Here is a 144,179-nt window from a genome sequence, read left to right on the forward strand (position 1 = left end):
AGGAGACATAAGAGACGTGGGTTCAATCCCTGAGTTGGGAAGATCCCCTGGAGGAGGTCATGGTAACCCACTCCAGTATTCTTGCCTGGAGAATATCATGGACAGGGGAGCCTGGTGGGCTATGGTCCATAGGGTTGCAGAGAGTCACACATGAATGAAACGACTTAGCACACATCCATACACGCACACAAGTTTAAGTTTAGTCATGCACTGTGGCTCCTGAGCCAGTGCCCCTAATCATTAGAGTGTAGTTCCTCCCTAGATGAGGGCCTATCTGAGTTCCAAGAGCAAAAGCACCAGGTTGTTCCTGAAAGGTTGGTGACAGCTACTCAGAGCCATCACCTGCCTCCAGAACCCCGACAGCAGGGGCACAGCACCACCCAACACCACGTCCTTGCTCTCACTTCTCAGTCTTCACAAATGCCCTTCCCTGTGTCTAAAATTGTGATGTCGTCCCTCTTCTAAGCCAAGCTATCTTTCCCCAGTCCTTTAAAATTCTCAGTCGAAGCAATAGAGAAACAGGAAATAGGAATTACAATGTTTTTCATCAGCATTTCAGGATATTGAGAAAAACAAAGACATACAACGACAATAACGACAAAAACCCCTGTCCATTTTATTGGCATAGACAGAGACTCCAGAACCTTTGGGCCTACTTTGAAGACTTACGAAAGACAAGCAGAAGTTTGGGGGTTTACAGCATCAAAACTGAGGCATCTGTGACTTTAGATGGTTTGAAAGGGTATCTTATTTGATAGCAGCCAATAAAGCAGGAGACGGTGCCAGATCAGATAAGAAGAAAGAACATCTCCAGCCAGAATTAAAAAGGCTATTTTGGGATATGTCAAAAGGAGTAAAGCTAGATTGGAAATGACTGCAAAGGTGATTAAATAGGTGAGAACAAAGAGAACACTTCCTGAGTTCTGGCTGAGAAGGGAAAAATTCTTAATCATCTTTTAATTGTACTTCATAATTAGCCAAGTCACAAATGCCATGGCTGGGATTAAAAGATTGCTCATAAGACAGAAACTATTACGGATTTTTGCTAGGGAAAGTGATCGGGGTTGGGGGATGGAAGGAGTGCTAAAACCTTTCAATTTGTGTAATGATTTGAGAAACCAGGTCTTGCAAGCATATTTGTTCATAAAGCACATTTTGAAAGATACTGTTGTTCTATTTTTCCTTTTTCCCTTTTCCAAAGAAAATGAAAAACAGTGATGGAAATTCTTCCAGGGAAACAAAATCTTAAGAAACAGTGAACCAAATAGCCACTGGAAATTGCTTATGAAGCTCCTGAAGAAAATGGATATATGATATCATATTTACATTACAATATCTTCAATGACAAGGGGGAAAGAGGAAAAAAATGCTGAAGTTACATTTGAGTGAGTTATTCCATGCTAAATATTCTTAACTAGTATCACAGAAGGCATGGAAAACAGGTTAATTACTTACAGAAATAAAATAAAATTACCTATAACAAGTATGTATATAATATGTCAATGTATAATTTCTGCTGGAAAAGCAAGACTCACCAAATTAGAAGGAGTGAAGGCAAAGTCTGTGAGAAAAATAATAATACCTTCAGATAACTTGTTGTTTGCCTTTTATTAATTCTTTGCGCATTTATCTAACACCTATAGCATGTGAGACTCTTTGCTCATTGCCAGACTTGCACAAACCAGTTAGAGCATATAATCTGCTATCATGAAGCTTGCAGTCTAGGAAGAAAAGCAAAGTTTTATTTTCTTCTCATCTATGGTCCCTGTTCTCTCTCCATCTCTCTATGTAATTTCATTTTCTTTGTAGCTTTTAATAAGCTCTACAAGCAGACTAATCTCTAAATGATATTTCCAGCCTGAACTCTATTATGAACGTACCCAACTAAACCTAGGTAGTCTCATGGATTGTCTACACAGAATTCTAAGAGGGCTGACCGGAAGCTGTTGTGTCTGTGCTTTGCAAACCCTTGGACTATAGCCCACCAGGGTCCTCTGATCATGGAATTCTCCAGGCAAGAATATGGATTGTGTAGCCATTCCTTACACAGAGTTCTAAGAGGGCTGTCTAGATAAATGTATACAAATCAGAGCTGGCCATTCACCAATCTCCACCAGATGTTCTTGGAAAAGATCCTGTCTTGGAGAACAGGTCACCAGGGTCCCCTGATCATGGAATTCTCTAGCAAGAATACTGGAATGGGTAACCACTCAATACACAGAGTTCTAAGAGGGCTGTCTAGATAAATGTGTACAAATCATAACTGGCCCTTCACCAATCTCTACCAGCTGTCTTGGAAAAGACCCTGATGCTGGGAAAGACTGAAGGCAAGAGAAGGGGACAACAGAGGATGAGATGGTTGGATGGCATCACCAACTCAATGGACATGAGTTTGAGCAATATCCGCAAGTTGGTGATGAACAGGGAAGCCTAGAGTGCTGCAGTCCATGGGGTTGCAGAGTTGGACATGACTGAGTGGCTGAACTGAACTAAACCAGCTATTCAAGGCTATCATTGGTAAAGGCTGGTTGTAGCAAAGGAATAGAGCACAGGACCAGACCCACAATGGTCTAATGGTTTAATGTTTTCTTGCCACTGTCTTGAAATTCTTAATAATTTTATCTTTGAATTTGTGTCTTGTATGAAAACTCAATGAAACAATAGAACATGTGTATCAGAAGAGTTCATACATGGATGAAAGGAAAACCTTTAATATCTTAGTACATTTCCTGGTACTTTTTCTCCTGTTTTTTGAACAAGGGGCTCCGCATTTTCATCTTGCAATGGGCCTCTAAATTGAGTAGCTGATCCTGTGTATGAACATCATGTAAATCAGATTCAGGTAGTGTGTTCATGTTCACACTCTATCACTAAAATGCCAACCTGCCCCATTTCATTCCCCTCACTTCCTACTGTGTGTTTTAAATTGACCTGAGCCCTGACATTGGGTCTTTCTCTTCCATGACCTCTTAGATAGCTTGCCTGACAGTGGACTTAGATGTTACCACAAAATCAAGGCATTTTCCTGCATGATAGCACCTGGCTCCTGGACAGGCCTTCTCTAGCCTGTGTGCATTCTTCAGAGGAACAAGCAATGATACCTAAATGGTTTCTCCTTCTTTCAAAAGCATGTGTTCTTTTTTAAATCAAGTGGCAATTAAAAATCCATGAAAAGTCTAAAAAATAAGTGTGCAGTCAATCTCTTCTCAGAGCTTTGTGGTCTGAAAACCAGGATTTGACTACTTCACAGAATTTGACTACTTCACTTGGCTTCTCCATTGACAAAACCAGCAACAATTTTGCATCTTAAATTTCACAACTTTCCAACATTTTCAAATCCTCACTCCCAAAGGCAGAAATGTTTTTAAAATCCCAAAAGTCCTCTTTGAAGAAAATCTCTTCCCCCTCACAGTGCTGAGTGGAACAACGGCATATGAAATATTATCCAAAGTACGATTAACTGAAGCACTTTTTCTTAGTTTTCTACACTGCAAAATATCTACTATGTATTCAATTTTATAAATCAGATATACTGCAATATCCTACCTTTATGCAGTAGGGAATTATAGCATTCTTCAGTTTTTAAAAAATGTCAAGGAAAGCTACACGTTTTGGGCACAGCATCTCAGAAAAATGTATCTTTAAGACCACAGGGATCTTAATAAGGTTTGCTTTGATATAAAATGGCAACAGGGAAGAGGGAAGGATTACCCTTTCTTCACTTAAAAAAAAAAATAGGCATCATAGGTTGCCACTTCACAGTAATGTCTTAATATTCTCTCATTTAATTATGTAAATCGTCAAAGAAGGCGACTGTTTATGGTAATTTACATATGCAGAGATCTGCTTCCCAGGTAAGCTAATTTAAATTAAATTATAACTAAGGGAGATTTACCACTTGTTGATTGAGACAGACAATCATTTATAACTCCACAAAACGGCTAGTAAAGACTGCAGGATTTCAAAAGTGAGGTGAAACAGTAGTGATCCTGCTGTGAAAGGAATCAGCTGAAATGCTATGGAAGGATTTAGTGTTCCTATTGATGTCTGGAAGAAGTGGAGGCAGTCTCTTTTGTCAGGGAAGTGATTAGTGAATACCGTTGACCCTTACTACCTCCACATTCAAGCCTTTCTTTACACATGAAGTTAAAGGCTGTTCTCCCCAAGGAATTCACCACTCTCTTTTGATACAAATCCAGCACTCTTCAGAATCCTCCTGCATTCCGCTGAATGTAACTGAGAAAAGACCATTGTAAACTGCTGAAGTGTTCAGTGTCCCTAGATCCTCTCTTTTCTTTCTTTCTTTTTTTAACCATTAAAGATACTCCATTTTAGTTTGAGAAACTAAGCATGTACAAATTCATTCTTTGTCTTAGGGGCGCTTTGGTTACAGAGTGAATGCCCTCCTTCACTAATGACACTTCCAGGTGGGTCTGCAAGACCAAGAAAGGTGCACCAGTCCACCTGGCTGAAGACAAAGGTGTCTGTGATAGTGGCCAGCCACAGTTTGAATTTGGCAATGAGGCGGCTGCAAGGATAGTAAACTGATTAGGAGAGCGGGCTTTAGAAGCAGATAGAGGTGGATTCAGATACTCACTTTGACATTCACTTTCTAAAAAAACTTTAGGAAATGTGCTCAACCTCTTGAATCCTGGTGTCCTTATGAAAAGCTAGCATTCATTATACCTTCGTCACAAGGTTCATATGATGACTTAATAAGCCAATGTATATAAAGCACATAGCTTTACATAAATGTTCCTCCTCAAAAACAACTTCTAAGAATAACAACAATGATGATTATATACACACACACACACACACACACACACACATATATACATGGAAAATGGACAATTTCCAACATATTTATGGGTAAAGAGTTCACAAAATCTTTTCCATTTGGCATGAGAATTTGACCTTCAATTAATTTTCAAGCTTGGTTAAGTGTAATATGCCAACTATGTTGCTAACCAATGTTTATGGTAAGATGTGACCCATAATTAATAAATTACTTTTGAATGGCAAGGAAAATACATATAAATACCTAGTAGGAACTATAAGTACCTGATAGGAAGCCATTCTTGGGGCTTTCCCAAGTGTGCTGAATTGCACTGACATGTCCTTTGTGGAGACCCTGGAAATTATGACTATTGTGGTTATTATAAAAGCTATAGGCTCTTGGGGGCACAAGGCTTTGAATTATCTATCCAGTATAGACCTTGTCTCCTCATAGCTGGCCTATGCTGCACAGAACTCTGTGAAGACTCCTGTAGACAATAAACTCTGGGGCTCTCTCTGCTGGTGTGCTAGGTTCCCATCCAGCTCCTTCTAAATGAATATGATGTTGGATATCTTTGACAATCTTGTGGGTCTGAATGTTTAGAAAACACTCTGTAGATATTACTGAACATCTCAACTTAGTTTTTTGACCACCAAGGCATAAGCTTGAAGGTTAAGAGTATGATAACATTAGAGTAACATAGGTTCTGGATCACCTATGATTGCTTGTGGGATACCAGAATTCTCCCTCTCTTCAAGTGTATTTTCCCATTTGCTTGAAGGAGACATTTCTGCTGCTGCTGATTCTTCAGACTGGTAAAGTCATTTGTAGAGGCCAGTAAAAGATTGGTTGATTAGAATCAATTTATAAATGTAGTCCTCTCAATGGAACAGGAAATGGCAACCCACTCTATTATTCTTGCCTGGAAAATTCCCTAGACAGAGGAGCCTGGTGGGCTACTGTCTACGCAGTCACAAAGAGTCAGACATGATTGAGTGACTGAGCACACACACAGTCTTCTCAATCTACCATATGCAAATAACCAAAAAACTAAAACACAGAACTTCTGGAGAGAAGTTTCTCCCCAGAGACACATTCAGTGGTTGGATGAATGGCAAAGGCAACCAAGAGACATTTCTAATTTTTACTAGAAACCTTTGCTTACCTTGGTAGCAACATTTTCTCAACTGGGATTTTTAGACAAAATTAAGCCCTAATGCCCTGAAGCATCTATATTAGTTTCCTCTTGTCACTATAACAAATAACCATGAAATTAATAGCTTGAAACAATATAAATGTGTTATCTTACAGTTCTGGAAGTCAGAAATCTGAGATAGGACTCACTGGACTAAAATCAAGGTGTCTGTTGGCAGAACTGTATTCCTTCTGGTTTCTCTAGGGAGAATTCATTTCCTTGTCTGTTCCAAAATTCTAGAGGCTGCCTGCATTCCCTGGTTCATGATCCCTTCTTCCATCTTCTAATCCAGCAGCACAACAGCTTCATATCTGTTTCTGACTCTGACTCTCCTATCTCCTGCTTTCATTTATGGGGACACTTACGATTATATGAGGCTCACCCAGGGAATCGAGGATAATCTCTCCATTTCAGGATCCCTAACATAATCACTTCTGAAAAGTTTCTTTTGCCATGTACAGTAACAGACTCATAGGTTCCAAAGATTAGGAACTGGACAACTTTGTATTACTCTGCAACCTTTGTTTGTAATAAATTAATTTCTCTCTTATGCAAGTATAATGATACTAGTTATGTGTTATTCTCAGAAGAATTGATAAAACTGTCACTCAAATCATGTTTGTGATTTAGAAATTTAGGAAATTTGGTTCTAGAAGAGTACTTGGTAGGAACAGTACCTGAAATAAACAGGCAACAAGGCATTTTTTAGTAAGAGTAGTTTTACAGATTCTTTAGAAACTTGGATAGAGAAGCAGGCCAAGGAGGTGGGCATTAAAAATTAAGTGTGAGACCAGAAAGCATATGGCAGTGATTTTAAGATGCATTGTTGGGGTAAATACATCTACAAAGAGAGGAATATTGGGGCAAAAAGAGTGGGAGAAAATGTGAAAATAAATGGTTGATGTCCCATAAATTTCATTGTTTGTAAAAATGGGCAAGTCATCAAAGTTGTAAAAAACTTTCTTTTCTAAAAATCTAGCCTTTATTCTAATGACCGGGCGTTGCATATTTCAGTGGATACTCCCACGAGAAATATTCAGCAAAAAAAAAAATGCATGTGTATATAAACCACAAAATAGCTAGTTTCACTCCTCCTGAAAAAAAATAAAAATCAATAGTTGTTTCTGTCCCCAAATTTCATCTTGGGTCTCTTTGTGAAATGTGCAGTTCAATTTAATGTTGATGGGTCATTCCACTGAGTGAGAGTTTATATACAATTCAATATTAATTTCCAGTCAACTATAAACCAAAACACTCCAGTTTGACAGTCACCTCTCCACATTCAGCTTGACATTACCTTTTAATCAGTAATAGGAGCCAGTATCTGCTGGATTGATCCTTACTATCATCACAAAAGGTCCAGTAGGAAAACTGGAAGACTCATTACTGTAAGTACTTGTTTAGAGTGGAGCAGAACTTCTGGTATAAACTTTAGGCTACCTAATCTAGCTTCTAGACTGTTTTCCATGCTAAGAGTTTTGTAGTGGTAAAAGGAGGCCTGGCTGCAGTCGTGGTTCTGCCAGTATCCAGTATGTATGTGACCGGAGAGCAGCTCAGACAGCAGGAGAGAAGCCAGTTTGGCCGAGTGGGGTCACTGATACTTATCTGGGGGAAATATTTATGAGCAGTAATAGGAGCCACTGTCCAGTAAAATAGCTCACAATTTAAGAGGAAATACTTTCAGAAGAGAAAGCAAAGCAAAAGGGGTGAACTTGTCAGACTGGTAAACTGAGAAAGCAAGGGCCAAATTCAGGAAGAAAAGCTCATGACAGGTGAGTCTTATTGAGAAGGAGGGGATTAAGAAAAAGAATTGGGCCATAGCAGAATTTGAGTGGAATATGCACACTTGTGAAGCCCTAGACTGTTTCTGACTCATCTCCACACCCCCACCTCTTGATTCTTATTACAAGGGGAAAACTAACACGTCAGACAATACAAAAATGGAAGAAAAATGTCAACTTAGTAGGGAAGATAGATCTCAGTAGAAAGAAAACAAAGATAACAAACTGATATAAATGCTTTTATCAAAGAGAAGGACACCTAGAGAATCATTGGAGGTTACCTCCTCCTACTGTCTCCAGAAAGGACCTTTCTGAGGAAATGATGTCTAAGCTAAAATTAGAAAGAACAGCCCTGTGAAGACTTACAGAGCTTGCACTACTGTGTGCTGTGTTAAGTTGCTTCAGTCTTGTCTGACTCTTTGCAACCCTGTGGACCATAGCCCACCAGGCTCCTCTGTCCATGGGATTTTCCAGGCAAGAATACTGGAGTGGATTTCCATGCCCTCCTCCAGGAGGTCTTCCCAACACAGGGATCAAACCCACATGTCTTAAGTCTCCTGCATTGGCAATCGGGTTCTTTCCCACTGGTGCCGCCTGGGAAGCCCTACAAAGCTTGAGGGAACTGCATTTGCAAATGTCCTGAGGCCAGAAAAATCTTATCCTGTTTGAAGAACTGGGAAAAAAACCAGTGAGGCTTGTAGTTCAAGGTGAATAATTTAGATAAAGTTAGAAAGACATATGTGGTAAATTGTGCTGTGTGCTTAGACGCTAAGTCATGTCTGACTCTGTAGTCTGCCAGGCACCTCTGTCCATGGGGATTCTCCAGGAAAGACTACTGGAGTGGGCTGCCATGCCCTCCTTCAGGGAATCTTCCCAACCCAAGGATTGAATCCAGGTCTCCCGCATTGCAGGCAGAGTCTTTTTTGTCTGAGCCACCAGGGAAGCCCAAGAACACTGGAGTGGGTAGCCTATCCCTTCTCCAGGGGACCTTTCCAATCCAGGAATCGAACTGAGGTCTCCAACATGGCAGGTAAATTCTTTATCAACTGAGCTACCAGAGAAGCCTTAAGATTACCCTTAGGCAAATATTCACTTCCTCCCTCCTGCCCCCTTCCAAGGATGAATATACTTGTCTACTTCACTGTTGTTGGACTCAGCCATGTGACTTGCTTTGGTTGCGCAGTGGATGGGCGAACTTTGCTAACCCTTAACTCTGGCCTCAGCTGCTGTCACTTCTTTGGTCAAGGGGGACACTGCAGATATGATGCAAGAAGAGCCTTATAATAGGCCTAGTCAGTTGAGCTCACTCTGTTGCACTTCTGTTGCTTTGATGAAAGAACATGTTCTAGATAGTCCATTAATAGGAGGAGAGACATGTGTGGCAGACATGGATCCAACATGCAGCTTGGAGTTGAACCAGCCCTACCTAGACCAGCCAACCTCCAGCTGATCTGCAGATGCTTGAGTAAATCATTAAAGATTAAATGATAGTTGATTTTAAGGTTAAATGATAGTTGATTTTAAGCCACCATGGTTTGGGGTGGTTTGTTATTCAGCATTATCATGGGGATAATTGATGGAGTATAAAAGGATCATCTTACGGAGCATGTGGGAAAATAACTGAAGAGTTTTAAACTGAGAGTGATATGATATGAATTATATTTATTGTTTCTCACTCTAGCTGCTATGAGAGGCCAGTAAGAAGGAAGCAGTGAGAACAGTCCATTTGGAAAGAATGGTAGCAATGTAGTAAAAAGGAAACAAATATATTTTAAATAAACCTTGGGAGCAGAACCAACATTACTGGCAAAGTAGTTATATTCAGAGAGAAAGGAAAGTGAGACCTAAAGAGTGACTTCCAGGTTTCCAGCCTGAACAACCAAAGTAAAGAGTAAAATACTTTTGGTTTTCCATACTGCTATTTTTTTTCACAATAATAATGTAAATGGCTATACGATCAGCTAGCATGTCATAGATTACTTAATTTACTTTATTTTGAATGTGCTTTGTTTCCAGTTTTCTTCTTTTACCAAAAACTCAACAGTTAATATCTAAGTACATTTATTTTTCATATATTTTAGATGTGGGAGGGAGGGTAGATTCCTAGAAATGGGATAACTGGATCAAAGCATTCCAGTGGTGTCTTGTCTTTTTTCTCCAGAGAGTTCATTCCTTCCCATAGACAGGAAGTTAATGGGGAATGTGGAAGAAACCATCTACAAAGAGCAATGAATTCTGCTTTGTTGAAATGCCACAGACTCCTTGAGACTTCTAAGAATAGCAATAGTAAACCTTTATAAAATGTTCTGTATGTGCCAGACTGTTATAGGGACTTTGTCTATACATTAATAGATCTAATCCTCATAAGAAGTCTATGAAGTAGGTACTTATTCCCATTTTTCAGATAGGGAATCCGAGGCAGAGATGCTAAATATCTTGCCTCTAAAAGCATAAGCAGCGATTCGGTAGAAATCACTGTCTCTGTGGTAAGGATGATGCTGAAACGTGTCAGTTCACCACATGTACCTTATTTGGACTTGTAGATGAAACTGCTTCTCACTTTTGTATGAAATAATCCCTGTGCTTATTCTAAGAAAATGAAAAAAATTTAATTAATAAGCTTTGTACCAAATAATCATGTGTTTCTCATGTTAGGTTTTTTACTAGACAGACTTTGTAACAATAGCTTTCACATGGAAATCTGGAGCCAAATGCCTAGCCTAGTTGCAGCAAGTGTCTAGATCTTCATGCACGTTTATACCCATTTCTGTATTCCTATTTTGCCTCCACTTATCTTCCTTTCTCATTTACTTCTAATTTTAATTTATCATGATGGATTTTATGTATTTTGTAAGCTTCCTTAAATCCTTTTGAAACAAAGAGAAATGTAAATAATAAGAAACAAACTCAGGCAAGCCTTAAAAAAAGAAAAGAATGTCAATACAAAAATGGCTCAAACTATGTCTACAAATTCCATAGAGTCAGTTTCACTGATATATATTTATTGTGTTTGTTTGCTTGCTTTTAATGTTCTCTGGCACTTACAATATTTTAAAGTGGTATAATCAGTGAGAGTGATCAGGAAATGCTATCTAAAAGAGTATCCTATGCTGGGAGGGATTGGGGGCAAGAGGAGAAGGGGATGACAGAGGATGAGATGGCTGGATGGCATCACTGACTCGATGGAGGTGAGTCTGAGGGAACTCTGGGAGTTGGTGATGGACAGGGAGGCCTGGCATGCTGCGATTCATGGGGTTGCAGAGTCGGACATGACTGAACGACTGATCTGATCTCATCTGATCTGATCCTATTTCCCAACCTTATTCTGCTTTGTTTCCTGAGAACACTGATGAAACCAAGTAACAACTCTTAAAATAATAATGCAAAAATTTAAATATTAATAATGATATTTATTGTTTGCTACTGTTTTAAGCAGTAGAACTTAAGTAGGCACTATTCTAAGCACTTAATAACACGTTATGTTATTTCCTCCTTCCAACAATCTCATGAAGATATCACTGTCATTACACACAATTCAGATGATGAGACGGGTTTCAGGTGAAGTAACTTTCCCAATGCCACAGAACTAGCAAACAGCAGATCTTCAGACTGAACTGAGGTTTGTCTGGCAACCAAAACTGTATTATTAACTACACGATATTTACATATATTTCTGGGATAATGAGTTCCCAATTTTCTAGTCTTTGCGTCATTGCTTATGAGGTGGCCATAAGAACATACCTTGTGTGTGTGCTCAGTCGCTTAGTCGTGTCCGACTCTTTGCGACCCCGTGGACTGTAACCCGCCAGGCTTCTCTGTCCATGAGATTTCCCAGTCAAGAATACTGGAATGGGTTGCTATTTCCTCCTGCAGAGGATTTTCCAACCCAAGGACTGAACCCACATCTCTTGCATTGATAGGCGGATTCTTTACCACTTAAGCCACCTGGGAATTTTTTTAAAACACAGCTTACAGCCCTCCAACTACCAGAAGCATGAGTGACCAGGGTCCCCAACAGCTGCCAGCTGATACCAGCACCACACCTGCCACAGGTCATGCTTTGCACAGGCTACTGTACAGCTGCCAAGACTGGTCCCAGCCTGGAAGACACAGACCCCTTTAAGAATCAACTTTGGCTGCAGAACTCCTGGTCCGAAGGTCTTGCTGCAACTTCATTAGACTACAAGACCATCTAGGATCTTCCTTCCCTCTCTCCTTCCCTGGGGTCAGTCTTGGATCAAGGTCTGACATTTCACCCAGATTTCCCTATATCTCTTTATTTTCACTCAAAAGCATCCCCCTAATAAAAACCTCATATGTTTAATTTACCATGGGTGAATGTTTCTCAAAGGACTCCAGCTAACACAGTCTACAATGTTTCCTGCTGCTTAGTGTTCTCTTGACTCTACCCTTCAGACCTTTCCCACAGAGCATTAATTGATTCCCCCAAGCCCCTATTTCCAGCTAGAAGCTTTTCCTGTTACCTCTTATCTGTACCTCTTTTAGGATTCATAAGTTATTTTATGATAAATTATGGTTATCTATGTAGATATTTTATCTCCTCCACCAGATGTTGAACCCCTTGAAAGTAATAGCATCAAAACTTATTGACACATTATATCACTCTGGGCCAGGCATTATACTATGGGCTTTACATACATAACATATCTAGTTAATCCTCATCAACACACTTCCGGGTATACATTATCAATTGCATTTTATAGAGAAGAAAATTGAAGCCCAGAGAAATTAAATGACTTGTTCAGTTCTGTGCTAGTTGGTAGTAGACTTTAAATTTGGGCTTTTAGGCTAAATCTTGTGCTCAAATTATTAATCCAAGCCCTGTCAAAAGCCCTTGCTGAAAGAAAAAAAGTGCTAGATAACTAATCCTATTTCTTATCTTAACTCCTAGGAAGCAGAGGGCTAAATTGTACGTCCTACTGGAACAGATATCCTTTGCTTTGGAGTTCAGGTATGGTTATTGCTCCCTAGCTTCAACCTTTATTTTTAGTTCTTTTTTTAACTGCTATGTTTCTAATGTATGTGATTTGTTTCTTTCCCTTTGGAGGAGTGGCAGATATAAAAAGCAAGCAAGAACCTCTGGATCTGTATGTTTCAGGTTCAGATACACAGGAATAGAGGGATATATTTCTCTGACAAAACCAAAACAGGCTTTGAAAAATGATCTCAGAGAAAGTAGAGGCTGGTAGTGCTTTTCTCTGTTAAAAGAAAAATAATTTTTATAAATTCGCATAGCAATTTCCTCATGAAAATGAGAACGGAATTCAGTACTCCCAGTTCCCAGAGCAAAGACCATGTTCATTGCTTTCATAGCAGAAAGGAACAGCGTAATGTCTACTGTGACTATGCCAAAATGTATATTCATGTGTCTCGAGACAAGATATTGTAAATGGAAACTATGTCTATGAAGCCCCTTACTTGACTTAATGGCACTTATTCGCTCTTGAATTCCTTATTGCAGTGTTCTGTTTGTAGTGCAAATTGCATTATTAAGTATTGATGAAAATTCCTAAAAATATCCTTCTATCTATCCAAAAGTTGGATGCACTATTTGCATGAGTTATGAAAACTGTTGTATATAATGAGTCGGAGCACTGCCTTGTGAATTCTGCAGTAAAAAAAATTATAGTCCAGCTCCACGAATGTAATTATTCAGGCACCCAGTCTGATTTATCATCTTGATGAGAAACTAAGCCATGAAATATCCTCTGCTAAAAATCAGCCTTTGCTCATTTCACAAATACAACTGAGAGAAGCAGGAGGGGTGAGAAAAACAACAAATGATCTGCCAGGACTAGAAGACACATATTTCTTTTTCTTTAGTTAAAGAAAAAGAAAAATACACAGAAAAACAAACAAAAAATACAACACTGTAGTAATCAAATGTTAATTTTGAAACAGACAAATGGGAAAGAAACGCCACATTCCTGTACATGGTTTTGGCAGTGTGAGCCTAACTCAGGGCTAGGGATGTTTGTTTTCATGCCACTTATCCAAGATCAAAACTTCAGAGTGGGAGGCCCAGAGGCAGGAGGAGCTTATGACAGGAGGCTCCTGGAGCTCTCCACACAGATATTCTCCTGCTGCCATTGGTAGCTGATTAGTCCTTCTCAGGCAGCAGTGTCTACTGGCTTCTGCTCACTCCTCAGTGCACAAATTAGTGAAAATGAGTCACAGCATGTGCAAGCAAGTGGGGCTGATGAAATCTGCAGAGGTCAGCTTGCTGAGAAATCATTGCAAAGGAAAATAGGAACTTCCAACAGATTGAAGAATGGGAAGCTGATAAAGATATTTCAGAGAGGAAAAGGTGAAGTGGGAAAAGAACCATGCTTTCCAGCTCTGAACAGCAAGAGAACACTTAATGAGTAGGCCACAGAAATGCAGCAAGTATTTGAAATTTGCCCTTTACTTCAGATCTCCTTGAAAGCACCTTTCACACATTGCTAAACATGCATCCAATGCTTTGGCTTTTCTATTCTTTGGACACAACTGTTGTCACTTGGGGGAGGTGGGGCGGGCAAGTGGAAGCTGGCAGTTGCCTAGTCTGACTTGTGGGAACACAAATCCTGCTACTTTGGTCTTAAATCATTTTGTGAAGGTCCCTGGAGACTCTTAACATTTAAAAAGCATTTAAAGGCCCAGCCAGAAATGAAATTGGGTGTAAGCAATAACTGAGCAATAATGAGCTTCATTATAAATGAGACTGTGAAAATAGACTTTGTGTGCATGAGTGTGCACATGTGTGTGTTTCAAGGAGTAAGAGTTTGAACTTGGGTCATGAGATACACAGAGATGCTTTCAAGAACAAAGGTGATATGTTATGAGAAACTGAGTGTGTGCTAAAATTTCATGGCCTGCCAGAAACCAGTATAGCCTGGTAGTCAAAGGTTCTGTCTCTGGAATTAGAAAGAGCAGAGTTCAAGGACCAGTTTTACTCCTACATCTGTAAACCCACTCAATTGACTAATCTCTCTGTGCCTCAAATATCATTATTTTATATGTTTATAACATAAATAGATAATATTTAGCTCACAGGATTCTTGTGAGGTAATGCATTTACATGAGCTCATTGTCTGACCCAAGGAAAGCACTCAACAAAATATTTCTATTGTCTTGTAAGTTCTGAGCCTCTGCCAGTGCCAGAAGTGAAAATAATGGAAGCCTGATCTCAAGAGGAAGAGTATGCTCCCTTGAGGACTATCAGAGCTGGCAACTTTAAATCAGCAAGTAGCCAGGGGGTAGGGGGAGTAAGAGATCCATTCCAGTGCTGTTGTCCATTCGGCTCTACATGGGAGACACTGTTATCTGACAGCCTCCCACATTTTCCAAGTATGCTATCTGAGCTAATGAATCACCAAGTGAATCAGAAACTCTACTAGAAGACTTTGTTCCCGACTCTTCCCGGATGAGATAAGGCATAAATGAAGAGACTAGGATCTTGCCTACATAACCCTAGGGAATAATGGTCCACCATATCCCTGCACCTTTATTGGCAAGGTAATGTCTCTGCTTTTTAATATTCTGTCTAGGTTGGTCATAACTTTTCTTCCAAGGAGCAAGAGTCTTTTAATTTCATGGCTGTAGTCATCATCAGCAGTGATTTTGCAGCCCAGAAAAATAAAGTCTGTCAATGTTTCTATTGTTTCCCCATCTGTTTGCCATGAAGCGATGGGACCAGATGCCATGATCCTAATTTTCTGAATGTTGAGTTTTAAGCCAACTTTTTCACTCTCCTCTTTCACTTTCATCAAGAGGCTCTTTAGTCCTTCTTTGCTTTCTGTCATTAGGGTGGTGTCATCTGCATATCTGAGGTTATTGATATTTCTCCCTGCAATCTTGATTCCAGCTTGTGCTTCATCCAGCCCAGCGTTTCTCATGATGTACTCTGCATAGAAGTTAAATAAGCAGGGTGACACTATACAGCCTTGATGTAATCCTTTCCCGATTTGGAATCAGTCTGTCATTCCATGTCCAGTTCTAACTGTTGCTTCCTGACCTGCACACAGATTTCTCAGGAGGCAGGTAAAGTGGTCTGGTATTCCCATCTCTTTCAGAATTTTCCACAGTTTGTTGTGATATACACAGTCAAAGGCTTTGGCATAGTCAATAAAGCAGAAGTAGATGTGTTTTCTGGAACTCTCTTGCTTTTTCAATGATCCAACGGATGTTGGCAATTTGATCTCTGGTTTCTCTGCCTTTTCTAAATCCAGCTTGAGCATCTGGAATTTCTCAGTTCACATACCGTTGAAGCCTGGCTTGGAGAATTTTGAGCATTACTTTGCTAGTGTGTGAGATGAGTGCAATTGTGAGGTAGTTTGAACATTCTTTGGCATTACCCTTCTTTGGGACTGGAATGAAAACTGACCTTTTCCAGTCCTGTGGCCACTGCTGAGTTTTCCAAATTTGCTGGCATATTGAGTACAGCACTTTCACAGTGCCATCTTTTAGCACTTGACATAGCTCAACTGGAATTTCATCATCTCCACTAGCTTTGTTTGTAGTGATGCTTCCTAAGGCCCACTGACTTCACATTCCAGGATGTCTGACTCTGAGTGAGTGATCACACCATCGTGGTTATCTGGGTCATGAAGATCTTTTTTGTATAGTTCTTCTGTGTATTCTTGCCCCATTTTCTTAATAATCTGCTGTTCTGTTAGGTCCATACCATTTCTGTCCTTTATTGTGCCCATCTTTGCATGAAATATTCCATTGGTATCTATAGTTTTCTTGAAGAGATCTCTAGTCTTTCCCATTCTATTGTTTTCCTCTATTTCTTTGCATTGATCACTGATGAAGGTTTTCTTATCTCTCCTTGCTATTCTTTGGGACTCTGCATTCAAATGGGTATATCTTTCCTTTTCTCCTTTGCCTTTAGCTTCTCTTCTTTTCTCAGCTATTTGTAAGGCTTCCTCAGATAATCATTTTGCCTTTTTGCATTTCTTTTCCTTGGGGATGGTCTTAATCACTGTCTCCTGTACAATGCCATGAACCTCCGTTCATAGTTCTTCAGTCACTCTGTCTATCAGATCTACTCCCTTGAACCTATTTCTCACTTCCACTGTATAATCATAAGGGATTTGATTTAGGTCGTACCTGAATGCTCTAGTGGTTTTCCCTACTTTCTTCAATTTAAGTCTGAATTTGGCAATAAGGAGTTCATGATCTGAGCTACAGTCAGCTCCCGGTCTTGTATTTGCTGACTGTATAGAGCTTCTCCATCTTTGGCCACAAAAAATATAATCAATCTGATTTCGGTATTGACCATTTGGTGATATCCATGTGTAGAGTCTTCTCTTGTGTTGTTGGAAGAGGGTGTTCTCTTGGCAAAACTGTTAGTCTTTGCCCTGCTTCATTTTGTACTCCAAGGCCAAATTTGGCTGTTATTCCAGGTATCTCTTGACTTCCTACTTTTGCATTCCAGTCCCCTATAATGAAGAGGACATCTTTTTGGGGTATTACTTCTAGATCTAGAAGTGACCTCTTTGATAGGTCACTTTGAAATCTTCAAGAAAGCCCCCACATCACCCCTAGTAGAGAAGGATCACCTTCCCAATGCCTTTTACTGGAGCATCCCCAAGGTCATAGGTATGGCTATTGTGCCCCTGAGTCTAAGACATGGATTAGATCGGTTTCAGAACTATGTTGGTGTCACTCTACAGATTGGTTTGGGTAAGAAAGATGCCCTGACCAAAAGACGCCTTTTGGTCAATCTATACGGGTGATCCACGAAATGGGCTCTTGCTCAAAAATAGAATTTTCACCTATTGGCTATTTCAGCAATGAGCTAAAGTCATAAATAGGATACCATTTGTTTGACTGCACCAGTTTTTGGTAGAACCTGTGGATTTGTTCTGAAATGGCATATTTTGGAGAGCATAAATCCTCCACAATCCACTGTCATTTTTATTATGTAGACATAGTCTAAGTTCTTTACTGTAGTAATGTTGAACCAGATGTTCAAAGTATAAAATCTACTAAAATAATGTTTGGTACTAAGCTTAGAATGCTGGTAGCTTCAGCCTCACTTTATTCAGTTTTGCATTTCTGTTATGTTTCTGAGCCACAAAGATGTTTACCTTGTTCTTTTTTTTTTTTTTTTCTTTTTTTTTTTTTACCTTGTTCTTTGATTGCACCTATTTTAATTTTCTCCTTCTAGCATTTTATTTATCATCACTAGGGATTAAAGTCATGGGTGATATATGATGACCTCCAGCTATTTTAACTTCAAGTTCTATAATCACTTTTAATTGACTTCTAAATCTAGGCTCATCTTTGAGTTAACCTTCAAAATTGTATTCCAATAGCTATCTTAATACAGTATCTCTTTACTGACTGATCTTTACTTAACTGACTTAACATATCATTCATCTCTAAAATACACAAAATGAGAACCTCTACTTGATGAATTCCCTCATTCAGCAGGTTATTATTAGTAAGCCCATAAATATGCTTATATGTCTACTCCTTCAAAATAAGTTGACTATTTATTTATTTATTTTTGCTTTGTATTCTGTTTTATTCTAAAATACAGCCTGGAGTACTATAAAAAGATTCTTGTTTTCTTATAATATCTATAATATGTCTTTCTGTTAATTATTGCTTGTTTTATTTAATTTTTTAATATTTTATGGAAGGATAATTGATCTACTTTCTGATAGTCACATATATGTTCCTAAACCTACTAATTCTTCTTTACAGCATTTATATAACTGAATTCAAATACAGTAACCGATTAAATGAAATATGAAAATTAAAGGAATTGTTGTTATTATGGAAATTAAAAAATTGGAAAGTTTTTTTTGAAGGTGTGTCCTCAAAAAAAATCAGCCTTCAAATTTTGTATAGATGGGACAATTATACACAATTTTTGGTGGGGGTGAGACACAGCAGGAGACCATATATTCATATTGGTTAGTAAATGTCTCAGAGTCTAATCTTGCTTCCAATAGAACTTGGAAACTGAGAAAAAAACATGTGGGTGTGGCTAATGCAAGAGAAGCATTAGAAAAGAAGGAGAACATATACATATAACATTCTAATACAAAATATAGATATATCCTATTCAAAAAAATATATATGTGTGTGTGTGTGTTTGTAACTGAATCATTTTGCTATATAGCAGAAACTAACAGCATTGTAAATCAATAATATTTCAATAAAATAAAATTTAAAAATAAAATTAGAGTTAAAAAGAAAAAGGAATCAATAGAATCCATTTCAAAAGAAAATATCCTGGCATTATGTTTACAAAATTGTGGTTGAGTATACATTTATAGGCTTTACTTTAAAGTAAAATGTTTAATGTTGTATGTGTTCCATATTTTGATACCCTTTAAAATGTTCTTTTTTGATTAGCCAGCCAATACATGTCAGATGAAAGGGCTTCCACTACATTTCTAAATGTAGTATTTACTTAGGGTAAGATAATTTCTTATTCTCTGCTCAAAGCTTTATATTTCATGTCTCTAGTTGTGAAGGCTACTTATCTTACTTAAAGTTTCTCTCCACTAATCTTTTATCAAAATCCTATTCAAAATTCACTTCTTACATGAAGGCTTCTCAGATTAATTCCACTTATATTTAATTACCTTTGCTTTATATCTCTTTATCACATATCTCAATCTACTCATCTCAATTGCTTCTTTGTATACTGTCAGGTATTAAGCATTTTTCTTATCTGTTAGGCTACTTTCCCTAAATAGATTATAAGTTTTTCCAAAACAAAGACTGCTTCTTCTCTCTCTTGAAATTTCCTTCAGTGTCTTTGACAGTCCTCTCTATAGAGTGGGGTTATTCAATATGGCTTAATTGACCTATCATTTAGATGTTTAATTGAATGGATTAAATAAATGATTTCATATACATAAATATTTCCTTCCTTACAAACCCCAGCTTTGAGAAAAGTATAAACAGTTCCCCAAGGACATTATTTCTACCCGCAAACCCGTAGAAATTTGGTTAGAGATATGTAGAAATTTGGAATTCATTTATCAGCTACATAATATGAAAGAGGTCAAATACGGCTAACGATGTCAATGAAGGATTTATAAGTTTAAATGTTCATAGGTGGGCTGTGGAGAAGGCACTGGAGACCTACTCCCGTACTCTTGCCTGGAAAATCCCTTGGACGCAGGAGCCTGATAGGCTACAGTCCACGGGGTCGCTAAGAGTCTGACACGACTGAGCGACTTCACTTTCACTTTTCACTTTCATGCATTGGAGAAGGAAATGGCAACCCGCTCCAGTGTTCTTGCCTGGAGAATCCCAGGGACGGGGGAGCCCGGTGGGCTGCTGTCTATGGGGTCGCACAGAGTCAGACATGACTGAACGACTTAGCAGCAGCAGCAGCAGCTGGGCTACAAATTATATTTCAGGCAAACGCAGTTATAGAACCAGAAAGAAGTTTCCAACATAATCGTATTCTTTTTGTCTGTTTTAAAACAGTCTCTAGCTATAGAAGGAAAAAAATAATTAAATGGGAAAATGCAGCATATGTCTTCTGATATACCCTTTGCCAAAAGATTACAAACCGTTCACCTGGACTGTTCTTCCCACAATGTCCAATGTAGGTCTGAAGCAAGATATATGTATTTTGGAAATGGTCCAGTGAGTAGTTTATTACATTTTGTGATGTCAAAACTGAGTATAATACTAACAGAGCTCTCTGCTACTGGTAGTAATCCCATTTTATAGATTACAGAATTGGTTCAGATAAGTCTCGATTCATTTACCAGAATCTTATCTTTCTGAGCCACTGTAAGTACTTAATGGAGTAGATGGCATCAGCTGGTGGAAAATAATATATTTAGGCCAGCTTTGTGCTTTAGGTAATACATTGTCCTAACCAAAATAAGCAAGGCATTAAGAGGTCTGTCTTGGAAGGAGGCACCAAGTCTGAGGCACAAAGACCATTCACTGAATTTTTTGTTTACCACGAGAATTCTTAGATTGGAAGGAAAGACTAGGTTCACCTAAAATGTAAAAGATGTTCAAAGCACACATCACAATGATAATATACCAAATAACTGGCCAATCATTTCCTCATGAAGATCCTTCAACTAACATGGAGAAGTGAAGTAAAAGTTGCTCAGTCATGTCCGACTCTTTGCGGCCCAATGGACTATACAGTCCATGGAATTCTCTAAGCCAAAATACTGGAGTGGGTAGCCTTTCTCTTCTACAGGGGATCTTCCCAACCCAGGGATCAAACCCAGGTCTCCTCTGTCTGCATTGCAGACAGATTTTTTTACCAACTGAGCCACAAGGGAAGCCCAACATGGAGAAAGGAGTCTAAATTTCAAACAGGGAAGCAGAGGAAAAATGGCAATTCTTTCAAACAGTTTTTTGGAACCCACCCTTGCTGGGGATATTCTGCTTCTAGAGAGAAAAGAATTGTGCTTCTATTATCCTATCAAGATGCGGACCAACTATGTGGTTTTAAGCATTTCTCCCACTAAGGACATTTCCCCATTAATACATTTAATTGAAAGTGACCAGGCAACATAAAATTCCATCTAAACACTTTAATATAAACATATTGGAGTCTCATTAAAGCAAGTAAGTTTCCCAAACGTCAGTCTGGAAGGACAACACCCTCCCACCAAAAAGAAATTAAGAAGTAACTTTCTGACTTGTCTCAAGCCCTCTCACCAGCCATAAACACCTTTACAGTCCCCTTAGACTCTTAGGGAAGGGGTTATTCAGCTCAGTTCAGTTCAGTTCAGTTGCTCAGTTGTGTTCGACTCTTTGCGACCCCATGAATTGCAGCACGCCAGGCCTCCCTGTCCATCATCAACTCCTGGAGTTCACTCAAATTCACGTCCATCTAGTTGGTGATACCACCCAGCCATCTCATCCTGTCATCCCCTTCTCCTCCTGCCCACAATCCCTCCCAGCATCAGAGTCTTTTCCAATGAGTCAACTCTTTGCATGAGGTGGCCAAAGTACTGGAGTTTCAGCTTCAGCATCATTCCTTCCAAAGAACACCCAGGACTGATCTCCTTTAGAATTGACTGGTTGGATGCCCTTGCAGTCCAGGGGACTCTCAAGAGTCTTCTCCAACACCACAGTTCAAAAGCATCAATTCTTCAGCGCTCAGCTGTCTTCACAGTCCAACTCTCACATCCATACATGACCACTGGAAAAACCATAGCCTTGACTAGACGGACCTTTGTTGGCAGGGTAATGTCTTTGCTTTTCAATATGCTATCTAGGTTGGTCATAACTTTCCTTCCAAGGAGTAAGCGTTTTTTAATTTCATGGCTGCGGTCACCATCTGCAGTGATTTTGGAGTCCAAAAAATATAAAGTCAGCCACTGTTTCCCCATCTATTTCCCATGAAGTGATGGGACCAGATGCCATGATCTTCGTTTTCTGAATGTTGAGCTTTAAGCCAACTTTTTCACTCTCCTCTTTCACTTTCATCAAGAGGCTTTTTAGTTCCTCTTCACTTTCTGCCATAAGGGTGGTGTCATCTGCATATCTGAGGTTATTGATATTTCTCCCGGCAATCTTGATTCCAGCTTGTGCTTCTTCCAGCCCAGTGTTTCTCATGATGTACTCTGCATAAAAGATAAATAAGCCAGGTGACAATATACAGCCTTGACCTACTCCTTTCCCAATTTGGAACCAGTCTGTTGTTCCACGTCCAGTTCTAACTGTTGCTTTCTGACCTGCATATAGGTTTCTCAAGAGGCAGGTCAGGTGGTCTGGTATTCCCATCTAGTTCAGAATTTTCCCCAGTTTATTGTGATCCACACAGTCAAAGGCTTTGGCATAGTCAATAAAACGGAAATAGATGTTTTTCTGGAACTCTATTGCTTTTTTGATGATCCAGCAGATGTTGGCAATTTGATCTCTGGTTCCTCTGCCTTTTCTAAATCCAGCTGGAACATCTGGAAGTCTACGGTTCATGTATTGCTGAAGCCTGACTTGGAGAATTTTGAGTATTACTTTACTAGCGTGTGAGATGAGTGCAATTGTGTGGTAGTTTGAGCATTCTTTGGCATTGTCTTTCTTTGGGATTGGAATGAAAACTGACCTTTTCCAGTCCTGTGGCCACTGCTGAGTTTTCCAAATTTGCTGGCATATTGAGTGCAGCACTTTCACAGCATCATCTTTCAGGATTTGGAATAGCTCGACTGGAATTTCATCACCTCCACTAGCTTTGGTCATAGTGATGCTTTCTAAGGCCCACTTGACTTCATATTCCAGGATGTCTGGCTCTAGGTAAGTGATCACACCATCATGATTATCTGGGTCATGAAGATCTTTTTTGTACAGTTCTTCTGTGTATTCTTGCCACGTCTTCTTAATATCTTCTGCTTCTGTTAGGTCCATACCATTTCTGTCCTTTATCGAGCCCATCTTCGCATGAAATGTTTCCTTGGTGTCTATAATTTTCTTCAGGAGATCTTTAGTCTTTGCAGCCAAAGATGGAGAAGCTCTATACAGTCAGCAAAAACAAGATCAGGAGCTGACTGTGGCTCAGACCATGAACTCCTTATTGCCAAATTCAGATTTAAATTGAAGAAAGTAGGGAAAACCACTAGAGCATTCAGGTATGACCTAAACCAAATTCCTTATGATTATACAGCGGAAGTGACAAATCGATTTAAGGGACTAGATCTGATAGAGTGCCTGATCAACTATGGACTGAGGTTCCTGACATTGTATAGGAGGCAGGGATCAAGACCATCCCCATGGAAAAGAAAGGCAGAAAAGCAAAATGGCTCTCTGAGGAGGCTTTACAAATAGCTGTGAAAAGAAGAGAAGTGAAAAGCAAAGGAGCAAAGGAAAGATATAAGCATCTGAATGCACAGTTCCAAAGAATAGCAAGAAGAGATAAGAAAGCCTTCCTCAGCGATCAATGCAAAGAAATAGAAGTCATCTATAAGATTGCACTAAGTTCCTGTATTTCAAGTAACTTTTCCATTTCAACTCACAGACCCTTTATCACTTCAGACACAGTCACTCTTTCCTGGGTTTATTTTGGGATTGACTCCACATTAGTTAGGAGTATAGAATACTTGACAACTGCCAACCCTCCCACTATGGAGGAACACTTTTTCATCTTATGAGAACTTATTTTCCATATGCCCTTTGCACTTCCTTGCAAGGACTCATAGACTCTGATTCTTAGGTCTCCATAAAGTAGCTTTCTTCCCTCCTCAGCATTACCCTCTATTTCTCATCCCTATAGCCCAGGAGGCACTTGGCAGCAGTGATAGGCATACGTTACTATTTCCATCTGATTGCATTGCTAGGAATTACTGAGTTCCCCCATGAGGCCACTTGTACCTATTGCCTGATGGCTCCAAAGATGACAGCCAATCCCTGAAATAATTTCATGTTATTAAGATACAAATTTATTATCACTGAATAAATTATATATTTGACTCAAAATTCAGGCTAAACGGAAGAATTAGATTATTACTATCATCCTGCACAGATTTTATTATTAATTTGTTCATTTGAAATTTAATAATTCTAGGCAGGTCAAATAAATTATTTAAAATTGTATTCTGCCCTCAGACACAAATCCAACATATCTTCAGGCATTCAATTACTCATCATATATAGCTTCTTCAGAAGTCAAGATGATGTCTGGCAAATACTTGTGGGGGAAAAAAGCGTCACTGATCATCAGCTATCATACACCAATTATTGATTATTTTAAGCCATTAGTTGTTTAAAGTATAACAATGATAGATAATATTCAAATTAAGCTTCTGATGTGATCATGGGAAAAAAGAGGCTGATAAATTTCTCAGTAACAGATCCATAAAAGGTCAACTCAGGGATCTGTGGAGATTGCTGATATTTAATATATTTTACCCCACAAGAAAGCAACTGCCTTTAAAGCACACATCTCTGCCCATCTCCACAGTAATATGTAACTTAATAAAGAGCCACAGCTCCCCAGCTGCCCATTGTCTGGGTAGAGTTGTTTATCTTTCTTTAGCAAGCTCTGCAGAAAGAAGAGCAGTTTTCCAAAACTTAGATGAACAGTCTGGGCTTACAAAATAGCATTTTGGTTTTCTCACAGTAGCAATTTTAGGCGACACTAGTGCTTGGCTAGAAAGCTGAACACAAGTTATAAGCAACCATTCACATAACCACCGGGTGGACATTATGATGGAGCCAACTTTTATGTTCAACATCTCCATTGTAAAACCAGTTTGGCATTTGGTTTTGTAAAAGTAGAAGGCAGTTAGTGCAGGGCTGGGGGTGGGGGTGGTGGGGGTGCTGATGTGGATTTCTTGCTGTGCTCAGCACTGAGCAGTAGGCTGAATTGGTTACATTCAGATGCAGGTTGTGATGAAGAAAAGTTAAAAGGAGTACCCCGAAAAGACAGATTTGTCAAACACAGGGCAGATGGAGCTCCGAATAGGAGAACTGAGCAAAGGGAGTGCAAATCAGCCAGGGCAACATTTCTCAGCCCTTCCACTGTCTCCTGGAAGTTCGTGCCCTGAAAATAACAGGTCAGGTGCTCAAGAACTGTTTGCTTCTCAGAAAGATTTACACAACGTTAAAGTTCATTTTGATGATGTACACTATTTGAAGACACAGCACCATATCCGTTTTAAACAGTTTGCTCTCTTTACCTGGGATGCTCCCTCCAGTTATTAATATAAACAACACAGAACTCATTTTCTATGAGAATTCAAACTCACAGAAATGCACTCAGTTTTTAATTTCTTTTCTATATATAAAACTCCAGCATTTGATTCTTTCATATTTTTCCTATTAATATGATAGAATATAAATATATTTGTAATGTCCATTATCCTTTAAATTATTTTCAATGCATTAAAAATCCTAATCCATACAATTTATTAGTGGAATAAAATCATATTTAATATGTACCCCTGGCCATTTAACAGACTTCTATAAGGAAATCAACACCTTTCTCTTTGTCTTATAAGAATTAGAACTGTAACTAGGTCAATAGACTAGTTCTTCACTGAAATGATGGGAAACTGAATTTGACTTTTTATCTTCTCTGGCCTGGTATGAAGTCATGTCCTCTGCTCACCACTCCAGTATTCTTGGGCTTCCCTGCAATGCCGGAGACCTGGCTTCAATCCTTGGGTTGGGAAGATCCCCTGGAGAAGGGAAAGGCTACCCACTCCAGTATTCTGGCCTGGAGAATTTCATGGAATGTATAGCCCATTGGGTTGCAAAGAATCCAACACGACTGAGTGATTTTCACTTCACCTCTGCTCACCAGCCAGTTAAAGTAACTAAGATATGTACCAATATTATAATTCAGTGGGCAAGTGGGATAAAAATTAAAATAAGTAATTTTTTTAAGACAATAGGAATAGAGCAGGTATATTCAAGAGGGGGGAGATGGAGACTTTGAGAAAACAGAAGCATAGAAGTGGAAGAGGAAGGTGAAGGAAGGAACGGGAACAGAAGCAGAGAAAGGAAAAGTCAACATGAGGCTCCACAGTTGACAAGTGGACACCAGAAAGGCTCTCCACTCAGGGTTTTAGGTTATTCCACACCCACACCACTATTTCTTTTCCTCTGCCCTCTGATTTATACTTCTGCTGCTCCGAGCTGCCTCCTGACCCATCTTTCTGGAGTCAGGTGATTTTGGCCTTTACAGCATCTACAATACCTGGGGACTTCTAGTCGCTCAGATGTTAGACTCCTAGCACAGGTAGTCAGCTTTTTCAGACATCTCCTAAGGAGTAATACTGACAAAATACAATTAAGAAATAAGCAGAATGGTCCAATCTGCAATGGTATTTAAGTTCAGAGGCGGAAAGTTATGAATTGCCCTCTGGGGAACAGGAAAGAATAGGAATCAGCTGCTGTGAAGTGGCCTCTGTGACAGGTTAACAACAGAGCTAGAGAAACCAGCCTCGAATCTGACAGGAAGAGGAAGGCACTGCAGTATTTCCACTCTGCTTCAGGGGCTCAGATCTGGTCCCACATCCAGGTTCCCGGAGCACTGAGACGTCAGGATACATAAGGCATCTAGCCCAAAGGTGGAGACATCTGTATTTTGCCCCTGCTGCTCCTCCCCCTTCAGTTCAGTTCAGTCGCTCAGTCATGTCCGACTCTGAAACCCCATGGACTGCAGCACACCAGGCTTCCCTGTCCATCACCAACTCCTGGAGCTTGCTCAAACTCATGTCCATCGGGAGTCGGTGATGCCATCCAACCATCTCATCCTCTGTTGTCCCCTTCTCCTGCCTTCAATCTTTCACAACATCAGGGTCTTTTCCAATGAGTCAGTTTTTTGCATCAAGTGGCCAAAGTATTGGAGTTTCAGCTTCAGCATCAGTCTTTCCAATGAATATTCAATACTGATTTCCTTTAGGATTGACCCGTTTGATCTCCTTGAGTCCAAAGGACTCTCAAGAATATTCTCCAATGCCACAGTTCAAAAGCATCAATTCTTCGGCTCTCAACTTTCTTTATGGTCCAACTCTCACGTCCATACATGACTACTGGAAAAACCATAGCTTTGACTAGACGGACCTTGGTTGGCAAAGTAATGTCTCTGCTTTTTAATATGCTGTCTAGGTTGGTCATAGCTTTTCTTTCAAGGAGCAAGCATCTTTTAATTTCATGGCTGCAGTCACCATCTGCAGTGATTCTGAAGCCAAAAAAAAAAAAAAGTATCTCATTGTTTCCTCATCTATTTGCCATGAAGTGATGGGACCAGATGCCATGATCTTAGTTTTCTGGATGTTGAGTTAACTTTTTCACTCTGCTCTTTCACTTTCATCAAGAGGTTTTTAGTTCCTCTTTGCTTTTGCCATAGGGGTAGTGTCAGCTGCATATCTGAGGTTATTGATATTTCTCCTAACGATCTTGATTCTAGATTGTGCTTTGTCCAGCCCGGCATTTTGCATGATGTACTCTGCATATAGTTTAAATAAGTAGGGTGACAATATACAGCCTTGACATACTCCTTTCCCAATTTGGAACCAGTCTGTTGGTCCATGTACAGTTCTAACTGTTGCTTCTTGACCTGCATACAGATTTCTCAAGAGGCAGATCAGGTGGTCTGGTATTCCCATCTCTTGAAGAATTTTCCACAGTTTGCTGTGATCCACACAGTCCTGCACGATAATCCTAAACCTTGGACAGGCTGCGAGTTCTCACTAATCACACAGGAAACCCTCAGGGATACAGTGTCCCTAATAAACATAGTGCAGGCGTGTGTGCTTCAGTTGCTTCAGTCATGTCTGACTCTTTGTGACTCCATTGACTGTAATCCGCCAGCATGCCCTGTCCATGGGATTCTCCAAGCAAGAATACTAGAGTATGTTGCCATGCCCTCCTCCGGGGGATCTTCCCAACCCAGGGATCCAACCCGTAGCTCCTGCATTGCAGGTGGATTCCTTACCACTGAGCCACCAGAGGAAGCCCCTAACATATAGTGACGGCAGCCAAATCAAGCTTTAACATCTACTGACAATCAGCCTTTGCAGGTGGGTGACTCACAGGCATAGAAGAAAAGGAGAGTTCTGCCTTAAGAAGCCAAGGAGTGGCAACTAGAACAGTGTGAGCCCAGTAGGGATAAGGAGGCACTGATTCACCAGCTCACATTCATCTTGTCCACAGAAGAGAGGACCATTGCCATTCTTGCTGTCTAGAAGGTTCCTCCAACAGAAGGGAGGAGATTTGGTCCTCACCCCAAGAATGAGTTTTCTGCTTGGTTCTTTTCCCTCTCATAGTTGTGAAGAAGGGTAAACAGAGACAAGCTGACTTCTTTCCACTAGCCCCCCACCACTTATTCCCTGGGATTTCTTCCATGAGCCAATTTCCTAATTCTAGTCCCATTTCTTCCCTCCCAAAAGAATGTTGCAGTCCCTTACATTAATTCCCTTCTTATTTATTCTGGAATACAAGGAAGTGGTTATCTATTCTTAACACTGAAATATAGTGAATGGAGCTACAGTGAATGTTTTCCTTTTTATTTGCTAATATTCAGCATTTTTTGCCTTAGTACATCACCAAAAGAAGGTTGATTTCTGCCTGCTAATCTTCACATCTGCTGTGGTTCAGCTTGCAGCCATTACACAGACAGAAAGTTATTTACTGCTGAATGGATTTATGTTATGACTGTCCTCATGGTTATGCCTAAGAACCCCAATGAAATGAGAGACATTAATTATTTGCCTTTAATTCAATAAAAGATTAGCTCTTCCATTTAGACCTTTTGTTCAAAAGTTAAGGAAATGTATACAATACAGAAAACACAGATTTTGATAATTTTTTTAAAAGCCATAACTATGAAATAGAACCTAGAACTCATTAGAAAGCATCATGGATAATAATAGTTCAATTACTTAGTGTTAATTAAATAGCAATATTTAGTCACAGGTTGGAAATATCCAAATTTTAAATTATCATATATAGAAACCTCATAATGTTCTTAGCAACTGTACCAAATACTATTCAGTTAGCGTGTGGACAGGTCTGATAGAGGAATGAGGTAGCATAACATTGATTTTTATCCCTTTCTTCCTTTCTCATCCTCTGGGAGGGAGCTTTCTTCTCACTTCCAGGACTCCGGTATCCAAAGCCATTGGGTTCTCTCTTTCCTCAAAAGAGGAACTCTCTGAAGAGATGGTGATCATACTTATGTGTGAGCGTTAATGTATGCCATTGTGATGCTTCAAATATGGAGTAAATTTGCATTTCAGGGTATCTATAGTTTCCAACCATGTTTCTTTTAAGAAACACATAAGAGCTGGAAAACAAGTGGAGGAAGAAGGGGAGAGGAGGCTCCCTGGCCTATAGAATTCCCACTCTCCATGTGACAACCTCTACAAACACAACTGCAGCTAAAATGACATCTCAGAGACACCTGGATCTTCTGGGCACCATGAAGCCATTGCAGCTGACTGAATCACCCCTTCATTCTCATCGGTGTACTGGACGCTGCAGTGCACAAAGCTAGTTTTTAACACTGAGGTTGAAGGTGATGATGAAGCCCTCTGAGGACTAGGCAGTGAAATAAAAGCTGAGATAGATTTCATGCTTGTGTGTTCTCGGTAGAATTACTGTTCCATGATCTAAGTTTGGCATTCATTGACCTTGTCATCAAGGAACTGGAAGTTAGGAATTAAAGTCATGTTTCTTGTGACACACAATCTGGATGCTATTTCTTTCCTCGAGCCTGAAAATGACCCTGGCCAGTCCTATGATTATCGACTAGAATTAGCAGCAGAGGATGTCCTAGTGAAAACATAGCTCGGGTGGCAGGAGGATAACATTTATAAGTATCCTGGAGGGAGTTGCTGGAGTTTTAGGGGCAAAGTTTAATGTGGCTATTTCTTTTCCTTTTGAAACCCGAGGCCACAAAATAAACAATTCTGTAGTTTTATTAAAACACTAAATATATGGTGATTTTCCACTGACATTTACCCAATCAGGGGAAAAAGTGTACCAAAGGGGCTCAGAGGCCCCTGCAGATTTGTGCTTTGTAAGCTGTAGCATCAGCAAACATTTGCAGCAGAAGTAAGGAGGTGAGCTAAACAGGGAGCTCTCAGGTCATGTGTATTTTGAGACTAACTAAATATGGAGTGGGTTTTGCTTTGCATCTATTTCTTCAAGTCCAGCTCTATCTTTGCAAATAAAAAGAAAGAAGCAATTTCATTGTGCTTCTATCCATCTGTTCAACCATGCAAAATTTTTGAATTTCTTGGTAGAGGGTATCCCAAAGCAGGTATGTCAGGTCTCCTGCTTGCCTGAGGATCAGGGAAGGCCTGGGAGTGTTGCCAACTAAATGACTTGAAGTCTCAGCCTGACTTTGATGAGAGAGTACAGTTATGAAGCCAGAGACTGCATGCCAACCGAGCAAGAGTTCTAAAGTCAAAATTACTGAGGCCAATGCTTTTAACAAGTTAAATCAGTGAGTGAAGAGCTGAGGAATGGAGATATGGAATTGCTACAGGCAGATAAAATCTACTGCAGCAGGTGCCAGCTTAGGGATCAGGACAATGTGGGCTTGAATATTGACTCCAACACTTAACAGTTGTATAGCCTTACGCACATTACACAATCTCACTAAGCTTCCATCTTCTCATCTATAACTGGAGGAAAGTATTACTGCCTACCTCACAGGACTTGTCACTATTGATAAAACGTTTCTAAAGCACTCAACACAGTGCCCAATAGGCAATTATGTACTTCATAAATATTATCTATGATGATGATCATCACCAAACCCAAAATAGAGTGAGAAGCAGCAAAAGAGCTTGAAGTGAGAGGGCCTCAAGCATCATCCTCCAAATGCTCAGGATGTCCAAACGCTTTTAATGGCTCACCAGTTATATGGTAATTAGTTCAATGTAGTAGACAAGAGTCAACATGTTGCTCTGCACTACAGGGGAAGGGAACGCATCCCTCTGAGGTAGCATCATAGGTACCTAAGGATCCCAAACATAGGGATTGTCTTCCTTCAACTCTTCCTGAGGTTTTGGCATTCACATCACTTTCAGCAGGGTTTTCTTTTAAAAAGTATATTATTTCATTGATTTGGGATAGGATCCTTATTAAGGGAAGACAGTAGCAAGCATTCAAGATTTCTCAAACATGGTTAGCAGATACAACAACTTCTCTGCCATGAACAGGACATGGAGATAGGAGTTAAGTGTCTGTCATCATTACTTGGCAGAAAGCTGCCCTTTGAGGGCACTTGTGTGATGAATTAGCACATGACAAAAAGAAAAAAGTCTCCAGGATGTAATCCTAGGCTTGAGGAAATACATGGATACATGGCTGTCTTGAATTATAGTCCTACAGGTAGAGTAGATGGGAGACCATCCTGATTAGAGGCACCAACTGTAATGTTTGTCCATCCATTGTTTCATTTGGTGCTCGACTCAGTGAACAGATCCTGCCCAGTGGTGGGCACTAACTGGCATCAAGTTGCATCCAAAGTTCTGCTGTCGGTATCACAGTCTTCACAAAGCTGCACTAACTCACATCACTCCCTTTGCTGCCTCCTATCCCCCATTCTTTCCTCTCCATGAACTCAATACTCTTTGTACAATCATCACTACCTTTTAATTTATGAGATTATTGCCCCATTTATCTTAACTCAAGGCTGCCAAGCCCTCATCATTCATTTTCCACTTAAACTATTTATGAAATACCAACAGATTTTTCTACGCATTAGAGAGTGAAGGAGTGAAACCTCGAGAATGAATTGCTTGCCCTTTACCAGAAGACAGAGTCAAACTGAGTAGGTTTATGTCCTAGCTTTCCTCTAACTGGCTGTATAATAATCTGAGGCAAGTTACACAACACAGTGTGCCTTAGTTTCCTCATCTGTAAAATGGAGATAATAAAAAACCTCTGTCATAGGTTGATAAGTGAGTCAATCCAATGCAATATGCTTCAAACAGTGACTGATATTAATTATCAGACATTCAATTAATGAAGGCCACTTTCATACTTATTTCATAGTAGGTGGCTCCTGAAAGGATGAAAACATTTACTACATTGTATGCAGCTTTTCTAGTCAGAATCATAGTATCTCACTATTTCAAAATTTTCCTTTCGGTAGGAACTTCCTTTATTCTTACGGCAATAACATATACTTTAGCAGGAGCTGGTAATCCAACACAATTCTAATGTACTAACCTTTTATGTGTACCATAAAATACATCAGTGATTACTATAATGATCAGTAAGGTTAAAACATGAACCACATTTCATCAAAATCGGTATCTTATGGCACAAAGAAAAAAGAATAATTACTTTTGAATTTCAATAGGAGGATTTAAGCCATGATAACATATTGGGATTCAAATTTTCACTCTAAGCCCAACAGAATAGATGAAACATCGGCAATAATGGAAAGATATGAAGGACAATTTTCTAAAATGTTTTTTCTTTTATAAACTATTATTGTCTCTTTTTCCCTGGAAAATTTTGATTCATTGTAAAAGTGTCAGATAATTCAAAGAAGTTGCTTCAAAACTATCTGGGCTCTAGGTTTGATGTAACTTTTAGAAATGTTTTTATTGAATTAGACCATACATATAGAAAAATGCACAAATCACAGGTATGTGATTGGATTAACTTTCACTAGCTGAACACTCCCCTGTCATCAGCTCCATCTCATGAAACAGAACATGACTAGTACCCCAAAATCCCTGGGGCCCTTTTCATTTCCTGTCCTCTGAAAATAATTACTACCTTAATTTTTGACACTGTCCATTAGTTCTGCCTACTTTTGAACTTATATAAATGGAATCAGAGGATATATTTTCTGGCTTCCTTCATTCTACATGGTTTATGACATAAACCTGTAGCCCCCAAGTTATTAATACCTTTAGATTAATTCAGTGATATAGCTCTCCTGCCAAGGAGAAGGAAACGGCAACCCACTCCAGTGTTCTTGCCTGGAGAATCCCAGGGACAGGGGAGCCTGGTGGGCTGCCGTCTATGGGGTTGCATAGAGTCGGACAAGACTAAAACGACTTAGCAGCAGCAGCAGCAGCAGCAGCAGCCAAGAACACACTGATCATCTGGGATGTTCAGTGTGATCCTAGAGGGTCCACAGGGACCAAGAAGCATCTCTAACAGAGACTGCATCTTTCTCCAGGGGCAATATGGAGAGAAATGTTAAATGCTGAAAAGTAGCAGAAAGTTAGATTTTTGATCAGATGAAGCTGGGCTCCAATTATTGCTATGTTCCTCTGCTATGAACTTTGAGCTTCAAGTTATATTACTGTAAAAATGAAAATGGAAAGGTCTGGCAATTAATGCAAGGATCAGGGTGGCGTTTTTGAAACTCCTACTAGCTGACTAAAATATAGTGTAGTAAAGAACTGGCCATGGCTGTTTACACACACACACGCACACACACAGGCCTCTGCTAAAAAGAAAAAGATACCCAAAAGGGTAGTCCAGGTGTATCAAATGGATATGTCAGTGATCAGATAAACCTACTTGCTTGCCTTAACAACGGTGTTGGAGAGCCAGAATTATGAACAATTACATGAGTAGCAGACTTAAAACTTTCTGAACACCAGGTAATGAAGCTGCCTCCATCTCCTCCCCCAGCTTCCTTGCTAACTTGTTGCATGGTCAGCTGCTCAGAGCTTATCAAAGCTGAGAAAACTGGCACAATGCCATTGGTCTGCCATATCTTAGAGGTCACTGTTGCAATGGTTTTAGGGTTATGAACACTGATCTATGAAAAAAAAAAAAAAAGAAAGAAATTGTAAGTGCATCTTCAGAAAGAGATCTGAAAGGCTGGTAAAAGGCTTGTTTCTCTACCATTTTTTGTTGGGCCCAAACATCATGTTCTAGTCACACACCAAATGTTGTTATGAAAAGAAAAAGGGAGCTTTAAGCTACAGGGGGCCCTTGGTCTCTCAGAAGTGTCCTCATCTTGTCAAAGCTAAAACTGAGAGCTTTTGACGATGAGCCAAAGCTTGTCATCAGAAAAACAGAAAGGCTTGCTCCAACATTATTTAATTAAAATGTTAAAGAGATGATTGTGTTGCCTGCTTAAATACAGGGATTGCAGTATTACTTAACGAAGAGGCCAGTGGTATTAATCCAACTCTTTCTCTCTCTCCTTTTCTCCCTCTCTTACTCTGTATGTGTATGTATAAGGGTAAGGGGAAAGTAGTCATAATGGCAAAATCCCAGACTAAGGGTTCTCCTTTCCAGAAAAATTTCTTTTGAAATAGTTCAACTGACTTTTGCTATAGTTTGGGGGGGGGTGGAAATTTGGTAAAACAATGAATAGTAAATAGCTCATATGTCCCATAGTTGAGTATGCTAGAAGGCAGCAGAACTTAAAAAAAGTGGTCATTTGATGTGAGAAGGAAAAATACTTGAAATATACTTTCGATTTTTAAGGCTGTTAATAGCAGGTAGATATTCGGATGACCTGAGGTTTGATGTCCACCCAAACTAAACTAGTTATGCATAATGTAGAATAGGATTAAGGAGAAAATCTGGGCTGTGGGCTCCATAAAATTAACAACAATAATAATTAACAATGACTAAAGGAAGAGAAATACAGGGAGGGTAAGAGCAGGAAGAGAAGTAGCAGCAGAATAAGAAGATTCATCAATAGTTATTGTGAATAAGTAACTATCAGACTTATTGCACAATTACACCCATCTCACATGCTAGTAAAGTAATGCTCAAAATTCTCCAAGCCAGGCTTCAGCAATATGTGAACCGTGAACTTCCAGATGTTTAACCTGGTTTTAGAAAAGGCAGAGGAACAAGAGATCAAATTGCCAACATCTGCTGGATCATGGAAAAAGGAAGAGAGTTCCAGAAAAACATCTACTTCTGGTTTATTGACTATGCCAAAGCCTTTGATTGTGTGGATCACAATAAACTGTGGAAAATTCTGAAAGAGATGGGAATATCAGACCACCTGATCTGCCACTTGAGAAACCTGTATGCAGGTCAGGAAGCAACAGTTAGAACTGGACATGGAACAACAGACTGGTTCCAAATAGGAAAAGGAGTACGTCAAAGCTGTATATTGTCACCCTGCCTATTTAACTTATATGCAGAGTACATCATGAGAAATGCTGGGCGGAGGAAGCACAAGCTGGAATCAAGATTGCAGGCAGAAATATCAATAACCTCAGTTATGCAGATGACACCACCCTTATGGCAGAAAGAGAAGAGGAACTCAAGAGCCTCTTGATGAAAGTGAAAGAGGAGATTGAAAAAGTTGGCTTAAAGCTCAACATTCAGAAAACTAAGATCATGGCATCCAGTCCCATCATTTCATAGCAAATAGATGGGGAAACAGTGGAAACAGTGGCAGACTTTATTTTTCTGGGCTCCAAAATCACTGCAGATGGTGACTGCAGCCATGAAATTAAAAGACGCTTACTCCTTGGAAGGAAAGTTATGACCAAACTAGACAGCATATTAAAAAGCAGAGATTACTTTGCCAACAAAGGTCTGTCTAGTCAAGGTTATGGTTTTTCCAGTGGTCATGTATGGATGTGAGAGTTGGACTATAAAGAAGGCCGAGCGCCAAAAAATTAATGCTTTTGAACTGTGGTGTTGGAGAAGATTCCTGAGAGTCCCTTGGACTGCAAGGAGATTCAACCAGTCCATCCTAAAGGAGACCAGTCCTAGGTGTTCATTGGAAGGACTGATGTTGAAGCTGAAACTCCAATACTTTGGCTACCTCATGCAAAGAGTTGACTCATTTGAAAAGACCCTGATGCTGGGAAAGATTGAGGGCAGGAGGAGAAGGGGATGGCAGAGGATGAGATGGTTGGATGGCATCACCAACTCAATGGACATGGGTTTGGGTGGACTCTGGGAGTTGGTGATGGACAGGGAGGCCTGGCGTGCTGGGGTTCATGGGGTCGCAAAGAGTCAGACATGACTGAGTGACTGAACTGAACTGAACTGAACTGAACCACCAGACACACTGGCAAATGAACTACATCATACATTTTTTTCATGTAAAACTCACACCAACTCTGAGGCACATGCTATCATTAATCCCCTTTAATAGCTAACGAAACTGATTTGTACAGGGATTAAATAACTATGAGGGATGGCCCATGCATTCGCATTCCAGAGTCCATGCTCTTACTACTGTGTTGCCTCCATAGGAAAAGTGTTAGTCACTCAGTTGTGTCCCACTCTTTGCGACCCTATGGACAGTAGCCTGCCAGGCCCTTCTGTCTATAGGATTTTTTGGACAAGAATACTAGAGTAGGTTGCCATTTCCTGCTCCAGGGGATTTTCCTGACCCAGGGATTGAACCTGGGTCTTCTGCACTGCAGACTGACTCTACCATCTGAACCACCAGGGAAGTCCTAGAGACAGAGTCTTAATTGGCTGTCATTATTTTTTTGATTGGAGCTTAACTGGCCAAGCATTCAGTATTGAATTCATTTACTGATACAATTTTATCTTAGATGCCCAACAGATGAATACAGGTCCTTTGGTGATCTGTCCTTACCCCAGCTTTCCAACTGTATCTTTCATTACACCCTTTCTTGCCTGTATCCACTGTCAGTATCATCTTCAAAGAGTTTCTTGCCTCTACAAGCTGCACACTTGTTATCTTATGTCTTTTTACATGAGGCTTCCTCTGCCTGAAATACTTTATTCAGTATGTCTACATACCCCTCAAGACCATAGTCTATTGTCATTTCCTCTGTGCAGTCTCCCTTGATTCCTTCAAGCAGAGTTAATAACTCTCTTCTCTATTTCCCAACAGCACTACGTAAATACCACAAATAGAGTCTTAGGGCAATCAGTGCAATTTTTCTGTCTTTATATATCTGTCTTTGTCACAGTTCTTTTTGATGGGCAGGGACTGAACCATCATCTCTGTATTCTTACTCTGTGCTATTGAATAGATTATTGCTTCTGTCCTTATAGAATAGATATACACAGACCTGTCAAATATGACCATGCAGATTTTTAGCTATAGAACTCCAGAGGGCACCGTTTATAAAAATTATAAATATGAGTGGCTCTTCTGGAGTCACGCAGGGTACCCCCTGAACAATTGAACACCATTGCCTAGTATCAACAATAAAATATTTAAAAAATATGAGTGCATATACCACAAATGGACTGAAAGTTGTAGCTCAGGACTACATATGAATAACTGAGATCAGAGTGATGGGGTTTTGACCGTTAGTCCAAACCTTCTGCCATTTGTAATCAGTTATATCCCAGTTTGAATAAAATGTTGGTACTATAAAGATGGTAGTCAGCTCATAACTGACCCAGGTCATATATCTTCTCTTGATATGTGTACTCAGTCGTTCAGCCATATCCAACTCTTTGAAACCACTTGGAATGTACCCACCAGCTTCCTCTTTCTATGGGATTTTTCAGGCAAGACTACTGGCGTGGGTTGCAATTTCCTCCTCCAGGGGATGTTATTGACCCAGGGATTGAACACGAGTCTCCTGAGTCTCCTACATTGCAGGAAGATTCTTTACTGTTGAGTCATTGTCATACTCATATCTAAATGAAATACGCTTCAGAAAAATCTTGGTGGATTCTGTTTCTAATACTATGTCTAAATTTGTTCAAGCCTGGGCAGGTTAGTTTTATCATAAATAAATGGACACTTGACCCAGTCAAGAGATTAGATGCTGATGCTTGACACAGATTCCTAGTAGAGGAAGAGATATTCACAGATGCTATATTGCCAGGGTTGAGTTCTTTGGGCCTAGTGAGGTTATCTACTTACAGGAGTCCCTGGGCACAGTTGTAAGTGCAGAGGGATGAAGATTAGTCACACTTCAACAAGAAAAACATCAAACCCCAAGTAAGAGCAAATATCCTAAGCAAAGGAGAAGTCCATTCTAACAGTGTGAATGTATACATAAAATTGGCTTTCCTGTCTTAACTTGGCTTAGACAGGCTGTCATCTTAAGTCCTGATGATCAGCAGGTTGTTCATTTTGCTGGAGTCCATTCCTAATGAAGGTTCTGTCTGTGGGGTGCCTTCTTGGAGCCTTTTAGACCCTACCAGGTCAGCTGAAGGGTTAATGATTGGTGGCTGCTTTTAATTTCCTCTGGTTTCCCTTTTGTTATCTTACTGCTTGCCATCTCTTAGATGCTTGTACTTGATGGATTCTGTGGAGATAAAGATAAGGGTAATTTCTTGCCTACGATGCTTTTCTTTTGATCTTTTGTGGTTTTATTCTTGCACTTTGGAGTGTGGCACTCCTACTGTGCAGCCAGATGTGCCCAGAGCCTACTTGAGATGCAGCCCTGAGCACACAGACGAGAGCAAGATTGTTCTGAGATGGCCAGGATCGTCTGTGTGATGGACCCAGGTACAAGATGGGGAGGGCAGTCCAGGGGAGGGAGGGGGACTGGAAGTAGGAGTGGGGCTTAAGGCAGGAAGGCACTGCCTAACAGGAGGAGCAAGCGGGAGGCCCTGATGTGGAGGGATGGCCTGCTGCCTGCTCTACTTTCAGTGTTAAGAAACTAAGTAACGTATTTCAGGGACTTGAATACATTTTGTGTTGGTTACACAGAAAACAAATTACAGCTACTGTATAAAACTCAACATTTGCCGTGCAAGGCTATAAATAATGGTAATTATGCTGCTCCTTCCCCAGCAACTTGCATGCTGACCCTGAGGAGGCCCCTGGAGCTGGCTTATTTGAACTAAAAATCCCCTTTAGACCTTTTCTTCTCTGGTCTCTCACATCTTTCCAGTGACTGATTATGAGATGAACAGTTGTATAGGCTGTGGTCATTTTGAAGTCAAGATAACATAATACAGTTGGGATCCTGTCGCCCATAGATTCAGTCACAACTGGTTTTGACCTACAGCTCCAAACATGTGAAAATATTCCACACCTACCCAGCCAGGACTTAAGAAATTTTTGGTTCAAAACATGTGTAATTAAATGAAGCAGCTAAGCAGTGGGGGCGGGGGGCATAGTTGACACAGTGAACAAGTGCCATCACCCAACCCAACCCCAGCTCTTTCCTGGGAAGTAATGTCTCAGTTCCGTAGCCTTCTTCCCTAGGGTAGGCGTGCTCTCCACTTTTTGGCTGAATGCTCTCTTTCTCACAGATTTCATCTGAAGCAAATTCACTCAACTTTCCTTTTACGAATATTCTGTTATTTGCTTTGTACTCTAGGTCTTGTTTTATTTTTCTGGGAGGTGGGGACAGGGCCAGCTTCATAGGATGTCCCCTGTGCCTCCTTCAGAAGGGTCCAATGCTTGGTTTAATGCTTCATGGTTTAATGTCAACATCTTAAAATGCTTGACATTTTTTTTTTTAAAAAGGGACAAAACAAGTTATTTACCCAGTGCTGAAGGGGACATGTATTCCTCAACCCTATTCCACTTTGGAAGTGAAAGTGAAAGCAAGTCGCTCAGTGAAAGTGAAAGTCTGACTGTTTGCGAGCCAATGGACTGTATAGTCCATGGAATTCTCCAGGCCAGAATACTGGAGTGGAGCCTTTCCTTTCTCTAGGGGATCTTCCCAACCCAGGGATCGAACCGGGGTCTCCTGCATTGCAGGCGGATTCTTTACCAACTGAGCTATGAGGGAAGCCCCACTTTGGAAGGTGAACTCAAATTCACAGATCCCATAAGACATACTTTGTGCCAGGCGCATTCAGTTCAGTTCAGTCGCTCAATCGTGTCCAACTCTTTGTGACCCCATGAATTGTAGCACGCCAGGCTTCCCTGTCCATCGCCAACTCCTGGAGTTCACTCAAACTCACATCCATCGAGTCAGTGATGCCATCCAGCCATCTCATCCTCTGTCGTCCCCTTCTCCTCCTGCCCACAATCCCTCCCAGCATCAGAGTCTTTTCCAATGAGTCAACTCTTTGCATGAGGTGGCCAAAGTACTGGAGTTTCAGCTTTAGCATCATTCCTTCCAAAGAAATCCCAGGGCTGATCTCCTTCAGAATGGACTGGTTGCATCTCCTTACAGCCCAAGGGACTCTCAAGAGTCTTCTCCAACACCACAGTTCAAAAGCATCAATTCTTTGGCACTCAGCTTTCTTCACAGTCCAACTCTCACATCCATACATGACTACTGGAAAAACCATAGCCTTGACTAGACAGATCTTTGTTGGCAAAGTAATGTCTCTGCTTTTTAATATGTTATCTAGGTTGGTCATAATTTTCCTTCCATAATAGGTGTTTAATGGGTGTTTAATAGGTGTTTGGCACCCCACTCCAGTACTCCTGCCTGGAAAATCCCATGTACGGAGGAGCCTGGTAGGCTGCAGTCCATGGGGTCGCTGAGGGTCGGACACGACTGAACGACTTCACTTTCACTTTTCACTTTCATGCATTAGAGAAGGAAATGGCAACCCACTCCAGTGTTCTTGCCTGGAGAATCCCAGGGACAGGGGAGCCTGGTGGGCTGCCGTCTATGGGGTCACACAGAGTTGGACACAACTGAAGTGACTTAGGAGCAGCAGCAGGAATAGGTGTTTAGGGGCACGTTCTGCGTAGAAGTTAAGAATCCATACTCTGAAGACAAATGCTTAAGTTCAGCTGCCACCATTCAGATGCCACCATTTACTGACATTTACTAGCTCTATGGTCTTAAATAGATCACCTATTTGTTCCTATCTCATCAAGTTTTTGTGAGGATAAACTGAGTAAACACATATAAAAGTTGATACAACAACTTCTGATAACATAGTAAGTAAATGCTCTTTATCAGCTGCTATTATGACCATTATTACCATTATTGTTTGGAAATCTTTCTCTGTTGAATTTGATCCAGGTATTGAAAGGAAGCAATGTTCAGAAGGTTTCCTAAAGAAGTTACTCTGTGTCAGCAGGCTCCCAAGGACTTGGTCACTGAACTGAGAAAGCCTGTATATTTCCCAAAGAGCAAATGAGCAGCATGAGGTCATCACCTCTGAAAGTTCCCATTGGACCTAATTCAAGAAACTCTGCCAGCTCTCTCAGCTAGGCCTCCAGCACAGAGGGGGCTCATCTCCAATGGTGAAATTGTCTGTGTACTGGGAACAGCAGCCCAGAAGCCTGCAGCTGCCCCCTCCCTTGCCCTTCCTCTGGTCAGTCCCTGTGGGGAATTCATTATGGTTGGCCACAGACACTGCTCTTCTCTCCAAACTGGTGGTTAGGAGGCTCCAGAGAGGGCCACTCTGCTTTCTCCACACTGATTACTATGATCTCCAAGAAGCTCAGAGTCTAAAGCAGATTGTTTGGGGGCTGGTAAACCCACACAAGAGCCCAGTGAGGAGTGGGGTCAGCAACTGTCACCACCTGTGTCAGATGGGGACATTCAGAGGTGAGAGGTTAAAGTCATCCTGGAAAGGGGCAGAAGTGAGACCCCAGGGCAGTTTCTGCTGATGAGTCTGTGTTAAGGCCAAGGCCAAGTTCCAAAATCAGGAGCAAAGATTTTCCTGCCTGGGAAGCAAGAATTCCTATTCTAGCTATGGAATCAGGAGGCTCTATATTTATGCTGACCCTTAATCCACTGACCTTTATGCTGACCTTTATCTACTCCTCTCCCAGACTCGCATTAATACCCCAACAGAGCTGCACCAGGGCAGGCATCTGTCTTTTTCCTTGTGATGACTTTCACTCGACTATGTAGCCAGCTCTGTACCCCATTCTTCTTTATATCTCCTTCATGTCATGTATCTCCTCCTTGGTTTCCATGGTAGTTGCTTGCTGACATTTCTCCTCGCCAATTAAGGCAGTCCACTTAGCTTTCAATAATTTAGAGAAGGTGATCACAGAAATCAATGTTTTGTAATAAAAGGGAAACACATTTATGAAGCCTAATTTACTCTAACAAGCTCATTTTTGTTTTAATGTTTTTAAATCTTGGTAATTCTATGAAATTGGAAGTCTTCGAGGAGAATGTAGCAAGGATAATTACACAGTACAGTTTGTTTCCCAGCCACAGTTTTATGGAGAAATCAGAAATGATGGGGTAAGGCACTGGAGCTCCTAGGACTTGCTAAAAAGTAAACGTACAGCAGTGGTGATACCAGAAATAATGGGGCACAGGAGGCTGAACAGAGTGAAAGAGTGCATTACATAGACACTGAGTCCAGCAGAAAGCATATACAGCGGAGGCATGTTACTTCTGTTATCCATTCATCCCACAGATATGCCCTGTTCAGTTCAGTCGCTCAGTTGTGTCCTACTCTTTGCAGCCAGGCTTCCCTGTTCATCTCCAACTCCCAGTTTAATCCAACTCACGTCCATTGAGTCAGTGATGCCATCCAACCATCTCATCCTCTGTTGTCCCTTTCTCCTTCCGCCTTCAATCTTTCCCAGCATCAGGGTCTTTTCAAATGAGTCAGTTCTTCCCATCAGGTGGCCAAAGTATTGGAGTTTTCAGCTTCAGCATCAGTTCTTCCCATGAATATTCAGGACTGATTTCCTTTAGGATGGACTGGTTGGATCTCCTTGCTGTTCAAGGGACTCTCAAGAGTCTTCTCCAACACCACAGTTCAAAAGCATCAATTCTTCAGTGCTCAGCTTTCTTTATAGTCCAACTTTCACATGCATATATGAGTACTAGAAAAACCATCACTTTGACTAGATGGAACACTTTTGGCAAAGTAATGTCTCTGATTTTTAAATGCTGTCTAGGCTGGTCATAACTTTTCTTCCAAAGAGCAAGCATCTTTTAATTTCAAGGCTATAGTCACCATCTGCAGTGATTTTGGATCCCCCAAAAATAAAGTCTCTCATTGTTTCCACTGTTTTCCCATCTATTTGCCATGAAATGATGGGACCAGATGCCATGATCTTAGTTTTCTGAATGTTGAGCTTTAAGCCAACTTTTTCACTCTCCTCTTTCACTTTCATCAAGAGGCTTTTTAGTTCTTCTTCACTTTCTGCCATAATGGTGGTGTCATCTGCATATTTGAGGTTATCGATATTTCTGCCTGCAATCTTGATTCCAGCTTGTGCTTCCTCCAGCCCAGCATTTTTCATGATGTACTCTGCATATAAGTTAAATAAACAGGGTGACAACATACAGCCTTGACGTACTCCTTTTCCTATTTGGAACCAGTCTATTGTTCTATGTCCAGTTCTAACTGTTGCTTCCTGACCTGCATACAGATTTCTCAAGAGGCAGGTCAGGTAGTCTGGTATTCCCATCTCTTTCAGAATGTTCCACACTTTATTGTGATCCACACAGTCAAAGGCTTTGGCACAGTCAATAAAGCGAAATAGATGTTTTCCTGGAACTCTCTTGCTTTTTTTGATAGTCCAACAGGTGTTGGCAATTTGATCTCTGGTTCCTCTGCCTTTTCTAAAACCAGCTTGAACATCTGGAAGTTCATGGTTCATGTACTGTTGTAGCCTAGCTTGGAGAATTTTAAGCATTACTTTACTAGCATGTGAGATGAGTGCAGTTGTGTGGTAGTTTGAGCATTCTTTGGTGTTGCCTTTCTTTGGGATTGGAATGAAATGGATATGCCATGAGTGGCTAATAAATGACCACCACTGTGCTACACTCTGGGAGATATAGCAGGGAGCAGGCAGCCCAAGTCATTGCCCTCACAGAGTTGCCAGTCTAGCTGGGAGATAGTAGTTCTTACTAAAGTATGAATGGAAATGAGAAACAAGAGACTTTCTAGTTCAACCTTTCTATTTAATAAATGAGGAATTTTACCATGAGATAAGGATTTGCAGAAATCATTGTCATCACTGAGACACCCAGATCTTCTAATTTCTTGTTCTAATGCTGTTTACTCCTTTTGATGTAACTCAAGGAGTAAGGTTGCCCAAAACGTCTCCATCAATGCCCGGCCATGGGGCATAAGCTTCCCACTCCTGGTGCTCCTTCCCAAGGGGATATGCAGATTTTGACTGAATGAAAGCATGGTGTTATCTGTAAGAGTGACTGGTCAAGTGATGCCACAGGAAAAAAAAAAAAAAAGCTTAGCTGGCCAGCACAGCTAGATCCTGAAAATACAGAGTGGCCAGCCTGAAAGTTCTAGGCTCTGGGATGAAAGAGAGGAAGAAGGCAGAGAAGACCTTGAGGAGGTAAGGGGAGAGCAACTGGGGAAGGACCCAACTCTTTTGTTGCACAAGTAGTTACCAAGCTCCTAGGTTGCACAAATACTTTTACAGTGAATCCTCAAGACAATCCTGTGTGGTGAGTTTTGCCCATTTTTGCCCCAAAGGGCCTCCATTTGGCAAGAGGCAAAATTAATACCCAAATCCAGGTTCAGATCAGATCAGATCAGTTGCTCAGTCGTGTCTGACTCTTTGCGACCCCATGACCCGCAGCACGCCAGGCCTCCCTGTTCATCACCAACTCCCGGAGTTCACTCAGACTCACGTCCATCGAGTCAGTGATGCCATCCAGCCATCTCATCCTCTGTCGTCCCCTTCTCCTCCTGCCCCCAATCCTTCCCAGCATCAGAGTGTTTTCCAATGAGTCAACTCTTCACATGAGGTGGCCAAAGTACTGGAGTTTCAGCTTCAGCATCATTACTTCCAAAGAAATCCCAGGGCTGATCTCCTTCAGAATGGACCAGTTGGATCTCCTTGCAGTCCAAGGGACTCTCAAGAGTCTTCTCCAACACCACACTTCAAAAGCATCAATTCTTCGGTGCTCAGCCTTCTTCACAGTCCAGCTCTCACATCCATACATGACCACAGGAAAAACCATAGCCTTGACTAGACGAACCTTTGTTGGCAAAGTAATGTCTCTGCTTTTGAATATGCTATCTAGGTTGGTCATAACTTTCCTTCCAAGGTGGCCAGTTTCAAATACATATGTGGACATACATTTCAAATATATGTCCACTCAAATATATATTCCACTCCAGCATCCTGATACAATTTTTCAGCTTCATACTTTTCTATGACCTAGTGCTGCATTAAAGTCTTACATTTTATTTTATGGTATTTTATATTTATTTATTTTTTAACTGCTCTCTACATGTAATTAAGGATCCATAAACACTTAAAGATCAGTGGAGGTAGTTGAATAGAATCTATTATGAACTGCCATTTGAGAAGAATAAAATATTCCTAAATTATTATTTTTTTTGTAAGCCTACATTTTCACAGGTCAGTTTTTTGTTGTTGTTGTGGATCATGTTTAAAGTCTTTATTGAATTTATAAGGCTTCCCAGATGGTGCTAGTGGTAAAGAATCTGTCTGCCAGTGCAGGAGATGTAAGAAACACAGGTTCCATCACTGGGCCAGGAAGATCCCCTGGAGTAGGAAATGGCAACCCACTCTAATATTATTGCCTGGATAATTGCATGAACACAGGAGCTGGCAGGCTACGGTCTATGAGGTTGCAAAGAGTTGGGCACAACTGAGCACGCACACATAAGATTGAACTTATTACAACAGTGCTTCTGTTCTATGTTTCTTTGTTTTCTTTTCTTTTTTTTATTTTTGGATGAGAGGCATGTAGGATCGTAGCTTCTAGACCAGGAATTGAACCCCCTGCACTGGAAGGCAAAGTCCTAGCCCCTGGACCGCCAGGCAAGTCCCAAGATTGGACTTTGTTAAAATAGGATAACTTGCTCTTTACTGACAACGGGTAACTTTTCTTGCTTTATACCTGTAATCTAAGACAACACCATCCAACAAGACTTTCTGCAACAATCGATATGTTTCCAATGTGTGTTGTCCCAATATGGTAGCTGTTAGACACATATAACTAATGAGGACTTGAAATGTGGCTTGTATGACAGAGAAACAACTTTAAATGCTGCTTAATTTCAATTTAAAATATCCATCTGATGGCCTAACATATTGAACAGCACAGGTCTAGAAAGTTCTGTAAATGTAAGCTGCTCACAAAGATCTATATTTATCTGCTAAGCAAGCTCAGTGTGTACTGGGAGACTCTGAAGAATGCTGGCACTCTGATATGAAGACACAAATGTCAGAAGCAATCTAGGGTAATAGCTTCAGTAACATCCAGACATCATTAGTGGACTTAAGGATTCATTAAGTTTTAGAATCCCTTCACTGATGAGCAGGATGCACTTGTCTGATATGGCTGGTTGTGTCACATTATTTTACCGGCAGAATGAACATCCCAGAAAATTTATATCCTTGTTTAGAAAGCTAGGAAGGGGGAAAAAAAAAAAAAACACCTCTCAGCCTGAAGGACCATGACTATGCCAAACACAGAGCACTTCTAAAATCCTCTTTGGGCCAAATCATACCAGGCAATGTCCATGAGTGTGAGCATAATCCATCATTGCTCTCTTTTTTAGCCACATTAGAATCTACTTAAAGCTTTTGTTTTTTCCTTCCCCAGCTCTATTTGATCACCTCCAAACTGCACTAAGTCTCACAATATTCCTAGCAAATCTGTCAAAAAACAGAAGCAAATTTTAAAAAAGAACCAAGAATGAAAGCTATTATAACCTAACTAGAAATGTGATTATCATTTTTTTCTTTTACTCTTTTTGTATTTTCATTCTGTCAAGTGGTACTAATCCCTAGGAAGATATTTCTTTTAGTTGGCATAAACGAAGTATCTGAATTTTTATAACTATCAGTGACTGAAGTATGTAATAAATATGTCTTCTAACTGCAAAGTATCTTCCTCTCAGAAGCTTAAGCAAAGAGATGGACGCGACTGAGCACACATGCTCTGTTCTGTTCTCTACCACTGTGCCAGGTGTCATGGGAGATACAGTTCTTCAAGAATGTCCCTCTCCAGGGAGGGGAAAAGATAAGCATCTGGCTTCCTAAGATCCAAAGAGAATACATGATAAATTCTATCTATAAAAGATATCATGGCAGACCAAATATTTGTTGTTGTTATTTAATTGCTAAGTTGTGTCTGACTCTTTGCAACCCCATGGACTGTAGCCTACCAGGCTCCTCTATCCATAGGATTTTCCAGGCTAGAATACTGTAGTGGGTTGCCATCTTCTTCTCCAGGGTATCTTCCTGAGTCAGGGCCTGAATCCACACCTCCTGCATTTGCAGACATTATTTTTTCCTACTGAGCCACCAGGGAAGCTCAGATCAAGTACAGTCAGAACTAAAACTGTTCTTAATATGAGATAGAAAATTCTCTCTTGTCTTCTCTCTGCTGTCTTCCCAGAGCTGTACATGTCAAAAGTGTTACGTCTCTACTTCCCAGCGATGGGCACCCTAAATTTATGTCTAAAACATGAAAATAATCTCATAAAATACTTTACTGCTCTCATGCATAAAGCAGCTGTAGCTATGATGCCCATCGAGGGCCCTGCTTCATGGAGTACATCTAGTGCTTCCCTGTGAGACTGATGGAATTCAGGTCTCCACCCACATGGGTGTTGAAAGAGCCTCATTCGCACATTACCACTTCTGCCCAGGAAATAAATTAGAGCCAGGTGGTCTCCTATCCATTTCAGAAACCAGGAAAGTGGTTTAGATATATAGATATACATATAAAGATGACCCTTCACTAGATGACTCAGAAAGCTTTGGGTCAAGGCAGGAAATAAAGGAATAGGAAGCATATTTCCTATCATCCTAATTCATTCCTTTTCCTCCTTCCAAACTGACCATGATAAGTTCCCATTTTTCTATGGGGATCATCATGAGGAAGCAATTACAGTAAAAACTAAATCTATACCCTGTCACTTTATTATTACTTTCAAAAAGATTTCTCTATGCATAAACTGGGGGTGAGGAGACCAAAGTTACTGTGTACATAAGGACAGATTATAAACCAAAAGGCCAAGAAATAAATGGTGATTATAAAATAACATTCATAACTATGGATCATGGTGATCATTCTCCATAGAAAAGTAACTACTAATCAACCAAGGCCACTAACATTATTTTGTTCAAAGATATGGGAAGGCACTCTTTCACATGTGGCCACACACTCTTTGGAGAGTCAAATGAAGAGTTTGGAAAACAGCATCATCTGCCTAGGGGGAAAACTCAGAGCCCTGGCACAGAATAAAATGTGGGACTCTGAAAAAATGGTTCTCTAAAAATTCCCGACTTTTACAGAAACATGGAGCTTCTTCTAAACTGAGTTTAAATATATTTAGTTAGTTTGCAATATATTAGTAAATCTTGTAATGATATGCTTTCCTAGTAAGGATAATTGTGGAGAGGATTCTCCACTAAAATCATCTTTTGTGTTGAATTAGTTGATGGCATTGCTAACATGTTTGAAGGGTGGAAAGGTGTTGGGTTCTGTCCCATATTATGATGTAAACACAGAAAATGGCTATGTACACATTTCTCAGGTTTCTCTGGTCTTCTCATTGGGTCTTGGTATTCTGGGGTTTAGAGTTTTTATTTGTTTTTGGTTTGGAGTGTTTTATCAAAATGTCATGCATAACCCCCATTTTATCTAAGCATTAAAATCTGTCCACAGTCTAATAGAAGGGATTTGAAGATTATCTGACCTTTTGGCATAATCAACATCTCTATGCCCCTACATGTCTATGAACAGTTGAGGTTTGACCCTATTCTCATTCATAAATAGAATGAAATAAAATGGTTTGGGGCATGATTATACATGAGTAGTGGACTGAGAAGGGAGTTGGTTCTCCTAACATACTCTGGGTCCTTCTGGAAGGATGGAAGAGCAAGTGGATGAAGGGGGAGATGAAAGAATAAATGGATGTGTGGACAGGCCTGACAGATGGATGAATTTCCTGATTAATACATACCTCACCTATACATCTGAACTTGAATCTAAATAGAAACTTGGCTCAATTTTTCTTTATCCTTCTGTGAAATGAGAGATGAAGGCATGGTCCAGCTCTCACGTCCTATGATCACACTTCTGTAAAGATTTTCTGTCCCCTTCTTCCTCCTCACCTTCCCATAGTATGTAGCTTAGAGAACTGATCATTCAAATCTAGGCTCAGGAACTTCCCTGGTGGTCCAGTGATTGAGAATCTGCCTTCCAATGCAGGGGGCTTGGGTTCGATCCCTGGTTGGGGAAACAGGATTCCATGTGCTGCAGGGCAATGAAGCCTACTGGATGCAACCACGGAGCCTGCATGCCACAACTAGAGAGAAGCCCAAGCACTGCAGCAAAAGATCCTGCATGCTGCAACTAAGACCCAACACAACCCAAAATAAATAAATACATGTTCTTTAAAAAATTTAGGCTCAAATTTTCTTGATTTTCCCAGTATTAATGTGCTCTGAAATGTGTTTCTATGTGTCTTCTGAGGCATTGTTTTAAAGTGTTTATCGGATAATCATAAAGTCTTCAACACTGTTGAATTCTGTTCTCCTCAGTGGGCAGAGAAGGCAGTTCTATTTTGTCTTGAACTGGATAGAAACCTCCTAGGTACTTAATGACATTTGTTGGAGTCAATTTTTCTTCTACTTTAAGAACAATCCTCCTTAAGGGATTTAGGTCCATATTCTCTCATTCCCATCTTCTTCCCTTTCTCTGCCTATCTCTCTCAAATGAACAATTAGAAGGGAGAGGAGAAAAGTAAAGGAACAGAGAGACCAAAGGAAGAGAACTTGGTACAATAGGAATAATCAACTAGGACTGAGGAGGCTGCCAACTCCCACTGTTTTCTCAGAATATCCCTCTGGGTTAGACTGTCCCCATTTGGAGCTCTGAAATTCAACAGTTTTCCTTCCTTCTCAGTGGTATCCAGAGTAGAATGTCGCTTTTGACTAAGAAATATCGTAAATAGAGACTTGGAAGAGCAATTGAACACAGCAAAATCCTGCCCCTAAAATTGTTTCTGTAATTATAATCTTTGCACTGGGAAAACGTGGCCCTCTAATTCACATGCCCTCCTAGTGCGGAGGTCTGATGCACACTGATCTGCAGTGTAAATCACAAGGAACTGCTGCTGGATTTAGGAGGCAGTTCTCTAACTACACTGTCAAGTGCATGGAGCCCTGCCCCCGCCCTCTTTCTCAGAGCTGATTTAAAAGCTATGTAAGTAGGTAAGCATGATCCTGACAGATAAAGTAAATGGAAAGGAAGGTAACAGGATATAATAAGACTAAGAAGCTACAGCAGATGTCTGTCCCTAAAAAGATGACAATGGTAAATGCATTCCTAAAAATTTCCTCTTTCACAGGCACATATACCCAATCTTTATTCTGACTGAATATCTAAACTGAATAATTTTCCACCTTTGCTCTTTGATTCCGGAATATTATCTATATAATAATATATAATCTCTCTTATTATAAGATATTATGATAAAAATACCTTCTCTCTCTTATCTAGAGTTAATTGACTAGCAGTTGGGGTTTTTGAATCATTCCTTCATCACTTGCCATCTATAACCGTAACTACATGCCCCATCTCTTCTGCTGCCGCTTCCCTCTCCAGCCCCTCAGTCTCTTATTCTTCCCTCTCTAATCCAAGCACCAAGAAAGACCTCTGAAGAGAAGAGAGTTTTAAAACTTGAAAATTTGGTACACAAAGTTACAGTCTGATATCTGAGAAGGAAAATCCTAAAGCCTTGTCATCTTTAATCACATACATTTAAATATTTCTTCCTGGCCTCTTAAATCTCCTCCTAAGTCAGTTTCAAATAATATGCAAAAAAATCTGATGAATTCATTGGAACAATTTTACAAATTCTTGAATGATTTTTTGTCCCTCATGGCTGGAACACACATTCTAGGCAGCTTAAAGCTGTTAAATAAGCCCACTTTTCACGTTTTTTTCCTTCCGGTACTTATGCTGCCAGCAATAGAGACACAATGTAAACTGCAAGGCCTTTTGCTGACCACAGAAGTCTCCTCTGTGCAGAATGGCAAGCAGCCACTTCGAACCATAACTATTATGTGCTTGTATCATTGTTGGCACCGGCCTGCTGATTCACCCCTACCCCCTCTTCACTGGAGGGGAGGCAAGCAAACTGAAAACTCACAGGGTAAAGGAAATATTCTCACTCAATGGTAAACCCCAAGTTGCCTTTCCTCCACCAAACAACGGAGAACTCCTAATCTTAAATTTCAACCTCATAAAAGATCAGAAGGGACTCGGGGGAGGAAAGGGCTGGAGAACTGACCTGTGAGAACTGTTATTTGTGATTTGTAAAAATTAGACACAAAATATGAAATTAAAAACAAAGGGGTAAATGCTAATCAATTAAGTTTTGGGGAAAAAAAATAAAACAAAAAACTTTGTTTTCTTCATGTGAAGAACTAAAGGAACCGAAATACTTATCCTGGAAAAGAAAATTACAGGAAGGCTTGGGATGTGGGGACAAGGAAACCACAGTTGTCTCTGAATAACTGAACTACTGCAATTGGAAAGAAGGAATGGGTTCGATGTGTGTGGCCCTAATTAGAAGAACCAGGTCCAATGGGTGGCAGTTAAAGAAAACTTGATTTTGAGAATGATAAGAATATTAGACAGTAAGACCTATCTAATGATGGAATGAGGCAGCTTAGTGGAAGACGGGATGGAACTTAAAGCTTCTATGTCTATTCAAGAAACATCTGAATAAGCAGCAGCGAATTTGTCCAAAGTTAGTTTTTCCTGATATTGCAGAAGGAAATGGCAACTGAATTGAGTACTCTGGCCTGGAAAATCCAATTGACAGAGGAGTCTAGTGGGCTACATTCTATGGGGTTGCAAAGAGTCAGACATGACTGACCGACTAACGCTTTCTGATATGAATCTAATGGTATCATGGTGGGGAGGAGCACTGGACCAGGAGTCAGAAGTCCTTGCTTTGTCATTTAATGGTGAAATGATGCTGATAAAAATCAATGAACCCATCTGGACTTTTCTTTACCTTCTTTCCAATTTTCATAATGTCCTATTATAATTTTTTACATTTTTTTTTTTTTTTACTAGTTATTCACAAATTGATGAAGGGCTCTGTACCATGTAGACACAATTCAGGCATACTGGTGTGATGTACATTTCTCAGAATTTCCTTTCACCATACAGAATGCTGGAAAGTGCTACATACACCTCTAAACCAGAAGTGCTTGAGGATTTCGGTCAACCTCTGTTGCCTGAAATGGTACAGCTAAATTTGTTCAAGGAGAAGCTGTAAGTAATACAGAGGGGAAAAACATGGTATACCTAACTTGGATAAGACCTTACTCACTTTGTTGATGATACATTCTGCTATGTGTTATTCAAAGTAAAATAGAGAACCATGAAAAAGATTGAGGCTATATTCAGCTTTTGCAAGAAGCAAGATAAGGGTTCAGTGAAGCACAGTAGCATCTTTTTCCCTAAGACTGAGAGCCACAGACTAGATATTGGTAAAGGCTCTGCCATGACTGTAAAGTCTCAGTCATTGCTTCATGCCCGTCCCTGACCTCTCACATTCATCTGATTCTTGGTACTCCTCTCCAACTCAGCATACACATCTGCATCAAACCATTCAGAAGCTATTTCATTCAGTTCAGTTCAGTCACTCAGTTATATCCAACTCTTTGCAACCCCATGGACTGCAGCATGACAGGCTTCCCTGTCCATCAACAACTCCTGGAGCTTACTCAAACTCATGTCCATTGAGTCACTGATGCCATCCAACCATCTCATCCTCTGCCATCCCCTTCTCCTCCCACCTTCAATCTTTCCCAGCATTAGGGTCTTTTCCAAAGAGTCAGTTCTTCACATCAAGTGGCCAAGGTATTGGAGTTTCAGCTTCAACATCAATTCTTCCAATGAATATTCAGGACTAGTTTCCTTTAGGATGAACTGGTTGGATCTCCTTGCAGTCCAAGGGACTCTCAAGTGCCTTTTCCAGCACCACAGTTCAAAAGCATCAAATCTTTGGCACTCAGCTTTCTTTATAGTCCAACTCTCACATCCATACATGACTACTGGAAAAACCATAGCTTTGACTAGACGGACCTTTGTTGGCAAAGTAATGTCTCTGCTTTTGAATATGCTGTCCAGGTTGGTCATAGCTTTTCTTCCAAGGAGCAAGTGTCTTTTAATTTCATGGCTATAGTCACCATGTGCAGTGAGTTTGGAGCCCCCCAAAATAAAGTCTCTCACTGTGTCCATTGTTTCCCCATTACAAAGACATTATAAAATAGTATCAGTTCAGTTCAGTTGCTCAGTCATGTCCAACTCTTTGCGACCCTATGAATTGCAGCACACCAGGCATCCCTGTCCATCACCAACTCACAGAGTTCACTCAAACTCACATTCAGCGAGTCGGTGATGCCATCCAGCCATCTCATCCTCTGTCGTCCCCTTCTCCTCCTGCCCCCAATCCCTCCCAGCATCAGAGTCTTTTCCATTGAGTCAACTCTTCGCATGAGGCGGCCAAAGTACTGGAATTTCAGCTTTAGCATCAGTCCTTCCAAACACCCAGGACTGATCTTTAGAATGGACTGGTTGGATCTCCTTGCAGTCCAAGGAACTCTCAAGAGTCCTCTCCAACACCACAGTTCAAAAGCATCAATTCTTCAGCACTTAGCTTTCGTCACAGTGTATCAGCTCTCACATCCATACATGACTACTGGAAAAACCATATAGTTAAGTTTAAAGGAAGAGTATTTGTGAATCTATATTCTTTCTACCCTGGGAAAAGTAGGAGTTGGAATCACTAGAATCATGAGCAATACACCTCTGTGTTGAAAACTATTATGACATTCAATGAGGAAGGTGCATTGTTTACATCTTCTTTCTATTCTTAAATCACCAAAACGTATAGCCTCACAATGGGCTTTATGAGAAAAGTACTAGCACATCAAAGACCATGGAAAGATGCCAAAACATTAAAAGTTACCTTAGAAACTGAAAGATTAAAAAAGAGAGCGAGAGTGAGTGCTTATCAGCAGAGATGATTTAAGAACTCCACAGACAAAGACCTAAATAATATTTTAAAGTCTGGTTCCTTGTGAAACCTATGTTTCAAAACCTTGAAATTTGTTCTAACTACTTATCTCAAGATATGTCCTTCATAATTGTCTGCACAGTCCTTGTCTCCATGTCAATGGCCTCCATAAAAATAGAAAAGATTCTGTGTGCAACAATCTTGACAACCTTATCCAATATTTTAAACAATAAAATTAGTACAAAAGTGGTTTCATTACTGTCTTCCGAAAAATGACAATTCACTTTTTTTTTTTTTTTCTGACAAATATTTACTCCCAACCTTTTTAGGATATTGGCCTAGGAGCTATGGTGGACTCAAAGATGAAATTAGCATGTTCCCTCCACGGGCTGTGAAATGTGCTGAGTCGCTCAGTCGTGTCTGACTCTTTGCAACCTCCTGAACTGTAGCCTGCCAGGGACCTCTGCCAATGGGATTTTCCAGGCAAGAATACTGGAGTGGGCTGCCATCTCCTTCTCCAGGGGATCTTACTGACACAGATCTAACCCACATCTCCTGCATCTCCTGTACTGGCAGGTGGATTCTTTACCAGTGAGGCACCTTGGAAGTCCCATAGTATGGTCATGTACTCAGAAATGTGATGCAGGCCTAAAGAAATCTAAAGCCTCTATTATAAAAACACAGAACTCTTTAGGAAGTATCAATGTAATTTGCATCAAAAAATTCAGTGTCTTTTGTGAGGCCCTTGGGGTAATCTGAAAAGGTTGATCATAAAGATTTCTTTATGAACAGAATTGACAGAAAGTAGCATACACACACACACACACACACACACACACACACACACGTAAGTATGTATGTATGAAATCCATTCTGAAGGAGATCAGCCCTGGGATTTCTTTGAAAGGAATGATGCTAAAGCTGAAACTCCAGTACTTTGGCCACCTCATGCGAAGAGTTGACTCATTGGAAAAGACTCTGATGCTGGGAGGGATTGGGGGCAAGAGGAGAAGGGGACGACAGAGGATGAGATGGCTGGATGGCATCACTGACTCGATTGACATGAGTCTGAGTGAACTCCGGGAGTTGGTGATGGACAGAGAGGCCTGGCATGCTGCGATTCATGGGGTCGCAAAGAGTCAGACACGACTGAGCGACTGATCTGATCTGATCTGATGTATGAAATCAGTATATATACATATATATGGGCTTCCCAGGTGGTGCTAGTGGTAAAGAAACCACCTGCCAATTCAGGAGACATAGGAAATGCAGGTTCAATCCTTGGGTCGGGAAGATGCCCTGGAGAAGGAAATGGCAACCCATTCCAGTATTCTTGCCTAGAAAATTCCATGGACAGAGGAGTTTAGTGGGCTACTGTCTATGGGGTTGCAAAGAGTCGGACACAACTGAAGCAACTTAGTGTGTAATATATATATAAACTTTCAAAAGAAAATAAAGCAGCAAATCAGGACCCTAATAGTACTTCTCACAACACTCTTCAGCTGTGTCATTATTTGGCCATGTAGACCTTTGTATGGAGGATTACTAGTCAGAGATATTGATGTCCCAGTATCCAAACAATATACATCCAACCATTATTTCATGAAAATTCAATCAGCCTCATTATGTTTACATGATGTTAACTATGTATAGGTGGGAAGTAATCAGAATAAATCCTCCTAGGTGACTGGATCATTGTAGTACAATATATCCAATACTGGAAATATACTTAATGTTCAGGAAGTTTTATAGGACATACTGTTCAATTATACCCTTAAGAATATAAGTTTAAAAATCAATCAATAGGCTTTCATCCTCATCTTTTTTTATTTTTTTTTTTTTAAGCTCATGAATGAACAGGAGATAGCTGAAGAAACCAGCTGAAGCTGGAGATAGTGTAGAAAGTAGAAAGTGTTGATCGCTCAGTCATGTCTGACTCTCTGCGATCCCATGGTCTGTCCATGGAATTCTCTAGGCAAGAATACTGGAGTGGGTTACCATTCCTTCCTCCAGGGGATCTTCCCAACCCAGGGATCAAACCAAGGTTTCCTGCACTGCAGGCAGATTCTTTACCATTTTAGCTACCAGGAAAGCCCCTAGCTGAAAGAAGTTTAAAATAACTCTTTTTAGCATTCATTGTTTAAAAGAAAGAAAGTGAAGTTGCTCAGTCATGTCTGACTCTTTGCAACCCCATGGACTGTAGCCTACCATGCTCTTCCGTCCATTGAATTTTCCAGGCAAGAATACTGGAATGGGTTGCCATTTCCTTCTCCAGGGGATCTTCCCGACCCAGGGATCGAACCTGGGTCTTCCTCATTGCAGGCAGACGCTTTACCATTTGAGCCACCAGGTAAGCCCCTAGTTTCACTGTGAAACTGCAGTGAATTTAGGATGACTGAGATAAATCAGAAGGTTCTTCACTCTCAGAAGGTGAAGTCCCCACCTGCTACTTCATAAGTCAGAGCTACATTCCATCACTTGCTCTCTGAATCAGTCTCAGGACATGATGTTGGAAATAGCAGTGTTTATTCAAGGTTACTACTCTCTTGAGCTTCTAAAACAGAGTAGTAAAGATAAGGTAGCCTGTTAAAGACAAAAATGTTATTAGTCTTCAGATAAGATAGCTTATCTTCAACACCCTCTCCTACTTCAGTTATTGAGGATCTGTAAATTTAGTGACAATCAAAATGAGGAAACTCAGTAAGTTATCTCTCTGCATGATCTAAATATAAATAAATAGGAAATGTTATTCAGTTTTCTATTAATTATTAAAATATCATTAATATTATCTATTTTCATTAATATTCACTTTTAGTCAAGTATAATCTTTCACTTCAGTGGGAAACAGATATCCAAACTGCATGTTTGTGAATATTACACAGTGACTGTGAAAGTTTAAAGACATTTATTCATTCAATCAGGCAACTGTCCTTGTTTATTTTCAAATAGACTAGATAATGGATTTAAAATCCTGTTTTAATTTTATTCTTTCAGAACATGTCATTTCTTTTGCACAAAGCTATATTTTCCACTTTATTTTGATGACAGTTAAACATAGTACTTTCCTCTCTCAAGAAATCTTCCATGTCAGAGCTATAAAAGGATATATGAAAGGTTCTGAATTTTTCAGTTGTTCACCAAATAGGCTTGGCCCACCCTTACTTTTGTGTGAAACACTGAGTTGAGTCATGTTTAAAATACCAAGAAAAATCAAACGTAATTTTAGCCCTCAAGGAACAATAACTATAGTAATTCAGGTCATAGGTAATTACATAACAAAGTAAAAAGTGATAAGTTACAAGCAAAAGGAGGTACAGCCAGGAAGCGCAGTCTTACCTATTGGCTAAGAATAAGGTCTATGAATTAAGATTCCAGATATAAAAGCATCCATTTGATTTTGAATTAATTATTGTGCCAGCTCTAGGAATCTTCCTAAGTGAATTAGGAATAATAATAGCACTTGCATTATGGGGTTGTTTTGTGGACTGTATGAGGTAATGTGCACAAGGAATTTTTCATATTATAGAACAAGGTTTAATAGTTATTATTACTATTGTTGCTTTGTTCTTATTGGTAGAGTAGAAAAGATAGTATCACGAAATGAGATCAAACTGATATTTAATATATGAGATATTTTATAGATGAGAGAGTGATCATGTCCAATGTATGAATCAGGAAGCTCCTCAAAGAATTTTGAAATTTGAGTTAAAACATTAAAGAGAGATAAGATATAAATACATGGAAATGGGGGTGGGGGTCATTTTCTTTATAAGGAAGAGGAGATATAGAGAGGTAGAACCAAGAAAGCATCAGGTACTGGTGAGGAATAAGAGGCTGCTCAGCTTGACATTTGGGCAGGGTACGTGAAGAGAGAGGTCAAGGTGTACCGATATATCCATGGAACACAGGAATCTGATGGTGATTTTCTAGAAAATGTACAATAGTTCAGGAGTTTTGATGATGGATGTTATCATATAACCAAAACAGCATTAAGTCATATATGTGATAAGGTTCCACCTTCACTTGGGACAGAAAACATTATAAACAGAATGGTTTGATAAGCTAAAGAAGCCACTCATGATCCCATTCTCTTAAAATTTATATTTAAACTAAAGTTCAAACTGTCTGAATCAGCAACAGCTACCCTAAGCTCAACAGCAATAACTAAAACAGCTACAGTTCTATTAAATATTAGTTGTCCAATCATTTTAGGTATTTTACTAAAAATGCAAGTACAGATGAACCAATTTTTGCATTAGAAATATGAATTTCATCTCCTTTCCCATCCGCCAAATTTCTGTGAAAGTGATATAATAAAGCAAACATCAAAAGTTATATTTAAGTAGAAGGGCCAGGTCTGACTGTGGAGACTGGTGGTAATGACAGAATGGTCTGTGGTTTGCTCCTATCGCTAGAGGCCATGTGAAAATAAACCCTTGCTAACAGAATATCTCGAGTATCAAATTCCCAAAACACACAAATGTTTGACCCTATATTCAGCATTACTGTTTGCAATTCAGTTTTCCAAATTTGTTTTCCAACATTTATTTCAGTTCAGTCAATTCAGTCGCTCAGTCGTGTCTGACTCTTTGCAATCCCATGAATCGAAGCACCCCAGGCCTCCCTGTCCATCACCAACTCCTGGAGTTCATCGAAACTCATGTGCATCGAGTCGGTGATGCCATCCAGCCATCTCATCCTCTGTCGTCCCCTTCTCCTCCTGTCCCCAGTCCCTCCCAGCATCAGCGTCTTTTCCAATGAGTCAACTCTTTGCATGAGGTGGCCAAAGTATTGGAGTTTCAGCCTTAGCATCAGTCCTTCCAATGAACACCTAGGACTGGTCTCCTTTAGAATGGACTGGTTGGATCTCCTTGCAGTCCAAGGGACTCGCAAGAATCTTCTCTAGCACCACAGTTCAAAAGCATTAAATTCTGTGCTCAGCTTTCTTCACAGTCCAACTCTCACATCCATACATGACCACTGGAAAAACCGTAGCCTTGACTAGATGGACCTTTGTTGGCAAAGTAATATCCCTGCTTTCAATATGTTATCTAGGTTGGTCATAACTTTCCTTCCAAGGAGTAAGCGTCTTAATTTCATGGCTTCAGTCATCATCTACAGTGATTTTGGAGCCCCCCAAAATAAAGTCTGACACTGTTTCCACTGTTTCCCCATCTATTTCCCATGAAGTGATGGGACCAGATGCCGTGATCTTAGTTTTCTGAACATTTATTTAGTAGCTGCTATACGATGACATATGTAAAGTGGGGCTTCCCTGGTGGCTCAGTAGGTAAAGAATCCATCTGCCAATGTAGGAGATGCAAGCCTGATCCCTGGAGAAGAAAACAGCAACCACTCCAGTATTCTTGCCTGGGAAATTCCATGGACAGAGGAGCCTAGCAGGCTACAGTTCCTGGGGTCGCAAAACAGTCAGACACAACTTAGCAACTATATAACAACAATATGTAAAATACAGGGTTGGTATATATACTGCTGCTGCTGCTGCTGCTGCTAAGTCGCTTCAGTCGTGTCCGACTCTGTGCAACCCCATAGACGGCTGCCGTCCCTGGGATTCTCCAGGCAAGAACACTGGAGTGGGTTGCCATTTTCTCCTCCAATGCATGAAAGTGAAAAGTGAAAGTGAAGTCGCTCAGTTGTGTCGGACTCTTAGCGACCCCATGGACTGCAGCCTACCAGGCTCCATGGGATTTTCCAGGCAAGAGTACTGGAGTGGTATATATAAGCCCCTATTTATTAGCTGAGTTTCTCCCCCACTGAATGCCCCAGTTTAGGAGTTCAGAGCAGGTTTTACAAGAGTGTGTGTGTGTGTGTGTGTGTGTGCGTGTGTTCGTTGCTTAGTCTTGTCTGACTCTTTGCAAACCCATAGACTGTAGCCCACCAGGCCCCTTTGTCCACAGGATTCTCCAGGCAAGAACACTAGATTGGGTTGCCATTTCCTTCTCCATTTACAAGAATAAACAGTTTGTTAAAAGCCTACTAATCTCCAATTGTTGTTTTTATATTCATTCTATGAAATTCTACAATTTTTTAGATCAAGATCAGTGAAATTAGAAGCTTGATTTGTGATAAAGGGACATGACTGGTTTATCATGAAAACATACTTATGTGACCACACACAGACACACACACATACACACACACACAAACACATTTCCTCAGTGGTGTTGGAGAAATAAAATGCTCTTTATTGTACTGACTTCTGAAATGAGTAAACTGCTCTGAAGCTGATGTGAAATCATTCTCCAATAATAGACCCTACTTTGTTAATTTTTTGTTGTATTGTTATTGTGCACTACACAGTAATGGTATGAACCCTTCAAGGGTTATTTCATCTTCCATGGATGAGGAGTTTATCTCCATGGAGCAATAACCAAGATCAAGCCAGTCTTTTATTCTTGAATGTATTCAATAACATTAGCATTGAGACCAAATTTCAATTTACTCCAGGCAGTTACCAAAATCTGTTTTTATATTAGTCCTTATCTCTAGATTCATATTTTTTATAATGATCTCAATTCCACTTTCTAGCATCTTTTGGTACTAGCAATGCCTGCTTAAATGCAGTTAAAATTCATTATAACACTTTATTTATACTAGAGACCCACACAATATTTTCTATGAAAATAGAATTCACATTTTAAAACAAACAGAAAAAGACCCTTCAAGCAGCAGAACCACTTGATAATATTCCCTGTCTTTACATTCAAAACATCTTGGCATATTGATAAGGTGATGAGGCTTGATCCTGCAAATGCTTCTTCTCTGGGCTTAACCAGATGCACCAACATGCCCGGTGGAGTCATGAACAGTGAGCAAATAAACAAAGTGCCTCTGCCTCATGGAGATGTTACTCTGCACCTGCAAAATCTCAAATAACGTCCTTTGATGAAGAAATCAAATCAAATCCACAAAAACTGCCTTCTGCTTTTCTAAAGAAAGTTATCAACATGCCTAGCAGTATTGCTCCTAAGGAATATGACTCTTTTCTGTGTGGAAGAAGTGGGCTTAGATCAATGACTGTGGGCTGAACCACTCTGCGTTTATACAGTGGAGAGAAAAACAGAGAAACCGAGGTCCTTCCTCCGGGATCTGCTCTGGCATTTGTGGAGGATGGACCTCAGTAGATTCTGTCATTAGATCCCATCCCATATCCCTGAAGCACAGATCCACAGGGTCGGTACAGCACCTGCTTGGCTAAGAACAAGGCCAGTCACACGGTTTCTCATTTCTGTTATTTTATTGTTTCTTCCATCACAAATGCCTCTCCCATTCTCTACTGAACATCTCTCATTCTCTCTTCAAGATACTACCTAAACATCACCTCTGAAAGGTATTCCCTGAGTCCTCCTGTAGAATTAGTTACTGGTAGTAAGGCTTACCAGGTGGCGCTAGGAGTAAAGAACCTGCCTGCCAACGCAGGAGACATAAGAGACGTGGGTTGGATCCCTGGTTTGGGAAGATTCCCCGGAGGAGGGCATGGGAACCCACTTCAGTATTCTTGCCTGGAGAATCCTATGGACAGAGGAGCCTGGCAGGCTACAGTCCACAGGGTTGTAAAGAGTCAGACGTCTGAAGCGACTTAGCATGCACGCATGGTATGGTATAGCAGGAAACAAGTGTGTGTGTGTGTGTGTGTGTGTGTGTGTGTGTGTGTGTGTGTGTATGCACATGCTGGAATTAAGAAGGCCTGGGTTTGAATACTAGCTTAGGCAATGACCAGCTGCACGATCTTGGGCACATTATTTAAAATGCAACAATTCTGTTTCCCTACCTATAAACTTTTCTCATAGATTTTTTGAGATTTGAGATTATATATTGTTTTCCTGGTGGCTCAGATGGTAAAGCGTCTGCCTGCAGTGAGGGAGACCTGGGTTCGATCCCTGGGTTGGGAAGATCCCCTGGAGAAGGAAATGGCAACCCACTCCAGTACTCTTGTCTGGAAAATTCCATGGACTGAAGAGCCTGGTAGGCTACAGTCCATGGGGTTGCAAAGAGTCGGACACGACTGAGCGACTTCACGTATTGTTATTGACTGAATGCTTGTGTCCCTCCAAAAACTTCATATGTTGAAACATTAACCTTCAAAGTGATGGTATTTAGAGGGGAGGACTCTGGGAGTTGATTAGGTGGGGCCCTCATGAATGAGATTAGTGCCTTTATAGGAAGAGACCACAACGGAAGTAGTGATAGCCTGTATGTATAGTCCTCATGTGTACAGTGCTATTCTATGTGTTTTTATATACTGTCATTAATCCTCACACCAACTCTATGACGAAGCCCCAATGTCTCTGTCCTTCTCCATTTACACAAGAGGAAATAGACAAATACAGACATTAGATAATTTTTCCAAAGTCACATTGCAAATAACCAACACAGGTTCTATTTAAACCCAGGCATGGTGTGTAATAGGTATTTGTTAAATGAAGTAAAGGAAGAGGAAGTAAAAAACTGGCCACACATATATTATTTTAGCTTTATATCTAAATAGGTATGCTAGGCATGTTAAGAGGCAAAATTTGAAATTATTTCAATTAGATTATTGAACTACACTTTTAAAAATAGATTTTAATGGAATAGAAGGGCAAAAGCCAGGGACTGCCTCAAAACAGAGTATCTAGATATTTACACAGCAAGATGGAAGAACCTCAGAAACTCTCCTGTCCTAAAGTATTTTCCCCATATATTTCTAATTTCTACCATAGGGACACAGCTGAATTTCTGGAAATAATATACCAAGTCCATGAGATTCCCCAGGCAAGAAATGCTGGAATGGGTTGCCACTTCCTTCTCCAGGGGATCCTCCTGATCCAGGGATTGAACCTGTGTCTCCTGCATTGGCAGGCAGATTCTTCCCAGGTGGGTGCCACCTGGGAAGCCCAAGTTGATTGACACTGACATATTAATGATTTATTATGCAAGGAATGTTTGACTATTGGTTTTTCAAGGTGAAGGAGAAAAGAGATTATGAAGGGAGTGAAAGAACATAAATAGAATATATCTCTTATCCAGTTTATTTAAATGGCATGCATTCATTTTTTGGGGAAAAGGAGCAGATTCTTGGACTGTAGCCTGCCAGGTTCCTCTGTCCATGGGATTCTCCAGGCAAGAATACTGGAGTGGGTTGCCGTTATACCTTCTCCAGGGGATCTTCATAACCCAGGGATAGAACTTGTATCTGTTATGTCTCCTGCATTGGCAGGTGGGTTCTTTACCAATAGTGCCACCTGGGAAGCCCTAAAATCTGGCCTGCATTCATTCTTTTGGACAAAGGAGCAGATTCTCACTAGGTTAATAGAAGAAAACATACAGCAAAACACTGTTACTTTGGACATTCATTATTAGCAATGGATTTTCAAGTATCTCCAGTTAGTTCCAGCCACCTAGTGCCTGTAGTGTGATTAGGGATGCCCAGCAGGTCATAGTAACAAGAACTAGTCTGAAAAGACCAGAAACTCTTATCAATGTTCTCAGTTGTTACTTGGAGGAAAATAGCTATGTACTTTCTGTCAGAAGAGTCTGCTCCATTTAATTTTCAGCATTGGCTGTGAATAGGTCTTCATTCATTGGAAGAAATGCCAACTATGTTGGGTTGGGTTTTAACTTACGTTTTCATTTTTACCAATTACTCAAAAATTGTCCCTGACATTCCAAGGTAAGTCAGCTTTCTGTTAAGAAATATGTTCAAAAATAAACAAAGAAAAAAAAAGAAAAAGAAATACGCTTCAACGGAATCACAAAAGCTATGGTAGGAGTACAAGTTGTCATCATTTATGCAAATACCAGTTCTGCTAGAGTTGAGTGGGATTCTGCTAGAGTTGGGTGGGACAGTATTAACTTTTTTTTTAATGCAGAAAGAAAAAGAAAAACCCCCAAAAAATCACTTAAGACAGAAACCTGGCACCATTCCTAGATGAGAAGATTGTACTTTTAAAACTCTTTTTTTAAAATATAAAAATAGAGAAAGAGATTAGCAAATCTTTTATTCAACTCTTACTATGTCACCACAGAATATCACTATAATTATTCTGTTTCTAAGTTTGAATTGCCTTTATTTGATTTTTATTTAAAATCATAAAACTCTTCTCCCTTATACTTTGTGTTATCATCTGGTGGTTGAACTTCCAGTCACCTCAATCCTTTCAAACACAGCTACAACCTGGAGGCAAAATGACAGTCATGGAAGAAGTTTTAGGGATCAAATTTAAGCTCCTTGTTTTCCCTATGCAGTCCAGAGATATTAAAAGACTTTCTCAGACACACGAACAAATGAAGGCAAGGTGACACAGGGCAACAAGTGAAGGCAAGGTGACACAGGGCAACAACCTTGGTCTGCTGACACTACTCCACTGCCTTCCAAAACTGCTTTCTGCCTTTGAAAGGAAGGCCTGAGCAACACGAAAAGCTAGTCTCCTGGGGGCCGTTTACTTACTAGGAGAGACGGACACACCTGCCAATAGAGTTCACTGTTGGAATATGGCTTAGCAAAACTGAAACTACTAAACTAAGTCTTTGTCTCATCCTTCCTTTGAGATACAGAGAGCAACAGTTTCCTGATGCTGGTATATACATTGTGAACCAACATTTTATAAGGATTATATAATATTTTTAAAACTGTATGAGGTATAATCAATGTAATAAAATGTCCATATGTTAAGATATATATTTAGACACACAGATTTGTATTCTGTTACAATAGATAAGCTCACACTTCCTAAAAGTCTGTTAAAAGTAATCATACAATATGATTTTTGGGGGTATGGCTTCCTTAACTCAGCTTTATTACTTTGAGATTCATCCATGTTGCAGCACATATCAATAGTGCATTTTTTAATAATGGCAGTGTAGTTCTCCATTGTATTGTTGTACAACGTTTGTTTAACTATTCACTTTTTGACGGACATTTGTTTGGGTCATTTCTAGTTTGGGGCCATGAGAAATAAATGTAAATGTAAATAAATTCTACATATATGAACATTCATGTACAGTTCTTTATAAGAACACATGGTATCGTTTCTCTTTGGTGAGTGTCTCGGTGTCGAATGACTGTTTATTTAGTTAGCTTTTTAGGAAAATGACAAATTATTTTCTCAAATGGTTGTACCATTTTACAGTCCCACAAGGAGAATATGAAAGTTCCAATTATCTAAATCCTTGACATAGCGTGGTCAGTCTTTTAATTTCACATCCCAAAAGATGTGTAGTAATATCTCACTGTAATTTTAATTTGTATTTCTCTAATGACTAGTGATGTTGAACATCTTTTATGTGTTTATTTGTCAACTTGTATATCTATGTTGATGAAGTGTCTGTTCAAATCTTTAGTCCAATTTTTAATTGAGTTGTTTGTGATCTTACTATTGATTTTGAGAGTGCTTTTAAGTCCTGGATTTATGCTCTTTATCAGATAGATGACTGATCTGTGTCTTGTCTTTTCAATCCCTTAGCACTGTCTGCTGAAGATGCAAAGTTTTAATTTTGATAAAATTCATTTTATCAATATTTTCTTTTATGGATTATGCTTTTGGTTTCATACCTAAGAAATCATTGCCTGACACAAGGAAACAAAGGTTTTCTCTTCTGTTTTGTTTTCTTCTTGAAGTTTTATAGTTTTGAGTTTTACATTTAGGCCTGTGATCCAAAAATCAACTTAATTTTTTTGTATATTGCTTACTAGTAATTTTTTAATGTATAGCATTCAGTATTGCGGGGAGCCGGCAGGAGGCACTCCACCCATGGCAAAAGTCATGAGGAAGGAGGCTCAACATACGCAAAGGCGGAATCGAGCCTCAGGAGTCCCCCTGGAAATCCTCGAGCATCTACCCCCATAACCAGAGCCTGCCTACTTTACTACTTTGTGCTCTCACCTACACCTCTGACTTTACAGGGGGCTGTCCCCCACCACCTCTTTCGGAGAAGGAGTTAACTTAGAGCTCCAGTTAATAATAATTCCTGGGCGTGATAGGAGTGTTTCAACCTACAAACTCCTCTGAAGGTTCTCTAGCCTGCCTGACAGGCTTGTCTGGCCACATGTGATTGCTCACAGCCTCCCAACCATGAGAGGCACGAGATGCTTTAAACCTTCTAAAAACAGGTTCCTTAGAAAAGTTAGAAAACCATTAGTTTAAGTATAGTGGGCTGATTAGAAATTGTATTGATGAAGGGTTTTTCATTTGTTGAGCCAATGTTTGTTGCTGAGTCTCCACATCCCCTGCCCTTACACACATTAATGAATATATAGAAGAAATAAGTATTAACCTTTGATATTAATCATGTTAGACCTTAGGCTAAGAAAATTCTTTCCTTAATTAAAACCCACTACACCCTTACTCTATAGGAATGTAACTTTATCTGGTACCTTTGGAAGGTGGAGTCTGTTTTAAGAATAATCACCCCTGGAGAAATAAGTGTCCTGGTTGACTGACTGCTGTCATAAGGAGAGGGTCATAAATTGTCAGCAGGCCCCCTGGCCAGAAGATGATGTAACACCCCTAAGACCTCTGTATACATTTGTATGAAGCACCTGACTTTGATAAAAGTCAGGACTGCTGACCCCGTGTGACTTTTGCATAAGATCTCAGTGTATAACAGTAGACCATGGAAAATAAAGAATTGGGATCAGTTCCTTGAAAGACTGGTCTCCCCATATCTCTCTCTCAAACTCTGGGCTGAATCTCCATCTGGAGCGCGGAACCCACCATGCTTACTAATTATGCCTGGGCTTCTAAGATCCGACCGGGGAGGCCTCAGTGTCTCCTCTCCTTCGGGAGAACGGAAGGACGCCTGCAGCCTATGTAAGTGGTACAAACTTCTTGTCTTGAAGTTTTATTGGTCTCCCACGTAAACCAAGCTACTCAGCCTCTTTTCTCCACTGAATTTTCCTACTGAGCTATCCTCATTCTATTACTCTTTATATCTCTAATTAATATCTAATTGAAGCTATTGTATCCTGATCCTCGCCGATGCCGTCCCTGCTTCGAACTCCCTGGATCAGCCGGGACTGGACCCAGGCAAAGTATGGATCAAAGTTGTTTTATTTTTGTTTTCATATGGCTATCTGTTAGTTCCAGCATCACTTGTTTAATACTTTCTCTGCAGAAATGCACCTGATCCTGTGTTGTAAATCAACTGTCTATATATGAGTTGATCTATTTCTGCATTCTTTATTCTATTCCATTGATCTGTCTACCTTTACTTCAATACCATACTGTCTTGATTACTGCAGGCTTATAACTCTTACAATCTGTAGTGTCAGTCCTCCAAGTTTATCCTTTTCAAAGTCACTTTGGAATTTTAAGTCATTTGTATTTCCATATGTATTTTAGAATGAGTTTTCAATTTTGACAAAAATCCCTGCTATAATTTGATTTGGAATTGTGTTTTATCCATAGACCCATAAAAGGAGAATTGACATCCTAACAATATCAAGTTTTCCAACTCATAAACACAGTATATGGATGCACTTATTTAGATATTCTTTAATTTTTTTAATAATGTTTTATAGTTTTTAATGTATAGATCATACATATCTTTTTTGCATATTTACTAAGTAGCTCATATTTTTGTTTCTAAATGGCTTTGATTTTTTATTTTAATTAACAAAAATTCATTGCGAATCCATAACACTATTGATCTTACATGTTATATAATCTTGCTGAACTCACTTCTTAAATAGTTCCCCCACACCCCTTCGGTAGATATCACTAGATTTTCAAGGGCTTCAACAATAGCTCAGTTGGTAAAGAATCCACCAGTAATGCAGGAGACCCTGGTTCGATTCCCAGAGGGTTGAGAAGATCTGCTGGAGAAGGGACAGGCTACCCACTCCAGTATTCTTGGGCTTCCCCTGCGGCTCAGCTGATAAAGAATTTGCTGCAATGTGGGAGACCTGGGATGGATCTCTGGGTTAGGAAGATCCCCTGGAGAAGGGAAAGGCTACCCACTCTAGTATTCTGGCCTGAAGAATTCCATGGACTGTATACCCCATGGGGTCACAAAGAGTTGGACACAACTGAGTGACTTCACTAGATTTTCTATATAGACATTCATGTTGCCTGCAATTAAAAGAGCTTTAGTTCTTTTCTCCTACTTAGATGACATTTTCTTTTCTTGCCATACTATGCCACCTAGAATTTCCAGTACAATGGAATTCCAGCACTGATGAGTAATTAACTGAATTAATTACTGATTAATTTATCAAGGGGGACACTTTGCAGATCTCTGGCATTCTCCGTTCTATTCTCTCTTCTCAGGATTTCTTGCCCTAGGAACTCTAGACACTTTGAGCTTCATATTCTCAACTCAGGGAGTATATCAGGCTCCTCCTTGATTTCTCCTCCTTGTGCTGTGGCCAGAAAACTCTACAAAGAGAGTAAGTTGGGGCAATCATAGATCCAACTTGGCTTTTTCTCTTTCAGGAATCACTGTCCTTCCTTGCCTGACATACAGTGTCTTGAAAACTGTTATTACATACATTTTGTCCATTTTATTGGTTGCTTCAGACAGGACTATAAACCTACTCTTTTTTACTTCATCTTGGCTAGAAATAGAAGTCCTTATATATTTGTTTTAATGTACACTAAAACATAACTGACAATTACACTGGTAATGCAAGAGTGATATAATTTTCTCATAAAATCCTGTAAGTAAAAAATAGTCTATTTTTAAAAGTAACACATGTAATATAATGCTGATAAATTGATGATGCAGCAAGAAGCCTGAAGGTAGTACTAAAATTGTTAGTTTACAAAGCATTATAATAGGAAGTAAATTAAAAGTAAAGGTGGGTAAGGGCTTACACTGAAAGGAGATCAACCAGGAAGCCACAGGTGACACTAGAATAAAGCAACAAATCTAGATGCCTTGAAAGTAATTTGTGTTTATTTAGTGTAGAGTCAAGGGGATTGTACCCAGCAAAAGTTATTTTGCTAATCACTGTACTAAAGAACATTATAAATTTAGTTCTTAATGATAACTGTAGATTAAAAAAATTTTTTAAACTGTGTTTAGGATACTATGATACAGAAAGTAATCATAATACCTTTTAGGCACAATTCAATAAACACTTGTTAAAGTTTCTTGCTCCAGGACATAAGACTTAGAGATTTTGGCAATGGCAACCCACTCCAGTACTCTTGCCTGGAAAATCCCATGGGCAGAGGAGCCTGGTAGGCTGCAGTCCATGGGGTCGCTAAGAGTTGGACACGACTGAGCGACTTCACTTTCACTTTTCACTTTCCTGCATTGGAGAAGGAAATGGCAACCCACTTCAGTGTTCTTGCCTGGAGAATCCCAGGGACGGGGGAGCCTAGTGGGCTGCTGTCTACGGGGTCGCACAGAGTCAGACATGACTGAAGCAACCCAGCAGCAGCAGCAGAACTTATTTATTGAGAACATCTTAATAGTGTTTTCCGAAAACTACTGAAGAACAGATGCTATTGTTCATTACTTTGTAAACGATTGAGAATAAAGTAATTTGGTGTTCTAAGGCAAACAAGAAACAATTTCAATGAATTTCAAAGGCTCAGGCCCAAATATGTCAGGCAGTCATGCAGTGATCTTTCAGATTTGTAGGTGGAAGGACAGTGGGGAGGGAATAAACTTGAGGTTAATACTAGGGACACTTTGCTTCCCAGATGTCACAAGAAATATCACAAGCAGAAAAGCAGGGCCCTGAAGTCCCATAATAATAAATTTAGATTTGTGCAACTATTTCTGGAATAACGTGCCTCATTCAAATTGTGCATAAGATCACTGCAGAATGATACTTTAAATCCCATAAAGCTGTTTAATAATATTTATTTATAATTTTACAGTTAAGAAAGTACTTGATCACATCTTATCTCAACTTTAACACTGAGATAAAACTAGAGACAGAGTTACAAATATCCCTACATGTGACCTGTACAAAATTATAAAGTTGCTAAGTGGCAAAACTGGGAAATGGACATGTATCTCTTTATTTCCCAAACCTGTGCTTTTTACAACATGCAAAAGTAAGTTTGGGTCTCATTTCTAATTCTATTTTTGATCCCTCAGTTCAGTTCAGTTCAGTTCAGTCGTTCAGTCGTGTCCGACTCTTTGTGACCCCATGAATCGCGCAGCACGCCAGGCCTCCCTGTCCATTTTTGATCCCTAGTAGCATTTAAAACTTACGCTGAATCTACTGGCAGGGTTGAGAGGTCACTAAATCTCCTAAAGTGATTTCATATATATGGACTTTTTAAATGAGAAAAAAAGGTCCAACACTCTAAGACTCAAAATGGGTTAAAAAGTCCTACTTGCTCCAGATAGCTTTGGAATGATCATTTAAGCTAAAGTTATAAATCTCTCAGCTCTCAACACTTCCAACAGTTCCTCCCATTCCAATGGCATGACAGGATTTTGGATATTAAATCAGTAAACACCAGAAACCTAAGAGAGGTCAGAGTGGTGTTTCAACTTCTATTTGAATCAGTGCTTTCCTACCGCCTGGGGTTATGGTGCTAACAACATGATTTAACTCCATAGTCTTATATCTGCAAAATGTTTCCATTAGCCAACTGAAACCAACTCTAGGGATTCAGCTGAAAGCTTCCAGATTTTGCCCCTGGGGGAAAAAAAAAGTAAATACCGTCTAAAAAGAGTGATTTCAATTAGAGATGTAAAGCCATAAATACATATTATTTTCTCCTGAGAGCAGGAGTTGACCACTTTCCTGAAAAGGGAAACTGAGTAGATAACAATACATGACCAAGTAGAAGAGTACAGAGTCCTCTATTCTCCCTAGAGAAGGTGTGGCAGAATTATCATTCCAGTTATGCATTGTCCCAAGCAACCCTTTGACTTTTTTTTTTAGATTAGCACCTAAGTAGGCTGTTTTGCCTAGTTCAAGAACACAGCTGGTTCCACAGGAATGATTTACTTGGACCACTGCCATCTTCTCCAATGTTTTCTCCCCCTTCTTAATTTTTCCAGCCGTTTCTTCTGCAACAGTGGCCTGTCACCCATCGGCAGGCTCCCAGACATCTCTGGAACCTCAGCTCCTACAATTATTAATTCTTCCCCTCTGCTCCTTATGGAGAAGGAAATGGCAACCCACTCCAGTATCCTTGCCTGGAAAATCTCATGGACACGGTAGCCTGGTGGGCTGCAGTCCATGAGGTCGCAAAGAGTCAGGCATGACTGAGCGACTAACACTTACTTACACTTACTCTCCTCCATATCCTAGCTTTTCTTCACATCTACCAACCATGCTTCTACCTCAGGGTCTTTATGCCCTGAGGTACAAAGAATGTCTTCTACCCTAGAGAGCCACATAGCTTGCTTCTTCACTTTACTTAGGTCTTTGCCACCTTATTAAAGACCACCCTATAAAAAACAGTGACCTTCATGCTTCCAATACTATTCCCCTTACCCTGTTTCATTTTTTTCTTTATACCCCTTGGAAACACCGAGAATATTATGTATTTATTTGTTTACTGGTGTGCCTCAGTCCATGGGGTCACACGGTCAGACACCACTGAGCGACTGAACTGAACTGATTTGTTTACTCGTTTGTTTTCTGCCTTTCCCAATTAGAAGGTAACTTCCATGAGTGCAGGCGTTTTGCCTATCTTGTTTTCCTGATAATATCCAGCAACTAGAGTAATATGTAGAAAAAGGAAGTGCTCAGTGAATCTTTGCTGACTGACCGAATAAATGATGTATATCATCAAATAAAATTGGCTTCCTAATTTTCCATTACATGTTATGACACATGCCATCAAATTTTAGGTATTACTTCCGGGATCAATATGAATGAGACTATTGCCATCTAGACACTTGGATAAACTGTTACAAAGGGAACAGTGAGGTCTTGCCTAGTCTTTTGATCTGAAGTATTAAGCCCAAACCAAGAAACACCTGGAGTAACAGGCAAATTTGGCCTTGGAATATGGAATGAAGCAGGGCAAAGACTAATAGAGTTTTGCCAAGAAAATGCACTGGTCATAGCAAACACCCTCTTCCAACAACACAAGAGAAGACTCTATACATGGATATCACCAGACAGTCAACACTGAAATCAGACTGATTATATTCTTTGCAGCCAAAGATGGAGAAGCTCCATACAGTCAACAAAAACAAAACCAGGAGCTGACTGTGGCTCAGATCATGAACTCCTTATTGCCAAATTTAGACTTAAATTGAAGAAAGTGGGGAAAACCACTAGACCATTCAGGTATGACCTAAATCAAATCCCTTATGATTATACAGTGGAAGTGAGAAATAGATTTAAGGGCGTAGATCTGATAGAGTGCCTGATGAACTATGGACTGAGGTTCGTGACACTGTATAGGAGGCAGGGATCAAGACCATCCCCATGGAAAAGAAATGCAAAAAAGCAAAATGGCTGTCTGGGGAGGTCTTACAAATTAGCTGTGGAAAGAAGAGAAGCAAAAAGCAAAGGAGAAAAGGAAAGATATAAGCATCTGAATGCAGAGTTCAAAAGAATAGCAAGAAGAGATAAGAAAGCCTTCCTCAGCGATCAATGCAAAGAAATAAGAGGAAAACAACAGAATGGGAAAGACTAGAGATCTCTTCAAGAAAATCAGAGATACCAAGGGAACATTTCATGCAAAGATGGGCTCGATAAAGAACAGAAATGGTATGGACCTAACAGAAGCAGAAGATATTAAGAAGAGGTGCAAAAATAGACAGAAGAACTGTACAAAAAAGATCTTCACGACCCAGATAATCACGATGGTGTGATCACTCAACTAGAGCCAGACATCCTAGAATGTGAAGTCAAGTGGGCCTTAGAAAGCATCACTACAAACAAAGCTAGTGGAGGTGACAGAATTCTAGTTGAGCTATTTCAAATCCTGAAAGATGATGCTGTGAAAGTGCTGCACTCAATATGCCAGCAAATTAGGAAAACTCAGCAACGGCCACAGGACTGGAAAAGGTCAGTTTTCATTCTAATCCCAAGGAAAGGCAATGCCAAAGAATGCTCAAACTACCGCACAATTGCACTCATCTCACATGCTAGTAAGTAATGCTCAAAATTCTCCAAGCCAGGCTTTAGCAATACGTGAACCGTAGACTTCCAGATGTTCAAGCAGGTTTTAGAAAAGGCAGAGGAACCAGAGATCAAATTGTCAACATCTGCTGGATCAACAAAAAAGCAAGAGAATTCCAGAAAAACATCTATTTCTGCTTTATTGACTATGCCAAAGCCCTTGACTATGTGGATCACAATAAACTGTGGAAAATTCTGAAAGAGATGGGAATACCAGACCACCTGACCTGCCTCTTGAGAAGTCTGTATGCAGGTCAGGAAGCAACAGTTAGAACTGGACATGGAACAACAGACTGGTTCCAAATAGGAAAAGGAGTACGTCAAGGCTGTATATTGTCACCCTGCTTATTTAACTTCTATGCAGAGTACATCACGAGAAATTCTGGGCTGGAAGAAGCACAAGCTGGAATCAAGATTGCCGGGAGAAATATCAATAACCTCAGATATGCAGATGACACCACCCTTATGGCAGAAAGTGAAGAGGAACTCAAAAGCCTCTTGATGAAAGTGAAAGTGGAGATTGAAAAAGTTGGCTTAAAACTCAACATTCAGAAAATGAAGATCATGGCATTTGGTCCCATCACTTCATGGGAAATAGATGGGGAAACAGTGGAAACAGTGTCAGACTTTATTTTTTGGGGCTCCAAAATCACTGCAGATGATGATTGCAGCCATGAAATTAAAAGACGCTTACTCCTTGGAAGGAAAGTTATGATCAACCTAGATAGCACATTCAAAAGCAGAGACATTACTTTACCAACAAAGGTCCGTCTAATCAAGGCTATGATTTTTCCTGTGGTCATGTATGGATGTGAGAGCTGGACTGTGAAGAAGGCTGAGCGTCGAAGAATTGATGCTTTTGAAATGTGGTGTTGGAGAAGACTCTTGAGAGTCCCTTGGACTGCAAGGAGATCCAACCAGTCCATTCTGAAGGAGATCAGCCCTGGGATTTCTTTGGAAGGAATGATGCTAAAGCTGAAACTCCAGTACTTTGGCCACCTCATGCGAAGAGTTGACTGATTGGAAAAGACTCTGATGCTGGGAGGGATTGGAGACAGCAGGAGAAGGAGGCGACACAGGATGAGATGGCTGGATGGGATCACAGACTCAATGGACATGAGTCTCAGTGAACTCTGGGAGTTGGTGATGGACAGGGAGGCCTGGTGTGCTGTGATTCATGGGGTCGCAAAGTCGGACACGACTGAGCGACTGAACTGAACTGAGGAAAGTATATTAGCATGCCTCAGCTCTCACTTATAATTCAAAAATATTCTCTTGAAGTTTTTCACCAATTTTCCTCAGATTTTGATCAATTATTTTTCATTATGACATGCATGTCAGAATAATGTGGACTATTATCAACAACAAATATTTACTCATTAAATCTTTATTAACCATAGTTCACCATAATCTAACTGGAGTACCCTTGTAGGTTTGAATAGAGCATACGCAAAATTTATGAACTTAAAAAGTCATAAGGAATAATCAAAGGTTGCCAAACTCAGTTTCCCACCTCACAAAGGAAGTCTTTCCAATAAAAATAATATATAACAAAATGACCACTTCCATGTATAGAGTTCTTAATCTTATTATTATCGAATTATGTAAGGTTACAGTAAGGGTTGTTTGAATTTGTTGAGCTGTATAACTTCCACCAGCTCCTTCCAGTAGCACAACTTAAAAGACAGGAAACAGCCACTGTAGTGGTAATACTGTGTACATGACTGGATACTCATGCACATGGGTGAATGGTTCCTATGTTTGGCGTGTTATATTGTGCATATGTACAGATCTGTTCTATGATTCAGGACCCATTCCACATAGGACCTTAATCTACTCCACAATCCTTTATCCAAGAAACTTGGTTATTTTGTGGGCACCAGGGGACCTAACCTGGCAGGCCAAGGCTTTTAAGACTGTGGACAGGCATGTCTTTCTCACGCATATCATTCTTTAAGAATGACTGATCCCACAGCCACAGCTAGATTCCAGAGGGAGAGCTCTGCTCTTGATTTAAAGCTTAAGTGCACTTAGAAAATCATCTTGAATTTCATCCCAACAGGGGAAAAACACAGCTTGAATGGTAAAAGAAAGCTGCCGTCTCCCCTTTTTGTGCCACCCAGGGTACATCCCCAAGTTCTTTCTGGTTACATTTAACCATAGAAACAACAGGACAATGGACAGTTGGTGAAAGCCTTGAATTTAAAAATACACTGTCAAGGCCAGAACCTATTTCCGACACAGACTCAATGCTCAGACTGTTTCTGCTGCCTGCCTTTCTAGTAGCGCCTTTCCCTGGCTGACATGTCCAAAGCTGGGGTAGGAACCTGAGAGTTTCTTCAGTCTCACAAGCATTTTTTGATCTCTGCTCAAGGTCACATTAATATGCACAAACCAATTAAAGCCCAGTTATCATGTAAACAAGGGGGCAGTGTTTGCTGGCACTGCCACATGCTGTAGTGCTATTAGCTAAGGAAAAGTAGAATTACCAAAGATGTCTTGTTAGGTGCCTTAATGCCATTTACACTCCTTCTTCAGATAAGTAAGCTAATTAGAAACAGACTTTAGTTTCAGCACTTCTCATTCAAAATCTAACACTTTGGAAGAATGATAATGAAGAGGAAGAGAGGTGAGTTTCCTGCCAGAGCTGTGCACAGATTTAGGGCAAAGTCAGGGCTGTTTTACTGAACTCTTCATTCCAAGACTGTAACTGATTCAGTCATCATTGCATCAGGCTGTGGCTGGTGCAATATGAGAACTGGGAATGTATTAAGTGACTGAAAACATAGACTGTGGTTGTTAATATATCTTCCTATGTTGTCTCTCCCCATAATGGCTAGAGACAGAAACATTCACCACAGGCCTATTCTTGACTTCTGTTTTTATTTACCCCTCAGTCTTTTCATTTTTAAATAATATTTTCATTATGGAAAAATTTGACAATGTAGAAAAAAATAGAGAGGACAATAAAATTCACCTTTAATTATACCATCGGAAGATACTACCGGTATTCTGTTTTGCTGTATTTCCTTACATACTCCTGACCCCAAACTCATAATTATACATATGTCTATGCACTATTTTTAAAAGAAAAACTAGTTGTATTATATATTTAGCTTCATACCCTGTTTTGTCTAAAGAATACAATAATCATTTTCTCATATAATTAAGATGAAAATACAATTTAGAGATTGTATCATATTCTGTCATATGAAAGTACAATATTTGCTTAGGGAAATTGCTTGAAATTTAATTTTTCACTATTAAAAGTAATGCTACATTGAAGAAAGTGAAAGTGTTAATCACTCAGTCGTGTCTAATTCTTTGTGACCCCATGGATTGTAGCCTGCCAGGCTGCTCTGTCCCTTGAATTTTCCAGGTGAGAATATTGGAGTGGGTAGCCATTCCCTTCTCCAGGGGACCTTCCCAATCCAGGAATCAAATTCAGGTCTCCTGCAATGCAGGCAGATTCTTTACCATCTGAGCCACCAGGGAAGCCCACTACATTGAATATCTTTCTGTATATATCTTGGCATATATACACAATTGGCAAAGAAAAACACATGCTCATATCTCAAGTCAATGTTCATAAGCGTTAGAAAAGTAAAAATAAACAAACAAACAAAAAACAAGAATAATGTGGTCAAGGGTTGGACTATTTCAAAAGACATTCAGATTTTTCTATGGTGACCCTTTTGCCCTGTGACCTAGGATATGGGTATAGTACATTATGAAATTAAGGGCAAGAAGAATTTGCCACTATGGATTGAGGAAGGATCAGAAATTAAACTCATGACCTAGACTATTCAGATTTGATGCTCTTGCAAGAGAGAAAGACTGAGATCATTCAACACAACAAAACGGCTGTGTAACATGGAGGAGGGGCCAGGCTCCTGAGCATGGCATGTAATGCTTTCACATATATAACTAAATATGCATTCTCAATACACTTTGTCCTTGCACATGTCCACATCCTTTGTCCTCTAAACAGAAATTCTCTCTCTCTCTACCTGGAATTTTATACGCACTCATTGAAGCCAACCTTGAAAGTCATTTCCTCTGAGAAGCCTTCCCCTACATTTCCAGAAAATTGTGGCTACCTCTGTGATCCCATAACATTTTGTACTGAGAAAGCAGTATTTTGTGTCCAGATTATTCTCAAATAATATTCCAGAGAATATGTCTTATTTATTTTTGTAGGTCTACTGGCTCTGGTATATGTGTGAAGTTTGATAAATGTTGGCAGAATTAAGGAGGAGCGATTCAGACTTATACCATGCAGAGTGAGCCACTCACCCCATCAACCCAACAGGCTTCCCAGCCAGGTTTAACACATATATGGAGTTAGAAACTACCATCTTAATACCTGCTTCCTCAGCCATGCCAGCTTCCCCATCCATCACTGATCACCATCTGGTCACTATTACTATTGCTACTTAGGTCTCTAACCTAAACAATGATCCTTTACATGAGATATCTTCCCCTCAATGCCTTATCCCAGACAGAAAAACAAGTGAGTGCCTGGTTACCAATGCACTGTGGGTCACCTACATCACGCTACACTCAAACATGCGAACACACACATATGCGTGCACATGTACACACACAGAGACACACAGACATCACTCATTTCAATATTCACATGAAAATACATATATACCCAGTCCCAGGTCATGCCAAGAAAGAAAAATAAAATAAAGGGAGATAGCAGATTATAGAATGAAAAGCATAACAAGAAACTACGAATGTTTTGCATGTGAGACATAGGGCCCTGGTGGGCAAGGGAGAAGGTAAATATGTAGTCAGCTAAAGGACCACCAGTTGCTAGTTATAAATAGATGCAGCAGAGGATGAGCAGCTTAGCTTTATTTTAATCTGTCACTTTACCAAGTGGGTTAGCTGGAGGCATCAGACTGGTCACAAAAGCAGCATGCAGTTCTTAAACAGCATCTTTATCATCTGATGGAGGCAATGATGACTACATTAATGGGACAACAGGAGAAATATATAGCTCTAAAGCATGTTTCTTATACTTTAGTGTGCAGGAGAAATGTCTTGGGATCTCGTTAAAAATGCAGATAGTCCCTACCCTAAATAATTTTGATTCTGTGTGTAGTAGTGGTCAAGAAACAGAATTTTTAGTAACCATTCAAGTAAATTCTGAGATACATCTGAGGGCCATTCTTAAAGGAAATACTGCTATAAAGGGAATGAAAAGAGACACAGAAGAAGGGAAGAGGCAGTGAGCTAAATTACCTACAATAACCCAAATGATGTACAGTTTTTATTTACTTATAAATTCTTATTTATTTATTTACTATACTCAGCTAAAACATTCTGACATTAATTTTACCTCATTTGTTTGAGATAATGAGGCTGAAACTTTGTAAATCCATTTATATACAAGCCTATATGTAAGTTGGAATATATATAGTGCTACCATGAGAACCATGATATAGGTTCATGCTATGAGCTGCATGGCTCATAAATGAAGAGGTTAAGAAAATGGTAAGAGAATGGCTTTCCATTCATTTTAAACACTCCTTCCACGAATCCCTTAGCTGATTCCTCAGCTTTTTCTACCTCACAAAACCCTCTGTAGTTCCCCTCTCTAGTGTTTGTAACACTTCAAATTACTTACTACCCCCATCCCTACCATGCTGTCTTGCTCACCATTTGGAACACTCCATGAAGACAGATCTCATCTGTCTTGTTCAACAGTGTGTGCCCAACACCAAGAACAGTGTCCGGGATATTTTACATCCTGAAAACTTTTGCTGAAAGAATGCAAAAGCTTTATATGGAGTGATAAACATCTACTCCAAGATAATTTAACCAAAAAGAAGAATCATGAAATAAGCAGCTTAGATTTACTGAAAAAAAATGAATGAACTCTTATCTTGATTGATGAAAATCTACTCCAATGACTTGACTGAAGGGAGAATACTTGAATGACAAGATACCAGGCACTTAAATGATAAAACAGGCATAGGAATGTTTTCCTCATCGAGTCCATTATCACCTTTTCGATAGTCCACTTCTTTCCTTCTTACTTAGTGCCAAGTTAGTGAGAGGGTGAGGACCCCAAGAGCTGAGAGGCACACTAGAGCTTGGGGATGAAGAGAAACAGCAGTTGCCAGGAGCATCAAGGTGGATCATATTCATAAGAAGGATCTCAGCTGGAGATCTGATCAGAAGACCCGCAGACCACGTTTTGGTCACCTATTTGAGGGCTACTGGGAGATGCTCTGACAATGTCTAAAGTAAATGCTGCCCTTTGACCTATAGGAGTTCAGGTATTATCTATGATTTCTGCCTTAAAATGGATGCTTTATATCTTCAAGGCTACATCAAGAACTTGAACTTGATCAGTATAGTTATTCTTTTGGGTGGGAAAATTGGATTTTTCAGGGACAAAGTCCAAGGACTACTGTCCTGGAAAAGTTTCCTTAAGTGTTCTGAAATACTCTCTTGATTAGGAGATGAGAATTCATCTCAGCTTGGCATCAAAGAAGAGCCTATGCATGCTTGCTACCTACATAGTTATCCTGAGAAACATGTTTCCTGCCTTCTTTGTTCCATCTAAGGTATGTAGAATCAATATCCAAGATTAGTTGTCTTTGTGTCTGAATTATCAGATTTTAACAGTTTGTACTGCAGCTTCCCTTGGACTATGAGCTAAGACCCACAATCAGGAGGAGGTGACACCTGAAAGCTGGCACACCTGGCACAGTCCTGGTTCTGCCACTGACTTGCAATATATCCATGAAACCTCACGTGTAAGATGGACAGAAAGGTAACAAAAATCATAGGCATAACTCTGTGAACAATAAATGAGGAAAGGACTAAAAGTACCATGATCCTGGCATTTAGTGAGTGTTCAATAAGTAATCTTTCCTTCTCCTATCCTACTTCTCAGAAAAAGTCTTAGTTTGCTGACAAAGCCCTCTTGCATATCTAAACATTGAAAATTATGCAGAAGTACTCTCTCAGTATTTCCCAGTCCAACATACCATGCTTTCTCTTTCCTGAATGAGAAAAACATTTCTCAGTTAAATAATAATGTCCTTTATTGTTGCCTGCATCCTATCTGACATTTACCTTGGTATTCATATTTTCTACTTGTACATCACAAGTTAAGGGACAAAAAATACTATCTGAATAGGCCTGAATGTATGTACAATGATAGGTTTTCTGCTCACATAGCTTCTTAAAACAACTTTAAAATATTTAAATAGAAATGAAGAAATCACAACCTTCAATTCAAACATATCATAACTAAATGTGGTTCTTGCGAGAAGAGTGGCTCCTCACTGGTGAATTTGAATTAAAAAGTTAGAAAATATGGGGGCAATGCTATTAATGTAATGAAAATCATGCTCATGCTCAGTTGCCAAGTCGTGTCTGACTCTTGCAACCCCATGACTGTAGCCCGCCAGGCTCCTCTGCCCATGGGATTTCCCAGGCAAGAATACTGGAGAAGGTTATCATTTCCTTCTCTAGAGAATCTTCCCGACAACCCAGGGATTGAACCTGTGTCTCCTGCATTAGCAGGCAGGGTTCTTTACCACTGAGCCACCAGGGAAGCCTGTATTTAAAATATCCACAGTTTATCTTGTGCTTATTATGTGCCAGGCATTAGGCTGAGTGGTTTACATTTAGTATCTGATTTGATCCTTACAATAATGCTATGAGTTAGAGGTGGTTATCAGGATTTTATAGGTAAGGAAACATTAGATGTCAAGGGCATAGATCTAAAATCCTGGGATATGTGTTTAGAATTTTCCAGAGAGGTGTTGGTGGCCCACTCACTATAATCACATGAGTAGCCAGCCTGACATGGCTTTGGTGAGGTTGAGGGGAGGGAGATAAAAAGATTTATTGGGCATGAGAAAAGTCTTTTCATCATCTGACAAATGACAAACCCCAATTACTAAAACACACATCTAAGGAAGCCACTGATTTTTCTTCAGTGATCAGTGTTTAGCAACCAACATGTTACAAATCTCATTCCCACATTCTGAATTTCAGCTTGGCATCTTCAAAATTCCCTGTCAGATCTATTTTCAAGGTTCACATGGCAACACTGCTTGTAAACAACTCAGCCCTTACTAACGAAAATGTAAATGTAAACCAGGCTGCAACCTAACTGAAGATAGTAAGCAAATGCTGAGAAAGGGGAAGAAGATGTACTTCCCACTTGACCTGTTTGCGATTTTGATCTTCACGCACCAAGTGAATGCATTAAAAAGCAACACTTTTTGAACAAGAATGTGCACAGCAAATATTTTTAACAGACTTGGCCAGATGAGATGAAATGATTGCTCTTTTTTTTTTTTTTTTTCCCCTGATTAAGAGTAGTCCTATGACTGCTACACTGGTTAATAGCAGAAGGATTATTGTCATAAGTAAAATGAAATAAAGCTTACTATAACATTTCTGTAACTCCTTTACAACTGCTCTGTTTTGAGATCTTAGGTATGATTGTGACAGAATTTAGTTTCTGATATTTTCATGCTCAGCAGTAAAGAAATTAATGAAAATTGCATTTGAGAATCTATCGCTGTAATGGTTTCTCACATGGATCCTCTCTGAAGCGGTACAGCTTAGGGAGGTTTTCACAAGGAAACATGGACAGTCGCTTTGGTTTGGACCCCTAATGTTCAAAGTAATTTAACAGCAGCCATTTTTCTGGAAAATCTTCTGAATTTCCTATAAATCTAAATCCAATTACCGATGTAGGCTCTAATAACTAGTTACATGAGATTTGATTTTTTTTTTCCCCCTGGTACCTGGGCAACTGCTCGAAGCAGCAAATTCGTGTCTCTTATAAGCAATTTTTAGATTTTTTATTTTTTGACTACAAAAGAAGCTCTTAAGATAAAATGACAATTGCAAATGAAATATCAAGATGCAAATCAGTGCTTTCATTAAAGACTTGGCAACTCTAGGCACAGAGGAGGTGCAGGCAGGGAAAGGGTATGGTGAATAGAGACGCTAAACATTAGACCCAACAACTAATAATGGAGCCAGAACAATAAGAAATGAAAGAAATGGATGTACTGGTGACCAAGGAGCCGCATAAAGGCGATTATAATGGGAGAGAGAGTTCAAGGTTTTTTCATCTTTGGAGCAGAGGCCTTGGTAGTTAATGCATTTTAAAGGGTAGGTGTTCTGTCACAGGTCGTTAGAATATGGGAAAGGAAATAATACTGACCAATCTTAGATCTGAAAACCTCCAACCCCTGTTCTTATTTCCAAAGAGTAAATAATAGTTAAGAACAATGAATAATTGAGTCTTGCCTACTCCAGAGAAAAACAGTGAATTGAGTAAGCTAGGGAAGTGTGGCAAGGCTGAGTCTAAAATCTCTGCAGTGAGCAAGGTAGGATTATGATAGGGATCAATTTAGAGAACACTTTTTTTTTTTTTTTCACATAATTATGCTAAGCAAAGCAATTCAGAGAAGTATATTAAAAATGGCCAAGAAACACAAGGAAAAATATTCAAAGTGACTAGAAAACAGAGAAATAAAAATTTTAAATGAGGCTATATTTTATTTTCCTAGCAAAAAGATTACAAAGAGTGGTGATACCATTATTTGGAGAAGGTGTGGCACACTTGGCATGCGCATATGCTACTGGCAGGACAGTGAATCACTACCACCTTTCTAGAGTGGCACTTGCAGAAATTTGTATAAAATCTGACATATTCTTTCAAAAGCTTCACAAACATATGTTCATCATAAGATTATCTGTAATAGCAAACACTCAAGCCAAAAATCAAATGCTATGAATAGAAGTTTTTAAATAAAGTAATGAATCTCATTGCCATGGAATAACAGCTTTTAAAGTGATACTGAACTATATTCATTGGTAAGGAAGGATTTAAAATGTATACCTAAGCGAAAAGAGCAGATAATAAAAGATCATATCCTATACTTACTACATCTAGACATATATAAACATATATACATATTAATAAAACCCTACAGCTACTATATATATGTGTATATATATATACACTTATAAATACATATAATAAGTATATGAACTATAAACAGTGCATAATATAAATAACATATGGGACTTTCAAGGTAGTGCAGCAGTAAAGAATCTTCCTGCCAATGCATGAGACGAAAGACACACAGGTTCAATTCCTGGGTAGGGAAGATCCCCTGGAGAAGATCCCCTGGAGGAGGAAATGGCAACCTGCTCCAGTATTTCTTGCCTGGAGAATCCCATAGACAGAAGAGCCTGGCAAGCTATAGTTTATGGCATCGCAAAGAGTCAGACATAACTGAGCACATAAATAAAATATTTATATATAACACAATTTATATATACTACATATATGCAAATACATACACACATGCGTGTGTGTGTGTGTGTGTGTGTATACATATAATAGTTGGCTTTTCTGTGTTTAAGAGAATCACTGATCATTGTTAAATAACTAAATACCTGTTACTACCCATCTTAGAACTTACAGTAATATTTTCCATATGGATAGCTATTGACTATGAAGTTTTGAAGTCTATAGTTTTGAAGATCTGTTTCTAACTCTCTTTATTTGGTATTTACATTTGAAACTAATATGCTTTCCTCCTTGACTTCTTAATACATACAGTTCTCTAAATTAGGTAAACACGGGTCAATTCACTTTTTTGTGTGTGTGAATCATAAAAGATGACACCAAACTAAATTTTATTTTGACTGATTTACAAATTCATATTTATAAAAGAAAAACACTTAGATAAATAGCTAGGCACAAGCAAATGTTAATGCAGTTACCTCTGAATTGTGAAATTCGGTATGAACTTATATGTTATGTATTGATTGTTTTTTACTTACTTTGATGTTTAAATTTGTTTTGGTCTCCTAGTCTATGTACCTTAAGAAGAAAAAGAAAGGAAAACCAGGATAACCCAAGCAAAATGCCTCTTAATATTAGACGTGTGCTTTTTCCTCAGCTGCCACAGTACCACAGTACCATGATAAACCTGGAAGATTCCTGTTTTTCCCCTAAGAGTCCCTTTTCTTCTGGCCATTCATAGATGTCTTTTGTTCCCTGAACAAATATCTTATTTCTCTTTGTCTTTCCTTATGCTGGTTCCTTTCATCAATGCTATTTATCAACTCAGAAAGAAGTTGACTTTTAAGATGATAAAACAAAAAGGTGGTGATTTTAGGGGACAAAAAGAGAAATAAGTTAGCTCCTATCTTTTCTTTTTTGTTTCTTTGGGTTTTTTCTCCCTTTTTTTTTTTTTTTTTATTGACTTCCAAAACTCCAATTGGCATTTGAAGTACAAATGCATGCTACATTTTATCCAGACAATATGAAAAGGTGAGAAATGTATATTTACCAGTTATAATATTTGGCTAAGTAAATGGTACATGGTCTGAATAATCTGACCTTTTTAATGATGAGTATATTGATGTGAATATATAAATAGATAGTCTGGTGGATGAATGGATGGCTAGATAGAAAAACACTATGACAAATATAAAACAGACATCAGACTGAGCAGGTCCAAAAAAGTCAGTACATTAACCAATTCTGCAAATATATCAACTTTTGAATTAGACTCTTCCCTTGGTGTCTAGGTAGATGAAGCAATATATTCTCACAGGGGAGAGAGAAAAATAATTGTCATTTGAGAGAAATATAAAAGCACCATGGGGCAAACACCACAGTTGCAGGCAACATTCCCCAGTGGATGCTAAAATCAATGTACAAATGTTTGAGGGGAAATAGAATGCTAGTATTAATTTAAAGGCAACCCACTCCAGTGTTCTTGCCAGAGAATCCCAGGGATGGGGGAGCCTGGTGGGCTGCTGTCTATGGGGTCGCACAGAGTCGGACACGACTGAAGCGACTTAGCAGCAGTAGCAGCATTAATTTAAGGGATTTTCTCTAAGATATTTATCAATTAGAAAGGGAAAATTAGTCACTGGACAATGGAGAAACATATTATCTTCACCAAGTGGTCAAAGTTCCTATCACCAATAATAATAGACATAGACAGCATGTATATGCTCTGATATAATGCCCTGAGAAGGGTGTGATGCTTCCCCTGTGGTATTCTTCCCCAAAGTATATAACCTCAGTTAAGTCATGAAGAAACTTCTGAAAAACTTAGGAGGCATTGTACAAAGTCAGCAGCCAGGTCTCAGTAAGAGTGTCAAGATACGAAGAACTGTCACAAATCAGAGTAAACTAGAGAGACACAGAAACTACATGCAATGTGAGATCCTGGACTGAATCCTAGGACAGAAAAACAACATGAGGGGAAGGAAAAAACTGGTGCGTTCTAATAAGGTCTGAACTTTACTGAATAGTACTTTACCAACATTAATTTCCTAGATTTAGGGAAAGCTAAGTTAAGGATACAATTCATGAGTTTTCTGTATTGTTTTTGGAACTTTTCAGTAAGTATTTTCTGGGTGCCTGATGTCCTCTGCCGGTATTCAGAAGTTATTTTGTGGATTTTACTCAGTGTTTAAACATTCTTTTGATGAATTTGTGGGGGAGAAAGTGGTCTCCCCATCCTATTCCTCCGCCATCTTAGGACCGCCCCCTATGTATGATGTCAGTAAGTATTAAATTACATGAACATTTAAAGAATTTAAATGGGGAAAACTGTTATGCCTTCTTTCTGGGATTAATTCTTGTTCTATAGATATCAAAGAAATACTGAAACCCTCGTGTGCAGTTTTCTGTTTTATATAAGCATAGACTTACACTGAATCTTAACAGCACAGCTAAAAGAGACTTCACAAGTTGCAGTGTTAAATTAATAGTATCTCTGACGGATCTAATGGTGCCCTCCAATAAGGAAAGGAATTTTCTTCTCTCTGCAGAGTATCAGAGGGGGAACAGAGATTGTTTTAACATAAACATTTAAAAAATAAACCCATTGAATAGTGTCGAAAGGGTTTATCTATTCATTTTCTGTGAATATCAATCACAGTATAAATGGCCAATGCCTAAGGAAGTGCTGGCACATTAATTTGTGTTGACTAGAGAATAAGGAACATGACGCAGCTATGTGCTCTATCTCCTTATACTGAAGAGGTAAAAATGACTTTTCTCATAAAAAACTAACGCTTCTTCAAACGTATGTTCATTATACTATGGGATCATTTCTTATGAGGAACAATATATTCTTCTAATAAAGATGATGACAGTAATACATGGCTTATACAACAGGGTCTTTGTAGAGAGTGAAAACACCGAAACAGACATAAACCACTCATTTTTGACTAGAAAATTGTGGCTAATAACCATTTTTTCACTCAATAAATATTGTTAATTATGGCTGATGAAATAAATGTATTCCATTATCTATGCTTAAAATGTCCAGGAAAAACCCCCAGTCATTTCTCTCTGTATCCCCCTCTAAGGTGGCTCTAAGGTCTGCAATTTGAATAATAATTCAGTTTTGTCTTATTTGACCTACCAAGAGATAGACGCATAAAACATGCAAGTGAATCCATGAGACCATACCAGATACTCCTCACCAGAAAGAAGAGATTCCTGTGGTTGAACTGAGTTAATCAGGCCTAGGATACACAAATATATTTTTCAAATTAACTTTTATTTGGTAATGCTGTGTGAGTAACAACAGATAGAACCTCATTATCAAGTAGTTTATAATTCAGCATGGAGGACAAAAATAATATTTCTAAAGTAATTACAGTGTATGTAAGCTTCAGGCCATAAAGACAGGTCAGTGTATCAGCAAAGATTTGTATATTGAATCATTGTTATTGATGTACTGCTTGGAATTAGGGATATAAAGATGAAATGCATACTTACTCTACTCTTACGAGTCTAAGGGATGGGTTAAGAAATTTTTAAGAAAGCAATACAGGTGGTGAAGTGTTAAGACAAAGTGACACTTAAAGACTCTGGAGAGGAGATGATAATTGACCTGAGACTTAATGGATGACAGGGAATTTTTAAAGAAAGAACGTAAGTTGGGAGAAAGGGCCGCATACTCATAGAGAATGGCAAGTATTAAGTCAGAAAAGCATGACAAAAGGAAAGGTGTGAGGTGTCATAAAATGTGTGAATAATTGTAACATATGGTACAGAGGGAGAGAGGTCAGAGGTTATGGCTGGGAAGGCAGATCAGGGCCAGTGAGGGAAGCAACTTTATGACTCATTGGGGAACTCAGGTCTTATAAAATACATAATAAGCAATCGCTGTATATGAAGTGAAATTGAGTGCTATGATTTTGGCTACTGCAAAGATAAAATATGGAAAAAGGGCAGTAGAAGAAAAGAAGACAAGTCAGGAAACTCTTATATGTTACTAACAGCAGAACCCTTCAGGTAAAGAAAGAGGACTTCAACAGTGGCTAGAAGGTTTCTGGCTAGGGCTACTGAGCGGATGATGCTGGGATGAGAAATGCAGAGAGGAAGCTCATGAGGTTTCCTTGGATATGATGAGCTGAAAAGCATCTCTGTAGACACATTCAGTGGGTGGTCAGAGAAATGCGGGCCACAGAAAGACAGAAGAAATTAGAAAAGCACGGCATACAATGGTCTAAAGCTCCACTGTCCAACATGGTAGCCACTAAGCCCAGGTGGCAAAGTGAAACATGGCTAATCAGAATGAAATGTGCTAGCTGCTATATATAAAATGGATAACCAAAAAGGACCTACTCTATAGCACATGGAATGCTTCTCAATGTTATGCAGCAACCTGAATGGGAGGGGGGTTGGGGGAAGAACGGATACATGTATATGTATGGCTGAGTCTCTTCCCTGTTCACCTGAAATTATCACAACATTGGTTCATCAGCTATGCTGAGTGCTAAGCCGCTTCACTCAGTTCTACTCTTTGTGACGCTATGGACTGTAGCCCACCAGGCTCCTCTATCCATGGGATTCTTCAGGCAGGAATACTGCAGTGACATGCCATGCCCTCCTCCAGGGGATCTTCCTGACCCAGAGATCAAACCCACATCTTTTATCTCTCTGGCATTGGCAGGCAGATTCTTTATTACTAGCACCACCTGGGAAGCCTGTTAATTGGCTATATCCCAATACAAAATAAAAAGTTCAGAAGCAAAAAAAAAAGAATGAAATATGCCATTAAGTGTAAAAATGCACCTGATTCCAAAGATTTTACTGAAAAAAGTTAAATATATTAATAATAATTTGTATATAGATTATAAATTGAAATAATAATATTTTGAATATACTGGATTAAATTATTATTAAAATTCTTTTCACCTTTTCATATTTAACTTTTTAATACAGCTGTTAGAAAGTTAAAATCACATAGATAATTACATATATAACTTGCGTTATATTTCTGTTGGCTGGTGCTAGTCTAAAGGCTCTAGTCATAGCAGTGTGAAAGAGTTTCAAGATGTAAACAGGGAAGCAAGAGTAGTCAGGCATGTATTTGGAGATAAAGGCTATCCAGAGACTGAGATAAGGAGCAGAAAAAAAAAGAAGCACTAAAGATGCAATCAATTATTATTTTGACAGCACACTGATGAGAAAAATAGCATGACTGGAGCACATATACAAAAAGGTGAACATGTATAAAGAAGTGAATTTGATTATGGAAAATAATAAATGATTGTGGCTAAACATGTATGCAGTATAAAACAGAGAATACCTGGAAAGGATTATAGCATGATGAGCACACTGCTTTAGGAAGAACATATGTTATTGGTACACATGATGAGGAAGGGACTGGAAGAGACAAGAAGACAGCGGGAGTAAGGGCTGGTGTCTAACACGAAATCAGACATTTTTAGATGAGGGTGAGCTAAGGAGAAGAGGAAAAGGAAAACTTATGAAAGATGGCAAAAAAAGATGCCTAAGCAAGAATGAATGTGGTCAACTACAACTGCAATTTAAACCTTAGCCCTTCATTGGGGTGGACAGGTCAACATCACACTCAAAGCTGAGACATTGGTAACTTGAGGCCACACCATTTTCCTAACTTAGCAAGCACCTTGACGTGCTTTATTGGATCAAAACTGCTGAAGATGGCAAACTGGAAAGTCCTCACGAGAGCTTCAGGAAACGGCAAGGTCGCTAAAGACAGCTCCATAATTAAGACCCATTGCCAGGAACTGTCTCCTGTATCTTTCAGCTGCTGCAGACATTTGGTTTGCTTCATGTAGACACAGGATAAAACCCACCAAGAGAGATTTCCCATAGGCTGGGAAGAAATGTGAACAGCCTAGGGTATTTCTTGACTTCTGTTGCTAACTGCTGTGTGAGAGAAAAAGCTATATATAGATTTTTTTTTTCATTCCTGTTTCTGTTATTTTAATGAGACCCAAAGTTAAAAGATTCAAATGCTCAAATCCAAAAGATAACTTTTAATTTGTAGAAGAGATGGAAATACATCTTTTACTTCAGGGTAAATATCACTATGCTGATCTACAAGATGACCTGATTCTGGAACTGAATACATCAAAATATATGTTAAAACACATACACACAAACCCTCCTTCAAGAGTTATATTCAATGTCTTTCATGAACCCATGTTGGCTCTAAAGTAGATTGTTTTCAGCAATCAAGAGGTGAAAATGCTTGACAAAAAAAGGGTATTAAAATGACTGCTGTGTCTCTGAGATAGCAATTACATTAATAACTTCCCTGGATCCTTAAAAAAAATCAGGCTAGCTATCACAAAGGGTGTCAGATTAAGCACACAGGCAACTAAATCCACAACTCTTTGAATGGAAGATAATGCATTAAGCATTCTTCTCACTGCTAGGACCAACCATTAAGTCACTGAACAAAGAAAAAAGTGTGTAGATGATGCAACAAAAGTCAAGCTCTTTGGGTCAGTTCTTCCCAGGTTGTGCTGATAGGAAAGCTAGAACAGGTAAGAGGAGGACAATGAAGTCTTTAATGATTGGTCCTTGGTTGAAATTCCAAATCAAAACACCATGGCACTGTTGGGAATTTTATCTCCTCAAGTATGCACTATTTTGTACAGAGTTTCAGCCAAGAAGTTAGGCAATAAATTTTCAGAAATTCTATGCTCACCTATAGCCATAAACCCATGATAGGGACATTTCATGAATTTTTTAAGAAAAAGCACAATGGAGGAACTAGAATTAAGATCTTCAACTTTTGCAGGTTACAGGTGTCCCTTGGTATCCTGGGGGCTTGGTTCCAGGAACCACCCTTGGATAGCAAAGTCCCCAGTGCTCTAGAGCTCTATGGTAAATGGGGTAGTGTTGGCATATAACCTTCTCACATTCTTCCTTAGAATTTAAATCATCTCTAGATTAGTACTTATGATACCTAATACCATGTAAATGTTATGCAAATAGTTGTAAATACAAATGTAAATGCTATGTAGATAGTTGCCTGGCACACCACAAATACAAATTTTGCCTTTTGGAACTTTCTAGAATTTTTTTTCCGATTATTTTCCGACCTGGGATTGCATATGTTCAGGTATTTCTTTCCTTCTGATTTTACCTCAGTCCCTCCATAGATTATGAGGCAGGGCAACATCTGCAAAGTAGCTGTGTGATCTTAGTTCTCGGTTTTCTCATAGATAATTTATAGAAAATACCATCTCTCCTCACAGGACTGTTTCAAGGATTAAGTGAGATCAAAGTGTCCAGTACATAGTAGATTCTCCATAACAATATTAATAATAATTACCATTATGGCTCAACTGGTAAAGAATCTGCCTTCAATGTGGGAGACCTGGGTTCGATCCCCAGGTCAGGAAAATCCCCTGGAGAAGGAAATGGCAACCCACTCCAGTACTCTTGCCTGGAGAGTTCCATAGACGGAGGAGCAGGACAGGCTGCAGTCCATGGAATCGCAAAGAGTCAGACACGACTGTGTGACGTCAGACACAACTAATTTTCATTTTCACTATACAAAGGGTGTATAAGGTGAGGTTAAAATTTTTAAACTAGGGGAAAAAAAAAGAAAAAAATCATGAACTATACTTGTATATATTTAGATCATTATTTTGCTCCAAGGCAATTCCTTCAGAACTTTACCACCTATTTCGTAGTAGTCTACACATTGGCAGATTATGGGAACAAATGAGAAATGTAGTAATGCTGTATGTAGTACTGTACTACATACAAAAATAGAGACATACCTAGTTTACTAAATGCAGACTCTGGTTTAAATACAACCTAGATGAGAAATTTAACAGCCTTTCCACATCAGCCTCCATCACCTCTGCTCCACCTCACACTCCACTGTGACTGGCAGCTTTTATCTCAGCTTCCAGTTCATATTTATGATGGAGTGCATGGTTTCTAAATGTAAGCTGAGCTCACAGCCCTTCCATGTCCAAGTCAGTGTTGGGCATATGGTTTTGTCAGTACAGAGCAAACACTTGCCATATGAAAAAGACCCACTTCATTAATCTTTTCCACTTGCCACAGACCTAAAAGGGCATGTTCATGAGGGTGTCTCTCACACTAGACACATACCAGAATCTCAGAAATTTGTAGCAAAGAGGCAGAAAATGAGTATAAAAATGAACCATGTCCCATTTGCCTTTACAAGGATTTATAGTCAAGGGTTCTTCTGAGAATCATGATCCCATATCACCCTTAAGAATAATGTACTTTATACTTTTTAAAATGTGTACCATAAAGTAAATGTCAATCTGTAGTACTGCTGAGGAACAACCTGAGTGCTATGCTTGAAAGATTAAATTAGGGGGATTTAGGCAGACAGATGTGTGTTTTAACTTTGATCACATCATGAAAAATCAACAAATGACAGAAAATAAAAACTTGTCAATGGGATAAACAATTTTTAAAAACTAGAGCAGACTCAATTATTTGATTTCAGCTTCTGTCTGAAATAGATTCAATCTGATGGAGAGGAGTGAGCAGTGAGCATCATTTTTTTCCCATTAACTCTCTTTCTACAGTTATAAGAGAAAAAATGTAAAATTTGACTTCAGTTTTCTGTCAGTGATCACTATGGTCTTTTTACATTGTGCATGAAGAGCCCAACCCAATATTTTGAGGCCATTGTCAATACGGTGATGTAGGCACACTTGAGTCATTTGTCTAAAGATTCCTCTGAGAAGTAATTATGAAACTGTCTCAGAAGATTAGTTCTAAAGAGTTCAAGGAGATTTTCTTGGTTTGTCTAATTAAGATGAGCCTACTCAAACCTTCATTTATTTCAGAGATTAGAGGTAAAGGACAATGATTTAAGATTTAACAGATAAGGATGAGTAAAGCTTTAAGATTTATTGTCTTCTATATGACAGAAATTATACCCCAAATGCAGTAAACATTATTTTCTTTTAAACCCAAGATGGCACATTCCCACTTGGCACGTGAGAAAACTGAGGCCTAGAAAGAATGGTAATTTATTCAAAGCATACAATAACTATGTGGCAAGGGCTTGGATCTGAAAAAGTCTTTTCAGCTATGTAGAAAACACACCAAGGAGAAAAGACTGCAGATAGGGCACTATTTAAATATTGGGAAATCCTTATTTTGATGTCTCACCTTTTTATAAAATATGTCTTGAAATGTATGAGCTTAATGTCAAGTTGCTTACTTCTCTACTATTTTGAGAAAAAAAAAAAAATAGCCAGGTCAAATTTTCATACATTTTAGCAGGCAGTGAACATGCAAAACACATCAGAACTTCTCTCCTCATCATACTATTTCTAATTAAACTGGTAAACAAAATATGCTTCAATCCAACAAGTGTGTCATACAAAGATCCCTTTTATGTAATTCTTGTAAATCATCTTCAAGAAGATGGTTTTAAATGGTGAAGCCTAATTAGTATAATTGCCATTTTACAAGTCTCAGTTAGTCATTGTCTTTTACTTGGAAGGAAATGAAAGACATTCTGGAGATGAAGAGGGAGATAAAAACCAAAACCATTAGAACTGCTTTCTTTTCCTATCTTACTTCCTTCACCTAACTGTTCCTCTAATATCAAACAGCTGGACTTGAATGAATATTCCATTCAGAGTAACAGTCACCATCTTTCCTGCTTTACGTTCTGAAGTTTGGCCATTTACCTTTCTCATTTACACATTTGTGAGTGCTAGAGAACTTAGGAAAAATTGTTTTAGTAATTGAGCTGAGAAAATTCATAGCACTTTTTCTTAGACCTAGGATTAAGCAGGAATTGACAGAGAAAACTATAAAGAAAAATTCTGAGAGTACCCATCAATTTCATCACCATGATTCTCTCAAATGTACAACCCATCATTAATTTGGTTTTTTTAGGTTCCCTGACACTTAATGGTCTTCGGTTCCCAATAAAAGCATAACAATATAAGAGCTAATTATAAGAGATTCCATTTGCCCAAATGACATTATACATTTGCAGTTAACCAACTCCTTTAATCTAAATGTGCAATAACAAGGAATTAATTAATAATAGCAGTTAACATTTATTCACTATTCCTTATGTGTAGGGCTCTATTCTCGGTGCTTAACATAATTGGTTATCTCACTAATATTCACAACAATCACACAAATATTCACCACAATTATAGATTCTATAATTATCCCCATTATACAGATGAGGAAATGGAAGCATAGGGAATTTAAGTTACTACCTTAGGTCAGACATCTATTTAGAGATGAAATTAAGATTCAAATGCAGGAAATTTGGCTCAAGTGCTTGTGTTCTGAAATAGTAATACTACAATATACTGCTACCAAAGTAGAATATGCTCATACATAAGGCATTAGGCCAAAAAATCTCCACCTGTTGTTGAAATTGCAACTATATCTATCTGTATTGAGTTTAAGAGCCACATATGTCCTATAAATTATTTTATAGAAGGGATATATATATAAATTAAATTTTTTAGGAAGGATAATGTTAGCAATTGTCTCTAGTTGGTAAGATTATGACTGATCTCTATTTTTATTTGTATATACATATGGTTATCAATTTTTAATTGTATTCTCTATTTCTTTTCACAATGGATATTTACTGTTTGAATAATTAAAACCCTTTGAAAAAGGAAAAAATGTAGAAGCTGAATTCTTAAGAGAACCCTCTAATACCAGAGCCAGGTAGAAGATGAGTCACCACTAAACCTTAACTCTCTCTCCATTGGAAGTCTCACCTATCTACTTCAACAAAACCTTTCATTTTGTACAGCACTTGAGTTTACAAAAAGTTCGCACATGTTATTTATTATCCATCAGACCCTTAGCTCATTTATTATTCATTTTGACACAGGAGAAGAAAGTGAAGAACAAGTGCTAGCACAAAGGACACTGCAGAGTGCGATGGCTGGGAAGGAGCAGGCTGTGATCTACACGAGAAGGACTTTTGGGTAAGCTGTTCCTCTTGACTACCTTCATGGCAACTCAACCCTTAAGAAGTATCCTGACTTTTGGTCCAAAATCCAGAGCTTCCATGTGGTTAGGGAAGATCAGAGCTTGCAGTGCTTCTTCAAAGCAGTATTGTTATGATGGTGACAACAAAATCACTAAGTTAGGAAAATTCTCCAATAAAGTGTCTTCATAGGAAAAAAATATTATCTTAAAGTAATTTTACTGAATTCATTAGTAAAATTTAGTATAAAATTACAAAAACTAAGATGGAACAAAACCACCAGGACAAATTATAGCATTCTACAACATGACAGCTTTACATTAATTAACATAATCTAGTAACCAAGGAGGATCCTGGAAGGCTGCAGTCCATGGGGCCGCTAAGAGTCAGACACGACTGAGCGACTTCACTTTAACTTTTCACTTTCATGCATTGGAGAAAGAAATGGCAACCCACTCCACTGTTCTTGCCTGGAGAATCCCAGGGATGGGGGAGCCTGGTGGGCTGCTGTCTGTGGGGTCGCACAGAGTCGGGCATGACTGACACGACTTAGCAGCAGCAGCAGTAACCAAGGAAAGGGCAGCTCTTTCTCCTCTCCTTTACCAGATGACGCTATTTCTAGGAAAACAACCATTGGGGTATCACATTTTGTTTCACCATGTAGCTTTGGTATGATCCAAGGAAGTTATAACCCAGAAATCAGTGCCAGGTTTCTTGACAGACATTTTCAATGACTCTCCTATCATCAGGTCATCCGACGGGCCACACCATGGAAATCTACATGGTAGTGCCACACTAATCTGTTCATCCACTGGTCACCAATCAAGGAGAATGTTTACAATAGAAGGGTTGCAAGATATTCTAACACAGTGGACCAAACTTTAAAATACATAATAATCACCGGTGAAGCTTGTTGAAAAATGCAGATTCTCCAGGCCCTGCTCTTGAAGAATTTGATTCAGTTGGTATGGAGAGAGGCCCAGGAATTTACATTTTTAGTAAGTAATTCAGGTTATTCTTTTGGCCTTTATGATGGATATAAATGAAAAACAGGTGCTAGTATCACAACACTCAGCATATATTCTTATTTGCCTTATAAATTCTCATCTAAGTATAAGTAGAGATGGTAAGAGTAAATCTTTCAGCTTTGCTTCATTAATAATTCAGCAAGACTGAATATTGTTTTGAATATATTTGATTGCAAACTTGGCAGGTCTTGTAAGCAAATTTCCTCCCATATTTCACATCATCAGAACAGCCTTAGTCATCAGCAGTATAGCAGACTGTACATTTACTCAAAGGCGATGAGGTGTGTGGTGATAGTTTAGATAAGAGTTTGTTCACACATTCCACTCAAATGCAACTAAAGAAAGAAAAATATGCATCCATCTACAGAGCAAGCGAATATATAGTAATTTTATATTTACAAATATTAGGTAAATAAGTAATGTAACGGAGAAGGCGATGGCACCCCACTCCAGTACTCTTGCCTGGAAAATCCCATGGATGGAGGAGCCTGGTAGGCTCCAGTCCAGGGGGTCGCTAAGAGTCGAGCACGACTGAGTGACTTCAATTTCACTTTTCACTTTCATGCATTGGAGAAGGAAATGGCAACCCACTTCAGTGGGTTCTTGCCTGGAGAATCCCAGGGACAGAGGAGCCTAGTGGGCTGCCCTCTATGGGGTCGCACAGAGTCGGACATGACTGAGGCGACTTAGCAGCAGCAGCAGCAGCAGCAAGTAATGTAAAGCTGTGTAGCAGAAGTTAAAGTGAAAATTTCAAGCATTTTGGACTGTTTTGACAAAAGTGGCTAATATGGACAAGACCTAGAGTTATTCTCTCAAAATCAATGGATTATTGACCATGTTTTTATTTGTTTCTGGGTTTTAGTCCTTTGTCATGGAAGAATATGTGCCTTTACATTGAGCAGAATAGTCCAATTGGGAGGAATTCTCAGGTCAAATCAAGATGAGAATAAATACTAGGCCTGTTAAGGACTCTAACAGAAGCTCTATATAGAGAATCCCTAGAGGTGTTTCTTACTACTAAGGTAACATGATAACTCTTTCTGGAGGAAAAACATGATTTACACATAATGGTGTAAAACTTGTGCTAAAACATTGTAATCAGTACATTTAAATGCCCCCTTAGGCAGTTTATTTAAATGTACTATCCTGCATAGTCAATCAACCTTAATATCCTACCTACATTTCCCTGTGATCAGACTAGCCAGATAATGATGTTGGGGTAAGGGACGGGTAGATATGGGGCAGAGGGAAGTATGCCAGCATCAAAGGAGGTGGCAAAAACCGGGCTAAGTTCTTAGGCATAATACCTCAGGGTCCCATCATTTGACTGGTCTTTTGTGGAACCAAGAAAATAGCTCCATCACCAAGAGTGAGCTTGAACTTATATCATTCAAAAGGGAAGAGTTATACTTCATCAACAGTCTGCCAAATTCTCTCTTTATTCACTCAATAAATATTGAATGAGTATCTATCTAAGTGTCAGACAATGCTGGTAATTCATAAGTGAACCAAACATAAAAACCCTGCCCTTATGAAACATATCTTCATGGGAAGACAAAAAAGTTGAGAAAATAAATACTAGACATATACTACATCCAATGGTGATAAGGGCCAAGGAGAGATACAAAGCAAGAAAGGGGTGGAGAGTTCAAGGGTCATTTTTAATAAATTGGTTAGGAAGAGTCTAAGAAGGTACTTCTAAGACGACTTGAAGAAGTGAGGAGGTGAACCACGTGGAAGTCATCTGGGAGAACATTTCTAGGGAATGGGAATAGCAGGTGCAAAGAGACATGGAGATCATGAGAGACCTCAAGACCTGGGCATCTGAATCAGGGGTGTGGCTTCACAGCACAGGCACCAACACCTATCTCAAAGTATCAGACTGTTGAGAAGTGTGCTTTCAGTAATTCCACAACTTCATCAGCTGCTTCAGGCTTCTGGAGAGCAAGACTGTGGTGAAGTTTGGTTTGTGTCAATCTCTGGGAATTTTGTTAGGTGTACTTGTCTTTCTGTCTTTCCTGTTTCTCCAAGAAAGGACAATTTCTCCAACGAATCTGATGAAGTAAGATGAATTAAATCAGAATCCTTAGTCTGCCTAGAAACAACAAGTGTGAGCACAGGACCAGCTCAGTTTTCAGAGTAGGAGTCATAAATTCTGCCATGAATAATTCTGATGATTTTATGAGACTTACTACTGGTTGGTGTATTCATTTTCTGTAGCTGCTGTAACAAATTACCACTTACTCAGTGGCTTAAAAACAGCACAAATTTATTATCTTATAGGTCAGAGGTCTAACATGGGACTCTCCAGACTAAAATCAAGGTAGAGGCTAAAATCAGCTGGTAGAGCTGCGCTCCTTTCTTTAGACTCTAGGTAGGATCTATTTCCTCTCCATTTCTCTCTTCCAGAGTTGTCTGTAACCCTTGGTCCATGGCCCTTTACCTCCATCTTCACAGCTTATCAAAGACAAGTGGACCTTGCTTCTGAAGCCATATCTCCTTCTCTGACTGAGGCTCTCTTCTGTCTCTCTCTTTTGCTTTTAAGGATCCTTGTGATTACATTGGACTCACCCAGTAATCCAGGGTATCCTCTAAGTAACAACTTAATTACACCTGCAAAGTCTCTTACCATGCAAAATAACATATTTATAGATTCTGAGGTTTAAGACAGGGATGTATATTTGGGGGCTATTATTCTGCCTACTATAGTTATACCTTTTTTTTTTTTCATGTTTCAGAAGCTGATCAAGTTTTATGAGAAAAGTTTGTTATTAGTCACTGCAAAAAATGGCAAGGGACAGAAAGGTTTCTTACTTATATGAGCAGTTATTTGAACAAAAATTGTTTTCTGAGATGATATTTCCTAAAAAGGCAGCATATGACTATAGGGTTTTAAAAGGAAAAAAAAAATGAAGGAATTTATCCATTGCCTCCTTGGATATTTTAATAATGTGTAAATTGGAGCAAATTAATCAACCACTGTGAATCTCAATTTCCTTAAAGTAACCTTTCAGAGTTATGAGAATTAGAGAGGATAAACTATGTGCCATACGAATTAATATGGCATTGGCCTACATTGGCCACTTTTGTTATCTTTTGTTCTTAATCACCATCAACATTTTTCTTTCACTTGCTTCCTAACTCTTCTAATCTACTCTCTGAATAAAAACGTTAATATCTGAAACTATTTTCTATGTAAACTAGTCCAAAATATTGCATCTGACCTAAATAAACATTTCTGCTTTTCTCTTCTTCAGAGTTTGGGGGACTGTTGAACTCACTGTGGTAAATCAAATCCATGCAAAGGCCAACTCAATGTGCTGTGGCATGAACCCTGCAGCTATTTTTAGGAGAACTGCCCTATGGTCACTGCCCCTCTTTTCTTCCCTCTCACAGCTGTTGCTGAAAGAGTCACCTGGCAGACTGGCAGCAGCAGCTGTCTGTGCAGAGAAAGGCTGCAGCCCAGAAACCAAGCTCCAGTGAGCTAGCTCCAGAAGCTAAAGGCAGCCAGTGGGCTCAGATCAGGTGAGTAGTGACACTGAAGGTCAGACTGTCCCTGGAACGGCTGGACATATGCCTGGTGACCTTCAGGGCCACCTGCTTCTTCAGAGAAATCCTGGGTGGAAGAAAGAGCACCAGCTACCTGCTGTCACTTCTGCTCTATTTCTGATGAGTCTCAAGTTCATATCTTATGTTGGTGTGAAGTCCCAGAAACTTCAATACTTGAGGTCTACTATACCTAGTATCTGCCATGTTGGATGGTTTGGATGGCATGGGTCCCAAAGCCTCTGTTCCCTCTAGAGCAGACCCATGTCTAGACCCATGCTAGTACTGGGCATGATGGAAGTCTAGCTGCCACTGTTTACATTGATTTACTTCTCTCTGATCTCTGCTGGCATGAATCATACAGCCATTCAATGTTCATTCTGTGCTGCTCCTTTGGGAGTGCTATGCCTAACGATAAGACCAGAACCCTGTTTGATCTGACTCCCAATTCACTTCTCTTTCTATGGCACCTCTCTCACCCACAGTTGGAGTCCCTAATGCTTCTCCTTAGAACCTTGAGATAAGCTTGTTGCATGGAGGGAGCAGGTGAGTAGCTAGCTGTGTTGTTTCCAGAGTTTAATATAAAACATTGCTTTCTTGCAGATGAAAATACTGGAGTCAATAAAATGCAGTACCTCTCTGTGAGTGGTTCAGAGCCATGGCAAGGATGATCACAGACAACACTGCATTGAACAAGCAGCGCCATGGACTGGGCTTGGTGACATTACGCACAACAGCTGTGTTGGCCTAACCAGCCTTTGGGAACTGAACAGAAGGCAGATGGGTGACAAAAGGAGAAGCTGGTGAGCAATCAGGGAAAGGCAAGTAAATATATTCCTCAAACCTCTGTGACAAATGAATCCACAATTACATGATCCCAAGCACTCACCTATCACCGATTAATAAAGTGAAACCTACAGGTACCATAATGAGAGCCTCAAAGGAAATCATCTCAAATGTCAAATCTGTTTTATTAAAAAAAAAAACAAAAAACACCTAGCCATACAAATAGAAAAATAAGGATTGAAGGACATAAGCTTGTATATGATTCACTGGCAAGGACCACATTGAAGTCAGGTTTTTTTTTCCTTCTGGTCATCACTATGTCTCCCCATAAATCCCCCCTTCCCAGGACTCAACACTGGGAATTACACATCACAGGCACTTAACAAATGTTTTAACTTGACGGAATTCTTTTTATTCCCACCTAAAAAAAGACAAAACTCTCAATTTCCTTTTTCATGATTTTTTCAAGTGGCCCAAGTTCACTTGGCACTACAGACAATACAAAAGCAATCAGCCAAGAATGAAATGCCCTAAAGACTGGAAAAGCAGACATTAAAAGCACTTGCTGGGAAAGTCCTCAGCATGAGGAGCAGGCAAGCACTGCAACCAAGCCATGGAAGGCACAGACCAGGCAGAATACATCTGCTCCCTGAGATCTGATGAGCCCGTTGTTCTCCAAGTTTGCTCAGGTTAAACAGAATCTCCAAATCTTCTGAGGCTCTCTAACACCCAACTGATAGCTACATCAAGGATAAATTTATGCTAATCTGTTAATGTGTACACCCCACAGTCATTAGTGAAGAAGACAGCCTCCTCTATCCAGCTAAGGGTTTCTGAAATAGAGAACTAATGGAAATGTCTTATAGTTCTCCACGCTAACTCTGTGTTTTTTTCAGTGCTCACACATATGAGCCTGCAGTTTTTCATCAATATCTACAGAATCTTATTATAAGATGGCTTCTGGTAGACTGTAACGTCTAACAGAGAAACAGCTTGTGGTAGAATGCAGGCTACTCAAGTACGTTTAATAGACTTCATCGGGGGTGGTTTGTCATCAGGGATAACAACATAAATATTTTGATTTATGTCAGACTCATTAATTATTCCCTTAAAGTCTATATTTTGGAGAAGCTCCATATAAGCTGAATTTACTTGTTATTTTCATCTTCATTGAACTGAAAGCCCTCCTGCAGTTTCGAGTGAAACAACTGTTGTTTATGGGCCATGCAGACTGGCTTTACTTTCCCTGCCAAAGGTAAATACCCCAAAGGAATCCAAAATTACACTGAATGAAAATTTGGATGAGCACCATTTGTGCTTTAATTTGGGTAAAAACAGTCCTCAAAGGTTATGGGCTGTGAGGGATATTTGGCTTATTAAGTAGGTCCCAGGTTGAAGTTATTCCAAGCAGACTGGATTTTGTCCCAAACTGGCTATTTTGTGTTGACCTACACGGGGAAATAAAACAATTCATTTGAAAGAAATGATGTGTCTGTTTTAGTCTCTCAAGACTGCATGATTCATTTATGTGCTAAGTGTCATCGTGGCTAGACTGGCCCACATGTTCTACTGGTATCCACCCAGCGCAATGGGTGGATGAAGACAAGCAACATCCTCAACATCTTCCACCCCAACCTTCCCTGTGTACTTTTCATGCAGAGCACTGTCTCTCCTCCAGATTCCTTGCCTGTTCTACTGGTCCACGGTAGCCCTGGGCAAGTCACAGTCTGCCATTCAGTTTTCATGTTAAAACAGGAATAATTTATATCTTTCAAGTTTAAGGATACTTTCATGGATAAATGAGTTAATACAGATAAAGCAGCACGATGTCAGAAACCCAGTAAATATTCAATTAATGCAAGTTAATATTATTATGGTTAAAATTATTATCATCATTCTTGTCATCATTCTTCTTTACCAACTGGCACAAAGTAAGGGGCAGGGTAACAGAAGGGTGACAGAGAACTTGAGTCAGCAGAGTCTTTGCAGTGAGAAAATGAATCTGGGGTTGAGACCTGAAACATTACCATAAGCCTGAACTTTTGCCAACCCTTGAGCCTGCTAGAATTAGATGTGAAAAAAGAGTTGATGGAGCATTATTCTAACATAATGGGCCATTTCACCACCGGGCAAATAAGATGATTTCTAGGAAAGGTTTAGGGTAAATATTCCATCCAATGGATACAATTCAGTCATTGTCACATGGTGGAGAACTTTATATCTCATCTTACTCTATATCAAACAGTTGTTTCCTACATATGTTTGCTCATGCTGCAAACTGCCCTAAATACCTTTGTTATTTTTTTACTCCCCCTTTATTGATGTTCAGAATAAAGGTATGGTAGGTAAGTCCGGTGAGAAAATAAAACAAAAAAATTTGTCTATATTAAGCCAAGCTTTGAAATTTCCAAGTTGGTCACCACGAGCCATGCCTCATTGCTCCAGGAAGGTATATGATGGCAGTCATTCCACAGTCTTCTTCCCAGTGCAAGCTCCACCCCTTACTCTGGGGGTCCTGGACCAGTCAGTCTCCTGTGAATACTTCTTATCACCTATTCCCAATGTGTGTGTGCTCAGCTGCTCAGTTGAATTTGATTCTTTGTGACTCCATGGACTGTATCCTGCTAGAGTCCTCTGTCCATGGGATTTCCCAAGGCGAGAATACTGAAGTGGGCTGCCATTTCCTTCTCCAAGGGATCTTCCCGACTCAGGGACTGAACCATGTCTCCTGCTTGGCAAGCAGATTCTTTACCATTGAGCTACTTGGGAAGCCCCTGAACTCATCTAGGACCCCTCTATCCCTTATTCCTGTAACTTTGTCTTCTGTTTATCCAGTATACCAACTGTTGGGCAGCATCCCACAGGCCTACAAGGCCTGTGTTTGCCCAGCTTCAAAACAAAACTAGAGCTTGGAGTCAGCAACACAGATATCAATGGCTTAATGGATGAGGGGAGCTTACATGTCTGATGCAAGGTCCTGGGGCGACACCTCACTGTTTGTCACACTTGGTGGGCAGGACTTAGCAGCAGCCTTCGCTCTAGGAGGGAAGAGGGGACTACCAGTTACAGGGGAATTGATGTCAGGTGATCTCATTAGTTACCAGGGAAACCAGTAGACAGCATGCTCCTCACCAACCCTCTAATAAAAACAATCAACAAACAGTTGGGGCATGGGGCAAGTATTCGGTTGGCCAGAAAGTCCATTTTTTCTCCAGTAAGATGGTACAGAAATCCCAAATGAACTTTATGCCCAACCCAATATCCATGGACTTCCCTGTAACTCAAACAGTAAAGAATACGCCTATGATGCAGGAGACCAGGGTTCAATCCCTGGGTTGGGAAGATCCTCTGGAGAAGGGAATGGCAATCCACTCCAAGAATCCAGGTATTCTTGCCTAGAGAATTCCATGAACAGAGAAGCCTGGAGGGCTACTGTCCATGGGGTCGCAAAGAGTTGGACATAACTGAGCGACCAACATACACAATATGCAGGAAGGACAATCATGTGAGCAGGGTGCAGGTGAAACAGGCACTGGTCGGGCAGGGGATGTCCAGAAAACGAGAGCAGGCCTGACCATATACCACCACTTTCCTTCCTCATTTGTGTTCTTTCCCCTCTGTGTGGAACTGTCTTCCCCACTGGCCCTCCTGGCTTACTTGATGTTGTTGTTCAGTCTCTCAGTTGTGTCTGACTCTGCGACCCCAAGGACTGCAGCACACCAGGCTTCCCCTATCCTTCACTATCTCCCAAGAGTTTGCTCAAACTAATGGCCATTTAGTCAGTGATGCCATCCAACCATCTCATCCTCTGCTGCTCCCTTCTCCTCCTGCTTTCAATCTTTCCCAGCATCAAGGTCTTTTCCAATGACTCGGCTCTTCTATCAGGTGATCAAAGTATTGGAACTTCAGCATCAGTTCTTCAAATAAATATTCAGGGTTGACTTCCTTTAGGATTGACTTGTTTGATCTCCTTGCCATCCAGGGGACTCTAAAGAGTCTTCTCCAGCACCACAGTTCTACTTGGACATGTCTCAAATGTCACATTCTCAGAAAGGCTTCCCTGATCACCTTGCATAAAGAGACTCTTAGCTAAAATACCCCTAGTAATACCCCTCTACCTCATCACTATTTTTATCACCTTTAGGGCTTTTATCACAGCAAGTACTCATTTTGTATATGTATTTATTTTCTTGCTTTATAATAACTGTACTTCTTTGAGAAAAGGAACCTCTAAACCATGTATCCACAGCATCTAGGCCAGTCAGCATCTGGAACAGAGTCAACAGAGATTAAACATTTAATGAATGAATAAACCACCGCTTTGTTTCAGAATTTCCCATTTTATGCAAAGCAGCACAATGTTTTATAATTATGCTATCTCTTTATACACATTATTTGAGGATAGGAACGGGATCACATAGAAAAGAGTGGGAGGGAAGAAAGTAACAGGCTGCATAAAAAAGCCAGAGAATCACTGATTAGAACTAAATCATCTGATGACAGCTGTTTCAAAAAAAGAGTTTCTGGTATTGTGTGCAAGAAACAGGACTGAGAACTAACAAATATATGTAGGTGAAATTCTGCTTTATAAAGCAGTTGATAAACGATAAAAATGTTTAGTTCATTTAGGTCCAAAATATTTCCAAGATAAACACATATTTGTAAATGTTATTTATTCCTTTTTAAAATACCTGATTCTACATTTCGCTGTGCATCTCTAATGATAACCTATTCACTAAACGCTTCCACCAGGGATTCTAGCTGAGGTTTGTGCCCTCGAACGAGAGAAAATACCTCCTCTTGGATGACTCATTTCAAAAAGTGGGAAGACACTCTCAAAATGGGCTTGAGAACTTTTTTTTTTTTTGAGGGGGAGGGCTGTGTTATAATTACAGTAATTTCATTTTCCTTTTTACAGACAAAAACATAAAGGTGATTTTTAGAATTTCATTTGTTTCTCTTCTCCTCCTCCCAGCCACATGCTTATCAGTTCCACTTACTCAACAGTGAGCTTTACAGGGATGCAGGTGTGAAAGCATATTCATATGGAAAATGTTCCTTAAACACAGCCCTAAATTACACTTGGTGACCAACTGTGTGAATATTTATGGCAGAGTTTGCTCATCCATTAAAAGAAAGAGTATTTTTCTATTATAAGTTTCATATCTTGATAAAACACTATGTTATATTCTGCCTTTCTAAAGGAATCCCCTGTTAAAACAGTTATCTAGTTCTTTACTTTTACAGTGTTATAAAATATGTTCAGGCACATAAATTGTTTTTCAGTTAACATTCCCTCTTGCTTTATATTCTGTTTCATCTACACAGATTTCAATGAATGCATAAATGTTGGTTGGTTATCCAGGTTATCCAGATAGGCTCGGGTGCATACACGGCTATGGGTTTGAAGACTTTAATTTTCAGCACGCTACATTAAAGTCATATCTATTTTTCATAATGTCATAAAGCAAATATTTATTGAAAAGAGGGCAACATGGGAGCAGCTGCTTTTCTAAAGGCAGCCATACCTCAATGATGTTAGGCTAATAGCTGTATATACACAAACACACACTCATACACCATTATTCCATTGCTCCCAAAACCATCATTAGATTGTTCTGGTCCACAGTTGTTACCTCCTACACTGGATAGCAAGTCCTCTATACATGAAAAAACAAAAACAAAAAAAAACTAGGCAAGAAAAATAGGCAGGAATGGAAACGTGCAGGAATGGGCTGAATGTGAATTGCAAGTGCTTAATTAAAATAGACACGTGATACATAGATTTCTAATTCCAACATATTAGCATAAAAACATGATTAAATCAGAAAACTGAACACCTGGAGCCTTTGGGGTCAAGAGAGGTCTAATGATACCAGTTCAAGAGAAAAACAGCACCAAATTCCAGATCTGCGAGCTGGCAGAAGGGCAACAGGCTAGTCATGAAGGCAACAGGGCGGTACTGGGGATATACACACTGTACATGCATATGTAGAGACAGAAACAGTCTCCTAAAGGTGGAGCTAAAAATGGAACAGTTTTGTAACAAGTGCCTGAAAAGGTGAGAAAAATATCCTAGCTAATATCAGGAGAAATAATATTGTACAGCATTGGTTGGGCCCCAGCTAAAATGGCTTTTAACTGTGGGGTCAAGAATTTATCACATCAAATTTTAACCCTGTTCTGACTTCTAACATTTGACCTTTCACACTGTAATTGAATGGTCCATAACAGGCGTTCTGTACCTGCTTTTGAATACAATCCCTAGGTTATTGCTTAAAGATTTCCACCTCAATGCATAACAGTTCTCCTCATTCATGCAGCACGGGTTATATCAACGGATAGGTATTTCTTACTCTCTAAAGACCTACCAATAATTCTCACAGGAGTTTGAGTCTATAAATTCACAGTGAAATTAGACCTTGAAAAAGACCAAACTGTTTGTGCCAATCCACGCCGATTTAGGCAAAGCAGAGTAAAAGAAGGCACGAGGCTTCTATCTTCAAACTGGAATCCTGGCTCCCCGTGAGGTTAGGAAAATAAGGTAAGTAATATATATTTATCTAACCTATGATTTTAAAGTGATTTCTCATATATAATCCCACCAGATACTCTCACACATGCAAAAACATAGAATTTTTAAGAACCTCCTTATAAAATAAATAATTCCATTTATTTGCCTTGTATAATAATTCCTTGTATAGTTGGCTCAACTGTCGCAGACAATAGAGGCCTTTCAGCCAGCCATTGCCTGAGCAACTGTCACTCCAAGCCAATGTCCCCTCTTTCCAGCCCTGCTGTCTTTCTGCTTCTCTTGGCTCCCTCTGCTCCATTAACAGCCTAGGGCTAGGCTAAGGCTAAAAGTGTCTTAATGATTCCTTTCAAAACAGAGGCAGCAAAGACAAAGGAAATATTGCACAAGAGAATTAAGTGTTTCAGATTTTGTTCCATTTTGGGCAGAGACTGAGACACAAACATTCTCAAATGTTGAGATTTCTGCTTCCCATCTCTGTCTCTGTCAATGGTTGGCAACAGCTGAGAAGAAAAGAATACAAATTTAAGCAGTACACACATTCCACCTTATACCTAGGCTTTCAGTGAAAAGAAGGGAAAAAACAGTCTCTGCAAAGAACCAAGGTAAAATCCCACTAGAAGAGACCAAGAGGCTGACCCAAAAACAACACAGCAACTCTTTTTTTAAACATTTTTAATTTTAGTTTTGAGAAAGAGATTTAAATGAGTTAGCACTGTCAAAAAGTAGGGAGAGGGAGAGAGATTCCCACAGTTTTTTTTTCCCACCTTAGAATTCTAAGGTTCTTAATTTCTCCGGTAGTACAAGGCTCTGAAAAGTACTTTCAGAATACAGTTCCAGCATTTCTTTTCAGGCAGTTTGTTCTTAAGAATGTTGGAATGTGAACAACAAGAAAAAAAATTGTTGCTTCAACTGCTATCCTCACTCTGCATTTGGCCCCCAAGCACTGCTGATGTTGCAGAATAAATACCAACACCACCACAAGCAACTTGACAAAAAAAGTTTTTGGATTCACAAAGTACACAGCATGCAAGACTTAACTGAATACACTTCTTTATCACAGAAACATCACGATGGTCACAGGGCAAAAGCCAATGAATTGAATAACACTGGGCATTTTAATTACAGAAAAGTGGGCGTTCTCAGCATAGTTGTTTATAATAATCATATCCATGTGTTGCATTGAACAGTTCTGACTTTGGACCTATGCAAAGTAGGATCAGACACATAGACTGATTTCCAATTCCCTATTGCCACTGCAGACTAAACAACTGTTGGTCATTAATAAAACATCAAGGTGAGATATAAATATACAAAATGTCCCTCTCAAAGGTATCATGGCAAAGACCCTACACATACAAAACTGCCTAGTGTCTCTTTTGGAAAGATCCAGAGCGTAACCGGCTGTGCCTGTCTTCGACTCAGAAATCCAGCTTTTATTAATCTAGAGTTTGGGCCACTAAGTCCAAAGAGTGGTGAACGTAGGCCATTCTGACCAAAAGGGCAAAAATGAACCACTGTACGGGCAGACAGCTCAGGAGGAATTGCCAGGATGTGTAAGAAATAAGACAGAAAATTCAGCTAAGATTTAGAACTAGATAAAGAGAGTAAAAGGCTACACAGGAGCAGGACACACCAAGGGTAGAAAGAGGGTGCTCGGAACCCAGGGTGAGGAAGAGCAGTGGTAGAGGAGGCAGACTGGTTGAGACGAGGGAGGACCCTCGTCTAGGAGGCATCTCCTTCACCTGTTACTGGTATATGCTCATACAGCTTTGATGCTGTGGCCAGGGGGGAAAAAATCAACCACCAGGTTTCCAAATCAGACATTTTCCCAAGAATTGAGTTATTTGCCTCAAGATTGGATTCAGTAATCTCAGAAAGAGATGCAAGAAAATCAATTTCCTGATAAAGAAAAAAATCTCATCAAGAGCACTCTTGGGAGACAGACTGCGAGACCAGGCAAATGTGTCCCGGTACAAAGGAAACAAAGACGGCCAAGCAACAAGAATGCCTGGCAAATATTGAAATTGGTTTATGCGCGCACTCAGAAAATAGGGTTTCAATGAAAAAGCTATCAAAACTAATGACAAATATTTTTTTCCCATGTAAGTCTGGTCAGCCTTTATTGCTCACCCTGTACCCAGGGCCCAGATCCTGGCTTAACACACCAGTTTCACAGAGCTGCAAAATGTATGCTTAGGCTCGGGACCCAGAGGGTGCTTGGCTGATGTGGCCCTTACTGTGCTTGCTTGTCTGTGCGCATGGAAATATCAGACCTTCCTGATATCCTGCAGTGTGTGCGCCAAGCCAGCGCACAGTTCAGGCCTCAGGACCCAGCTCCTCAAATCTGTGGTTTACAAGCTTTCTTGAAAGTCCTAAATGCAATCATTGTTTTAAAAACTCATCTGCTTAAAATAAAAAGAAAGAAAGAAAGCATTGCCAGGAACTGCTTAAAGGAAAACAAAAAGCTTATTTGATTTTTTTTTTAACTTTGCCCATCAGATGCCAAGTAAACTTATTAAGTCTTTGTTTTATGAGGAATCAGGAAACATGTCCAAAAGCAATTTTATATAGCCAGTAGGTATCAACCAAATATGTTCCCATTCACTTTTAAAGGTTTTTTTTTTTTTCCTAAACCCCACTGTAAACCTTTCAAAAGGAAGGTATCAAAACTTTTACATACTTTCTATTTTCTGTCACTGCCTGAACACAACAGCCTTTCAATCAATGTTCAATGTTAAACCAATATTTCAAGGAGTGAAATTATACATCTTTTAATCACACATTTATCTAGCTTTCTGTTTTCCCAAAATAACATGAATTATGTATCCATTTTAATGTTTTTTCTATATTGGAGAAAATAGATTTCCTGAGCAATAAAGAGTAGAAATTCTGTAAGATGTTTGCATACACCCAAGATTTCTTTTACAAAGGCATCAACAGGTAGAGCATGGTAACTGGGTTTTGCAGAAGATCTGGGACCAAACTTCTGCTTACTGTGGCATACTTTATTTTAACTTGAGGACGAAAAGACAGACAGATTGTTCAGCTAAAGACAGATCTAGCTTAGACAGAAACAGCAAGAAGCCTATCACAGTGTTAAGATATCATAAAAATGATTATGGTAAAAACAACTTTCTAAAATTATGTCAAATGTGTGATTGGTAGAAGGTGTAGAGAGAAAATGATTTAAAGAGTTACAGATATTGGTGAGAGCTTTTCTGTAAAGAATCCACCTGCCAAAACAGGAGATGTGGATTCAATACCTGGGTCAGGAAGATCCAGGTGTAGGAAATGGCAACCCGCTCCAGTTTTCTTGCCTGGGAAATTCCATGGACAGAGGAGCTTGAGGGGGCTACAGTCCATGAGGTTGCAAAGATTTGGCAACCAAACAACAACAAGAGATATTGGAGGAACAACAGAATGGCTTAGAGCACAGAGTGAATTATTTGGGAGGAAAGGTGATACTGGTTTAAAAGGAAATGATTCCTATCCCCTAAAACTCTCAGAGGAAGGAAACTGTGACAAACGCTTCAAACAAAGGAAGTTGATTAGGAAGGGAGGTGAAGAAAAGGTGGACAAGAATATGGGCTTAATAAAGTCTCCAGTTAGGCTTTTGGTTCTATCCTAGATGACTCCATGGGTTCGAGTTGTGTGCTAGGGTTCTAAACCTCCATCCTCAGTCCTCCTATTACAGGGGTTGGATGGCAAGGGGAAGATAATGAGGCTTCAGATAATGGACTTGACACCAAAGGCATCAGCCCAGGCTCCTCCTCTGGCTGCAATATATAGACACGAAGACCATATAACTTTTCTAACTTTTCTGAGAAAGGGAGCTCCTTCTGTCCTGTAGCACTCAGGAACCCTAGACAGGATCATTCAAATTCTTATGGCCCTTCAAACAGTTTCCATTTTAGACCTGGGGCTTTTTTCCCCTGCTGATTTGTCTGCCATCAAATATCTAAGCTGGAGAGATTCATACAGAAAATGTTTCACTTCATCCATTATTCATGCACACCTTTTGTTTAAAAAGAATGGAAAGTGCACCTAAGCCAGATATCTTCAGAGACTAACATACTGAGTTTTTGTGTTTGCTTTTTAACTGCTAACTGTTGTTCTTTGCTATCAGCCTTTTAGCCACAAAAAATGGGCAAAAATCTCCTGGTTAATATTCCTTTTCTACTATTCCATCTAATTTCTGGATGTAAAAGTCTAGTCTCCATAGGATAGATTTTGTTGGTCAGGGAAATCTACGGTAAAGAGGTGACCCTGAGCAGAGACCTGAGAGAAGAGAGGGAGCAGATCATACAGGTATAGAGGGAGAGCATGGCAGGAAGAAGGAACAGAATTGAGAAGTCCTGCAAGTAAGAGGGAGCTTCTTAGGTGACTCTAGTGGTAGAGAAGCTGCCTGCCAATGCAGGAGATGTGAGAGATGTGGGTTCAATCACTGGGTCGCGAAGATCCCCTGGAGAAGGGCATGGCAACCCGCTCCAGTATTCTTGCCTGGAGAATCCCCATGGACAGAGGAGCTTGGTGGGCTACAGTGCACAGAGTTAGAAAGAGTGGGACATGACTGAAGTGACTTAGAACACATGCACACAGGTAAGGAATTGCCTTTTATAGGCCAGAGCAGCAAAGAGGAGATCACAGAAGTAGGAAGGACAGGAGAAAGTGTGGTAGAAGTTTTCAGAGAGGTGGCAGCTGTGAGGGTGAGGAGACACAGGTGACTGGTAAGCAGCTGAGAGGACTTGGGCTTTCTTCAGATTGAAATGGCAAGCTGATGGAAAGTTCTGAACACAGGAGTAGCATGATCTATTAAATGACTCAGAGCTGAAAATTCTACACTAGTTACTCTGTGGAAATTAGTTGGTGGGAGATGGAGAAGGATGGGTAAGACCAGAAACAAAGAAGACATCTAGGAGTCTCTTATAACAGTTTAAGAGATGTTGTTAGTTTGGACCAGAGTGTTAACAGTGGGGGTGGTGACAGTTGATCATAGATTCTGGATATCTGCTAAAGATAGTGTGAACAAGGTTTTTTAATAAAGGATTAGATGTGGTATTTGAGAGAAAAGGAAGCTGAGGGGAGAGAGTAGTCAAGAGCTGGAGTAGTCTGTGGGTCACCTTAGGTATAATTCTGTCCTTTAATTTTTGGAGCTTAAAACTGTAGATGGAGAATAAGGAAGACTTAGTAAAATAGAGACACACTGATAAGTGAATGAATGCACTGAAATAATATCCTGAATGTGCCTCTACCATAAGAATTATCACATCGCATTATTATCATCTTCACTGGTCCTTTTTTCCATGAGGACAAATTCTTTGTCTCATCTGTTTTGTATTTACAGTTCAAGAATTTAAGAAAGTATTCAATCATTTATTTCAATTTCAATTCATTTATTTACATTACTGTGACAAGATCACAAGAAACATTTAACAGTGAAGGAAACCAGAAAGAGAAAAACAAATATCATACATTAATACATATATGTGGAATCTAGAAAAATGGTACAGATGAACCTATTTGCAGGGCAGGAATAGACGTGCCGATGTAGAAAATGAGTGCTCTGTGATGACCCAGAGGGGTAGCACTAGGAGGCTGGAGGAAGCTCCAAGACGGAGGGGATATATGTATACATATAGCTGATTAATTTCAGTGTACAACAGAAACTAACAAAACATTGTAAGCAATTATACTCTATTAAAAATAAATAACGAAATAAAAAGTATAACAGATTCACTTTGTTGTATACTTGAAACTAACACAACATTGTAAATCAAGGTTAAAAAATTGACTAATATCCAAATAAAAAATTTTAAAAAATTAAAGTGGCTGACACAATTGGAGGAATACAGGCAATAGCTTATGAGCAGAAATGCCTTAAAGTGGATAATATCAGGGCTGCATGTGCTCTCCAGCTATTTTAGGAGTTAAAGAGCAGATAGTTTAAGGTAAACATCTTATTAGTCAGCTAATAATCCTCATATTTCAGTGGGTTACTAAAACACAGATTTATTTCTCATTCATATTACAAGTTGGACACAAGTTAGCTATGGCTTTCTACCTACCTTGTCATTCCAGGACTGAAGAAGCAGCCCAAATCTGAAACATGCAAAGGGAAGATTAAAAGTGGTGGGAGAAACCAACAACACTTCTCTAAACTTCTACATAGAATTGGTATGAGCTCTATCCACGCACATTCCATTGGCTAAAGCAAGTAATTTGTCCAACTTAAGTCAATAAGTAAGTAATTTGTCCAACAAGTTAATAACTAATTTGTCCAACTTAATTCCATTACAAGAGAAGACTCTACACATAGACATCACCAAATGGTCAACACGAAAATCAGATTGATTATATTCTTTGTAGCCAAAGATGGAGAAGCTCTATACAGTCAGCAAAAACAAGACTGGAGCCGACTGTGGCTCAGATCATGAACTCCTTATTGCCAAATTCAGACTTAAATTGAAGAAAGTAGGGAAAACCACTAAACCATTCACGTATGACCTAAATCAAATCCCTTATGATTATACAGTGGAAGTGAGAAACAGATTTAAGGATCTGACAGATAGAGTGCCTGATGAACTATGGACGGAGGTTCGTGACATTGTACAGGAGACAGGGATCAAGACCATCCCCGTGGAAAAGAAATGCAAAAAAGCAAAATGGCAATCTGGGGAGGCCTTACAAATAGCTGTGAAAAGAAGAGAAGTGAAAAGCAAAGGAGAAAAGGAAAGATATAAGCATCTGAATGCAGAGTTCCAAAGAATAGCAAGGAAATAAGAAAGCCTTTTTCAGCAATCAATGCAAAGCAATAGAGGAAAACAACAGAATAGGAAAGACTAGAGATCTCTTCAAGAAAATTAGAGATACCAAGGGAACATTTCATACAAAGATGGGCTTGATAAAGGACAGAAATGGTATGGACCTAACAGAAGCAGAAGATATTAAGAAGAGGTGGCAAGAATACACAGAGTTGTACAAAAATGATCTTCACGACCAAGATAATCACGATGGTGTGATCACTGACCTAGAGCCAGACATCCTGGAATGTGAAGTAAGTGGGCCTTAGAAAGCATCACTATGAACAAAGCTAGTGGAGGTGATGGAATGCCCGTTGAGCTATTTCAAATCCTGAAAGATGATGCTGTTAAAGTGTTGCACTCAATATGCCAGGAAATTTGGAAAACTCAGCAGAGGCCACAGGACTAGAAAAGGTCAGTTTTCATTCCAATCCCAAAGAAAGGCAATGCCAGAGAATGCTCAAACTACTGCACAATTGCAGTCATCTCACTTGCTAGTAAAGTAATGCTCAAAATTCTCCAAGCCAGGCTTCAGGAATACGCTTGATGAAAGTGAAAGAGGAGAGTGAAAAGTTGGCTTAAAGCTCAACATTCAGAAAACTAAGATCATGGTATCTGGTCCCATCACTTCATGGGAACTAGATGGGGAAACAGTGGAAACAGTGTCAGACTTTATTTTTGGGGGCTCCAAAATCACTGCAGATGGTGACTGAAGACATGAAATTAAAAGATACTTACTCCTTGAAAGGAAAGTTATGACCAATCTAGATAGCATATTCAAAAGCAGACACATTACTTTGCCAGCAAAGGTCCATCTAGTCAAGGCTCTGGTTTTTCCAGTGATCATGTATGGATGTGAGAGTTGGACTGTGAAGAAAGCTGAGCACCGAAGAATTGATGCTTTTGAACTGTGGTGTTGGAGAAGACTCTTGAGAGTCCCTTGGACTACAAGGAGATCCAACCAGTCATTCTAAAGGAAATCAGTCCTGGGTGTTCATTGGAAGGACTGATGCTGAAGCTGAAACTCCAATACTTTGGCCACCTCATGCAAAGAGTTGACTCATTGGAAAAGACTGTGATGCTGGGAGGCATTGGGGGCAGGAGGAGAAGGGGACAACAGAGGATGAGATGGCTGAATGGCATCACCGACTCAATGGACATGAGTTTGAGTGAACTCCAGGAGTTGGTGATGGACTGGGAGGCCTGGCGTGCTGCAATTCATGGGGTTGCAAAGAGTCGGACACGACTGAGCGACTGAACTGAACTGAACTGAACTGAAGTCCAATAACGGTGGGAATACTTAATTCTCTTATAGGAAACATAAGAATAAATAATTGCAGACAGAAATATATCTACTATGAGTTACTTCCAAAAGATATAATTGCCTTTGGCCTCCTAGATCCCAAAGGGACCATGGGACCATGGCCGATGATTGATGTATCTACTACCACAGCCATCCATGTTCATAAAGTTTAGATCCAAGTTTTGAAGAGACCAATGGACAATCAATATTACTTATTGGGAACCAACCAGTCCTCTTGTTTCTTTTGAATGTTCAAGAAGGATCATTAAGTAAATTTAAGGACCTCTGGTTTCAGAAAATGCTGGCAATCACCACTCACAGTATAGGCTGATAAAATTTCTTTTGTTTAGTTTCTCAAGGATCCATTACTACAGTGTTTTTGTTCTGAACTGTGAAAATGGGGAAAGCATCAGGAGTAGTAGATGTCTCAGTTCCAGCAGCCAGTTCCTTCCAAATTTCTCCTCCCAGCCTTGAGTGTTAATACTACCTCGACAGGAAAACTGCTTAAGTTTGTAAGCAACCAATTCTGTGCTTAGAGGCACTAAACTATATATTAAAAATCATTCATAATGTCAAGCCATGTAAACATGGCATGTTTATAAGGACATGGGGAGATAATAAATCAATGCGCTAACATTCAATCTGAGAAAGGGATGGCACCCCACTCCAGTACTCTTGCTTGGAAAATCCCATGGACGGAGGAGCCTGGTGGGCTGCAGTCCATGGGGTTGCGAAGAGTCGGCCACAACTGAGTGACTTCACTTTCACTTTTCACTTTCATGCATTGGAGAAGGAAATGACAACCCACTCCAGTGTTCTTGCCTGGAAAATCCCAGGGACAGAAGAGCCTGGTAGGCTGCCATCTCTGGGGTCGCACAGAGTTGGAATCGACTGAAGGGACTTAGCAGCAGCAGCAGCAACATTCAATAATTCCATGACTTGTGATATGTTTTGGTTCAAAGTTTTAGGAAGCACCTCTTTTTAAAGTGGTACCAAAGAAATATTTTGATGCTGAATAATTATGTGGTTAGACCTACTTTTCAATGTGAAGAATATTATGCTGTGATCCTTTCTCTCAAGGCTCTGAATGAAGACCTAGAACCCAATAGGACACCTGGGCTAGTTGGGATGCTCATCAAAACAGAGAAATTCATTATAAGAGATACCATGATATAAATGGCTCTATATAAGATGACTATTTCCGTATCTTTACTGACAGTCCTGACTAGTAAAACTTTGTTCATTTGGCTAAAAGTTTCTTACAACAAATTATCTCATGCAACAAGAGTTTTACTTACTCTGTGTACATGTGTGAGTGTATATTTTTTTGTATTTCTGGTCCCACACATTGGCTGTATGTATTGGAGAGAAGAGAACTAGTGGAAAGTATTAATTCATGAAGCTGTGGTCACTGATGTCTCAGTTACTTGTTCAAACAAGTGAATTGATACTAGCATGATAGAAGGGGTATTCACTCAAAATTTTAAAATATGTTTATATAAATGAATCTGTATTACATAGCATAGTAAATTCATAGTTACTAAATATAAATCACTTCCAGTGGCATGAAAATGAAAGTGTTAGTTGCTCAGTCATGTCCACCTCTTTGTGACCCCCATGGACTGAAGCCTGCTTCTGTCCATGGAATTCTCCAGGCAAGAATACTGCAGTGGGTCACATTCCCTTCTCTAAGGGATCTTTCCAACCCAGGAAACCTGGGTCTCTTGCACTGCAGGCAGATTCTTTACCATTTGAGCCATGAGAGATGACCAGTGGCATATACACAATATGTAAATAATTTATACTCATTTAACTTTACATTTTAAAATGTTTTCATCATTATTACTTAATTAAAAGACATATAGTTGTTTATATTTCAACCAGGTTATTCTTCTGGTTACACAGAACTGAACAATTCTCAATCTCCCTGTTTCTCAGTAGCCTTCTCTATCTTCCATTTTAGTTAAATTCCCATGGAAGTGGTGGAAGTTAATTGCCCTTTGAGAGTACAGGACTGCAAGTAAAGTGAAACATTCTCATTTTATTTTCAGAAAAGAGAGTGTTGCATTGTTTCAAACCTGGGTTAGTGCTTGTCATGCCAAAGGTGAAATAATGACCTCAGTAAGCTTTGGAATTTTAGCTACAGTTGAAGTTTTGCAGTGATTCCTGTGATTTCTGTTATGTACAGGCCTTAACCAGAGATGTGAATGTCCTCTTGTATTTTTTAGATGAGAAATGTCTCTATCAAATAGGCAGCATGTTGCAGACATATTGCAGAGCCTCTAAGGTGAAAGACATTTCTTACCTAAGATCATCAAGAGATTTTTCTTCACTTTTACATTACTGTCTTGCCCTTCCCTTTTACCCCTAGTCAATGCATCTAAGAGAATTTGTCTTTCCCAGGCAATTATTCCTTTCCTCCCAGGATGAAGCTATAGTGGTGTCACCCACCTTCCAAGGATCAGCCTGACACCATCAATACTCCCAGGATTAACATGTGGAGGGATGAGACCTAGGATGTACAGGTCTGGGGCATAAATGCCCAGATTGTATTTCCTTTGGTGTCTGTACATAATGTCCCAATCCCCACACCCCACCAACCGTGAGATTTTACTTATTTATTTATTTACATCTCCACAGTACTAGTATTTCCTGTAATATCCAGCCTCCTGCTTTGTTCTTCAGAAGTTTCTGCAGGATTGAACACACGCAGCTCTAATTCACTTCTACAGAAACAACACAGTCATCCCAGAGAACTGCCATTTCACAACCACTCTTGCTTTCCTTGTAGCCACACTTTTTTCCTTTCACTCAAAATCTAATCCCCTTGGTTCTCTGTTGCCACGAAAAATTAGACTATGTTACGAATATAAATACTAAAAAAAAAAGTTCTGAACTGAAGTTAGCTCCCCCTTTACATGTTCACTTTGAAATGATCCGTTTGTGCCCTAAGATAAACCCTCTCTGACATTTGATTCTCGTTTACTATTCACCTTGGTTGAAGCTTTGGGGTCTCCATCTCTCACCAACCTCCCTCTCTTCAACTCTTGGTTGCTCGGCAACCTCAAACAGCTGGTTGCCCAAACAGGAAAAGTAAATGGGATTAACTCTGGAGGAAACTAATTGAAGGAAGCATTAGTATGCTCCCAATCAGAATTCTTTCAAAAAAAAGGAATTTTTTTTCAATACTAGCTGATTAAGTTGCACTGTGCTGTCCTAAGTAAGAAGACAGACTATGGAGTGTACAGGTGGAAGAACATTACAGATTCGAATGCTGAATATTCAGAGCAGTGGTGACAGCAGTACTATATAATTGCCCTTAACAGGCTACAGTCCTCTGTTTGCAAAATGGCGTAAAGTTATTACAAGTCTTTTGCTTGTTACTTCTCTCATTCATGCATGAATGTATATATTCATTCACTCACTCACTCCCTTACTTATCCACTCAGTTAAGTATTTACTGAGAGACAGCAGGCTGTTAATAGAAATTCTATGGACTCTGGGGGTGAACCAGACATTCGTTTCAATCTTAGCTCCAATACTTTCCTATCTCTGCCATTCTAAACCAATTTTCTTAAACTTTCTAGATCTTCATTTAAAAATTAGTAAAATCAAGTTATCAATACTTACACCTTAAATGAATATTGTGATGATTAAATAAAATAGAATATGCAAAATAACCACTACAGTGATTGCCCAGGTTAGACATTCCATTAACTTAATTTTCCTTCCACCATGTGTCACTGAAATGTGGGAGAAAAACTGGAGGTATGTTATCTAGTTTGAGACTTCTGTCTGTATTTCAAGCATAAAGCCAAGACAAGAATGAAATTTCAGCTGTAGTAGTTAAGAGGAATTGACAGATATGAGGTTTCTTAAATAACTAGAATGGAGTGAATGATAAATCAGTGGAAACTGTCAAAGATACCTCAATGTTCTGAGACTGGAAAATCTCAGAGAATGGTGATGTCACTGACGAACTAGCAACCAAAGAAATGAAGTTAGTCTGTGCAACAATTTAGGCTTAAGTATGAGGGCTGGGACATGCTTCCCTGGTGGCTTAGTGGTAAAGAATCTGCCTGCCAATGTAGGAGATGCAGGTTTGATCCTTGGGCTTGGGAAGAACCCTGGAGAAGGAAATGGCAACCCACTCCAGTATTCTTGCCTGGGAAATCCCATGGACAGAGGAGCCTGGCAGGCTATATATAGTCCATGGGGTTGAAAAGAGCTGGACACAACTTAATGACTAAACAAAAAATCAAACAGATAAGGACTGGGGCAAAGCTGACCCTGGGGTAGAACAATGAAGGCTATACCTTGACTTCAACTGGCCCTGCTTCTCCTCTGCTCTAAGACCTAGCTGGCTAGAACAATGAAGACAGTAGGGCAAGTGAAGAAACAGGTGTAATGAGCTATAGTTAAAAAAAAGTCCTAGGCTGCTCCTTGGATAGCAAGATCAAACCAGTCAATCCTAAAGGAAATCAACCCTGAATATTCATTCGAAGGACTAATGTTGAAACTGAAGCTCCAATACTTTGGCCACCTGATGCAAATAGTTCTTGGAAAAGACCCTGATGCTGGGAAAGATTGAAGGCAGGAGGAAAAGGAGACAACAGAAGATGAGATGGTTGGATGGCATCACCGACTCAATGGACTTAAGTCTGAGCAAACTCCAGGAGATGGTGAAGGCCAGGGAAGCCTGGTGTGCTGCAGTACACGGGGTCACAAAGAATTCAGACATGACTTTGCTACTGAACAACAACAAAGGTGCCCATATGAACTAGACCTCTGATATTCAAAGACTTAGTATCAGCCTTTTAAACTATTTTCAATATTTTATTTCCTTCCGAGCAAAAAAGTTAATGACTACTTTCTAGACCAATATGTTAGTCATATACAGCCCTCGGAACTTCTGTGAGCTGGGAAAGTGACCTCAAGATGGAGCTCCAGAATGTCTATAGACTGGAAAAGTCCACTCAGAACTTAAGTTCTCATACCCTCTGCAGGTTAGACAAGCGGGTTGAGAAGCAGAGGAATAAGGGACCACAAGGACTAGACTGGTCCAATCTGGAGTTCTAAAGTTTAGATAAGTCCTGTTAGGGATATGTATGTTGAGACAGGAACAGAACCACTATAGGGAGTGGAATTATTTTGCTGTGAATAAGCCTAGCTTTGTTCATTATCACTCGTGAAAGTGATCATAAAGACTTTACTCCTTTTTGAAAATGGTTGTCCAATGTGGCACAAAATGTCAGTAAAAGCTAAAGAAATAAGAAAATGATCATTTCAGGTATAAAGACAAGACAGATATGGGACTGGAAAGAAAGGAAAGAACCTGGGCAGTGATTTTCCTATTTGCAAATCTGGAGATGCTTGAAGGACTTCTAAAAAGAGTGATAAAGCATACAGAGCAGCTGCATGGCAATTTCATTCCTCAGGATGAATGCTGCTTTTTGCAATTCTTCTCTTATTTACCCTTCAAGAATGCCCTTGTTCAGTTTATCTACCTTTCATCTGAATAATAATAATATAAAGAATTCTATCAGGAAGGGGATGGAGATAATATACAACTGAGGTTTTAGGAGACCTGCACAGTTCTGAGGTCTGTCCTTGCGGTAGCACATCCTGCTACCTTTTTCCTTTCTTTTTCTCTTTTTCAAACATCTATATTTTCTCAACTGTTTTCCTGAAGAAAGAAAAAAAAAAAAAAGGAACTCCTCTCCAGTAAAGTAAGGAACAAGATTTGTTATTTGTGTTCTTTTTTCTTCCACCAAAGACAAAGGCTGTCTTTGTAATCTATCCTTGCTAAAGATTATGTATTTCCTCCACTTTGAATCAGTCACCAGAAAGGTTAAAAAAAAAAAAAAGGGCAGAAAATAGGGATGTTTAAACTATATAGAATAAATAAATAATTCAGTGATATTAACCTCTCAACTACCTGCAAAGCATTCTTTGTAGCTCAAAGGGTGAGACGGCCTTATGAGAGAAATGGTGTTTATCATTTATTTAATACACATGGCTGCAGCCTAAGGAAGAAAAGTTTAAAAGTAATGTCAACAGGCAAAAGACCACACTAGGAGTCATGGAGCTCACCTTGCGTTTCTCCCCGAAGCAGAGCTGACGGGAATTCATTCAGGACCATTCTATTATTCATGCAAAGAACTGTCTATCACAAATGCAATATGAAAAGGAGGTGCGCCCCATGTGAGGCATGAAATACCATCTCTAATAACTGGCAGTTTAATTTCAAGATTTCGGGACTGCTCATTTAAAAATACCTGAAGCAAAGTTCTAAAGCACAGAATGACAAAGGAAATCATTGCTGTTACACTTTAAGAAACCGTGTCCTATTTCTGCTAGAAAATACAAGAATTTGGGTTAAAAAGACGATAGGGAAAATAATGCAAAAAACTGACAATAGAATGTCATGGCAGCCGGCGCCTCAGAGTAAGAATTTTCATAACTCTGGAACACACTCACTAGGACATGGTCTTTGTAACTATCTTAGAAAACTTGTCTTATTCCTTTCTAATGCTATGGCAACTGAGAAAAAAAAGTTACAGTAAAATCTAGAATTTACAGGAGAACCTAGACGCTAAAATAACCATTTTTGACTTCTGATAGACTCATAGTATTTCTGACATATACCTAGAAAGAACCTAAAGAATCACTCATTATAATAAACTTACATAAGTAGTTAAGAAACTGAGACCCAGGGGCAGATACAGATTAGGACTGTAGACTCAGCATTACCTAGTATCCTTTCTCTTTATACTGTATGACTTTGAAAAAATTACCATTTAAAATAATATCACGTTAATGATAAACATTTCACTGTGTAAACAAGAAGTTCAAGTCTATCTTCCAGCACACGCTCAAGCAAGCCCCTTCACATCTACAATGCTATATGCCCTGTTTAATGCAGTCCTCTTGCTTTTGCATTAAAGAAGGAGGACCTCTGCCTATACTCCCTGGACCAGATGCATTGCAGGGATGGGTGGTAGTTTTCGTGGCAAAAGTTAGGCTTAGGGGATTTCTAAGGTCAAGGATCTATAGGAGAACCAAAATTAGACCAAAGGGTAGAGTTGATAATAAAAAAGAAGATAATAAAAAAGCCCACAAAGGCAAGAAAGGGAGTTAAAAATAGGCAGTCAACTAGAAATTGGGGTTATGGGCCCAGGACTTCCTGTCCCAGGGAGGCAAATGCAAGAAGAGCAGCAGATGTAACCAGGACCCTGTCTAGGACAACAGCCTGGGGCAGATGTTGTCTGTGAAGAGTTTGTGCATGCCAGCTGCAGCAGGATGGGTAGATGGGCTGGCTACGACTACACTACAAGGCTGAGACAGGCTCACACACATGGCAAGTGTTAAGTTGGTTTGCTTGCTGTATTTCTGGTCTAGCCTGTAATTTTCTCCATCTGGACACACCTCCAAGCACAACAGGAGAGCTTAAGCAGCAACCAGAACCTCAGCTCATCCACCATTGATGAGGTTTGTCTCTCCTCTTGGGAGAAGGCAATGGCATCCCACTCCAGAACTCTTGCCTGGAAAATCCCATGGATGGAGGAGCCTGGTAGGCTGCAGTCCATTGGGTCGCTAAGAATCAGACGTGACTGAGCGACTTCACTTTCACTTTTCACTTTCATGCATTGGACAAGGAAATGGCAACACACTCCAGTGTTCTTGCCTGGAGAATCCCAGGGACGGGGGAGCCTGGTGGGCTGCCGTCTATGGGGTCACACAGAGTCAGACACTACTGAAGTGACTTAGCAGTAGCAGCAGACCTGAGGGTACCTCTGACTACTTAAAGCAGAATGTAAAAGTCATTGAAGTAAAGGCGTTTTAGGCAAAGATGAGAGTATGGGAAGATTAGTAGCAGAGATTGAGTGAGAGAAGACAGATGTTAACTGTAAGTAAACACCAAAGTCTTCAACAGAAAGTCAAAGGATGATCCAATCAATCACCTGGTCTCTGCCTAGCATCCACAATACCACACAGCTGCCTCTAGTGGTGTCAGAGCCTCCATGGATGTCTAAATTTAGTGATTCAGGACACGGCATGTACTTGAGTCAAAACACACACACACACACACACACACACACACACTCTCTCTCTCTCTCTCTCTTACTGATTTTTTGTTCTTGCATGTGTCTGTCAAAAGACCACACTTCAGGTCCTGCCACTTTAGGGTTTAGAGAACTTAGGAATTTAGGGAAAAGGATGATGGGGATGAGGTAGAATATGGACACTGCTGCTGCTGCTGGTGGTGCTAAGTCGCTTCAGTCGTGTTCGACTCTGTGCGATCCCATAGACAGCAGCCCACCAGGCTTCTCCGTCCCTGGGATTCTCCAGGCAAGAACACTGGAGGGGGCTGCCATACTGTTCCTCAAATAAGAGAAAGGAAACTGCTGTGGAAGATTTACCTGCAGTTTGACCTCTGAAGAAACAGGAATAAAACACACGCCAGGGTCTAGAAACTTCAGATCGTATTATGTTGAACATCTCAGAACCACAGTAAATAAACCAAAAGGGTAAGACTGCACAGATTTGAAAGGCACCAAGGACAGTGGGGAAGAGGGAGCAGAGGGCGCAGAGAAATAGCTTGAAGAGAGGGTTTGGGGTGGTGAACATATATAAGGCATAGTTCTGTGCAAACATGCAGCTAGTAGGAATCACCTAGAAACAAGACAAGACATGGTCTGAACCATGGAGCTGATTCTGGGGATGATAGCATAGGAAGGATACAGAGAAGAGACCAAAACATCATCTACCTTGAAAGCTGCCAGGAAAGCATCCAGCAACATGTCTGACACATAACTGACTCTCAGAGTATGTTAACACTTTTCCTTTATGGAAAATTCCCTTGAGTAACACTGAAATAAGATAGTCTTCACAGTTCACAGAACATTTAGAAATAGTACAAAATAGAATATATGCATATTCTACACCCGTACTGCTCTTAGGAATATAGCTAACAGAAATAGTCCATACATTTACCAAAACACATTGCACAAAAGTGTAGCAGCTGTATTCACAACAGCCAGGACCAAAAACTATCAAAATGCTCATCCATAGTACAATGGATAAGTAAACTGTAGTAAAACCTAATACTGCTACTGCTGCTAAGTTGCTTCAGTCGTGTCCGACTCTGTGCGACCACAGACGGCAGCCCACCAGGCTCCCCCGTCCCTGGGATTCTCCAGGTAACAACACTGGAGTGGGTTGCCATTTCCTTCTCCAATGCATGAAAGTGAAAAGTGAAAGTGAAGTTGCTTAGTTGTGTCTGACTCTTAGTGATCCCATGGACTGCAGCCCACCAGGCTCCTCCGTCCATGGGATTTTCCAGGCAAGAGTACTGGAGTGGGGTGCTATTGCCTTCTCTGAATACAGTAATTATTTGTTCTCATTCATGTACAATATTCTACTGTAAAAAACAGAGGTAAATTCTACAAGCATAATGTTAAGCAAAAGAAGCCAAGCACAAAAGAGTACATACTGTGTAATTCCATTTATAAGTTCAATAAACAGGTGAAAAGCATCTACACTACTAGAAGTCAATATAGCTAAAACACTTGGTGGGGGTAGGTAGTGATGAGGTTTCTGGAGAGATGGTAATGCTACAAACAATAACTGTCATGTCAAAATTAGCCAATGTCTTATTTTCAGGGACAACATATACATGCATGTGCACACAAGCATTCTTTGTGTTTAAAGAGCAGGATGCTAGGCTCATTGTTATCATGTTATTATAGTAATAAGGATAAATGTAATCCTTCCCGGAAAAATGTATAGCACTGTAGTGGAGAAAAGATAAGTTCCAGTATTTAAGCTAAATTAAACTGTGATTTACCTTAACTGCTCATTATTTCTATAATTGGGGCAAATATCTATGTGCTTTAATTTACTTGTCTGTATTGATAAAATTAGGAGAAGAATATCTACATCATCGAGGTGTTGTGAAATTTAAAGAAATGACAAATGACATGGTCTAAAAGTGACTGTTAATAATGATGTTAATTTCATTCTTCCCACTTTCTCAGGCAGCACACACACACACACACACACACACACACACATATATATGTATTGCCCATCTTTGTGATATGACTGTAAGTGTCCTTTTCAATGCTGTTACAGCTCTTGGTCACAGAAACTTCAGGCAACCCTTAATCCAAATGTGACAACCTGTCTCTGTAATGGATGATTAGTTAGCATTATTTCTTCTTACTGGACTACCATCACCATAGTCTCTGAGGTTGGATATCAGCAGATCCTGTTAATGTTTCCTTTGCCTATTTTGTTTAGAGTTAGTCAGCTATATGTAGCATATGTTGCTGGTGGTGGTGGTCAGTTGTTAAGTCGTGTCTGACTCTGCGCATCCATGGACTGTAGCAAGCCAGGCTTCCCTGTCCTTCACTAAGTCCCAGAATTTGCTCAAACTCATATCCATTGAGTTGGTGATGCCATCCAACTCTCTCATCCTCTGCTGACCTCTTCTCCTCCGGTTCTCAATCTTTCCCAGCATCATGGTCTTTTCCAATGAGTTGGCTCTTCACATTAAGTGGCCAAAGTATTGGAGCTTCAACTTCAGCATCAATACTTTCACTGAATATTCAGGGTTGATTTCCTTTAGGATTTACTGGTTTGATCTTGCTGTCCAAGGAACTCTCAAGAATCTTCTCTAATACCACAGTTCGAAAGCATCAATTCTTCAGCACTCAGCCTTCTTTATGGTCCAGCTCTCACATCCATACATGATTACTGGAAAGACCATAACTTCGACTATGTGAATCTTTGTTGGCAAAGTAATATCTCTGCTTTTTAATATGCTGTCTAGGTTTGTCATAGCTTTCCTTCCAAGGAGCAAGTATCTTAATTTCATGGCTGCAGTCACTGTCTGCGGTGATTTTGGAGTCCAAGAAAATAAAACCTATCACTGCTTCCACTTTTTCGCCTTCTATTTGCCTTGAAGTTATGGGACTAGATGCCATGGTCTTAGTTATTTGAATGCTAAGTTTTAAGCCAACTTTTTCACTCTCCTCTTTCACTCTCATCAAGAGCGTATATAGCCTGCTTTATTCTCATCCACACTGTGCAAACCACAGCCCCCTTCTTCATAGCTCTAAATTGCAGCCACAGTGCTGATGGACAGAATGCACCCACAAGCCTGCTTGAAAAACTTGCCCTTCTCTGTTAGAGGTTACCTGCAGTTTAGGTAATGCATGATTCCTCATCTCCATAGACAAACCCACCTACTGGCAACTGGAACATCTTTGAACTTCTTCACTGATGTGAATGGTCCAAAGGACACAGGTGAAAAACCTTTGAAGTGACGGAACATCAGGTTGTACAAATCTGGGGAGACAGGTGGAAGAGACATGGCAGGCACTGAAGGTCACTTCTCTACTTCCCTTCCCCTCACCCTTTACATACATCTTCTAAAATCTTCACAGCAGTTCCATTCCCTTATTTCTCATCCCATTTTATTTTCATATTTTACTCTACATTCCTAATTCTCTCATTCCCTTTTAAATTTTTCTTAGCTTTATGTTTCTATTTTTCTATCAATCCAGATTTGGTATTATGCACTTATTGAGCTCATAAACAGAACTTATGCCCTGGAGGAAAATCCTGAGAAGTTAAATACATTGTATTCAATTTATTTTGGAAATTAATATGTCAGCAAGTGAACCAAATTTTCATTTCTTTATATACTGGTTAATGAACCTACATTTTGGCAGCCATGAAAGCTTCTTTCAGAACTTTCCCCTCCTCTTCTTTTCAAGGCTTTTTAGAAAGGAGCTTCACAGACTAGTTTCAGGAGGGGGTGAGGATGGAAGTTTGATATTGTAACCTTCCCTTTTCTCTCAAGCTTTTCTCTCAAGTCTCAAGCTTCTCTTCTTTTGCTGAGCGTCTTAAACAAGCAGGGGGATGTTTTTCCTCTTTTATTTTTTAATTGCTTATGTTGATGTGCAAGTCAATGTTTTCAATGAGATGCAAACGGAGTCGCCCACACAGCAATAATGGGGGCTTTGTGGGCTGCCCAGCATGTGCTATGTTTCTCTGAAGACTTTAGGTCCATATCCCAAGCTCTACAAAGGGGTTAGTACATTTCAGCTTCCCTCTGTCCCATACCAAGGAGATGCTCTGACTGTGAGAAAAACAGCAGGTAGATTAGCCACTGATAGAATATGTAGTCTCTCCGGGCCACCACTATGCATAACACTTCTTTTCCACTGAGAGTCAATTATTACATTTTAAATAATCAGTTATACAGAGAATTTAATGAAATGCAGCCATGATATGGTAAACTAGAGCTGACTGAAAAGCTATTTTTGCTTTCAAAGATTTTTGCTATTCAGTTAACTTTTCCTATTAATACATCATGATAGCAACTGTGATTAGAAAAGTAACATCCACTAATTTACACCTGAATGACACAGGAAAGGTTGCTAAGTGCTTTGGAAGTATAATAGGATTATTTTTTTCTGTGGGGAGTAATATATTCTGGGTAAGGACAGAACTCTGGTTAAAGTCTATAGAATTAACAAATAGAATTTATCTATCCTGATTTGGCATGTTCTTGAGGCTAAATATTCATTTATGTAAGGATTTTTGCCCTCTATATTACTATTAGCACGTTTAAAGCCTTTTATTCAACATGGGCAGAACAGATTGCTTATACTTTCTCAGGTCCTTCTTACATTTTATAAGTGCTGAAGCCCAGGAAATCTCTATGAAAATTAAGGCTACAAGAGAAGAGTGCATTTGCTGTTGTCTGGGTAACAGGCTTGGGCACTAAGTACTGGAGACTTCTGCAGGCCAATTTTTTCTTTTTAACGAAGAACAAAAGAGGGTTCCCACTTCAGAAGGGTTAGCTCACCCTCGAGGCAGTAAAATTGGAAATGAAAGGTGAAACTAAGGACACATATCCCCTTAGAATTCTGTAGAAGACCACAGTAAATGGTGCATCCACAAACTAGTGAACAAACAATGGTATAAATAAGAATAAACTGAGAAGATTCCCAACCTTACAGGAGGAGTGAGGAAGGCTAGGAGTGAGGAAGCCTTCCTAGAAGGCTCAGGAACCTGAAGAAATTTCAAGGACTGTGAGAAAAGAGGAATTCACCCTAATTTACAGATACCATAGGTGAAGTCAGGTAGCAAGTTTTTGGGTTGGCCTGCTATCCTTAAAATGTCTTTAAAAGTTCAATCTGAGATTCCCCATACAAAGTTCAGCAAACCAAATTTAAGGTCTACAATGTAAATTACCATTCCTGCTATACTTATGTATGACCACCTTATTTTGTGATCAAGTCATTTTTCTTTGAGATTGGTGTTGTTCAGTCACTAAGTCATGTTCAACTCTTTGTGACTCCATGGATTGAAGCATGCCAGACTTCCCTGTCCTTCACTAAATTCCAGTTTGCTCAAACTCATGTTCATTGAGTCATTGATGAGTTCCAACCATCTCATCCTCTGTGACCCTTTCTCCTCCTGCACTCAGTCTTTCCCAGCATCAAGGTCTTTTCCAGTGAGTCAGTTCTTTGTATCAGGTGGCCAAAGGATTGGCGCTTCAGCTTCAGCATTAGTCCTTCCAGTGAATAGTCAGGACTGATTTCCTTTAGGATTCATAGGTTTGATTTCCTTGCTGTCCAAGGGACTCTCAAGGGTCTTCTCCAGCACCAATTCTCCAGCACCAACTTCGAAAGCATCAATTCTTTGGTGTTCAGACTTCTTTATGGTCCAACTCTCACATCTGTACATGACTACTGGAAAAACCACAGCTTTGACTACATGGAACTTTGTCAGAAAAGTGGTATCTGTTTTTTAACATGCTGTCTAGTTTCGTCATAGTTTTTCTTCCAAGGAGGAATTATCTTTTAATTTGAGATTATTTTTGATCAAAAGAAGGGTGACTATAGAGAGAAGTGTTGTGTTTCAACAGAAAACTATTCATCATCTATAGCACATTCTTCTGAGTTATCAGAGTCTAACCCTATTCAAGGTCTTTAAGATTTTTTTGCAACTCTTTGTAAATTATAGGGAACTGACAGATATGCAAATAGTGTCTTGTCTGATAGTGGTTTAATTGACTTCCTCCCTAACTGTGGGGAAAAAAGTTTTGGTACTTACACCTACATTGGACTGGATTCTGCTACTTGCAAAAATTAACAGTTCTTCTCAAATTTTCAGTTCTTCCAACTTTCTTCAGTATCTTGCTGCTGCTGCTGCTAAGTCGCTTCAGTTGTGTCTGACTCTGTGCGACCCCATAGATGGCAGCCCACCAGGCTCCCCCGTTCCTGGGATTCTCCAGGCAAGAACACTGGAGTGGGTTGCCATTTCCTTCTCCAATGCATGAAGGTGAAAAGTGAAAGTGAAGTCGCTCAGTCATGTCTGACTCTTCGTGACCCCATGGACTGCAGCCTACCAGGCTCCTCCATCCATGGGATTTTCCAGGCAAGTTCCTCCTCCAAACTAACTTTTCAGGTTTTTTTCCCCTCTTGCCTGACTCACCAAGCATCCTCACCAAGACCTAAAATCTAACTGCCCAGATTTCTATGTTCTATGCTGCCTTATTATTGGCCCTTTTATTCAAAATCTGAAGAAGTCCTGCAAGATGAATGGCTTACACCCCCACAGATTCACCACTGCAAGTCATGCAGGGGCCAAATTCTCCTTGGAATGAAAGTTTGGTTAAATACTTGGGTCACAGATGTCCCTAAATAGGAATGTAGCTAATATCACCAAGAGCATCCACATCTTAATTTGAGAGCTTCAAGAAACTCATTGAGTGTTGCAGCATAACCAAAAGATTGCCCTCCGCTTAGCTCTTAAAATCCACTGGACTAATTACCATCAAGATCCCACTCCTGGTTCATTACATTAACACAAATCTTTTTATTAATAGTTTTCATTTTCATTTCATGCATGCCTTTTTAAAATATCTGATCTCTAGGACTCTAAAACAACTCACACTTGCCATCAGCTTTCAAAGATAGTCTGATTATAGAAGTGACATCAACAAGAGTCCTTGAGGGACTATTTCTTAGTCTCTTCTATGTCCCACCCAGGATGTCTGTTATCTTCTCTGAGTCACACAGTAACACATAATATTTCTAGCTAAAATGAAGATCAACCATGTTGAACTTAACCCGAGCCCTATACTCCCCAAAATACAAAGATGGTTTAAAAACCCTCCCATAACTGCATGATAACCACACTGCCCACTCATATTTCCAGAGAAGATCCATCTGTATCTTTAATCATGACTCTCATGTAAGACTTTTGAATGAGTCCCTTATTTAACTACCTCTGTAAAACCCTAGTCTACATCCTTTTCTTTATGATGTTCCTCATGAATGAATATTTCCCCTATTATGATAGCTTGAATAAAATCATCTCCTTAATCGTTCAGTGCATTTTGTCCTCCAATGGAGTTCTGTAACACAGATGCATGCATTTGTCAAAAAATCAGGGAGTGATATAATTTAGATTTGTGTATTTCATGAAATATAAATTTTACCCCCAAAGGAAAAAAGGAATGTAAATATGAAACATAGCTAATGATATGAACACGTTAAGTTGCTTAGAGGTAAGAAGAATGGATATCTGAAATTTACTTTGAAATATATTTTTAAAAAGACAGATTGATCCATCCATAAAAGAGTGAATTTTTAATAGCTTGTTATTAAGCAAATTCAATAAAGGGTAATTACTGAATCTCGGTGGTGAGTTTCTTAGTATTCACATCAAACTTAATGGTGAAATATTGAGTTCTTTTACTCTAAGATTGGGAAGAAGGCAAAGATAGTATAGTCTCTGTTACCATTTCTATTCAAATTTGTACTAAAGGATTGAGTGCAGTAAGGAAAGAAAGGAAATAAAAGACATAAATCATTAATAAAGAAAGTAAAACTGTTCAATTTTCAAAGGGTAGAACTCTTTATAGAGATAATTCTAAAGAATCACAAAGTAATTACTAGCACCAGTAAGAGAACTTACCCAGGTCATAGGATAAAAGGCCAATATATGAATATTAACTATATTTTTTATACTACCAGCACAAATAACTAGAAAATAAGAGTTTAAAATAGCATCTAAAACATTACAATCAAAATAAAAAACCTAGGGATAAATATAAAAAATGATATTCAAGATCTCTACTTTGTAAACTACAAAAATATTTCTGAGAGAAATAAAGATCTAAATAAATGAAGCTATACCATGTTCTTGAATTAGATGACAATATTTATATAATGTCAATTCTCCTCAAATTGATTCACAATTTCAACTCAATTCTCTTGACCTCAGACTTAGGATATCAAAAATAAAATAAAATGTTAAATAATTAAAATGTGTAAGAGAGTACTCAGATTTTGAGATTTCTTGGAGACTTTTAAAGACAATAGAGCTAGTTTTTAACTAACAAGAATCTATCTAATATGCTGAATTTGCAAAATATCATTAAAAAAATAAAAGAGCTTAGAATTAGTGAAGCAACTTGGATTTCAGTGTGATGTGTCATAAATCTTGTCAGTAACCTCAGACATATTGCTGAACTGTTATTCATTAGCCATTCCGTTGGCAGACCTTTGTTGACCCATAAAAACTTTAGGGAAGCTGAAAACAACTCAATTAATAAAATATTAATTCATATAATTTGAAAATAGGGGAGTGAGACTAAAATATAATAAAAGTAATCTCGAATTAATATACAGTAAATTAAAACAATTTATCATATTTTACATTAAGATATAAATTTAATCTCTAATGGAATTTACTTTCTTCTAAAAATATGTGTTTAGCTCTTATTGAGTTCTATTTTTAACTGTTAATGTTTCTTTTCAATGATGAGCTACACTTCTATTTAAGATATAAATCAGATTTATTTATCCTTGGATAGACCTCATCTCTGGAGATGGAAATGGCTCATCTATTGCATTGACAATAGTATTAATATGAACATTCCTGAATATGCCAGTAGTCTTATGTGAAAGATAAATCATTTTTATATATGTGCTATAGTGCATTACTTTGCCAACAAAGGTCCATCTAGTCAAGGCTATGGTTTTTTCAGTAGTCACATATGGATGTGAGAGTTGGACTGTGAAGAAAGCTGAGCACCAAAGAATTGATGCTTTTGAACTGTGGTGTTGGAGAAGACTCTTGAGAGTCCCTTGCACTGCAAGGAGATCCAACCAGTCCATTCTGAAGGAGATTGGTCCTGGGTGTTCTTTGGAAGGACTGATGCTAAAGCTGAAACTCCAGTACTTTGGCCACCTCATGCAAAGAGTTGACTCATTGGAAAAGACTCTGATGCTGGGAGGGATTGGGGGCAGGAGGAAAAGGGGACAACAGAGGATGAGATGGCTGGATGGCATCACCGACTCGATGGACGTGAGTTTGAGTGAACTCCGGGAGTTGGTGATGGACAGGGAGGCCTGGCGTGCTGCGATTCAGGGGGTTGCAAAGAGTCGGACACGACTGAGTGACTGAACTGAATTGAACTGATAGTGCATACACACAGTCATATGATATGTATAAGATTTAGAAACATGTTTGTATCTCTTAAATAAACTAGTAATATTTTTTAAATTAAAGCATATGTAATAAAAGCATAATACAGAAAAACTTCTAAAATCAAATATAAAAGGGCTGGGATTTAAAGAAATTCTGAGTGGAATGTACTGTAGCCTAATGTATGTCAAAATGCCAAGTATTTTTGCTTAAAATACAACTGTATGTATAGATTGTATGAATAGCCACGTAGCATCTAGATTAATGGCAAAATTAAGCAGGAATTCTCTAATCAATTCTCTAAAAAAAAAAAAAAAGAAAAGAAAAAATGAAGAGAAAAAAGAATGAAAATTCACCAGCAGTAAAAGGATAGAGTGATAGATAATCTTGACTCATAAATATTAAAAAATGAAACTGAAATTTCTCTTATAAAGTGACTTAACTCCTAACCCAACCATCAACCCACCAAAGTAGTACTAAGAAAAGAAGGCAAGTCAATTAACCCCTAAGAACTAACTGTTCACTAATTTCGTACAATGTAGGGAGAAACAGGTCCAGAAAGTGCATAGATATGGTCCAAAGATGAGTAAAGGAATAATCCTTAAGGTCCTGAGATGAGCAGAGAAATGATCTTTGAAAACTCCCAGCATTCAAATGGAATGGTCATAAGTGCTTGCCATTTTCCAGGATGACATCCATAAGAATTCGGATCCATCCTAGCTGGTAAAGCTAGCTGCTTCATGGGATCTCAGAAGAAAGAGCTGAACCCAGTTCCACTACTCTAGGTGAACTACCTTCACCACTTCCACCTCCACCTTCTTAATACTCACTTTCAGATTACAAAATATTTATTTTGTAAGAAGGCAATATTTAATTTTGGGGTGTGTACAGAGGAGGATAGAGGGGAAGTGACAAACTAAATAAACAGAGAAAAATTTACAAAAATAAGTAACCCACACAGTATCAGATATAAATGGAAGATCTAGGTCAGTGGTCATCATGCTTTACTGTATTTTAATTAACTATCATGCCTAGTCCATATCCCATATCGATTAAATAAAAATCTCAGGTATTAGTATTCTTCAAAGCTCCCCAGGTTATTTCAGTAACTACAGTGAAAATTTGAGCAGTGCCTCTCAAACATTAATGTGCCAAAGCATCACCTGGGGATCTTGTTAAAATGCAGTTTCTGTTTCAGTAGGTCCTGGGTGGGGTCTTTGCATCTGCATTTCTAATAACCCTCTAGTGATACCAATGTCTCCGGTTTGAAGATCACACTATGGGGAAAAAAAGAGTCTAAATAGAACTGATAATGTAAAGTTGAGAAAAATAAAAGGAGAAAAGCATGGAAATCATGCAAATGTATTTTGTTAAATAAAAAAAAGACAAAGGAAGATAAAGAAAATAAAAGCAAAGAAAGTCAAGTAATTCAGTTGGAAAAAAGTAGTAGAGTCTGGAAAGTTGTTGCATGTCCCAGAAGTTAACAGAAATTTGAAATGGGTAAAATGTCAGCTCAAAAAGAAAGTATAGCAACAGATAAAAACAAATAGAAAAGGAAAAGGTTAAGCTAAGGCGGAAAGACAGAGAACCAAAACACTATTAGATATATAAAAACTTAGAAAAAATAAAAAACATATTAGAGTTGTTAAATAATCAGAATGAACCACAAAAAACAAAAATCAAAAGGATTAAAAGCAAATATTGAGAGAATGATAGACATAAGTATTATTGATAATTCAGTTTGGATAATGGGTATCTCCTAACTAAAGAATATAATAAATGGATCATAAAAATATTCAGAGACATATGGAAATATTCTCTTAAAAGATGAAAAAAATGAATCCATCCCTTGAAAGGATATACATCAGAATGTAAAACAATCAAAGTTAAAATATATCCTTTAAAAGTTACTTAATTTCAGGAATTAAGAAAGAAAAATACACAGGAAGAAATTAAATTACTTATAAGCACAAAGCGGAGGGGTGGGAGGTGGGCGGGGATGGGGGAAATGGGTTCCAAACTTTTCCATAATATATTTCAATGTCAAAAGACAAGGGAAGGGTCTCCAAAGTTGTAAGAAAAACAAAAATATATGCCAAGCATACTTTAAGTGGTTAATCTTACTCAATTACAAATACAACAGAAATTCAGAATATATACACAAACTCCTTCTGGAAAAACAAATGATTTAGTCATCACCTGCAGCAAACCAAAGCATAAAGGAAAATTAAAAGGCTGGGATTAGAGCGCGTGTGTGTGCTCATTTGCTGTCACGTTCACCTCTTCTGACCCCATGGGCTGTAGACCGCCAGGCTCCTCTGTCCATGGAATTTTCCAGACAAGAATACTGGAGTGGGTCGCTACTTTCTTCTCCAGGGGATCTTCCCAACCCACTGATGGAACCCACATCTCCTGCATCTCCTGCATTGGCAGGCAGATTCTTTACCGCTTGAGCCACTTGGGAAGCCCCAGGAATGGAGAAAGTCATGTTAAAATTACTGCAGGCTGCTCTGTTTCTGGTATGACACAGAGAGGAGCTTTGTGGACTTGTTTTCCTATAGAACTACTAGTGAAAATTATTTAAAAAACAACATTAAAGCTTCTGGAAGTGGTCCTAAGTACAAACAGAAAAGGAGAAAACATTTATTCAAGAAAATCTAGTAAAACTTCATAAGGACAGCAAGAGTGTATGGTATTTGAATCAAAATACCATGAACTGCTCCCTATCTTTTTTCCTTCCAGTTCAGCAAATCAGAGACTCCAATTTAGACTTGGTATACCAAGAACACAAGAGTCCTTCACCCCTCAGTGTCCAGTTAAGAGTTAGCTTTCTGGGAGTTGTGGGTACAGAATATTAGTATTTCTCAACATCAACTGCTATCTATTGCTGAGGGTTAGTTCTGTGTGGATGCAGATGAGAACTGGAAGTTTCCTTCTTCTGTCCTGCCTTAAACTTTCTTCATTCCTGCCTTTCTTCTTCTGCCCTGCCTTAACTGGTGGGATGGAGGCTTTGTTGAAAATACTGGGAACCTGATTCTCTCACCCCTGGTTATAAGGCAATGGTTAATGCTGGGAACATCAGGCTGAACGGACTTAGTGCTAGTGCCAACCCCACTTGACCAAGTACTCAGCATCAAAAGCAGGGTTGTTACTTAGAAGCACATCACTGTCCCCCTGTCCACAGCTCCAGAGCTATGGCTCAGAGATTATCTCAGGATGAGAAACAGCCTTAAAATATACAGCCTGTAGTCTCTTCCTAAAGGAACTGACTTCAATTACAATAGAGTATGGAGAAGTTCAAGCCTAAGAGGGCTCTGATAAAAAGAGTATATGGTGAAAGGTAATTTGAAGGAAATTAGTAGATTCACAGCCGATACAGGCCAAACAGGCTGGACTGTTTGCCAGAGAGAATGAAAAGAGACAGCTGAGAGGAACGCTCCTTGTACCAGATGCAATTTCATATACTGATCTCAGGAATTATACCAATGAAGCCCAAATTTGATTGGATCCATTTACAAAGCAAAGTATTCCCTAGAGCAGCGGTCTCTGATCTTTTGGCACGAGGGGCCAGTTTTGTGGAAGACATTTTTTTCCATGGACTAAGGCTATGTGAACAATGGGGAGCAGCTGTAAATACAGGTGAAGCTGTAAATACATTGATTCACCTGCCACTCATCTGCTGTGCAGCGCGGTTCTTAACAGCCCATGGACCAGCACTGGTCTGTGTCTTGGGGGTTGGAGACCCTGACCTAGAGCATTAGTAAAAGAAAACATTAGGAGAAACAGCCAGTAATTGATGGAGTTTCACAACTGGATGTAATCAGCGTTGACACAGTGCTGGAAAGCCCTGCCAAAACAACTGGCAACTCAGTGTGACCCAAGGCTGCACATACAAGTGAGCAATATCAGAGATTTAACATCGTGTGAGGGATATCAGTTCAATTCAGTTCAGTCACTCAGTCGTGTCCGACTCTTTGCAACCCCAGGGACTGCAGCACAACAGGCCTCCCTGTCCATCACCAACTCCAGGCGTTTACCCAGGCTCATGTCCATTGAGTCGGTGATGCCATCCAACCATCTCATTTTCTGTCATCCCCTTCTCCTCCCGCCTTCAATCTTTCCCAGCATCAGGGTCTTTTCAAATGAGTCAGCTCTTCGCATCAGGTGGCCAAAGTACTGGAGTTTCAGTTTCAACATCAGTCCTTCCAATGAATATTGAAGACTGATTTCCTTTAGGATGGGCTTCTTGGATCCCCTTGCAGTCCAAGGGACTCTCAAGAGTCTTTGCCAGCACCACAGTTCCAAAGCAACAATTTTCAGTACTCAGCTGTCTTTATAGTCCAAATCTCACATCCATACATTACTATTGGAAAACCCATAGCTTTGACTAGACAGACCTTTGCTGGCAAAGTAATGTCTATGCTTTATAATATGCTATCTATGTTGGTCATAACTTTCCTCCCAAGGAGTAAGTTCCTTTTCATTTCATGGCTGCAATCACCATCTGCAGTGATTTTGGAGCCCAGAAAAATAAAGTCTGACACTGTTTACACTGTTTCCCTATTTCCCATGAAGTGATGGGACCAGATGCCATGATCTTCGTTTTCTGAATGTTGAGCTTTAAGCCAACTTTTTCACTCTCCTCTTTCACTTTCATCACGAGCCTATTCAGTTCTTCTTCACTTTCTGCCATCAGGGTGGTGTCATCTGCATATCTGAGTTTATTGATATTTCTCCTGGCAATCTTGATTCCAGCTTGTGCTTCCTCCAGCCCAGCGTTTCTCATGATGTACTCTGCATACAAGTTAAATAAGCATGGTGACAACATACAGCCTTGACGTACTCCTTTTCCTATTTGGAACTAGTCTGTTGTTCCATGTCCAGGTCTAACTGTTGCTTCCTGACCTGCATGCACATTTCCTAAGAGGCAGGTCAGGTGGTCTGGTATTCCCATCTCTTTCAGAATTTTCCACAGTTTGTGATGATCCTCATAGTCAAAGGCTTTGGCATAGTCAATAAAGCAGAAATAGATGTTTTTCTGGAACTCTCTTGCTTTTTTGATGATCCAGCAGATGTTGGCAATTTGATCTCTGGTTCCTCTGCCTTTTCTAAAACCAGCTTGAACATCTGGTAGTTCACGGTTCATGTATTGTTGAAACCTGGCTTGGAGAATTTTGAGCATTACTTTATAAGGGAGCAATATCAGAGACTTAACATTGTGTGAGGGATATAGACTTCATGAGAATAATCCAGCGAGTCACTAAATAAATAAATAACAATAGCAAGCTCCAGAGTAGAGAATCAATACCCAAACTGACTATATTAAAATGTACAGTTTCAAACAAAAAGTTAGAAAAAAATAGGAAAGTATGATGCACAAATGAAAAAGAAAAAAGAAAGAAAAGCAGGTAACAGAAACTGCCTGAGAATAACTAGATGTCAGATTTAACAAATCTTAAAAGCAGCCATTATAAATATGTTCAAAGAACTAAAAGAAACAATGATTAAAGTAAAGGAAGGTATGAGCAAAACACCATATCAAATAGACAATATTAATAAAGAGATTAAAAAAAACCTGAAGAATCACATAGACATTTTGGAATTTTAAGGAATAACACTGTAATAAAAAATTCACTAGAGGAGTTTCACAGTACATTTGAAAAAAGAAAATTAGTGAACATAAAGATAAATCAATAGATATTACATAATCCAAAGGACAGGAAAAGAAAAGAATTGAGAAAAATGAACAGAGCTTCAGAGAAATGTGGGACTCAGTTAAGATCATAAACATGCATGTAACAAAAAAGCCAGAAAAAATGGAAAGAGAGAAAAGAGCAGGCAAAATACTCAAAGAAATAATGGCTAAAATTTTCCTAAATGTGTTAAAAAACCATCAATCTATAAACCCAGGCAACTCAATGAATCCAAGCAGAATAAATACAAAGAAATCTATAAACAGACTCATCATAGTAAAGATGTTCAAAGACAAAACAAAGGGGAAAATCTTGAAAACATCAAGAGAAGAAGGACACATAATTGTATGGAATGCCCAGTAAGATTTAACAACTAACTTTTCATTAGAAAAACATGGAGTACAAAGGGCAGTAGCATAATATACTCTAAATGTTTGAAGAAAATAATGTCAACCCAAAAGCCTATGTAGAAAAAAATCTATCTTGTGAATAGGAAGGTGAAATTAACGCATATCAGGTAAACAAAAACAGAAAATCTGTTGCTAGCTAACAGCTAACAGAAAATGATATATAAGAAATACTAAAGGAAGTTCTTCAGGCAGAAAGCAAGTGAACCCCAACAGTCATTTGAATCCAAATTAAAAAAATAAAAGTATAAATGCATCATTTCTTCTCTTAACTGATTTTAAAAGCAAACGTACAAAACAACACGGATATAGTTTATTATACAAAATTAAATGTAATAAATTTGCAAATCACAGCACAAAAAGGCGGGTGGAAACAAGACTGTACTGATCTAATAAAATGACTGCATATGGTAATTTAATTCCCCAGGAACAAATAAAGAGAATCAGAAATATTAAATAAAAAGGTTAATACAACAAAAACTATAAATACGTACTTGCTCTCTATTCCTCTCTCAGCTTCTTTAAAAGACATTAAATTTTATAAACCAGAAACCACAGCAATGACATGTGTTTGTAAAATTTAGAGATATAATATGATCACATACAATGCACAAAAATGGTGTAAAGGTATACATCTACAAAGGAATGGCATTTCTATGGCTCAATGGAATTAAGTTAGTAAAAATCTAAAGCTGATTCTGAAAAGTTAAGCTGTACACTGTAAACACAAAAGCAACCACTAAGGAAATAACTCCCAAAAATGCTAGGGAAAAAAATCACTAAAGATATTAAAATGGTACATTATGAAATATGCACTTAATGCTAAAAGAAACCAATAAAGGAATTGAGGCACAAAAATATATGAAATATCTAGAACACAAAAGAAACCTGGCATCTGTAAATACAGCTATCTCAATAATAATATTTATCTAACATTAGATAAATAATCCAAAGTCAGAGATTGTCAGATGGATTAAAAAAAACAAGACCACTATATGCTGTCTATAGTAGACACATTTTAGATTCAAAGATATAAACATTAAAAGTCAAAAGATAAAGAAAGATATACCATACATACAGCAATTATAAGAAAGAGGGGGTGGCTGTAACAATATCAGGGAGAGCACACTTTAGAACAAAAAATGTTAAGAGATAAAGAAGGGTACTTTATAATAGGAAAAATTAATAAATCAGAAAGATGTAATAACTACAAATATTTATGCCCCTAATAGCAGAGTACCAAATATTACGAAGCAAAACTGATAGTAGTAAAGGGAGAAATCAAGAATTCAATAATAATAGTTGGGAGTTCAACATTCTACTCTCAAAAATAGGTAACAAAATTAGGCAAGTACCAATAAAGAAACAGAGGTCCTGAATGACACAATAAACCTCCATTCAACAACAGCAGTGTATCTTTTTTAAGTGTACATGGAACATTCTCCAGGTAGAATATATGTTAGGTCATAAAACAAACCTCAATACATTTAAAAGTACGGACAGAATACAAGTATATTCTCCAACAACAATGGAATGAAATTAGAAATCAGTTACACAAACTTGGCAATTTACACACTTCTAAATTACCAAATGCATCAAAGAAGAAATCACAATGGAAATTAGAAGATACTTTGAGATAAATGAAAACAAAGACATAACATAACATACCAGAACTTATGGGATGCAAATTATAGCTGTAAATGCCTACATTAAAAAAAAAAGACTTCAAATCAATAACATAACCTTCCACCTTTAGACACTGGGGGGGAAAAAAAAGAAAACTAAACCTAAAGTAAGGAATAATAAAAATTAGATCAGAATTAAACAAAGATTAAAAAATTAATAGAAAAAAATAAATGAAACCAAAAGCTGCTTCTTTGGAAAGGCCAACAAAATTGACTTTTGTTGAGGGCTGAAAAATCAGTCTTCACCTCAACTTTCCAATTAATTAATATTCATGTCAATCTATGGAACTTGTGAATGATACTTTACATAGGAAAAAGTTTGGTTACACTGAGGATCTAGAGAAAAGGAGCTTAAGCTGAATTATCCAAGATGTGACCAAAATGCTATTACAAGTGTCCTTATGAGAGAAAGGCATGGGAAGATTTGACTGATAGGAGAACAGAAAGAGAAGGAGGCAGTATGAGTACAGATGTAACAAGGAATGCCAAGGATTGCTGCAGCCATCTGAATCTAGGAGAAAGGCATAAAAGGGGCTCTTTCCTATAGAGTCCGGAGGGAGCATGACCCCACAAACACCTTGATTTCAGATTGTGAGAGAATGGATTTCAGCTATCTAGGCCGCCCATTTTGTGGTAATAAAATGGCAGCCAGGGGAAACATACATCTTTAGCTATATTGACCAAGAGAAGAACAAAGGCAGCCCACTAGGCTCCTCTGTCCCTGGGATTCTCCAGGCAAGAACACTGGCGTGGGTTGCCATTTCCTTCTCCAATGCATGAAAGTGAAAAGTGAAAGTGAAGTCACTCAGTCGTGTCCTCAGCAACCCCAAGGACTGCAGCCTTCCAGGCTCCTCCATTAATGGGATTTTCCAGGCAAGAGTACTGGAGTGGGTTGCCACTGCCTTCTCCAGAGAAGAACAAAGAAGACTCCAATTACTGGATTAAGAAATGGAAGATAAATCATTACTAAATAAGACACTACTAATATAAAAAAATGATGATAAAGTAATACTATGATAATGTATATCAACAAATTAGACAACCTAAATGAAATGGATAATTCCTAGAAGTCCACACAACTAGTAAAAGGTTTCCATATTTCAGTTAAAGTGGTAAAATGTGGATATCCATAGTGTGGAATAAGTCACATACATACAATATAATACTCAGCACTACAAAAGAGCCAGCACTACAACATATGCACTCAAAAACACTAATAAATAAAGATGAAATCCTAAAACAATGTTCCAATAACACAGAGGCAAGGAAGAAAAGAGAAACAGAGGAAAGAGAATGAGAGGAGACAAGCAGAAAAACAAATAACAAAATGACTTTAAACATATAAATATATCAGGTACTAACATAACCACGATTACCTTAAATGTAAATGGTCTAAACATACATCAATCAAAAGAAAAAGATTGGCGTTTTATATTTAAATAAACTGACCAAACTATGTGCTACTAACAAGAGGCTGAAATTCAAAATTTACCAGTCTGAATGAAGTTTGGAAAACTTATTTCAAATGGAAAGATTAAAAACGATAAGCAAACATTAATAAAAAATGCACAGTGGCTGTATTAACATCTGACAAAGTAAACTTCAGAGCAAAGAAAGTTATTAGAAACAAATATAATGATAAAATCATCATCCAAGAAAATATAATGGTCCTAAATGTGAATGTACTAATTGACAGAGTCTCAAATACATGAAGCAAAAATCAGTAGAGCTGAAAAGAGAAATAGACAAATCTGCAGTTATAGCCAGGGGCTTCAGAACTCCTGCAATTCCATCAAATCAGAAAATTAGTAGATCTGAGCAATATAATCAACAGAATCCAAGTGATATTTTAAGTACTCATGTTATATTCAAGATACACCATATATATTGGAAAACATACTTAAAATTTAAAGAATTAAAACCAAACAGAATATGTTCTATGACCTCAATGGAATTAAAATAGAAACAAATAACAGAAAGACAATAGGAAAATTTGTAAACAACATACATATAAATAACCCTAGTTCAAAAAAAGAAGTCTATTTAAAGCACATATAATTGAGTAAAAAATGAAAATACAACATATCAAAATATGTGAAATGCAGCATAAGCAGTTCTGAAAGGGAAATTAATAATACTAAATGCTTGAATTAGAAATAAAGAAGGTTATTAAATCAATAATCTAAGTTCCAAAAGAAAGAAATTAGAAAAACAAGGAAAAAACCAAAGTAAGCAAAAGGAACATAATAAAGACCAGAATAGAAATAATGACATTAAAAATAAAAAGCAATAGAGAAAATTAAAAACAAAAGCAGTTTTTTAAAAATTAATAAACCTGTAGCAAGCTCAATGAAAATTTAAAAAGGAACACCCATATCATCAATATCAGGAATGACAGAGGGGATATTACCATAGACCCTGCAGCCATTAAAAGGATAATAGAGGAATAATACAAATAATTTTACACAAATACATTTGATGACTTTCCTCAAAACCCACAAATTACCAAAATTCAACCAACATGAAGCAGAGAATCTGAAAAGCACTATAACCATTTAAGAAATAGAATTCATAATTTAAATCTTTAGGAAAAGAAAACTCCACACTCAGATGATTTCATTGGACAGTTTTACTAAACATTTAATGGAGAATTAACACCAATTTTACATGATCACTTCCAGAAAACAGAAGAAGAGGGAACACTTCCCATTTCATTTCATGAGACCAATATTACTCTGATATTAAAACTACACCAAGAAAATGCAAAAAAAGAATATTATAGAGCAGTATCTCTCAAGAATTTAGACACAGAAATCCTCAACAAAATACTGGTAAAAAAAATCCAAAAATGTATAAAAAGAATTATATATCATTATCAAGTAGAATTTATTCCAAATATGCAAGGTTAGTTCAATTAGAAAACCATTTAATGTAATCCACTATATCAACAGGCTGTATGTACTAAGTCTACCAGGCTCCTCTGTCCATGGAATTCTCCTGGCAAGAATACTGGAGTGGGTTGCCATTCCCTCCTCCAGGAAATCTTCCCAACCCAGAGATCACTTCTTATCTCTTAATATCAACAGTCTAAGGAACAAAAATTAAATGATTATATCAATTAAAACTGAAAAAAACACTTGAAAAAATCCAATACTCATTCATAATAAAACTTGGGGATACAGGGAATTACCTAAACTTGGTAAAGAATATGTAAAATAACCTATGGCTAACATACTCAATGATGAAAAACAGAATGCTTTCCCATAAGATCAGGAACAAGACAAAAATTTATTTTCTCATCACTATTATTCAATATAGTACTGGAAGTTCTAACCAGCATAATAAGACAAATAATTGAATTTACATACAAAAGATATAAAATATACAAATGAATATGTATACAAAAATCACACAGATTGGAAAGAAAGAAAGCAACTCTCATATGCAGATGACATGACTGTGTACATAGAAAATCCAAAGAAATCCTAAAAAAAAAATCTAGTTTTACAAGTGTTTCCAGAAAAGTCATAGGATACAAAATTAACACACAAATATCAACCACATTTCTATATACTAACACTGTCCATGTGGAAACAAAATTTTTAAATTATAATTATTCCAAAGAAAATATAACACTTGGATATAACTTAACAAATGTAATCTTTAAAAATGCAATACTTAAGTGCAGTGGGATCTGTGTGCTGAAAATTATAAAATGGTGATGAAAGAAATAAAGACAACCCAAATGGAAAGACATACTATATTCATGGAATGGAACACTCATCATAACAAGGATAGCCATTCTTCCCAAGTTGATCTATAGGTTTAACACAATTCCTATCAAAATCCCAGTAAGTGTTTTAAGAAAGAGACAAGGTTATTTTAAAATTTGTATGGAAAGACACAGGCCTTAAAATAGCTAAAATAATCTTGACAAAGAAAAATAAAGTGAGAAAAAGTACTCTACCCGATATTAAGGTTTACTATATAGCGTCATTAATCAAGTTCAGTGGAGGAACTGACACATAGACTAATGAACAGAATATAGAAATAGACCTACACAAAATGCTTAACTGATTTTTGAAAAATGTGAAAGAGCAATTTAATGAAGGATCGACTTTTCAACAAATGGTTGCTGGAGCAACTGGATACTGTAGGCAATAAAAGTAAATCTCAATCTAAAATACTACATCTTACACAATAACTAACTCAAAATGGATCACACATAGAAACATAAAACAAAAATCTAGAAAACTTTGAGAAATTACTACAGGAGAAAATCCTCTAGATTTTAGGGCTAGGGAAAAAGCTCTTGGACTTGATACCTAAAGAGTGATCCATAAAAAAAGTTGGTAAAATTAAAAACTTAAAATTGATAAATTTTAAAACTTTTGCTCTTTGAAAGGCAATGTGAAGATGATGACAAGATTAACCATACACTGGGAGAAAATATTTACAAACCACAAAAACAAAATAAGAATAATACCCAGAGTACAAAGAAATCCTAAAATTCAATAGTAAATGTTTTAAAAATCCAAATAGAAAATAGACAGGTACA

This window comes from Bos taurus, chromosome 10 (genome assembly GCF_002263795.3).
Source record: "Bos taurus isolate L1 Dominette 01449 registration number 42190680 breed Hereford chromosome 10, ARS-UCD2.0, whole genome shotgun sequence".
NCBI classification, from domain to species: Eukaryota; Metazoa; Chordata; class Mammalia; order Artiodactyla; family Bovidae; genus Bos; species Bos taurus.